Raw genomic sequence first — 107,729 nt, forward strand, 5'->3', positions numbered from 1 at the left:
CAGGGTCAAGATTTTGTTCACTGTGAGACAAACCAAAGAGTTTGGGAAAAAAATAATACCTCATCAGTCCACAAATAGCTGGCAATGCCTAGTGTGTAATTGCACAGCAGCAGTACACGTACCAATACCCCGCAAGCTGAAAGCACAACGTACTTAGTAGTGCAAAAAGCCTTGCCCATGTGGAGTAGTGTCATGTTTAGTCATCTGCAGAGAATCTGGTCCCATCCTGCTATTTGAGTCACAGTCAAAAATGAATGTGTTATTTGCAAAATTCACCCTTAATCGACATCATTGAAAAATCCACCGTCGTTCACGGGCTGTGGTGCCGTCTCGGATACCTGTCAACATCTTTTAGACCCCGTGTTCCCCCGTCAAACTTTTACGTGGCCACCAACGTCCCCAGGACATTGAGGAGCCACCAGTCCAACATGTCATGGGGTGATGGAACCAGTCCTTCACGTGGCTACGCAACTCCCAGTCTTATGCCGGCCTCTGTCCTCTTAATGGGCTGCAGTCCCGTGTGGCTTGCACTGTATTTCCCTGTATGAGAATAGTGAGGAAGTTGTTAGTCTGAGTGTCTGCAGAGGATTGGGTCTGGCCAAAAGGGCCAATTCACTTCATCTGAACTAGTTTTGCTCTGTTACGCTCCAGCCATTTCTGCTGCACATTGTGCATCCATTGATCGACCACGATGTTCACTGTGACCTACAAATTACATCGAAATTGCTGATACCCCTGACTGTTTCTAACAGCGCGCGAGCCGTGCAGTCTGGCAGAGCTGGTGACTGCCGCCTTGCCGGCGCGGTGCCGGCACTCGTGGTGAGCCGCGTGCCGGGAGTGCTCCAGAGCAGCCCTTGGAGAAGCCTCTGCTCTCCAACTAAATGGCACCAAGCTCTCCAAACAGAGACATGTGACATGTTTCTACACAGAGCGAAACAGAGGGAGAAGAGACACACCTATGAAATCTCATGAAGGTGATCATGCAAAAAAAAAAAAAAAAAAAGATGCTTTTCCCCTCTCTGCTGCTTGCGGCACAGCCCTGTTCCCAGCTGGGCTGGCAGAGTGGTGGTGTTGCTGCTGAGCACCCAGCACCTCGGTCGGGGGGCTGCGAGCGCTCCGTCGCCAGCGCTGGCAGGGCTGCCCTGTCTCTGTTCCACAGCATCGCCTCTAGTCAAGGCTGGGACACCCTGTGGGGCCGGGGACCATGAGCAGGGCACCATCGGGCTCTCCCGGCTGTCCTCAGGGCAGTGGCTGGCGCTCGGGTGTCTCCGTCTCTGCTGTGACCGTGGGAGAGCAAAGTCCAAGCCACTGAACTCGCTGTGCGGGCAGAGCCAGGGCTCGGGCAGCCCAAAGGGACGCGGGATGCATAGCTCCTGCTGGGCAAAGCCGTGCTCCCCGACCCCCGAGAGCCGCCCCAGCCCTTTATCCCGGCGGAGACGGGGGGCTCGGGGGGCTGAGTGCAGCCCAGCCTGCAGAGGGAAGGGAGAAACGCTCGGGCCAAGTGCTCTGTCCTTGGCAATGGTCTTGCTCTGGAGCAGGAACCCACTTAATATCCACAATAACCACTCAATTTCGAAAAAGCAACCCTTTTCAGCAGGGAGGAGGACTTGCTGGGAGGTCTAAGAGGGCTGCAGAGCTCCACTTCACACTGCCAGGTACATTTTTCTGTAGGTCTCTGCAGACATCTGGCCTTAACCCTCCTGGCCCAGTTAGCAAATAGCCGCTGTCCCAGGCAGGCTGCCGGGTGCCCTTTCTGGACCTTTGGGATAACAAATGCAGCGGGACCTTTTCTGAAAGGCTCCATAGCTGCGCGAGCGGGGCTGCTCGGGGAAATGGCAGCTCTCCCGATGAAGCAGCGGGGAGCAGCAGGCTGTGCCTGGCAGGGGGCCCGTCCGCTGCAGGATGGGGTCTAGTAGCAGAAACCAAGTGAGGAATCAATCTTGCCTTTTTTTTTTTTTTTTTTCCTGAAAACATCTCATGTCAAGCAGCCCTAAAATGGCTCCATGCTTTAAGGCAGTTTGCTTGCCTTGGTCCTTAAAACAGCCAGTGGGAAAACTTTAAAACAGAAAAATTGTTCCATTTCCTACAACAATAATGAGTTGCTTTAAACACACATTTCAACAGTGGTTTACCACTGCAGGGGCCCTGGGAGCGCTGCGCACGCTGACACAGCTGCACTGGCAACCGTTTCCCTGTACGCCTTCCAGTTGTACCAGGGTTTGGGCTGCACTGACCCTCTAAGGCTGCACCAGAATGAGGGCAATGCTCTGCACGCTGGATTATTTCAGGAGGTGTGGATGGACCTCAGTCAGCAGCACAGCCCAAACCCGTTCCAGCTGCGGGGACCCCCAGCTCACCTCTTGGCCAGCGTCCCCCACGGGACACCCACCTTCTGCCAAAGCCCCACGTCGGCAGGGCTGCCCCGCTCCTCCTCCAGCCGCAGTCACGGTCTCCTGTCCACGGTGGCGCGGGCAGCTCCTCCATCCCAGTCGACAAGCCGGGCTCAGCTCCGCGGCTGGATGAGTGCAGGGCGAGCGATGCGGGTGCTGAGCCATGCCGGCAGGCAGCCTGGTGCCTGCACATGCAGCCTGGGCCACGCACATGTCGTGCCTCTGCATCGCACTAAGGGTTCAGAATCCGGCCGTCGAGCTGTCCTGTGACTGACGATCTCTTACAGCACTTATTTATCCCAGTCAAAGAACAGAAATAGGACCAGGACCCACCAGGACACTAGCTTCCAGGGGTCTAAAACTGCCTGTGGGCTATTTAAACAAAGCAATTGCAGACAATGACCTGAGACTGCTGTCTAAACAAGCCCGGGTGGTGACGGACTCCCAGCTGTGAGAAGCTGAGTGGGATGGTGTGCCTGAGGCCACAGGGCCTGGTAATGAGCAAATTAATTGTTTATTATGCAAGTCCTTTAAATTTAGTTTAGTTTCTCCACTTTGCATAACATAATTTTTGCAGCTCCCTCCGGGACAGACTAATTAAAACTCCAGGCTTCACCTGGAGCCGCAGAGAGAGCTTGGCTGCTGCTCTCCCACTGCCCCCCCTCTGGTACCTGGGCTGCCTCAGCGCTGCTGCAGAGCCCCCGGGGTGGCCCTGGGAGCACCCAAGGCCCCGGCGAAGGCGGCCATGGGCTCTTGCAGCTCGCTGCGCCGCTCTTGCCCAGCTCAGCAGTTTGCTCAGCCCAGCCCGAATCCCTGTGGGAGCCCCATGAAGTGCTTTAAGGTGCAGGTTTTAGCAGGAGAGCAGCTCACAGCCGGCGTGGGAGCGGGAGTGCAGTGCACCGGGGGACGCCGGGGCTCTCTCTGGCCCTCGGCCCCCCTTTTGTACCTGCCCTTTCTGCGGGGCAGCTCCTGAGTGCCCCTGCAGCTCACCCCATCCCTGCCCGGGGAGCAGCAGGAGCTGCTTGCACATGGCGTTACCCCTCAGGAGTCCCATCTGTAGCACAAGTAGGTGATGCGCGGGGCGAGGAGCATCCCGTGCGGAGAAGGCATTGCTGCTTCACTGGAGGGGTGCTAGAGCCACCAGAACTCGCTTGTTCGATGACAGGGGTTGCCTGTTTCTTGCTACTGTTGAAGCTCGTGTCTTGGCACACTTGGCACCTCCTGCATCCCGCCTGACTTGAGCAAACAGCGGCGTACACAGCTGGGAGAGGCGCCGGGAGCTGCTCTGCCCTCCACGTGCGCCGGGCTCCGGCGGCTCGCACAGCAGCCGCAGACCTCAGCGGGGTCACGCCGACTCGTGTGCTCTTGACATGAGGAACGCCAGCCAGCTCTGGGGTTTGCTCCTTACCAAAATTGCTGCTGCCTCCCACCGCCGCCAGCGGGTAGACGCCAAGGATGGTGAGGGTGACCAGGGCCCTGTGTGCCCGTGTCCCATCCCTGCCGGAGCAGAGCGACCGCAGGGGCAGCCAGGATGAGCCCGTGGGGCCGAGGCACCAGGGAGGGACCAGGGGTGTGCAGGACATGGAACAAGGGATGCCGGACCCATGAGGGGACAGAGGTCCTGGGGGACAATGCACCTTGGAGGGGAGTGGGTGAAGGGGTATATTTCTCTAAGCCTCCATGGGAATGGCAATGTTTTACACATGATTTCAAGAATCTTCAGAACTTCTGCCTTTTAGGAGCTCTCTCACAGATTTCGACAGAGGCTGTGAAAGAACTTCTTCCATAAACTTCCAAAAACATAAGGAAGATAATAAAAAAAATCGCAGCTTTTACTGGTTCAAAGCACCTCCTGATTTTTTAAGCCAATCACAGGATATTTTTTTTTGGTGGCCCGACTCTTGATTTATGGCTGTACAGGCAGAGTAATGCTCCTGACGGCTGCCAAGAAAGTGTCCGGTGTAGAAAGCTGTTCCTAAATCAGAGCAGTCAGCTGGTTAATTGTGCAGCGAGTTGGGCCAGGGAGAATTATGGAGCTTAAAACTAAGACTCTGATCTTGCAAGAAGTCCTGCGTGGGTGGATTCCTGCGCCTTTATGGGTCTCTGTGCAGCACATAAATTTAAGATGTCAGTGCTCCACTAAGTACATTTCAATTCTAAATTTATCATATAGATGTGTCTACTGAAGTGTGCCTTTAACCTCTCCAAATTCTTCCTCTGGGAAGTCCTCACTGAGGCCCAGTCTCAAGCTCCGAAACGTCTTGTTTTGATAGCCTTTCTCTGTATAAAAACCTACAAGGTTTTACTTACGCTGGAAAATATTTTTCTCACTCAGATGAAATGAAAACGTTTTCCTTAAGAAAACAAACCATGCACCTGGGAGGGTGGGACACCAGAATTGTTGGGATAGCGCCTGGGTGCTCCTTCCAATCTGTAATCATTTACTACAAGGGCTAATAGAAAAAGGAAACACTTTCTTTCCCTGAAACACTGTTGTTTTGAAGCATGAATCCCTGGGAAAATTACAGCCCCAAAAGGAACCTTCAGAGAAACAAGGTGCCAGGAAAAAAGGAAAAAAAAACCCCAAACCCTCAAGCTGCTGCATGGTACCTGGGCATCGAGACCCTGTGTCTGTCCCAGGCGGGGACGCTCCTGGGCACATGAGCGGGGTGGGACGTGGTGCCTGGCGGGGGACGCTGCACGTGGGGCTGCGCCCGCTGCCAGCAACCCCGAGGGACGGCTGCCGCTCCCCAAGGCTGCCGTTTGTTTTTTCCAGCTTTAACAAGGATCTTTTGTTAGTTCTGGGTTTGAAGCATTTTATGCTTAACCAGCAAGCCTGGAGCCCAAATGACTCCGGCTGAATCACGCAGTGAAATTTTCTGCCAGCCACACGGTACCCACGGTAGCAGCTGCGGCTGCACGGACCCTTTGGGTGCAGGTCAGTACCGCAGCTGCAGGGAGACTTGACAAGGGGCTCATCTGGTGATGGGGGCCGCTCCTGAGCCCGAGCCCACCCTTGCAGGATTTATCCAGCCTTTCCCTGCATCCCGCACGGCTCCCAGCACACAGCCCCGGCCCCGCTCTTCATCTCCTGCTCCTGGCTGTAGCAGCACCCTGCAGCTGCAGACCTAGTAAGTTCCTGTCTCACTATCACCATTTCCCTCCCCAAATTATTGCTGACAAACCTTCACCCTGTCCTTCAGCACCCCAAAGGTAACTCAGCAATAACAGCCCCAAATACTCCCGGGATGAAAATCGGGAGAAGGTTTCTAATCACGACAGAAATGAGGTTTTGCAGTCTGTAATCTTGTTTGGGGGGTTAATCAAAACCTAGCTGTGGTTAAGATGGGATTAGGTTAATTTACAAAAGGACAGACACAGAGTCATGCTGCTGCCTGTGCCGGTGGCAGGCAGGACACATGGGGCCGTGGAGCATCTCCAGGCGATGTCCCAGCACCAGCCGGAGCCACCTGCCCACCCCAGGCCCTCTCCTGCCCCCGTGCCAGAGGGTGCACCCCACGGCCAAGCCGATGGCCTCTGGCTTGAGCGCCCGCCCGCGTGCTGAGCTCTCCTAATTATGGATTTGATCGGAGCCCTCGTGAGGGAGCAGTTTCACCATCTGAGCCCTGCGAGCACTCACGCTGTAATGAGCTGCACGTTAGGCTGGAGGAGCTGAGGAAGAGTTCTCTGCCAGGCTCCCTGGCCTGTCGTGCGCTGTAGTAATTTGATCAGGACCGTGGGCTCTTGCCAGCTTACGTTATTAGGATTAGTCTTTCCAGCTGAAGAGACAGGGAAAAACAAAAAGGGAGCAAAGGAAGCATTGCACATTATGTGCCATGAGCCTCATGCTAATGGCAGAGCACAGCTACGAAGAAATCAGCATTTCACCCATGCTCCCTGTCAGGAGAGCGACTTTCTTCTTCGGTAAGAGAAGAAAGGCCAAGACTGTCAAAATGTGCGGAGCTGCAGTAAATCCTGCCCTGGAGCAGCTGCTTCAGGGACTCCTTTTCCATTCTGGCTCCCGGTGGTGGATGGTGCAGGGGCTTAACATGCACCAGCAATTCAAAGGCTGGAAGACAGACGCGGTGGTTTGGGGGTGCTGGGGGCAGGCAGCCCCTGTCCAGCTGCCCCTCGGGGGAGCCGTGAAGCATCACGTGCTGCTGCCGGGGATCGCTCCTGCTGCTGTAAGCTGGGGCAAGGCACAGACCTGCTCCAAGCCTGCAAACCTGGAGCCCGTGCTGCAAAGCTCAGCACCCTTGAACTAGGGCTGGGAGGGTACAAAATAATTGCAGCAAGGACATAGAGAAGAATACAGCACTCAGCAGCCTGAAAAGGGTGCAGGTGAGAACGCTCCCTGCCACTCAACTGAAGACCCTCAGAGACACCAGAGCTGAATCCGTTCATCTCAAACTGCCGGAGCGGTTCCTGGGCTGCCGCCTTTTCCACACATGTTATTAGATTAAAAAAAAAAAAAAAAAAAAGAATCCCTCAACAAAGAAGCGAGCGGTGTATTTGGGAAATCTTGTGGGAAGAGGCTGCACCTCCCGCTTGGGGAGGGAAGCAAAGCATGCAGGCTGCTGGGCGGCGGGGGCAGAGGGCAGCTCGCCCACCCCACGCTTCCCCCAGGAACACCCTCCCTTCTCCGGGCATCTCTCGCGCTGCTGCGAGCTCCTGCGCAGTCGCCTCGGTGGGGCACTTCTCCATAAATTCAGGCTCAAAAGCAGGTTGCAATTGCAAGACTCCCATTTAGGAGAAAAAGCTGTTTTCTCCTGTGAGAGGTCTTTTTGTTAAATAAAAGCAAGAAGCCTGAAAACCAAATGCTAGTGAACAACATCCCAACGTCAGAGTTGAGAGGGACGGGAAAACAGATGTGAGGAGGGGAAAAAGATGCCGGAGAGATGGAAAGAAGCCGGTGCTGTGTCTGCAGTAATCATAAATAAGTAGAAAGGTGTTTACGCTGATGGAGGCAGCTGAATAAGAATCAGTGAGCTGAAGTTAAAAATGAGAAAACATTTAAAAACACATACGATCAAACATGCCTCTCTGTAACAGGCAGAACAACTCACCCCTGTGAAAACCAACTGCCCCGAGCCATGCTCGTGTGCCCTGGCCATGTGCAGGGGGGTCGGCTGTGCCCCCGGAGTGCCGGGACGGGTCCTGCGCTGCCCGCGGGACGCAAGCCGTGGGATGTGCACAGCAGAGGATGGCTGCAGCGTGTGCACCACTGGGACATTGTTTAAAGAAGAAAGCAAGCACACTTGGACTCTTCTTTTTTTTACTTCATGGAAACTTTATATAAACACTTGAAGTAATCTAGGCATTTACATGAGAAAACGGCTCCGATGGCTGATGTCTGGGGGCCCTGCCGCTCTGCACGGGGCGAATCCCCTCTGTGTCGCTCCTGTGGCACTGGCAGCAGGGATTGTGCCCCACAGCCCTCCACCAGCACAACCGAACGCCCTACAGCCGCTCCACCACTGGTCCCCAGCACTCAGCCGCGCGTACGGAGGAGGAGAAACCAGTACAGACACACATGTGACAAATGACTTTAAAAGGACACAATGAAATACATTTCTAATAAGCTGCTTCCCTCCATTGTTTACAATGTCAGACTTAAAACCAAACTCCCTCAGATTTCTTTCTTCCCACAGACCCCAGCTCTGTCCCGCAGGGTCTGCGCCGGGCGGCGAGCGCGAGGCTGACTGTACACGAGCAGCGTGGGCAATGCGACAGCCACCGTTTCCAATGGGATGGGTACTGCGGGCGCCAGCGCTGCACAGCGTCCACGTGCAGCATGGGGGGTGCCACCACCAGAGCCACCCGTGTCCACGGAAGCCCGGGCGCTTCCCAAAGCAACAGCCTCAAGGGGTCCTCAAAGCACAGCCCCGAGAGGTGAAGGCGTTTTGGGAAACGATGGCCTTCTGTGGAGGAACCACTGGCCCGACACCTCTGGGACAGCCACCCCAGGAGGTGATGAAGCCACCAAAGGGCTGGCTCGGGCACCAGTGCCAGCCTGCAGCAGGGGACCAGGGGCTGACTGGGCGTTGCAGGCAGGCAGCTCCGCTGCCGTGCTGCTGGAGAGGCTTCCCTGGCAATCACAGCCATTCTGGGCTGGTCAGGGCACCTCTCTCCCTCCTTCAGGCTCGCTGGCTTGCAGTTCCGTCTTACCTGCTCTCTTAGATACCTGACCAGAAAAGCACGATGTGCTCTGTTTCGGCGCTGCTCACACCTCCCAGCTGCTCACGAGAGGGTGCAGCAGAAAGGGCTCACCGTAGCTTTGAAAAGCCCTGAGATGCCCGTGTGCGTAACATGGTCTAGGCATTGATATCACTTGGTTTTTTTTAAAGCCACTTTTATGTGCCACTGTTTGAAGCGGGAGTACAGGAGCGAGCAGCTGGGGCACCGCCAAAGCCCGAGGGGGCAGAAGCACCATTGACACGACACGTGTGTGTCCAGTGAACGCCAGAAATACATTCAGCAATAAAGCAGACAGGCGCTAGATGCACACACAAGGCAAGCATCAGGAGACAGCACGGGAAGGACGGCGGCAGCATCCTGCCAGCAAACCTGCGCCAGGCAGGACACAAAGCGTGCTTGAGAGGATGGAGCACCCAGGAAGCAGCTAACGGGGGTGTTTGGCCACTGTTTTGGGAATGCTCCCAGCACCCAAGGAAAATCATTCAGAACAGGGAAGCTGCCTTTGGGCTGGTGAGAGGAAGCAGGGAAGCCGCTCACTGCCTATTTACAGGTAAATGCTACAGCTCAGGAACCGAGCCCTGGTGTCAGCTGGAACCACAGCTAAGCCTCTCCTGCTAACTAGGGGTGGTCCCGGCTTGGGGAAACCTTGGGGAAACCTTCCAGACCAAAGGGCATCATCTACACGGCCGCTGCTGAGGAAAAGAGAGTCCATTTCTTGGACTGGAAATTAATGTAACAAGCAAACAAGAAACTGGGTGCCTCTGAGAAAAATGGTGGACTTGGACCCATATTCAGCGAGTTTCAGCTCCTTGCCACCTCTATACTGGCCCACCAGAATAACCCCAGGACAGAGACTTCTTGGTGGGCCCGTGGGAAGTGGATCTGGTGGGAGCGGCTCACACGGGAGTGGGAGGAGGAGTCGGGTCGGAGGAGGAGTCCCTGCCATCTCCTTCTCCCAGCCGCACTCTGGGAGGCTGCTGACCCGAACAGCGCTACCGGGAAGCTGACCTGGCAGGGGACGCAGCCCCGCTCAGGCAAAGCCCCCTGGCACAGCCGCATCTGCCGGCATGGTTCCCCAGGACAGGGGCAGCTGACGCCAGGGTGGAGATGAAGCTAAGCACGATGGTCCCCCTAATTCCTCTCCTGCCTTAGCACAAGCAGCGTTTCCAGTAACATACGCTGCTCTCCTACACACTGACAAACACACTATAGCTTACTGAGCGAGGAAAACATAACATAAAGGAAGGACCTTCCCATAGCAAGGGGGGCCAACCCAAACTCCAGTCATTCTACCCTTGCATCCAAGCACAGGAGTCAGCCCCTCGCGTTTTGACTCCAATGTCTGTCCAAGGTCACCATTGCCAAGGCTCATTTCCCAAAAAGTGAGGAGGTAAACAGCCGCTCCCGTCCTCCGGTGTCCCTTCCACAGCCCGTCGGTGCTGACCCAGCCCCGCAAACGCTGCCGGTCACCTGCAAGGGCTCACACGAGCATCCTTCACAGCCTGCGCAGAGAGGAGTGGCGGAAGGACTGGGAACAGTTCAACACAAATGTGCGGGTAGGGTCTTCTCTCCATCGTTATCTCCCTCTCTTCTAACCTCTTGAGCTGCTTATGACAGCATGCTCTGAAATTATCGTCCGGTAAGATAGCTGCTCTCCAGGGGCACTGGAACTGGAAAAGTCTTAGCTGTGACACATCTGTTTCACAAGCACAGAAAATCTCCTGGGTCTAGCTGGGCTGAGGTGGTTACGAAGTCTGGAAGAAGAAAACAAGCATGCTCTATGTAGCAGTGTAAATTCATCAGCGATGGCAAAACCACAACCAGAGCAAGCTCAGATCTCGGCACCGCTGTTTGCAGAGCGCCCACATTTACCCTGAGCGCTGCAGCGAGGAGGCTCAGGAAGGGCAGAGCAGGCTGATTTACTCCACCCTGCCACACTACCCCCCAAATGAAGAGCATGGCCCCTCCAGTCATTATCTTTCCTTCTGCAAGGGTCTCCTACAGGAAGGACATTTCTCCTGATCTTCCTTTTGAGATTCCCATTGTCTCCACTGGACACCCACCACCCCATAAATGCTGAGTTTATGTTACATGTGTGCTTTTGGTTTATTATTTGGTTTGTTGTCATAAACACGTACCTTTAGCCTCAGCTCTCATCACCTGGGATCCTGCCTTGTGGTGATGAAGAACTGTATTTAAGGAAGTAGAAGAAACAGAAAAAAAATTAATACAACAAGCAAGCCCAAACTCAGATCCACAAACCTAAATAGAGGGCTGGGTAACAGTCTGGGCAGGGATATATTTTTCAATATAACAAGTGAAGTCACTGTCAACACTAACAGACAACATTTATCACTTACATGCAAACCTGCTCGCACTTTTGGCAGAGGCTGGTGATCTTTAAAAGCAGGAAGCTGAAGCTTCTTTGAGCAGATATTATTACAAATGAAATCTGCTGCCACAAAGGAGAATGCTTGCAATTCAAAGCCCTGCCATCCCAGCCTAGCCCGAAGGCTTCGGTGCCCAAGCTATCACTCCATCACACCGTACCCCTCTGTGGTAGGGCTACACCTGCACATACACTGTGTGTAGGACCATCCACTCTCCCAGCCCTCCTCCTCTCTCCCGTAATCTCATCTCTGCTTTTCACAAAGGCTGAGAAGTTAAGTACAATGTGCACTATGCTGACTTAGATCCACACACATGATAAAAGGAATCCATAGATAATGTTTATTACTCAGCAGATTTCCATTTAACTTATCAAGTTTGTATCCGGATTCACATTTTACACTTTGTGCTCTTTGTTTAGTTCCAGCATTTTAGCTGAAACCCACCTTCTGCAAGAAAGGTGGGGGCTGAGGCTTCCCCAGGTGACTCGCTCTGCTTCAGAGGGAGCACCCTACGCAGCAGGGCTGCTTTTACTCAAATGCCCACTTCCCAGTGCCAGGCTTACTTGCTTGTTCTTCGGGAAGCTGTCTCAAAGAACTTTGTCCTAGAGGCCACCCTGCAAAGAGAACAAGAGAGGTCATTCCAGTTAGCCAATAAGGCAATTTGCTAATCAGATCTCATCTGTGCCAGGGAAAAAAGCAGTAGCATTAGCAGACACTGAAGACGATCACTTTCCAACGATGTCTTTTCTGCTGAGGCAGCAGCCATGCTCCTTGTGCTGTCAGCTCCGTTCCCCTCTGTCTTCACACTGTCCTGGCCAGGCAGCCCTCGATCGCTTTTAGCTAGACTGCTTGTAATCCGACATGCTGGTTTATAAACCTGCATCCATCACTTTTTACAGCCTCTCCTTCAGTTTTTATGTGCTTCGTATTTAGCTTCCAACTGTCCTCATGGAAAGAAAAGTTCTAACAAGTGATTCAGGAGAGCGAAGGCAAGGCCTGCTCCTGCCCTGCAGGTGTGGAGCTGAGCCTCACGGCACCTTTGCTGGACTAAGGAGTGAACATGCAGGGCTTGGATCAGCCGCACAGCGCGGCTTTATTGGGGGATCTCCGCAGAGAGCAGGGGCCAGCGCAGAGTGAACTCGGGAGCCCTCCCACCACGGGCGCTTCCCCCAGGACCGCTGCGAGAGATTGTCACTCGTGGGCTGCGTGGCTTCCACAGTACAGAGGCACTTCAGTTCATGACATGTTTTTTGCACCTTGTGTCACTATGGGCAGGGTGAAGCCTGGGGGGTGGCCCCCGCACACCCCAGGGCTGCGGTGCGGTGGCAGAGCGCCGGGTGAGGGGCATTAGCGGAGACTCGGGGTGCTGCCCTGCTAGGATGGCAGGGGAATGAAACGGGCATCTTTGTTGGGTGTGCAGCAGCAGCGAGCTCCACGGCAGCACCCAGGTTACAGCCTCCCCACCAGCCGGTCCTGGCTGCTGGGCTGAGATCCCCCTGTATTTAGTAACCTTTTTTTCTTTTTTTAATTCCCACTGAAGCCATCAGGGTTTCTGTGTCTTTAAAATCTGAAAGAAATCTGATGATGAAGCTGAACACCATCCAATTTCCTTAAGAGCGATCCAAGCTGGATCTTGTCCTTTCGTGGGAAGTGTCTCAATTGAGAGGCTTGCTCAGAGCCGGGCAGGGAAGGGCTCTCCGGCTTCACTGACATGAGAAACAGCAGAGAAGGTGATAGGACAAAGCTCAGCCCCAGGGCTGCACTTGAGAAGGTTCAGAGCTTTGTTTTTCCTGCGTGTGTTTGCTTTTGCTCTGGCCACGCTCCCTTCCCAGGCTGTGCCCTCTGCACAGCTTTCCAACGTCATGTTCAAACCCGTGCTTGCACCGGTGCTGAAGGGGACGTTCACGGGCTCCAGCCGTTACACGCCAACAACGTTGGTATTTCTGCTCCTCCTCTTCCAAAATTCCCAGAAGGTGACACCAGCTCATACTCCTGCCACCCGGGCTAACCTCGTCTCCCTACATGCTCCCCAAGCCCCTGGGTGCTGGCAGCTCCCTGGGGCCAAGCTGCCCACCCCGGGTACCGCGTGCCCGCCGAGGGCTGCCGACTTACACAGATGAAGGCATCTCTTCTGCTGTTCCCGCTATTAGATCCGGCCTCTGCTCCAGCTTCGGAGGGACAGGAGTTCTGCATGGTGGGTCTGGAGGTCTCACGGGGGGACGTGTTATCACGGGCTTATCGCCATGGGGTCGTGGCTTAGGGACACCGTCGTACTCGCCTGCCAGGTTGAAGATTACAAACAGTGGGTTCGAAGCTTTGGTAGAGAGCTAGATGTTTATGAAGAGGTGTTAAACAAGTTAGTGGGCTCAGTTCTGTCTGTCTGCCCCAACATTTTCTCTCTGACAGTGGCCAATAGCCAAAATTTAGGGACAGAGTCCCAGGAAAAGGCAGCTCCCATTCTGCCTGCCCCAGCACAGCCTTCCTGGCACTAGAAAGAGGGGCTGATGCTGGACCCTGTGATGACAAACTTGATATGGTTGCAAACTGCAAAGATGATATTGCTTGGGAATGACAAGCTTGCTTAAACAAAACCTGTGCAGTGCCGTCCTTCAAAAGTGAGAGGAATAGCACAAACTGGCAATCCCTGCAGTCTGGGGTCGCTGCTTCTCCGAGCCTTTATCTCCGATGGTGGCACTACCTGTCCTCTCCCCCGGCCTCCTGCTCTGCCCGCAGGAGTTCCTGCCTCGGCTGCTTTTCTTCCCCAAGATCCAGCCAACCTCATTATTCACTTAACCTTTGAAGACTTTCAAGGGTTAAGTAAATAAGGAATAAGGGTCAGACTTCACCTGACAGCCGTGGTGACCCCACACCTTCCCTCCAGCGCCCAGAACTCCAGGGCGCATTTCTGCAGGACAGCAATCCTTGTCATCTCGCCTGGCCATTTGTATGGCTCAAAACCATCTTAAGGGCTGGGTTCCTGCCCTTCTGATTTAGACATTTCCACTGCTAGGGAGTCCTGTTTCTCATTAGAAATAAGCCAAAGATGGTTTTCTATTTGGTAATATAATTAATTGCTGCAACTACATAACCAAGGCTTTGTCAATTCCTTAGTTACTGAACCTTATTATACCCTCGTGCGCTAGCTCAAACACCAGTCCTTAACCAACTCTCTTCCACATTTGCATTTGTAAATTCTGATCCTAAATTTTCTCCTTGGTAAGCTGTGTAACTTGAATTTCTCAGTAAAAGGCCTGTTTTCTAATCCTTCAGCCTATACTACTTCTTAGTTTCTCCAAATTTTTCAAAATTATGCCCCAAACTGTGCACATTAAAAGCTTAATACAGCATTCTAGTGCTGATTTGCAAACATCAACACAGATGTAATATAACTTTATTACTGCCTCAGTGTTCTTCTCTACATACATTCAAGGATCAACACAGCCAGTTTTATATACTGTGTCTCCAGGACAAGCTGTCAGCACGCTATGTGTGATAATGCAAAACCATAAAACTTGGAAGCACTAAATGCAGTTGATGTGTAAGCCAACTTTAAAAGCTATCTTACTTTTCCAAAAGCAGATTTCCACCTACCAGTTATGCAACAAATTTAAATTCAGCCAGTAGTGTCAGTCAGATAAATTTGATGTTTGTGCTACCCAGCCGAGCCTTTCTTCTTTCCCTCCATTGCACACGAGAGTCATTTGTCAAGAATGCAGCCTGGGTTTTATTGTCTAAATACAGGACTGTGAAGCTGTCAGGGCATGACAGCATCTGAAAAGCACTGGAAAGTGCACAGGAAAAGCTGGCAAACTGCAGAAAGCAATACGTCTTTTATTACAACCAGCATCTTGAGTGTTTTATAAAACTCAGCACCAAATACCCGCTGTTACAGCAACGCATACTGTCCTGCGAACGGCTCCCTGGCGTTGCAGGGGAGAATGCCTACAGACACGCAGATACACCAACGCCTACCTGCCTTCCTCCACTGAACCGGACAAGGCCAGCTCAGATCTGGCCCCAAGCTAATTATTTCTACATGTGATAAATTTCTGTATAATGCTTATTAGAATACAAATAATAATCATTATTTATATTTAATGCCAACAGATGAACTGTTGAAATAAACGTTCCCAGGAAAGCCTCGGTAAGCCAGAACCTGTCACAGGGGGCTGACAGAGAAAATGATCAGAAATTAAAATGTGAAAGTGACTTTTGCCCTTTTCCTCGCCTCTGCTGAGGAGAGCGCTGACAATCCAGAGTGCTTACGGCTGGTTAGACTGGGTATGAATTGCTTCGGGTTTAATTGTCTTTATATCGCTACGCAAGCCTGAATTTTATGAGTCCACTGAGCTAGGTCGAGCTCTGTGTGTGCAGCGGCTCAGCTACCACACGGAAAGCTGGCTTCATCCAACAGCCATGGCATCTGCCCAGCTTGGCAGAGGAGGGGCAGCGCTGGCACCAGCACCGGCACCGGGCTCTGCAGGCTGCTCCGAAACCCCGCAGCAGCCGCACCCCCAGTAAGCAACAGACCGAAAGAGCCCGCTGTCTGAAATAAAATGGGACAACTCAGGAGGCCAAGGCCTGATCAAACCCTCGGGCTGCTGGCCTGTGCCCACATCTCAAGCTATTCTGCTCTCCCAACCCCTCTTGCTGAGCGGCATCAGGAGGACTCAAGGTGAGAAGCCCACCACCCGCTCCGGCCACCCCGGCGCACGATGCGCAGCGGGGAGGGCTGCCTCGGGTGCCTCGAGCTTTCCTTGGGAAAACGGCACTCCTGCCTCGCCCTGGCTGGGACCCCGGCGCGAGCCCCGGCCCCGGGCGCACGCTCACCCTCTCTGCCGTAGATCCCCGGCCGGGGAGCCGGTCTCCTGGCCTGGAGCGTGGAGGTCCTCAGGACAGGGCTGGCCACCACCCCGTTGGCAGCCTTGCCAGCCGGCTTTGCTCCTCCATCCTGCAGCCTGGCCACCAGCTTCCCCACCTCTGCCTCGGCACGCGGGTCGGGCCGGCCCTCAGTGGGGGGACGCCCCAGCTCGTCCCCCCCCAGCCGGGGCGCAGGCAGGCGGCTGCGCTGCAGCGGCTTGGGGACCTCCGCGCTGCCACTGCTGCTGCCGTTGGGTGTCTGGCCGTGGCGGTCTGCTGCGGAGCCAAGGGGACAGAGAGCCATCGGGTTAGGAAGCAGCGCGGAGGGGTGGTGGTCTCTGCCCGCGGCAGTGCGGAGCTCTCCCCCAGAGCCACACAGCTCCTGCGGTACCGAGGGACAAGCACACTTGAGGCATGCGGTGGGGGATCGACAGACCCTCACCCCGAGCAAAACACGAATAGTGAGTGGCTCACATAGATGCTGAGGAATAAAGAAAACTGAAACAATGCTGAACATCACAGAATATACTTATGGGTTTCTTTTAAATTTCCAGTACTGTTGCTCACAAGAAGTTGTGTACCACGCTTTTATGTCCCTCCAAAAATCATTCATCTCGTCTCTCTTGCTGTGCTAGAGACCCATGCACAGGATGCAGAAGCGCTGCTATGAAACTGATGGCACCTTGCAGCCTTGGTGCAGTCAAATGCTAATGCTTCTGCTCCCAGTTTGGAGAAACATTTAAATGCAAGGCTATCTCTGACTGGTCTTGTGATTTTAAAGAGCGATTTGAATCAATCATGTTTCGCCAGTGCCAAAAAGCACGCTTGTAGTATTAAGCCATCATCAAAGCTCTGAAAACTAACAGAGAAAAAGACTTCATCTCTTTGGTGATGATGTGATCTAGGGCACAGCTCGCAACGACAATTAGAGCAAATCGGGTGCAGAGAGAAACATGATTTTACATTGAAGTGCCCTTCAACATGGTAGTAAGGGCCTTACCATTTCCTTACAATCAAATGAATTTAGCAGCAGAGTTGTACTTGGTCTGGAAAATACTATCACTGGGTGCTGAAAAAGTGCTTCAGTGCTCTTGCTCTGGATGTAAAACTGCCGGCAGCCGAGCCAGCCCTGCAGACCCTCTCGGGACTGGTGCGCTCTGGCAGGACAAGACTCCAGCAGCACACAGCCCACCCCCAGCCCGGGCACACTCGCTCCGTCCCACCAACTCAGCTCCTCAGTTGCATTTGCATCACTTTGCATTTTTGCCTCTGAAGCTACAAAACCTCTCCACTGGGCTTCTCATACGCAAGAACCAGTCTTAGTTTAGCTAACGGAGAACGCTGCAAGCTAACAGAAAAAAAATCCCCACGGAGTTTGAGGTGTGAGATGATACAAGCTATGTGTGAGTAGTTTTTTTGCTTTCCTATCTCACCGAACAGACCTCACTGCCTGCTGTGTTCAGGGCCTGGGAAGTGCAGTCCTGCTATTGTTATCTCCATTGCTCCTGGAAAGGTGTTAGAAGAAACAGGAGAGGCAAGAGGCCCGTAAGGCATCAGGAAACAGCTGGACTGACCTCCACTTTCTTCCACAGAAGCACCAAAGAAGACGGGTCTTTCCCTCAGAGGACGTTTGGAAATGGTGATGGGTTTGTGCCGCCGAGCAGCCACCCTGGGAGGAGGCACCGGGGGTGCAGTGGTGTCTTCTGGGGGGCCGGAGTAGATCTGTAAAGGCAGACACGTTTAAATGACCCAGCCCGAGACGAAGGGGCTGCTGCCTCAACCCCAGCGGAAGGCCCACCCGCCCAGCACAGAGGTGGATGGTGGCCACCACGGACACCCAGGGCCCTGCCCAGCCTCCAGCAGCCTGTGGTTCAGAAACGCCCCCGGGCCGGGTGCCGTGCCGGCGTGTCGGGCAGCGCTCCGGGGACAGCGTGCCACAGCCGCGCTTGAAGCCATCGGGTCCCTCGGCTTGGGGAAGGAGTTTGGCAGCTGAGCCACGCCAGGAGCAAAGACCCAGCTCCTGCACGGCAAGCGGCCACCCGCTGCCTTTGCCAAGGGCTGCCCGGCTCCCCTCTGCTCTCCAGCAGGCACAGGAGCGGTCTGTGGCCCGAGTCACCTCCGACTGACCCAGGAGGGCTGGAAAAGCCAGGGCTGCTCCAGCCGCCCTCAAGGGTCGGCAGCACCTGGGAAAGCCCCGGCTGCTGGGGCTAGAGAGGGGCTGGAGCAGGGCTGATCCTTGAGTTACGGCTCTACAGACGTGCCCTGCTGTGGGCTTTCCACAGACAGGCTGCCTGCTCTGCACCTTGAACACCCACTGCAGCGCTGATTTGATTAACGCAGTAAAATCACAAATACAGACAAAATGGGTAGAAGCAAATCATCCTGGAGCAGATGAAAGAAGCTTTGAAGCTGACAGTTTCTGAGAAACATCAAGATTTCCACACCAGTGAGGCGATACAATCTACAGAAAGCACCCGAACAAACCACCGCATTGTTTTAGATTTAACGCTAAAATCCCCTTTGGCTCTTGGCTTACAGTGAAGTGTGTGCCACCATGAAATTATCTTGGATGAAATACTGGCATAAAAACAATGCTGCTAAGGATTTTTATCTCCTTTTCTCACTGGTCATATGGCACCTATTTGGTTGGATTTAATTTAGAGGTTCTTATTTATGTCAGTGCTTTTTTTAAGAGCTGAAAAAGAATTAAGCCTCCGGGCAGTCTCTTGAAGATCTGAAACACCACATTAAGGACCAAAACCAACTGCTCTTGTATTTTTCCCATGGATATTAATTGAATTTATATCAGGCTTTAACAAGAGTGAGTTACTATGGACGGGGTGGCATGGGCTGCCGAGACCCGAGGCTGTGCTGCCCGTCCTGGGAGAACACGGAGCTGGTCCCTTCCCAGCTGTCGGCAGGAGACGGCTCAAGCCCAGAGGACGAGAGCTCACACCAGACCCAACCGAGGAGCAGTCACCGCTACCTCTGTGCACGCTCTGTTACAGAAGAATAATTTTATCGTGTCACCCAGAAAAATTTTTAAATGAAGAAATTAACATTCTGATTTGATTAAGTATGCCATTTTTGTAATTTAAGCCAAAAGCATGTTCTTTCTTCTTCCAGCCAAAGAGCAGTTCTGGGAAATCAAGATGGGGGACGAGAGAGAAGAACACGACCCCACTTTAACCTTCTTGATCCCAAAGACCAGACAGCGTGTACCATCTCTGCAGGCGGGCTCCCCACACCTCTCTTGCCTGGCCAGCGCAGGGGCAAGGTCAGACCTGAACTGCACCCGGGCTAGTCTGCCCAGGCTTTCACTCGGTGGGTTCGGCATAAATACAGTGTGCTAGCACTTGGGCTTTGCTCCTGACTTAGTCTGCCCTACTCTGCACGAAGGGAGCAGGAACGACAGGCTCTGCAGCTGCCCGTGCGACTCCTCTTGGGGCATTTAGGGCAAAGACCCGGACGAGCTCCAAACCCTGATCTCGTCACTTCAGCAGCTTTTCTTCCCCGATTCGGTGACACGGTGTGGCTGCTGACGCTTAATGCCAACAGGGGCTCTGCCCTTTACAGGGCCAGTACATTTTCTCCACTGCAGAATACAAGGTCCGGTGCATTCCCCCTGCCTGGATTCAGAGGAATTTGCTGTGACTTTAACAGCCCGTGATTTAAAAGCAGCAGCTCGTGTATTATTAAAAAAGCAAAGGTTTACCTGCAGCAGGTGAACTTTTCCATTTTCTGGAAACATCAACCTCATTCCTATATATTGACAAGTGTCCAACATTGTTTCTTAAAGAAAAAGAAGTGTTAAGTTCCCTATGGATGCTTGTACAGGTACCACAGAATGCTGTTTTCATGAGATGCTTTTCAACATCTGAAAACCAGGCTAAACCCCACTGCAAGCTACACTTTTTAAGATGTGGGTGCAGCCCCTACTTTGCTTCTGCCTTCTAAATGAAAATCCAAGTTAAACAACTTGAAGGTACAAAGATATTGACAGACCTTCATATTTAGAAGGTTTGTACCGTGAAGAAGGTGTTTCCAGAGTGATCAACTTATTTAATTTAACCATGGCACTGAAATATAAGCTGTGGAAACAGTAATTATCCACAAAGACTTCATGAATAGTTACCTTGTCCTTAGAGTCTTCATATTGCAGTATATGAACCATAGCCCTCTCTTCCTCCAGACTCATTTCGAGTGTTTGCTCATGTGTGAGCTGAAGACACTTTCAGCGCTGACGCTCAACTTCCAAGCTCAATCCAATAAATGTTACTAACTTAACCTTATCGCTGAAGAAATTAAAAGCAAGCAAAGAGATGTCTGGCTTGATTAAAGATTTAATTCCGGCTCTTAGAGGTGGCAGTGTAAATCATGTGTTGACTCAGCCTGCACCGCAGGCTGTACAAGAGGGGAGGACAGAGGCTCAGTTCTGAAGCAAGTTGTGTGAGGACCCCAGCACACAAACGATTCCCTGTTTTGCCGTGGGAACTTACTCAAAGCGTTTGCAGAGACCTACAATGAAACTGGCTTGTGAGTTTCATGTGCTTCTTGTGTGGATACCCAGAAGTCTCTCTGAGCTCTTTCATCCTGTTTCTCTGGTTTCAGTTCTCAGCACCGCAACCGACTCCCACATCACCCATCAGGTCCCCGTTTGGTTGCTCCGACTCCGCATGCACTGTCGCAAGAACCCTGCTCTTTCAGCTTTGGCCTCCTCTTCCTTTCCCAAAAAGGGAGCTTCACTTCTGCACGGGTGCTGCCCTGTCTGCTGGGAGCGCTACTCCGTCCTCCTCACAGTAAACAACACCCTTTAGAGGATGGCTTCAAACGTTCCCTACCTCTAAGGCATAAGGGATTGTTTAGACTCTCGGTAATGTAAAGTATTATGAAAAGCTGAAGGACCAAACTCACTCCTTCGAACCTAGTGCTGTTACCAGGAAAGCAATCTGGTCCCCAGTTCGTGGACCTGAATGCAAATGCTGCTCAAGCTTTTAAATATTAACATACAGCTCTATCATCCCCCAGTCACCCTGAAAACCCTAAGCCGTTATATCAGATATCACAAGGAGAAAGCGCTAATACAGAAGACAGTGGAATATTCTGCTTTCCATCAGGAGACAAAACGCCACGCGACAAAAAGCTGCTGCCTGCATGTGAATCTTCAGCACCCACCACAGCAGACTAACCCAGACTGTGCATTTAGGTAATGCCCTCAGACAAAAATGTCCAGCAAAGACCCCACGAAAGGCGAACGCTGCCGGAGCCCTCGTCAGGGTGCACTGCCCTGTGCGGAGCACTGCCCCAACACGACAGGCACCGGCTGCCTGCTGAAGTCTTCTCTGACAGCTTCACCCCAGGCAGCAGCTCCCCTCCCAGACTTGCCCACGCCACCCCTGCACCTGGATCTCAACAGATCGTATGCACAGCTGAATTATTTTCATCAACCTACCAACACCTGTCTGCTTTGGTTTTTTCTCCCCCTGTATTAATAGTTGTATACTGTCTCATCTTGGACTGTGCCCACTGAAACCAGTTATGCTCTGGTCTGGCTCCTGTCTCCAGCAAATGAAAGTGTAAAGTCCTGTAATGTCCAGGCATAGAATAGTGGGGTTTTTTTCCAATAAAGATTCCTCTAATTTAAAAAGAAAGGCAAAAATCCCTAGACTCAGGGTTTCCTTCGCAACCAGCTAAAGGCAACCATTCTACACATCTGCTACACTTTTGTTTCCTTCTGAAGCATTTCAGAACAGCACTTTATATCAAAAATCCCAGCCCCTGAGGAGACTCCAGAAAAAGGAGCCAGAGCGCCGCATTGTTGCCACAGCAACAGTTTGCACAAACAGGACGGAGCAGCCAGGCGCTGCGTGGAGGGGCTCCCGGGGCTGCCACCTTACCTTCCCAAAGTGCTCGATGAGGATCTCAACTACGATGTTTTGGAACTTGATGTTCATCATCGCTGCCACGGTGTCCTCCTGTGCTCGCATGAGGGTAGGGCCAAATATCACCCCCATGTTAGACGGCGACATCAGATTCTCTCGGCTGTGCTCACAAATGCTGCGGAGAGGAGGGAAAGAAGGAATAGGTTTGGGTGTTTTTTTCCAAACAGATCTTGTTCCAAGCAATAAAAAAAAGGATACAGTAAGAATCAGCCATTCAGTTTTCTTCATTTTGTTTCAGCAGAATTTCCTTCCCAACCCTACCAGAGATCAAATGTCTCTAGCTACGACACACATGTTTGGCTAGGACAACTGTTTGGGACAGCAACATGCTGACAGCATTTTTATTTGAACCCTTCCCACTCCTAGCTCACCTTCTAACTCTGCAATCAAAAGTCATCTGCGCAACACATACGTAAAAGGAATCATTTAAATCAGAATATCCTATTTATCCAGAAATTACTTTTGGCTTTAATTTTTCCTCTCTCTGAAGGAGGACTGAACGTAGGGAGCACACTTAAAAGGTTTTCAGTAAATCGCTACACAGCATCTTCTTTCAGAAAGAACAACCATTTTCACAGAACAGAGCTCTCTCTGTCCAGCAGCCTTCGAGCTTTGGAGCAACGTGCAAGCCAGCGGAGCAGCACCAGTTGCTGACTGAAGTACTAACCACCTAGGTGGGCACTACCTGTTTTCAGAAGTGCACCAGAGGAGAGACACTGAAGCTGACATGTAATGAATTCTGGGTTTGCCCTGTAGCTCTGGTCTTAAAGAGGTCTCTGTCCACATGAAGGGGAGAGGGAATGGTATTTAAGTGTAAACACTTTAAGGAACAAACACAGTGACCACAAGTACAGGCTTAGCTTCATCGGACTGCGCGCCAGACACTCTCAGCTCTGCTACTTAGGCAGAAAGGTTTCTGAAAACCACACAAACACATGCATGAAAGGCTGGAACTGCACAGCAGGCAGGATCCCCCAGCTAGCCCTCCTCGCCCCAAAGAGGGGGCATGGCACCGCAGGCCAAGCACTTGCCTTCGAGTGTCAGGGCGTGACAATCCCAGATCAGCCCTGCTTAGTTCTGAAACAGTGCAGTTTTGAAAACGACTTCTCCAAAGGTCCAACGCAAGCCCTGTCACACAAAAGCCATTGCTTCTGCAAGCCCTGGTCCTTCCTGACCTGCACACAGATTGCTCCCTTGCTGTTGAGCTTCAGCATGGCTCATCACAAACCTCTCTCCCTGCTGCGCCGCTGCTCCTCCCTGGGGTGGAGAGGGCAGAGCTTCCACACCGAGCCTTCGCATTTGGTGTGACAAGGAGGCAGGAAAATACTCCTTTCCCAAAGCCGTGCTGGCACCACTGTCATCAAGTAACAGACTTTTTCAGTGGCTCGCTGGCGGGCGCACGTGGAAGCAACGCTGCTCAGTGCCACCAAGCGTCCAACATGCCTGTACGACAGCAGAGGCTGACTCGCTCAAGCCTTTGTGCTGCTCTAAGGGCTAAGAACATTGAATCCATAGAGCTGGAGGTAAAACCAAAGCATGCTTCACGTTCAGCCCATGGGCAGAGGTCCTACAGATGTTCCCAAACCCCAGACCTAACGTTCTTGTTAACTGGAGTGAGAGGTGTCAATTTATAGCTCTGCTGTCAGAGGGTATTTTCATTTTAAAATTATTTCCTGCTTGGTGCTTGTCAGAAAGGGGATGAAAGTGGTAATTAGAAAGAGAAGCATCACTTAATGCAGTGGGTAGCAAGGATAATCATACCATTTGTGCAGCACAAATGTAAATTCCTAGGGGGACTGTGGTGGATACAATTCTGCAAACCTGCCACAAAAAAAGACTTGCACTGCTGATTCCATTACTCCCCTTACTTTGGCTTTAGAGAAAAATGCCCACTCACTTGACGAGGTGTTGTATGAGGAGCTCTAACATCTCTCTGTTCTTGTCAGGTAGTTTATAGACCAGGGCATGAATGGCTCCCAGCCTGTAATCCAGGTTCTCAGATTCTGGAAAGAAGTAACACAAAGAAAAGTTTGTGCCCACCATTTTTGGAGTAAATACATAAGAGAAAGGTAAAGCCAAAGAAAACCTGTGGGAGCTGTTCCTTCTGCAACGTAGGACTGTCTGGCCAAACCCGGTGATGGGAAGTAGAAGGAAAGCGAGATTACATAGCAACAGGGTAATCATTGTGAGAAACAAAATGAAGTGGGAAGAGGGAGAAATGAAGCTTGAAAGGGAACTCAGGGTTGCACCCTGCCTCTGAGCACAGCCAGGGAAACAGGCTGGGCATGGCCAGGTACTCCCCTTCGCACCCTCACCCCGCACAGCAGCACACCTGGGGAACACAGGGTCTCTCTGCTGCTCTCTTATCAGCCCAGATAGCTGTAACACTGAACAACACGGTAAAAAGCCCTGCAGGGAAAAAAATTGAGTCCCTGACCCAAAGAGGTCACCCTTAGAAGCATAAATAACCAAGAAACAATAAAATACTCAGTGTGAGAAGAATAGTGTGGGATCTTGGTAGCTGGGAAGCTTAATGGTGCAAGTTTCTGAGGGAGGGTAGGGAAGGGATTATGGTTTTGCACATACCCAGCCATCATTGGTTTAACCAGTTCTGAAGCTAATAAATCTTGGGCTTGAGCACAATCAGTAGGTGGTGCAAAATTTTCCTTTCCAAGAAAGAACAAGTGTTATTAATTCTCCGAAGGTCCAAACTGAGGAGAGGCGGGTGCTCTCCTACCCTCCCATTGACTTCAAGAGGGCATGGGGGTGTGAAGGATGCTTTAATCCAAAGTGTTTCTGAGCATGCCATAAATTTCCAAAGGCCAGTACTCTCATGCTGAGGGAGATGCCAAACTCCCTGTATCCCTCCAAGTCTCCATCTCAGCACGCTGGCTCTCAACACACTCTGAGGACGCAGCCAGTTAAAATTATTATGGCTTACTTGAAATGGCCACAACAACAGGACAGCCGAGGACTGGCCTGTTTAGCACAGGTGATGCCCTGTCGTATACCCATGTTACTTGGCTAACCTCCGTTAATGCTGGCTGTGGCTCCGTCCCAAGAGCTGCAGCAGAAAAACGTCTTTCATGTAGCAGTAAACACTTTGGATTCAACATTCCAGGACAAATTTCACACCTAAAGGCAGCACCTACCTATCTGCATGGCAACAGCACATCCCATTCCCTCACAGGTTTTAAAATCAATGTATTAACACCGTCGAGAAACAATTCTTCTGGGACACTTGTGCTGACTGCAGGTTAGTTGACATCCCCTGGCTCTCCAGGCCCTCTGAGAGCATGAAATTGTGTTAGAGGTAAGAGCACTCCAATAGCAAAGAAAAGAAGGGAAGAAATACTCCCGCTTCCCTTGCACGATTAAGCACCCAGATGAAAGGGTTGCTCCTCTTTCTACAGGGGGAAGCAGCCGGACACCCCGGTGTCAGGCTGGCAGAGCTCTGCCAAGTGATTTTGATGTACGCTGCTTGGGGAGGGCAGGGCTAGGGCCCCTCGGCAGGGCAGCTGCGGGACTTACTGGCAGCCAGGACCAACTCTTTGTGGAGCTTGTACGTCATGACGGGTTCAGACAGGTTCCTGCAATAACCAGAAAGAAAACTGAGCTCTGGCAGGGCAGCGCAACCCACTCGCAACGGATCTCGAAGGACCGACGGGCAAACCTGCTCACCCTTCAGCACCACTAGTTCCTGGTGGCATCTCCCCCCAGCCAGTATTACTTAAACAGCTTTCCCCATAGGATGTGGGGTTTCTACAACAGGCGTATTTCTCAAAAAAGAAAAAAAAAAAAAATCATCTGGCAGTTCACTCTGCTTTTCACCTGGATCAGCCCCAAGCTCCTTTGCCCACTCGGGGCAGATGGGAGCTGCAGTACTACCTGAGATAAAACTTCAGTGAGCTGGTAATTGTCTTGATGTCCCAATCGCCGCTTTGGAGATCCACATCCCCTGGACATTTTGGATCTAAAGGAAGAACAAAATGGCTTTAAAATAAGGTCCATTTTGAGGTCGTTAATAAATAGCACGCTCTCAGGGAGGGTACGCTCTCGAGACAAACCAAGCTACAGCAGCACATGAAGAAAGCTGCTGATTCTCACGGTTGGGAAAAGCAGAACAACATAACCAGCATCAGTATTTTGGAAAGGCCGAGGAGCAGTGCTAACCAGGGACAAAGGAAGAAGGAGAAGATAATGTTTCAGCAGTGGTAAAAAGTTAGTGAGGGCATATTCTCTACAGTTTGTTTTTTTCCCAGCACAGCCAAGACTGGCAGAAACGACACATTTCAACTGATCCAAGACAAGCTTTCTGATATCCAAAGGAATCTAAGTTTCCAGCTCCAATCCCTCCTTCGCAGCTGGTTCCCTGAAGGCTGTTCTGGAAACATTCCCTCTTGCTGCATGAAGAGGAGGGAGCTCAGAGGAGGTGGCACAGCAGTGTGGAAGTACACTTTGCTCCTGCCTACCCTCACTGAACAACCACATCATTTCTGTGGTACGATGAAGTAAAGGACATGGTTGGAGGATGGGGAGCAGCTGGACTACAGAAATAAACTACATGATTTATTTTAAAAAAGAAATAGGACTAGAGACAACAAAAAAAAAGAAAAGAAAAAAAGTATCTAAGTATCTATCTCCTTACTGAAGTTCAGGATGAAATCCTTCTGCAGCAGTTATTTCTGTGTTGTTGGACTTTCCGTTGTGAATTTGTACACAGTGGGGTGGCAAGTGGTCAACCAGACCGATGCATATAAATAAAACAAAAAGCCACTCACTGGTGGGGTTCAGAGGAGAAAACCACAGAGCTACTCCCAGGGAGGGTGAGAATCAAGAAGCAATAAAAACTTGGGCTACGTAATTAGTCATCAGGCAAGCATAACCGGATAGCTGCCTGAAGTCGTGGCTCCATGGGAATTGGGTACAGCCATATGTCAGCACAAACCAACCATTTTAATAAACAAAAACAATAATAAAAGCAATAGTAAACAATAGTAAAAAAAATTGTAAAAGCCTTCAAAATACTACATTAATATCAGATGTCTGCGCAGGGAGCTGGTACGAGGCCGAGGCACACAGGTATCAATGTAAACATCCCTTCTGCCCTGTGCTCCAGCCCCTCGAGCAGGGACGGCGAGAAGGGCTCAGCCTTTGGGCGTGCGGGAGACCAACCCTTGGGGCTCGCCTCAGGCCTCGCAGCCTGCCCTGGTCCACGCGTACCACGGGGCAGGGGCACGATGGCCTCAGCCAGCTCCCAGCCCGGGAGCAACGCCGCTGAGCCCCACAACGTGCTGCAGGGAGTTTAACCGTTCCTCGCAGAAAGGCTACCCACCAATTTACACGCTTGTATGAAAGACGAGACTCAGTGCGCAGAAAGGCTTACAGCAGAAATGCATACATTGACTTATTAACGCGTACATTGTGTACAGTGAGGTATCCCAGTCCTCCCGGGTGAAAGCCTTAAACCAGGGTCACAGCCTCCCTGCGGAGGCCACCTGCCCAGTATAGCTCTCCGCCATATCCCCCTGGGGAAAAGGGTTCCCCCGAGCTCGCCTGGGGGGCTGGTTTAGGAGGCGGCCGTGCTGGACCCGTGGGACAAGGCACCGCCCCGAGAACAGCATCGGCCGGGCGAGTCCCCTGGCAGCAGCGCTGCAGGAGGGGCTGCCCACGCCGAGGCCCTCAGGATGCCGCACGCTAATTAGCAAGTGCTGACCGTCCGCTCTGGTTCTCATTCGCACTGCCTAAATAAGAACGGGGACACCGGCTGTTATCAAGGGAAAGGAGTCGTGATGGCCGGCTGAGCAGCGACTCTTGCCGTTGCTTGGCAGTCGGGCGATGCTGGCAAACCCGTGCCGCGTGTGCCCGGTGGCGCGAGCAGCCCCGCTGCCCACGGCCCCTCCGCTCCCGCCGCAGCTCGACGGCAGCTCCCGCAGCCCCGGGCTGGGAGCTGCCGGCCGTGCAGGCAGCGGAGGAGAGGACGAAGGCTTGTCTCTCCTTGGCTGACATCCTGCACCCCGGGCCTGCATCAGGAATGCGTCCCCAGCACGTGACTCCAAAATGCCTGAATATTTTTAGCACGCGATGGGAGAAGGCTTGTCCCCACTGCTGCGGGGTCACCGCCTCGCTCTCTCTTGCTGCTGCTCACTCAACTCGAAACGCAGGTTGCGCCACAAACACGTAAATGCAGTTTAAAGGGAGAGGCAGGAGAGCGGGCTGCAGAAAAAAAGCCCAGAAAAGAAGATGGAAGGAAGATGTGCCTCGGAGGGGCCTCGGGGGCCAGAAACCGCGCTTGACCCTGCTCGCTGCGAAACCCGATCCCCTCTTTCCCTCTTAAACAGTACAAAGCCAGGGCAATCTAGTTGCACGGAATAATTAATTCTTACCAAAAAAGGCGTTCAGCAACTTCTGCACCTGAATATTGCTGCCAACAGTCCGGTAGACGCCCTCCGTGGTAATCCCTGAGCAGGAGAAAGCCAAAGAGCGTCAGCCCGGGCCCTCCCCAGCCGGTGGGAAGTCCGCAAGCCCCATCTAGCGGAACTCCGCTCCCGGCGGCGCGGCGCTGCCTCCGCCCCACCGCTGCTGCCCCAGGAGCCACCCGGGCTCCCTGCCCCGCACCCGGGCTCCCTGCCCCGCACCCGGGCCGCCCGCGGCCAGGGGCTGCTGCTGCCGGCGCCCGGCTCTGCTGGCAGAGGGCTGCGGGCAGGAGCTCCGCTCGCCCGCGGCGGGCAGGGCCACCAGCACCGCCGGGAGGTTGCAGAGAGACGGGTGTCAGTCTCTTCTCCCAAGTGACAAGTGACAGGACGAGAGGAAATGGCCTCAAGTTGCGCCAGGGGAGGTTCAGGCTGGATATTAGGAAAAATGTCTTTACTGCGAGAGCAGTGAAGCATTGGCAGAGGCTGCCCAGGGAGGTGGTGGAGTCACCATCACTGGAGGTGTTCAAGGAACGTGTGGACGTGGCACTGCGGGACACGGTTTAGTGGGCATGGTGGGGTTGGGTTGATGGTCGGACTTGATGACCTTACAGGTCTTTTCCAACCGTAGTGATTCTGTGACGTGTACTTTCTGCCAGGATGACGTCATGGTCAGGCGAGCACGGCCAACGCGTGGAACAGGCACTTGAGCTGGCAAACCCTACCTGCCCAAACACGCCAGTTCTGGAGAGTGCCGCTTTAACACGAATTTGAACAGATGGTCACAGAACGCAAAGACATTTAAGCATATTCTCTGAAAATAGTAGCCAATGTTAGGAAAGACAGAACTGCTGTATTTGCCCAGCTCTGCGAGGAGGGTCTCCTTCCCCTGCTCCTCCCTGCTGCAGCGGGGCTTGGCTGGCCACATCCCCCAAAGGCTCTGGAAATGAAACCAGGCACCTCTCCCTGCGGCAGGCCGGGGATCCAGCTGTTCTGGAGTGGATTTATCTTCACCCTATAGCCCACACAGTGATGCACGCTGGTACAGGCTGGGCGTTTCACAGAAGATCAGAGGGTGAGCTATCATCCACCAGCCTGCTTCTGTCCTGCTGATTTTAACAAGAGGGGTCTGAGTAACGCAGTACCCCAGTTAACGCCTACCTGTCCCCCAACAGACAGACTTCCAGAGCTGCTCTCCTTCTGCCTAACAGTGAGTTTTCTCAGAGTCAAAGATGAGAAAACAATGAATGGAAACAGCATGAAAGTGGAAATTCAATCCTAACCTAATTTGGTATAACGACATTGCAAAGAGCGCAGGATTTCTACTCCTCTGACACGCGTTCCTCAGTTAAAAGTCAAAGTGTCCTTTCACTGACTAACAACACTATACTGCAGAAAACACAAACTAATTCTCGGCCACGGGAAGCCACGCTGGGATGGCGGCACCTCCCGATGCCAGGGCAGGCACCTTACCTTTCGTTTCCACTGCGTTGATGCACTTCCGTACAAACTTGAAGCCGACCTCGTTCAGCTCCACTGTTTCAAACAAGAGAAGCAGTGTTAGCTGCCGGAGCACCAGCACACAGCTCCCCATGGAAAACTACTGGGAAGGCCCCACACCCAGACCCTGCTCGGCACACAAAGCTGCAGTGCCCCAGCACACAGCTGGGTTCACGTGTGCATCCGCATCGTGTACATCCCTCCATGAAAACACAGGCACTCTTTAAATCCTGGCAAGGAATTATGAGTTCCATATGGTCTCCATTTTTCCTTGTGTCTATTTTGAGTTACAGCATTGCTCCCTACCCCCTTTCAGTCTTTAATAATAAAAACGCAAATCAGAGTCCTGCCACATGTGAATTTGTGTCTGATAAGGAGTTCATTAATCATTTCCAGAGCACTGCAAAACCTGCAGTTGAAGTTCTTCCGCATCATAGGATCATGTAATTTCTGCTTATCTCCTTGACTAGATTAAAAAGCAAAAACAATACAGCTTGATATGCTGAGTAAAGCAGAACATAGGTTTTTGTTCCAGCCAATTAACCACAGACTATCTTTGTGCCTGTTTTGCAGGCATCACGAAGCAGGTAGAAAGTCAGTATTTTTTTTTCTATACACACATTTCTACTTCCGTAACCACACTACTTCTGCTACTTTTTCTGGGATAGCTGAAAGCATTGTCCAAGTTATAATGTGAAATATCTTTCTGTTCAGTGCAAACATTTATATTGAATTTTTCCTAAATGACCATGCTGTTGTTGGTTTTGTTTTGGATTTGTGTTTTTTTTTTTTTTTTTTTTTTTTTTGGGGGGGGGGGCGGGGGTGGTGGTGAGTTGTAAGGTTGGTTTTGGGGGGGGGAGTGGTTTGGGGTTTTTTTTAAGGTAAAACAACATACTACTTGAAAAAACAGCCACAAGACATGTCTGGACCAACTCCAGTCACAGCACAGGCCGTGGTGGTGAATCCTACAAAATCACTGTATTTTCGGCAAGTCTTTTATAACAATTGTCTCTTCTCTGAGCAACAGCAATGAAAAGCTCAGATGTATCTTGGCTCTAACATAGGAATGAGTAAAGACACCCTTAAGCACAGATCCACTCGGTACACGGTACTGAGTGGTATAATACGACTTGAAGTCTTTATAGCTCTAAGCTATTAAAAATAAAGTGTATTTACTTTTGTGAAACACTGAGTCGCATTCTTTCCAGGCGTGTAACACAAACACAGTCAAACAACAGGTTTCATGCTTATGCCTCTGATAATGCTACCTCTACACTTGTTACAGTCAGCTAATTAAAGTGCTGATAAAAGTAAGCTCTAAGCTACAAAATGCAAGTTTTCACCCAGCTAATGAAGCCCCAGAGTTTTCCAGGGCAGCACGCTCAGCCACGGCAGTAACGGGCTGTAAACGGGGAGAGGCAAAGGGGCGGCAGCCTGCCCCGGCGGCTGCAGGGGCGGTGGGCAGGGGGCACGGGACAAGGAGGTGGGATGGGAGCTCCAGGGAACTAAAAGCCACCTCTGTTTTCCTATTATAAACTTTGCTGAGGGAAATGTCCTCAAAATCTCTCACTGATCTTTTGTCCCCTCTGTTACTTAGGGGTTTAGAGGTGCAAATTGAACTCCACAACCCGCTAGTTCTTGGTAAATAAAAACCGCACATTGCAATCGACAACTTTTACTGTTTGCAACTCATTCTGATCTGGCCTCAGTATCAGACACTGTGATGAAAAGGAAAGAAGTTACACTGCCACCACGGAGGGAAAAGGCTATTCAGCAGAAGTCGAGGACGAGTGTATCTGCAAAGAAATACACTGCCTGACCTCTGGACAGCTTCGACAGCTCAGAGAACAGCAACAGAAATGACTTACTTTCTTCCTGTTTTGTGATGGGGCTGTGGTAGATCTGAAAAAGGGGAGGGAATGGAGGGGGAAGAAACAAAAACATAATGCAACGTGATTCGATGTTTATTTTTGAAAGAAAATGCAGCACCCCATAAATCACCCAAAGCCAATCACAAACAGTAAGACAATCTCCCAAAGAAATCTCATTTTAGAATTAAGCGAGATGCCATTATCTACACAATAAATGAGTTTTTGATGACTTCCTACATTTCACTAGAGCACCTATTTCTAGGAAAGAGGTCTCCCAAAAACTGAACAGGAAACTTTGTCCTTTAGGTGCCCTGTAAAACAGCAGCTGGACAGTCTGGCACATGGGGGCTGTGGTTTTTTTGTTCGTTGGCTTGCTTTTAACAATTCAAGTGTCAAGACATTCCTTCATCCCATACAAAAATAAGTTTTGTATTTTTTTGTTAATAATAAACAGCAGGTGCCATTCTTGATAGAAAATCAAAAATCCTTTACACATAATAACACGTCATGCAAAGCGAGTGAGCCCCAGACGTCCCCTAAGTGACTGGCTGCCCAGCACGGGCACACTGACCCTCCACACTACCCCATCTCCTCTCCTCTTTAAACGAGGAGAAAGGTGCTGCGGAGGGCGCCCACGTCCCACCTCCCCGCTCCCACGTCCCACCTCCGCACCAGTGGCCACACAGCCCTGAGCAGGTCAGCGAGCGCCCTCGCTGCCACCCCTCTTCACCCGGCCCACCGAGGGAAAGGCAGCTCTCCGAAGGCAAGGGGAGCTGCCAGAAACGGGTTTTCCCGCACTGGGCATCACGCTGTCCGTGTAGAGGGAATGTGGTAACACGCAGGAGTCTGCGCTTTGCTCAGCCTGACGGGAGCGAACACCAGCGGGCCCAGAAAGGCGGGTGAACACCGGTGCAGGGTGGCCGCTCCCACGGGCCAGACTTTCCAAATGCTGCTCAGAGCAGGGACAGGCAAAAAAAAAAAATCACCTCCCACGGGCTGGAGAGCACATTGCGAGCAAGAGCAATACGGAGCGGTCCAGAGCCGGTAAGGCCACAGTGCTCCGGCTGACTGGCACAACTCGGGAATGGACCGGAGCTTTAAAAGGGGAAAACCAAAATCCCCACCGCGAGCCGTGCCGCGAGCAGAACAGCACGAGCCCCATGTTGGGTGTCACGGGCTGAGGCGATGCCCGCGCGGTGGGCGAGGCAGAGCAGCGAGGCGAGAGCTGCCCGGGGGAGCTCGGCAGCGGCCGTGTGTGGCTCCCCGCGCACCCGCCGGCAGAGGCCACTGCTCGGCAGCGCATCCCCGCCCGGGCGGCCGCTCCCCGAACGCTTACCGGCTCCTTCCCGTCCATGGCTTCCATCCACAGCCTCCGGTTGGCTTCCGAGAGCGCTTGCAGCGTGATGGTCCCAGACCTGCACAGAGATCGCCCAGGAACAGGCAGGAAAATGAAGCAAAAGTTGGTTTTAGTAAACAGCTGAGAGCGATTTATCCAGCTTTGCAGGCCATCTGAATACTAAGCATCTCACCTTTCATTAGTTTCAATGTCAAAACAAAACCTTTTGTCTATAGAGTCAGTCTTTCTCCTTACACAGGATTTCAGTGTCAGGTCTAAGGTGCCCTAGGAGAGAAAATTGAAGCTAAGATTAGAGGAAAGAAATACAGGAGAAGATTTCAGGTTCCTCAGCACCTTTAGGCTGCAGCCCAGCACGGCACTGCCCTTGGAGCACCCCGCTCCCGGTGGGTGCCCTGCCAATCCGAAGGCATTGGTACCAGGAGCACAGACGGTCCTACCCACCGTCAACATAGACAGAGATCAACAGCTTTGTGAGCCGTGCTTCCTCTCCTCAGCCACAAAATGTTCTAGACTTCATGGCACTGCCCCGCAAACAAGTGCTAAATATCTCAGCAACAAGCACTGTGCCTCTGCAGAGCAGGAACGCTGCCATAAACAAACCTCACGAGGCAGGCAGTCGCTTGGTCTTTGAGGCCAGCACCGTGCTTGTCTGTTACCTGAGACAGTTGGGTCCTAATTTTTAATCAGGGCTGATCAGCGCTACCAGTTATCCATAGCGTTCGTGGTCCAAACAGCTTTACACAAAATACCTTGTAGAAAAAGGATGTTAACTGACCAAATCTAGAGGACATGCACTCTGATGGAAGGCTGGCACTGCGGGGCTGAGCTCTGGCCCTTCGCGTTCGGGCCCCTTAATAAAGGGGCATTAACTGACTCTACAGCAGAGTCAATTTGTAACGTGATCGTGAGATCTCCACAACCTTGCAGGAATTCTGAAGAGACACCCAGGAGACCTTACAACCAACCAGAGCCTAGGGTTGAGTGTGCAAGCCTGGAACGCGTTCATCGCCCTGACCGTCACCGCTGCCGCATCTGCAAGACCTCTGACAGAAGCAGATCAAGCAGATCCAGGACAGCGGCAGCAAGGACGGCCTCCGCTGAGATCACGTCCGGCTTACACGCCGTGATGATAATCTCCTGGCTGTGTTTTGTGCATGTGCTGGTTGTTTGGGGTTTTTAAGGGCACTGCTTGTAATCGTGGCATTTGAAGTTGTGTGGCCAGCTGTGAGCTGAAAGTCCAGACTACCAGACTGCGAGAGTTTGGGAAGGGGACTAGTTTACATTTTTAGAAGCCCCTACCTGCATTAATTAGCCTTACTAGACATGTTTACAGCATAGATGACAACAGATCTCTCCAGCCAATAGTTTGGACATTTCTTTGCCAAGGTCTCTGCCACGGGCTTCCAAAAAATACATTTTGTTTTACTGCTGCAGCGTGCAGAGGGCTGCCAAAGAACAGACCGTGAGATCACGAACTGGAGAACGGCACGCCTGACTGGGAAGTCCCCGGGGGACGTCGCTCCATGGCAGAGGAGGGCGGGTGGACTCAGCTGGACGCACTTGCTGTACTCTGAGCCATGGTCCATCATCCACGCCTGCATCCTACCCCTCCTCTGTCATGCTGAGGAACTGCAGGGAACTCCCAGACACACTGCTAAAAAACAAAGCATTTTGTGAAAGCAGCAGTTCCCCAAATCATTGCCTTATTGCAGTTTAGAGCTGCAACCGCTGCCCTCTCCTCCTCTCCTAACGCTGGTAACCAGTTCTGAGAACAGAAATCAAAATCACAAACCACTGACTGTGCGAACATGCGAAGGCAGAGAAATACTGCTTTTGGAAGCACTCATCTAATAACTCCAGTAATTCAAGCACTTGCAATCGCTGCCAGAGGCCTACGTGCAAACCAGGCTGCAGGTTCTCTGCCCATTTGCATGGATAAATATAAAAATTAGCTTGTCTAGGAAGGCAGAAATTTCACGCTAGACCAAACTTGCAAGTCACCACTGCCTGAATAACGCTTGCGTTACATGAACGCTCTGCTGCCAAACCCTGCAGGGCTTTGGGTCATTTGAGAGAGAGGGAGGTGAAACTTCTCTTCACAGAGGTGCTTCTTGCAGGTCGCACCAAACCACCCGCCTGTGCGGCCCGGCAGGGAGGGGACACGAAACCCACCCCTCTCTGTAGCCAGAAGCCCTTCCACAGCCACAGCCGCAGCATTGGGACCAGCCCACTGTCAGCACGTCTTGAGGACCGGCGCTGCCAGACGACTGCTCCCGACAGCGGGGCTGGCCTCTACTGCCCTGAACGCGGCATCTGTACGTCTATTTGCTTGTGGAAAGAGATGACGTGGGCAGATGGAAGGTGAGACCTGATGGCTGGGTCAATGTTTGCAGACACCCCTCCAAGAAACCAACTCACTTGCTTAGCTCCAGGCTTCTGGTCCATGGGCGTCATCCGTAAGGTTTTTGCCTCTTTTTCGTACTGGCAGTAATATTTCACCCAGGAGATGCCCAGCGCCCCTGCAGAAACACACGGGAAGCTGGAGTCAGAAACAGCACCTGGTTGGACGCAGCCATCAAGGCATGGCCGGCATTTCCCACATGTCCACGCTTCCCTGGGGACAGACAGTGCCGGCCCCGCGGGGACACCTCCCTCGCCAGCGTCTCCACTGGCAAAAGCCAGGAGGAGCAGGAGGAGGAGAGGCGTGTGGGGCGGCAGCCGCCTCCAGCGCCCTCCCAGAACGCTGCTGGTGAAAGGGCGTTTGTGGGACTCTGGTCGCAAGCCAAGCTGGTTTGGCCAAGTCCAGCCAAGACCTACACTGGCAGGATCCTACGTGTCTTGAATGCTTGTTTCACACAGACACCACTGTTTTTTCCTGTTGATGAAAACTTGGCAGTACAGACAACAGCATCTTTAAAACACTCTAAAGTTCCTATTTATATCACACTAGATTTACTGTCACTTTTCTTTGTTGTCTTACCTGAACCCCTTTATATGAAATACTTAAACTGGTATTTTTTCTGTATTGTTTTTTTTTTTTAAGTTGCAGTTGTCAGGAGGAACAACTCTCTTTATACTTGATTTGTTGGAAAAACATAAACAGGGGCAGCAAACAGTCATCAGCATGCAGGAACGTGCAACATTTGTTTGTGGTCTAAAATTACTGTCTGTGTTTTCTTTTAAAAGCAGGATAAACACACATACAAATATACGTATAAATACATCTGTATATATAATCCAAAAACTAACGGCTCACAAAATAAGTTGTCTGTAGACTCAGAGGCCACAGCTCTGCATACAGGCTTTTGTCCCCTGAGTGTTCATGCTTGCGTGGCCGTGTAAAGCTGCAGTGAGAGTTTGTAAAAGACTGAATTTCATTTGATTTGATTCCGCACAGAATCACAACAAGTTTCGCTCTCAGCAGCGTAACTCCCAATGCTGGTTAGCACTTCAGCTGTGCTCACATGCCCGCAGAGACGCTGCGAGAGGGAAGCTGGGCAGGCCACCAGATTCGTTCTGATAAAACGCAGCCAAGGTGCAATCTGCCAGAGCTCCAGTCTCTCCAGCGCTACAACAGAGCAATAAATCTCATCTAATTTGAGCGCAGGGCAATTAGCTCCTTGCTTACACGGCTCATGTAACCTAGAGGAAGCTCGGTGCCACTGCTGAGAAAGCTGGCAGCTACAGCTGCCGGTGAATCCCCGGGCACCCCGTGCCCTGGCAGGCGGCGACAGCCGGTGCAGCACAGCCCACAGCAACGGTGCAGCTAAAGCTGGCCCGGGCACGGGAGCCAAGTGCAGCCCATGCAGCGGGGTACGAGCAGGGAAGCCCAGGCTTACATGTCCTTTAACGTAATCAGGTGCATATAAAAGCCATTACATTTCTCCTGAGTGTACAGATAGCCCTCAATGGTCGGCTGCCCCGGTAGCTTGCAGGTCAGGGGGGCTTCCTTCATCCTCTTCTTCAGGTCTTCCAGCTCCTCCCGCGTGCTGGAAAAATGATTCCTTGTCTGTTAAGAGAAAACAAAAAGAAGCACATTTGAACATGAGCAAAGAGCAAGCTTCAGGTATTCCTGGTCAAATTTTAGGTGCTCTGGCAGAAATGAATCCGTCCCCAATGTACAAAATGTGGAAGCCACTCCACAAAGTCACATGAAAACTCCAGCTCTAAGAACAACTGGACTCTTAAAGCTGATTGAAGAGACAACGTTTAACATACCGTGCACGAAAATGGTGTTGAGGAGTCATGACTGGGAGGACACTTGTTCTTTCAATAGAAGAAACTTAGCACATTTTAAGGCTAGGTGGAGCAGAAGGAAGCACCTGAGCTCCTCTTTGCACCTTTGTTTAGGTAACAGGCTTATTCTCCTACAAAACTAAGGTGTTGATTCCTCAAAAAATCATGCTACGCTGCTTGGCAAGAAATCATTTTTAAAGAGTCATGTCAACACGGGGTACAAAATCAAGGCATTTTTATGGAACACCATGTAGACCAATTAATGCGCCAGCAGCAAACTCAGCTTGGCACAGATTTATGGCTGTTGTTGCACGGGAACGAGGGCCAGCCATGAAAGACTGAGGATAAAAGAAACAGGACACAGATATTTTACCCCATGAGTATACTTAGCCAGCGGAGGAGCTTACCAAAGCATGTAGTAAGCTGATACCATTAAGATCAAGATTGGAGGCCTTTTTAGAAGACGTGTACAATTTCAATCTCATGAAATTGGAAGAAATTCTCAGGCCTGTTTATGCACAAGGTTAAATGATACAATTGCAACAGCCCCTTCTAGACAAACACTATAGTAGCACCTGCAGACTCTCCTGTACGGGAGAGGAGAAAATACAGGTGAACTGAGAAGGAAATAACTTTACCTGCACCTCCCACAATGCAAACATGGACAGTCTGTTTTGCATGGAAAAGCCTTGCCACCAGAGGCGTTTAAATACAAATGACAATAGAAGTCACATGGAAAAAATACTTCAGCTGGGCAGGAACTCACATTCTGCAGGCTGAGCTGAAGCTGCTGTTTATAAGGGAGGAAATCCTGCGTAAGTTCAACTGTCAGGTTGTTGTAAGTAAAGAGGCTGTGGAGAAAAGCCAGCACCTGCAAAGGAGGGAAAGGACACATTAAACTTCTCTTCTATATTTCCAATCAGAGGTAAGATAGACAGGAAGCAGGGTTTCAGAAATTACATATACAAGTTTACTTTTTTTTCCTTACAATTTTGGAGTGATGCAAGTCTTTGTATGACTTATCCACCACAATGTCCCTAAAGCCCAGGTCTACCACCCACACAACTGTTTTAACAGAACACACCCGAAACGAAAGACCCTGCTGGGAGAACACGGGCAGATCTGCAGATTGCTCATCCACGAGACCTACATGATCCCACGCTCAACCGCGTTCGGCGCCAAGGCAGAGCCACCCACCCAGGGCAGGGACGCAGGTACCACCGCAGCCCGTGCCGTGACAGGGAAGCGGACCAGATAACAACTCTCTCCCTCAGAAGATAGCTAACACTTACCAAAGACAAGGTGTCCAAGATAATTCATAACAAGACCTCTAGCTACCCACACCGTCCAACCTGCTCCTCAGGATCGACTTACAGACACGAGAAACGAGTCTGTGGCTTCACAGTGCTCCAGCAAACACCACTAAGGCAAGGTTAACTCCTGCTCCATCACGAGACTCCCCAGGACCGAATCCAACCTGCTAACTCATCCCTTCCTGCGACTGTCAGCAATCTGAGCAGCAAACAAGAAGGCCGGAAAGAAAAGGAAGCTCCTACCGGTTCAACAATACTGAATTTCTTGCTTTCTTGTACTTCCTGGATCTGGTACACATACTCGAGGGAGGACTCAAAGAAATTGTGTCTCTCTTTGTCAACCTGAAGATCAGCCTGAAAGAAAGAGGGAGAGGTGAAAAAAGAAAATACACCACATCTAGCTTGACAGTATTTGACTAGCATTTGCCTGTCAGCCCACAAATAGTTCTGTCCTCACTTAAGAAAAAGCCTGCCAAAGGTGTCCAGCCCAGGTTTTGAACTCTTTGCACAGAACCAGGAGACTGGAACATTGGCCATTCTTCTCCGGTCTGCCTTCTTCTGGCTCCCTTTCATTTACGGATCCAGAACCTCACCCCGCTCTGCAAGGACAACGCTTTCCCAAAGCGTATTTGTTATTTTAGTATAAGCTCCTTCTCCACCCGCAGCCCTGCACCCGTGAGGACAAGGCCACTGTCACGATCCTCTGCCGAACTCCAGCTGTGACCCAAACCCAGCAATTCCAGAGCTGCAGCACCAGGTAGGACAACGCGGCATGCCGTGTTACCACACCTTACACAAATTTTGCCTTTCAAAGATGCTTGGAGGTTGATCTGACAACTGGTTTGACAGATTTGATTTGATCCAGCTACTCTGATGTGGGCTGCAACATCTGGGGCCTTCCTTTTGTGTTCCAAGGTGTTTGGCAGCAGCAGCAGCTGGAAGGGGCACCCCCCCCAGCCTGCTGCTCGCCGCCACAGTGGGGCTGCTGCCACAACCCCCCCTGCAAACACCAGGCAGGAAACTAGCCTGCAAAAATAATAATAACCTATTATTTTTCAGCCAGATCAGTTCCTCAAGCCAGGCAAAAAGGTGGCCAGTCCTCAGCTGTGCCAGTGTAACTGGTCACTGCCCCGCGCTGTAGGGGTGAGAACGAGCGATGACAATGCGTAAAGCCACTACCACCGTTCAACACAGCAAGGAGAACTACGATCTCGGTTTCCCTGGTCTCATCCAGAGAATCTAGGCTTTAGGTAGATTTAATTGCTTATAAATTTCAACTGGTTACTGAAAAGGATGATTTTCCCCCCCTTTTTGAAGGTCTAGAGCAGCTGGTGGTGTTGCTTCTGGACCCAACTCTGAAGAAAACTCCATACACACCTCCTGTAACTGGGATTCCTTCTTTTTGGAAGACAAATGCAAATGGCGATCCAGCATAGAATAAAACTTTTCACCATCCTTCTCAAACTTTTTCTTTCTTTCCTGTAGATGCAAAGGCTGAATCAGAACCAGTTGTTGGCATTTTCCAGATAAGAACATGCAACAATGCCAAGATCTTTTGTGCAATGCAGTATTCCCATGGAAAAATTCTGGTTGACCCAACCAGAACAGGAGGCCACTTTCCATTTGCTCTGCTTTCACAGTCCATCACCTACACCGGATTTAGTTACGCCTCAAGACCAAGCTCTGGCAATACTTTGTGGCACAGGCACTTCAAGTATTTTACCACGTTAGCATTGTGGCAAAAGCCCCACCGAGGTATTGCTCCCCTCTCAATCTCTTCAACGTCAAGTAAACTTGAGACATACTAACACATCAAAAACCTATTCACCATTTGCTAATGTGCTGTTCACATAGTTCAGAAATAACTGGGCAAATATTTTAACGTCAAAGACATGTCAAGGATAAGAAAAGATTTGTTAGGAGTTTGGCAATTTTCTGTTTTGAAGCTTTTATCACGTTTCTGAAAAGTATCAGAACGAAAGCAGAAGACTGGAAAGGCCGTACGTGGGAGGGAACTCATTGTCTCTTGATCAGCAGTGGTGGGAAGAGAGATCACAAACCTTGCAGTCAAAGCTTACACAAGTTTTACTCTGTAGTGCCCACCCTGAATACGGCCGGGGGGAACGCTGCCGCAAAGATAGCTGGTTTACAATACGCAATGTGAAGACTTCACCTCTTGGAGGTCCCCTGCGCACGGTCTGGTTCTTACTGACCTATCGTACATCTCAAACATGCCTAGCACAGGCACACAAACACGGAGTGGGGAGTGATTCGTTAAGAAAAAAAGACTTTCTGAAGGAACCGCTGTATCAAAAAGAGTTGTTTGCGCTGGCAAACCTAAAAGGGTAAATGTCTAGAATGACAGCAGAGACATTTAAGAATGAAACCCAGAGAGAATGCAGGAGCTAAGCTGAGTACCAGGCTGTTTGCTTATGCCTTACAATGACTGTGAAACCATGGAGGACTGTGGCAATCAAGAAACAACCATGAGTAGAAGCCAGGTTGACAAATACCCACATCAGATGGTAACTGAGCCATCAGTGATTGCTGAGAGGCAGTTAAATTGCTAAAATAAGGAAATGCCAGCCTGGCAGCAGCCTCAATGCTAGGTCCAAGCAGCTGAGGAGCAGTGTATACATACTGCAGGGTATGTACAAGATGCTCAAATCCTCTGTCTAGCTTTTGAAGGCTCAAGAAAGTGGGAAGCACAGTTAGGAAATCCCAGCCTCCTGTGGAACTAACGGCATCTTTCAACAATTACCTCCTAAAAGCCCTGAAATCCTGTTCTCTTGCCCCCGTTCAGAAATTCATGAATATGCAAACACACACCAATGCCACCACAAAACAGAGCAGATGGACTCTGCCGGACTGGTGGACATCAGTTATTTTCCTCACGAATTCAGTAGTGACTGCAAAGTTTGAAGCTGTGTTTCCTAAATAAAGTCCTTTCTCTTTCTTTAGTCAGTTCTCCTGCCAGGAAGTTTTGCTTCCCCATTCCACTTCTGCAGACTATTCAGTCCGTCTGACGGGATGTCCTACACAGCAGGATGCCTGGGGACTCCAAAACCGGTACTTGGGCTCAGCACGGTTAGCCCCCACCTAACCATCTGCTTTCTCCTCAGCCCCTTGCTCACGGCGGCTACTGCCATATTGCCTCTGGAAGAGGAAGGGTTATTTTCTGGTGGACGCACACCGGGAGACACTCGTAGGTTGCTTACTGGAGCACATGAAGCTTGCACAGCTCCCCGCGTTACCCATCGTGGGCAGCAGCTGTCAGAGAAGGGCAAAGGCACTCACGTTCAACAGCTAGGTCAGCTCTCCTGGCAAGAGCCATCTCGGCCTTTGCTGGGGGAGCAGCTTGCCATCGTCCTCTGCAATATCAAGGATACCGTAACTCCACGTTAGCAAACTCATGCCTCAGAGTAAAAAGAGATCTGTATCAAATCCAGAGGAGCAGAGAGTCCTCCAAGAGTGAAACCTAATTTAAGCAGCACTGCAGCTGCGGAGCCGATGCCAGGAAGGACTGTCAAAACAAAGCACCACCCTCGTGACTAACACCCCTGATAAGTAAATCCAAACCCAGAGAAGCAAAAGTGTTTGCGAAGCAGCAATTACCATGTCTGTAAGGTCACACTTCTGGATTATCTGTCTGTGCCAGCAGATGCCATGTTTAAGGCAGCCAGGAACCTACGCTTGTTTTCTTTTCTGTAATGAGGAGTCACCAAACCCCAAGGCCACAGAAGTGCAGTGGAACACAGCTGCACCGAGAGCACCGGCGGCCGACGCAGCGCTGCGGGTCTGCAGCTCACACCTCTCCTGCTGTGGCTTCTTGCATCTCAGAGAGGATGGCTACACCAGTAGCAGGTCCCAAAATCCCCCAGTGACGGAAAACTAGCTCCGAACCCAACCAACAAGAGCCCAGCTATCCCCGTGGAGGTGGCACGCAGAGGTGGTCTCTCAACACAGCAATGGACGGCGTCAGCCCCGCTCCTTAGGGGAGCCGCAGGCGAGCAGCTGAAGGCGCAGCAGGAGAGGGGCTGAAGCACGCTCCCATGCTCGAGGCGCCGCTCCAGGCGTCCTGTCCTGCCCCTCGACGCCGGTGAGCAGCACACGTAGGGTGACACAGCCGTCCCCACCCCGGTGGAGTGGCCATGAGGGACGGCAGCCACGCTCCAGCCCAGAGCAGGGACCAACCTCTCCCGCCCTCTGCTCGTCAGCTGCTCATCTGCCCCAGGAGCTGCGGGAAAGCGCGGGGCGAAGGAGCAGGGAGCAGCTGCACACCAGAGCCTGGTGCTGCCGCAGCTGGGCACAGCGGAGCCTGCGGGCAGGGGAGTGGTGCCAGGCAGGGCAGGAGGATGTGCCTCTGGATGCAGCAGCCTGTGAGCGCATGGCTCCTGGCGAGATGAGCATCTCGTCCCCAGGAGAGATGACATCGCTGTGGGTGGCCGTGGTGCCTGTGCAGACAGCCGCAGGACCACGAGCTGTGGGTGGCCGTGGTGCCCGTGCAGACGGCTGCAGGACCACAAGCCTGCTGTGGTCCCAGTTCGTGTGAGACCATGAACTGGGACCCGTGCAGCAGCTCTCTGCCACCAGCTCGCATGGGCAGAGCCCCACGGGAAGACACAGCCCATACTGCGGCACAGGGTCATCTCTGCAGTGGAAAAGATAGTGAAAAAAAAGAAAAAGCCTGGGGGAGCAATGGAAGAGCTTTTCCTGCAGTGGGAGCTCGGAGGCCAGACAGCAACTCCTTCAGAGAGCACCTCCTCCTGTGCCAGCGCCCGCGGGCAGGCAGGGGCATGTGGCTGTGCTGGGGGTGCGGAGCACCGAGCTCTCCCTGAGGATTGAGGGCATCAGGAACGACGGCCGAGATGGACAGCGGTGTCCGGAGCACGGCTCGCTCCTGCAGGAGAACCGCTGCCATGTGGAAAGGAGCGCAGCTCGGAATGGCATTTTTGGCCACTAAAAGGGGACTTGCCAATCATTTCCCACTCTGGCTAATTAAAATATAACTGAAAAGCAGAAGGATGAACTACAAATCCCTCCCGATTGTCAAGCCAAGGCTTCTAACAGCTTGTTGGCTGCTGAACAGAGCAAGCCAAGACAAAAAACAACACAAAAAAACCACCCAGACTGAAGCACAATCTGGAAAAATGAGCACAAATTAGTTCCTCATGAATATTCAGCAAAGGACAGCATTACCTTCCCATTAAGATTTGCCAAGTCCAAGAAGCCACCCAACTTTCATTTATTTGCTCACCAAGAGAAACCGAGGCGATTTCACCCAAATGCAGGCATAGTCGCGCAGCAGTGAAGGAGGGTGCTCTTCGAAAGCTTTGCGCTCTAAGCTTCAGCAGATGCTGCTTTAACCAGAAATGAGCAGGAGTCCTCGGAAAAGCACAGGCTGCCCAGTCCAGCAGTCACTCCACCAGCAGCTTCGGCTAGCTCTGTGTGTGCGGGGTCCTGCCCTGCACACCGGCTACTGCTGCCGGGAGCGGGGCAAAGCCGGAGCCCCTCGGCAGCTGCTCAGTTCCAGGTCTGCGAGAGATGGAGCAGCCGAGGACTAGGGGGGAAAGGGGCAAACGGACTTGCCAAAACTCTCCCGTAACCATTAGTTGCTAGTTAGGATCCTATGAAATTCCCATCCTGGAAGAGGTGAGCAGAGCGAGCTGCAAGCGAGGAGCCCAGCTCACGTGGCTACTTCTCTTCTTCTTAAAGAAAACCAAAACAAAATGAAACACACTTTGCCTGCCGGGAGCCTCCACCTCTGAACACAGGGGTCTGGGTGGAGGACCAGCACCCAGCAGGACGTGCAGCCGGCCGTGAACCGGAGACCGGCATGCAGCCGGGGCCAGGTGCTCCCAGGCTCCCCGCTCCTGCCCGCCCATCCCCGTCCCTGCTGCCTCCTCAGAGCAAAAGCTGCCATGTGGCTCTAAGCAGAGCCTCGGAAACACCGCAAGTTGAAAGCCTGTAAATATTAAATGAATCCGCTTCTGCTGCATTTCCCGCCCCAGTATGCCCTGTTTTGATGACAGCAACAATAATCCTGCTGAAATCGCAGCAGAGCTACCGCGCTCATGACATGGACATCCAGTAATGAACACAAACGGTGATGTGTTCACCATCACTCGATAAAGATGACAGCACTGAATAAGTTCAACCGCCAAATCAGTTTGGGGAAATAGCAAGCTCTTTCTGGAGAGGAGCTGAAAGCACGAGATGGGCGGCAGGTTCTGCTTCGGCTTGCAGCCCCATCTGGCAAACGGCGGAGGGGAGAAATGGGAAAAAGAGAAATATGTTCATATGGAAAAAAATACTTCATGCCTTGGTTTAACTAATTTTTACGATGCATCAGCAGTTAATACAAAAAAAGATACTTTCTAAAAAGTAAAGAGGTGTAGAAAGAGCATTTCTATAAAATCACACTCAGTTTAACCTAGTCTTTTTCCCTCACCAACTGTGTTCTCTCAAATGCTCCGTAGATCTTCCTCCCACAGAGATGAAAGCAAGTAGAAGTTACCATCCTCCCTTTCTTTTAAAATTATTATTAATGAAATATTAAGAACAGAATTAACTAAGTGCTTTTAGGAATACATGTTATCTCCTGTGGAAGAACTTTTTGAAAAACACTGCATTTATTCAGCATCCCAGAGCGTAGTAAACATTCCTCCCGCAGCTTACAATGAGTCCAAACAAGTTTTTCCCCTCTGACTTTTTTGTTTTGCTTTGTGTTTTCGTTTTTGTTTTGGGTTGGCTTTTTTAAAAAAAAAAAAAAAGAAAAGCTGCCTCCTTCCAAGTGGAATCGGAATGAAACTTTTCCTGTTCAATTCTTAATGACTTTTTCTGTTCAAAACTTCACGACTGCAGCAAGGCTCCTAACGAAAGCACCCCAGCCCCAGGAGAGAGCTCGCCCACAGTGTGTGAGCTGAAAGCCAAGGGCTTTGCCGGGAGGCTGCCGGCAGGGAGGGAGGGACAGGCACCGTCCCCCTGCGAGGCCCCTGCGGCAGCGCCCCGAGCTCAGCCCCAGCCCCGCTGCGCCGAGGGGGTCTGTCCTGCGAGAGGGCGAGGAGGGGCTTTCCTCGGGCTGCTGCGGAGCTGCTTCAGCTGCAGCACACATGCATCGCTCTGCAGATCAAGAACGCGTGCTAAGCACCACCGTGCTCATCTGGGGCTTCAGGCCACAACCAGTCCTACCGTCTTGCTTCGCATTCCCATTTGCAGTGAGCACATCCCTCTCATTACCCCTCTCCTTCCCCTGCTAGCCAAGGACACCACCACCCCACATGCTACTCTGCTTGTTTTCAAACCTCGCGGTCAGGCACGGCTTCACCAGGCACGCCTGGGACGCAGCTTCTGCCGAACAGAGATGGCACATGGCACAAAATCCACCGCGTTCATAGCCTGCGTGGACCGAGCACGCAGTCTAGCCTCCGTGAACATGATCGAACGCGAAACGAAAAACCAGAGCACCCCACGCGCTCTCTCCCTGACGCGACGCCTGCGCCTCGCTGACGCCACCCATGCCCTTCCTCGCGCTCGCAGCGGCCTCGGTTACGCTGGTTCCTTTACACGCTCACCAAGTCAGTGCTGCACCCCCAGCCGTGAACTCTCACCGGCTCTTTGGCTTTTCAAGCAGAGTAAGGTTCCAGGGCCAGGGCTGAGAAATGGGTCAGCTCAGGGGATCCCGGATCCTCCGCTTTTATTCTTCACGTCTACACATACAAACATTTACCCACAAGTCACGGGAAGAGCAACGATCTCGCAGGTCTGCGGCGAGCAGGGGAAGGCGGCTGGAGGGGGGCGGCTGCGGCGGGTCCTAGTAACACCCCGGGGGCTCCCCTGTGCGGGAGCACGCCATCTGACCGAGGAGACTCCATTCATCCCCGGGAAAACGGGTTAATGCAGACTCAGATGTCTTAGTCAGACTGACTGGCTGCTCTCCAGCCAGAGTCATCACAAAGACCCAATTCAAAGGCTCTTCCTATCTGGCTTCAGTATCTTGCAAAGAGAACAGAAAACATCTCACAGAAGGCGACTCTGCCAAAATATGGGAAATGAAGCAGAGGGCACAAATTCTCTGTGTCATGTCTCCGGTCTGCTCCACAGCCTGGCCCCGGCCTCTCTCCCCCTGGTGTAAATCAGGAAGGATCTACTCGGCTGATGCCAGTCAGTGGAGGCGCAGCAGAAATGGAGAGGGACCCCGCGCTGACAGAGCACCATTGTGAGGAGTCCTCATTTGTATTTCACGCCTTCTGCCGAGGGATGCGAGTGACCCGGAGGAGCTCTGCAGGCTGGCAAGTGAAGGAAGGCTTTGTGCCTGAGGCGATACTCGAGGGCACAGCCCAGCGGGACTCGAGCCAGCGGTGTAGCACCGGCTCCTGTCAGGAAAGCATCGGAGGTGAGGACAAAGGTCTGGAGCGGGCTGGGGCTCGCTCCGAAACTCGCACCCACTCAAGGCTGTGGGGGCAGCGTCGGAGAAAGCGTTACCTCCCCGTGCGTCTGCCGTCAGCGTGGGCACACCTGCAAACATGGCGAGGTGCAAAGCGCTCCCCTGCCAGCTCCGGCGGGCGAGCGCTTCTGCTGAGCCACAGCAGAGCCCTTTCTCACCGAGGTGCCCTCGACACCTTTGCAGTTCGTGTTCCTCCTAAGAAACAAAAACCAAAGCCAAACCACAAAGACCTCCAAACCACCTGCAACGAGTCCCTACCCTCCGTCACCTCTCTTAACCACTTCTGAACAGCGTCCTGCCACGGTCACTGCCCGACGCCTCCACCCGGAACCCCCTGCCCTGTCAGGAGGGAGTTTTGTCTCAGCCCTAGGCACATCCTCGGCTTGCAACACAGAGGTCTGCTGCAAAACCCGCCAGTGAGGAGGCAAGGAGGCTTTCCGCCTGCACCCAGCGGGGAAGCGCAGGCAGCTTCGCCAGCACGAGACCGACGGCTGCAGCCGTCACCTTCGCCATGCTCACGCTGCTGCAGCTTCTCAGAGAGGCGTTCTAGACACACAGTTGTACGGGGGGATTCTGAAGGCCAGGATGGTGATCAAGTATCGTTTCTCAAATCCTGTATTTATTAAACGTCAAAGACTCCAGATGGGCTGGGCTGAATCCAAGCCCCAAGTGTTCTCCAAAACATCTCCATTTCTGAGCTGGTTCAGAGCCAGCCCTGTTTCAAGCTGCCGCCGAGTAACGTGGAACCTGGATTTCTTGATAGCAAACAAGGGAAAAATAATCTTTTCTGCTCAACATGTGCAGGATTTGCTTTTTATAGTTTGTTTCTTTAAAAGTGTGGTCCATCTGAAAGACTCATTAGATGCTTTATTTAAATATTTCATAACAAAAGCCCTATGACTATAATCAAGTTCTGACTGCCGGTCTCTGCTGCTCTCTCTCCCTCCCGCTCTAACACATGCTTATCCGAAGAAAGTATTTTATTCTCAATAGCACTGAATGAACAAAGGGGAGAAGAGAAAAAGAAGCAAGGCGTATCTCCTGATCGCCGGTCGAAACACGCACTCCTTGCTCAGGACAGAGACAGTACTGGAATTAGGCCAGAAGAGAACCCAAAGAATTCAGGAAAAGGTTTTGGAGCCTCTTATGATTGAAAAATCAGACTAAAAGTCACAGCACAGACTCTCGCGCCAGCAGCTGAAAGCCAGCATTAAACGGGGAAGTTTCTGAAAGCATAAAGTTGAAACATAGTACCACAATTTTCTACTCTTTAAAAACAGCAACAACAAAAAAAAAAAAAAAAAAAAAAAAAAACCAGGAGAAAACATTTAATTCAAACATAGTAATAAAAAATAAATCTGTTTGAATTTAAAACACACAAACAAACAAGCCTTACCTTGGTGAACCCTATTTGCTCCTTCCGAAAGTTTTCCAAAGGTTTGATCAGCAAATCACTAGCATTCTGCACCTACAGCACAAAGAAAGAAACAGCTTCATTACAGGACACAGATTAATTTTCTCCTAAATAGAGGCTGAACAGGGCTAGAAGCCAAGAACTCTTAGATTTCAATGTCTCTGACTGCAAACTTGTTCTCTGTCTGTAGGTGAAGTCACTTAACCCATCCGTAGCCACTTTCCCCCATCTGTAATACACAGAATCACGGCACACGAGGCTTCGGGGCCATCCTGTAGACAACAGCCGGGTTTCCCCCAGCCTGCCGCCTTCCCTGCGTGGCGAGCCGCTGCCCTCCGCCTGAAACGCTGCGTTACTCCCATCAAACCCCGGGCACCAGCCTGCCGGAGCAGCAGCCCTCTGCGACACCGGTCCCCCCGCGGTCCTGTCCGTGCCAAGGCAGGCTTTGCTCCTGCCGGCCCCTCCAGCCTTGGAATAAAGCTAGGACAGACCCTCGCAGGCCTGTAATGTGCTTTCACCGCACAGACCCAGCCGCCCAGCCCAGCCCTGAGCTGTGTCGCTGGAGCGAGCCCCAGGGAAGCGCAGCATGCTTGGCCCCTGTGCCACGGGCTGCGCTTAGGCAGGACGATCCCATCCGTGACAGCGCCTGCCACCCATCCCGTTTTAAGAGAACCGCTGTCCCTATCGGATGTGAGAAGGGCTGAGAGAATTGATGTTCCACGTACGCTGGCTGCTGGGTGAGCCCTCACTAGGAGCAGCCCCCGGGAGGCAAGGCTGTTTGTTTATCTCTCCAGGAAGCACAAACCAGAACCAAATATATTCTCAAAGCACACTGGAGAGTGCTACTTACTTGACAGCTCAGCTGGGTCCCTGCCTGCAGCGAGCTGCCCTGCTTGCTCTAACGGGAGGGAAGGGAGCAGAGGAGACGTGCTGCTGCAGCTGCTTCCCCTCTGCCACTGCTGCCGGCTCCTCTGCTCCGGACAACCCGGCCGCACTGCCTCCTGCACCCAGGCACACCGCTGCGCTAGCCCTGCTTTCCACGACAGCATCCACCCTTGTCCTTAATGCAAAGCCGTGACAGGTAAGATCCCAGAGGCAGGGGCGCGTTGCGTCGCTAGCATCTCCCAGTGAACAGCGCAGATGCTCGTGCTGGTGAGTGCACTGCCAGAAAGCGGCTGCCGCAGTCCTGAAACCAGCTGTTTTCCAACGCTAATCAACCCGTAAAAGCTCAGCAAGGCCGCGATGGGCAGGAGCTGCCTCTCGGAGAAGGTGTGATGAATGCCCCAAGCTCACGTGAGCAGAAGGCAGGGCTGGGGCAGACTGGGTCTGGCTCCCTGCCATGGCTTTCTCATGGTCTGGCGTTTCTCACCACAGACAGCACTGGGCTTGACGGCTCTAACAACACGGCTCTCAAATAAATGATGGACTTCCCTTCTCCTGAGATCCAGCCAGAAGAGGAATGACAGCAGGTTATCCATCACAGCAAGAGAATAACAATAACGGCTAGGGAAAAAGGAAAGCCTGCCTGTGCCGCTTCCAGTCCTGTCAGATGCCCGAAAGACACTTTCCTGGGACATGCTCTGTGCTCCCTCTCCACGAATCCACAGGCAAACTCACCCCAGTTTGTATCACTGGCTCCAGCTCCACGCTGGCACTGGGACACGACCTGCTGTCTCTTCCCCTCTCCACTCCTCCTGCGACGGGCTCTCTCCCGAGCTCCAGAGAAGGGAGAGGGGAAGAGAAGGCGATACGACACTACGCTGCCACAGCCTTTTCAGGTAATTTAAAGCTGATGAACACGGTGAGTGTGAAAACTTCTGAGTGAGCTACTGTAAAGGACTGGTCCTACAAATGAGGGCGGGAAAAAAAAAGATTTAGAAAAGTTGGACAGCATCCCTAAAAGCATCCATGGTCCCTGAAATGATCCCTTCCACCCGCTTACCCACTGCGAAAGGAGCCATTGTACCTGGGATGTAATTAATAAAGAAATATCTTACTGCTTTCCTCCTGCCTCTTACTGGTTTCCTCCCGTTCCCTGCCTGCCTGCGGACCCGCAGAGCGGACGGTGGCGTCCCGCCGGCGCAGCCACCCCTGCAGCGCTGGCCCAGCCAGCAGCCTGGCACGAGCTCTCACTGCTGCACGAGGCAGAGGAAAGCAGAGCCAAGCAGCACATTCCTGGCATGCTGTAAAAGCTCTCCACCGAGCCTAACCTTCGTGTTTTTCCTGGAATTAGGAGTGAAACGGGAAGCCAACACTCGCTCTGGAGGAGCTCTGGAGAGGCAGAGGGCACAACGCAGCGGGAGACCGAAGGCAGCGCATCGCCCTGCGGGAGCTGTGCCGGCAAGGGCAGGGGCACAGGGGGACCCGCAGGCTCGCACCCGGCAAAAACGAAGCTAAATTTACATCTTGCTTCTTATTCTTTAACGCTTTGTTTCACCACAAAACCAGCTTGTTACCAGCTCAGACCTGGCTCTGCAGAGCAAACCTGCTGCAGATGGCAGGGTCCTGGGGCTCCATGGCTGCCTGGCACGCAGGAGAGGTTTCAGACACTGCGTGGGACAACCTCTCCCCTCCTCGCCCGGCACCTCCCCTTTGCTGCTCAGGGCCCGCGGCGATAGCGCTGTGGACCAGACGCAGTACAAAGCACAACGTTCTCAGTGCTCCCAGCTTCCCTCTGATGGGAAGCTTCACACCAAAGTACATGGTGCCGTTTGGCTGTGATTTTGCATTTAAACATTGTGACGACGCAGTAATTGCCAGAGCACAGTTCAGATCATCTTACCATCATGGACCTCTCCAGCTCTACCTCGTGGAGCAGCTCGGCGAACTCCTTAAAGGACTCGGCTGTAACGAAAAGAAGAGGCTGGTCAGCGGAGCTGGGATGTGGCACCGGAGCTTGGACACATGCTGGGGTACCCGACTCTGGCTGCAACCCCCACATCGCCGTCTAAAAGGCTTGCCAAAATCCAGAGAAGAGGTGGCCCCTTCTGGCAGAAGCTGAGTTAGGCAAGGCCATCGGTAGAGGCTGGCCACGAGGGGTAATTATTTATGCACTGAGAGGAGGGCCTCCTGCCCGGAGCAACGAGGGAGGTAACGCCCTGGGAAGGGAAGATGACATTAATTAGCTTTCATTAGGAATTGTACTGCAAAGCCGGTAAGACAGGCATCAGGGAAGGGGCAGACGAGGGGAAGGGGCAGCCGCCGGCCCCAGGGACCACAGCAGGATGGGCTCTGCCACAGCGGGGGGCTGCGGGCAGGACGGGGCTGCCTCTCCTGCCTGGACGGCTGCCGGCAGCGCCGGAACGGGTCCGGCACCTCTGCCTGAGCTGGGAAGAGCTGCAGGTGCTTTCTAGGACCAAGACAAGTCTGTAAAATGAAAACAGCCTGGAATGACAAAGATTACGTTCAGTGACAAGAAACACAAAGTCCATGTACCTACAAAGGAAAGGTGTGGAAAAGGTCACAGACATTGACACCACTCCCCAAAATGTTAAAAATTAAACAAAAAGATCTCATTGATCAGCATTTTTCTTGGAGTCCAACTATAACAAAAATAACAGGAAACCTTTCCTTTGACAAACTGAAACAACAAGATTTATTCAGCCTGGGGAAAGAAAAGAGACTAGGTAGGAGCAGTTGACTCGCCCCACACCACCAGGGTTATCACCAAGAGGGAACACTCAGCCCTCCTCTCTGCCACTGAAGGAGAAGCCGGGAAGGGGCTGAATTTGTAGCAGGGGAGAAAAACCTCTCTCACCAGGAGAGCACTCACAGCACCGAAACGAGGAGCACTGCCAAAGTCTCAGTCCTCCGGGAGGCTGCAAGACAAGGCTGGGCAAATATCTGCCTACGCACACAGCATGGCTGTGTGCTGAATGCCTGCGGGGAATAACCTGATTGCCCCAGCGTACCTGGGAACTACCTGGGAGTTAGCTGGGAAAGGTTCCCACAGTGCCACCCGTCCCCTTCCGGCTGCGGGAGCGGCACCCTGCTCGGCTGGCAGCTGGCCCTGCTCAGAGCGGTGCTGGGGAGAGGTCCTGTGGGCCTTGCGCTCACCTTTCCGTTGCCGTGCGTGAAGCACAGAATGGCTTGCTTTGGAAAACCTGCAGGAGTTCTTGTGCTTGCGGTTCCGACCCTGCGCTCACTGCAAAGCACGTGGAGGCACTTGACCACCGCCGAGCAATTTAAAGACTGTCTGAGAATAAACCAAAGAACCTCAGAAGCGCCTGGTTGACACCAGAGCTCTTGAGAAGGGCGGCATCCGGAGCTCTGGCACGCCTGGCTTGGCAGGGGTAACACACGAGGGAACAAATTGGGTTCATAGCGAGGCACGTACGGCAATAGCTCATCCCACGGATAAGGGGAGAGGATGCATTTTGTGCTCTATTTGCAAGTGAGGGCCCTCTTCCCCCATCCACAGGTGGTGCTTTAGGAGAAGTACCTGTCCTTCTGCTAAAAGCCAGCCGTAACGCTGCTGCACAGCCAGTGAGTATGAGCTTCCAGTGTTAGAGGACTCACTCTGCAGTTGCTGAGACAGACACAAAAGGGAAAAACCACAGCCTCGTGACACAGTCCCTCAGCTGGCATCATCAAAACATAACCTTCTTGATGAGTCAGTAACTTTTGAGTTCTCTTCCAGAGCGAGGGCTTCAGAGCCCAGCACATGCAATCTCCCAATAGTTTATGATGCTTGACCACAGGGCCAACATGCTGACTTTCACTGTGGTTACTCAGGACAATGTGAAACCTGAAGTGTGCATACACCGGGAGCCCGAGCCAGGAAAGGAATTGTCACTGGGAGAAAGAGAATCCAGCCCTGAACTTACAGGGAAAATGTCAGTGCCCAAAAATTTTCACTAGAATTTTTTTTTCTTGCTCTACAGGAAGAGTCCAGGCATGGATTTCCTGGCTGCAGTCGCAGAGCAACCCTCTGAATTCGTCCTTGCACCACAACCACGTGGCTCAGGCTGCACCCCGCTGCCAGACCAGCGGTGTCCAGGGGCACCGGGGTGGACCCGCGCTACTGGCCTGGGTCGACACTTGCAAACCCTTGCAGAGCAGAGCAGAGCAGGGAGGCTGCCTGCAACCGCTGCCTGCCAAGCCACACCTGGGAACTGCCTGGGATTGACTCAGCTGGCCTCCACCAGAAGCATGCCAGGAACGTCAGCTGCTGAAAAACAGAGGATTTCAGGTTCCCCTGCATGGGAGGGAGGAACGTGCCATCTGATTTCACTGCTCCATTCATCTCTGAAGGAGCTGCTGATTCGGGGGGACTGCAGCCACTCTGTAGCTATTAACGTCCCCGAGGCAAAGTGCTGCTCACGATAGACAACATCAACGCAGCGTCTGTGACCTGACTCACACTTGCAGTGTTCAAAGCCACTACCTGATGTGCAGGGGTGTCAGCCTGCTCTCTGCCTACGTAAAAAGAAAGAAGTGCTGTATTTACAGATCAAACACATTCCCTAAAGTACAATAAGAAGTCCTTGTGAATGTTTTGCTTCATTCCCATATCCTGCACATCAAATGAGCTCCTGTGCTCCCACGCAGATCTCTGGCACCCTTGCAGGAGATGGAAGCTGCTACGGAGATGTCAACGCCCTGCTGCTGTTTCAGGAATAAGAGAGCCTTGCAAAGCGGTTCAGCCCCAGCAGGCACTGCAGGGTTTGGTGTAGGAGGAGGAACACAGCACAGGCTTCTTCGCAGGGGGAAACCAGGGACCTCTTCTTGAAAAAGCAAAACAACTATTCCCCAACAAGAACAGAAGTAGGGAAACGCGCTCGTGTCACCACGGAGCGTTTTACATTTGCTGTGATCTCTTCTTGCTCTCCTCCGCCCACGATCCCTCCCTTCACCTCTGCCGTTTCCAGCAGTCTTCCTCGCCCGCCAAGTGCCGCAGCCCCGCCGCACCGGCTCACCGCACCGACTCGCTGCTGGCAGGCTCCGCTCCCCTCCCAGGACCAGCACATGGAGACAGGCAGAGAGGCAGCACAGGGGCACAGGACATCGGAGCTTTGTCCCTTCCAGCCGAAAAGAGGGAAGGTCCTTTGCTTGGGCGGCTGTTTGCTTCAGATCCCTCTGCTCCCGGGGGGGCATTTATAAGGCAATGTTTTCCCCTCCCTTATTCAGATGTGGCTGGAAATTCAGCACCTCTACTGCCATTAGATTTGGAGGCTGACTCATTTCCAGTGGGTTTCACCTAGAGACTTTCCATAAAGGAAACCAGATTTTGAAGGGCAAGCTGCAATCTGCTTTAAGTTGCTTTAAATAAAACAACCCAAAGAACAGGCTTTACTTCCTTCCCCTTTCAGCTATGGCCGAGAGACCCGACATCAGCAATGTCATACTTGCAACCGCTCTTCAACAACAGCCTGACAAAAGCTTTTTTTTTTTTTTGTTCTTTTTTTCTATTTCCAGCCCCCAGGAGCAGCCTGGCTAATGCCCTGTGCCCCCCGCCACGGGCAGCCCCGTCACCTCAGCCCAGGCAGGTGCCCCCAGGGTTTTGTCCCATGGGCCAGCGTCAGACCCGCGGGGGCTGGAGGCTCTCCTGCCGTTCCCTCCCATCCGTTGCCACCCCTGCAGCACCCACACCCCTGCACTGGCCATTCAACAGCGCTAGCTAAGCCAAGAGCAGGGTTAATTTGAAAAGTGCTGGGTTTAGGGCATTTAGGCCATTGGTTTTAGCTCCCTGGGTGCAGCTGGCAGCTGCGTAACCTGCACAGTTGCACAGGGCTGGCAGGGATGTAAAACAGCTTCAGGATTGCTAATCCTGAAACAGATGTGCGGGAAGTAGTATGACATACGTGCCACAGGCTTCCCTGCCGCGAAGGCAGAGGCTGGCGATTATTTGGCATACAATGAGACATCCAGCAATTCATTTTTCCCAGCCGTTTGCAGTCTGGTCCCTTTTTCAGGGCAGCGCAGGGCAGCTTTGTTTTTGTAACGCGTTCTCTGCGGAGCAAAGGCAGCTTTAGGAGCGGCACCTGCCTGGATCGGGAGATACACCAATGCTCTGGGCCACGCGTGCTCCCAGTCTACCTGTGGCACTGGGAAGGAGGACTTGCTGGGAGGTCAGCACCACGCCACTGTCCTCCCCACCACCTGGCAGCATGGAGTGGGGCTGGAGCCGTGGAAAACCTCCGCAAATTATCTGCTGAATTGGGAATGTGAAACTCTACCCGTGAAAGTTCAACTTTGTAAAATACGCTCTGGAATAGCTGACGGGCATCTGAGGAACCCGGCTCCTGATGCTGTTTAAAAACATCAATGCAGGCAAAGTCCTAGAGAAGGAGAGACTTTCTCAGTAACTGAAAGTTTGCATCAAAAAGGAGAAAACTTACCAATATTAATCTCATCATCCGTTAGTGTGTCACCAATAAAGTCGAACTGAAAGGACTGCAAGGTCTGGGAGAATTTCTGTACTGCCGATGAGTAACCTGGAAAAGGACAGAGCGATACGCTGTGTATTTTTGCAATTGTTATACAGAAGCAGCAAGTCTTAGAAATTTAGCCTGAATGGAACAAAACTATAGGGAGACGCTCAGAAAAATCCATAGGCATCATGAATTTAAAGCACTTCAGAAAACGTTGCAATGTTAATACCATTAGAGGCTGCAGAAAGCATTTGTTTTGTTTTCTTTTTCTTCCTCAGTGTTGCTGAGAATGCTTCTCCAATACCAATGGATGCACCAAATCGTACAAACAGCCGATCAATACCCTCATGTCCTGCTACGTGCAGGAAGAGACACAGACACATTTCCCCTGCAGGAAAACACACAGTTTCAAATACAGCATTCACCACCGCTGCAGGAAGGTTCTCAGAGAAGTAGATAGCCCCGGTGCCACGCATGCATCAGCACAGCTCCTCGGAGCACGGTGGCTGTCAGACAGGCTTCTCACTGTTCAAAGTAATTTTTTCATTGTATGGGAGAAAAATCGGAAGAGTCAGAAAATAAATGTGGGAAAAAAGATAGGACTGGAAATAACTGCCCCTCTTTAGGGGGTCACAGACACAAACAGACCCTGAGAGAAATACGACAGTGCTGCAGCTGAGTGCAGTGAGCTGAGGGCTCAAGCTGTGCTGGTCAGAGCGGCTGCAGCTGGCCCTGCGACCCGCTCCTGGCCCGCTGGTGAAGAAACGTTCAGCCTTGAAGCAAAGACACTCCCTGATGGCGGTTGGTAGCTCAGCCCAAATTATTTTTGGGCCTTCCAGAGAAGTTTCTTGCCAAAAGGATCCTTTGTGTCTTTGCATCCTGCGCGGCTGCTTCACAGCCTCGTCAGCGGCTCCGTTGTTGTGAAGGCGGCTGCTGACATTGGCAGAGGAGCCGCAGCCGGGACGGGGCAGCGACAACGCAGCAGACCCCAGCGCCAGAGTCACCCGCCTAGGGACAGCTGTGACAGCCACAGGCAGCACTTCACCGCAGGAGAAACCACGTCCTCCTCCCGCTGGCAGAGCACAAGAGGGACACGCGATGGATTTGACAGCCTCGCATCAATCACACCTTCCTGCAGAAAGTTAGACTAACCCCCCCAAAAAGCGTGTTTCTCCAACACCAAATACCCAGGGTGCAAACAGGAGGGGGCTGAACTTGCCTGACCTCAGGGAATAGAATGTAGACAACAAAACAAAAGCAAAAGAATAATTTTATACTTTATGTTGCTATTTTCCACAACTTTAGACACTAGCTATAGGCGCAGTCCTGGACTGGATTCCTCTGCGGGGGGTGCACTGGAGATGGCGCTTTCTGAAATTCAGGAGGCTGCAAGTGTGGAAGACGTGACGGAACAAACGTTAACGTGCAACCAGCTCGCACACCCCTGCTTCGCCAAACCAGGGGAAAGACTGCTGTAACAGAGCAACGCTGTGTACGTGGGTGGTTTTTTAATTTGTCTGTTTGTTTAAAATAGTAAGACAAGCACAATCACTTTTGGCATCGGTTGTTAAAATCTGGGGGGAAATAACGGCCAAAAATGAGGTGTGTATTAGTGAGGAATTGTGCCTGCACAGTACAGGCTACCCCCTGCATTTCTAGCCTTGGGAAAGTGGTGATCCGGGTGTATTGCAGGCTCAGTGACAAAAGAACTTATCACCACGGTGGCAAACATGAGGTTTTCTGAAACACTGCTATGAAAGGGAGAGAAAAAAAACTGGACAATACCAAATCAGACGTTGGGAAAAGAAATCCAGTGGCCCGGGTGGGATGCCGGCAGGTCCCCAGACTGCTGTGCTTCCCTTCTCCCAGGTCAGGAGCGCCCTGGGGACCCCTGGCCCTCCCCAAGGCCCTGAGGAACCACGGCACGCGGGGACAGCCAGGTCCCCAGCCCGGAGAGGAGTGCGGCCTCGAAGTGCATCCAGTCCCCGGTTTCCCCTCAAAAGCCTCCTTCAGCGGTTTCCTCCGACGGGTCAAACCTTTGCTCCTGAATGGGCAGATTCAGGCCTGAATGTCGCTATTTAAGCACAGCTGCCGGGGGGCTGAGAGAGTGTAAATGGGTGAACTCCAGCACAGAATGATGTCAATGACTTGGTGGAAAACCTCAGCAAATAATTCACTCTCAGTCCCCGCAGCGTTCGCTCCAGGCTGGGGCCAGAGGCTCTCATTCAGTCGTCGCTCAGGGGAATCTTTGTTCGTTCCCCTGCAAACCCTTGTCGTCTTCCCTGGATGCTGCTGATGGCCCCCGCCCAGCCCCTCCCCGCACCTCAACTACGTTTATGAGTGGGTGAACCTCAAGCACCCCGTTTAAACGCCCATCCCGACCTGGCGCCAGGTCCTTGAGCAGCCCCTCCGAAAGCCAGCGGCACCTGAGGCGGTTCCTCGCAGCCCACCCTCCCGCACCCCCGGCACAGCACCAGATCCATCACCACCTTTGCCTGCCCTGGTTGGTGTCTGTCCCTCTGTCTGGTGTCCGTCCATCCCCCTCCACATGCATGGGCCACGAGGCACTGGCTGGCTCCGGCTGCGTGCATCCCTGTGAGCCAGGAGCGCGGCTGCTCATGCAAATCCCACCGACAGCACCTGCGGGGACGGGGGGTTTGCATGCACCCTTTTTCCATCGCGTGTGTCAGCACAGCGTTTAGCCCCAGCATTGGAGAAACAGTCCTTGGCGAGCTGCTTGCCTTTTGGTTTTTATAGAAACAGGGGGTAGGGCAATAGCAGAGAAGGGTTTGAAAAAGCTGAACACAATATATTTTAACCAGAAAAAAAGAAACGGTATAGCTGATTTAAGTTACATTTTCCTTTCAAAACGTTGCCTGGCCTGAAAGTCTATTTGCCAATTGTCTAGCTGAAGGAAATCCAGGTGGACATGCTATAAACCACATCTCACATTAGTTTAATAGTGGAAAAAAAAAAAAAAATGAGAGCCCCTTAATTAGTTCAGGTCTGTTTGGTTTCGCTTGGGACAAGGAATTTTTTTTCTTTTTGGGGAGCCATCCTCATCCTCACCTTCAGCAAAGTCGGGTGTAGGAATCCCTGCCTGCGAGTAGCGACTGTGTGCATTGACCCTGCCATGCCACCCCGCTGCCCGGAGCTAACTGCGGCTGAAGGCAGACAGCCATCCCCGCCGTCCACGCCAAGGGACGGCTGCCGAGGACATCCCTGGGGTGGCCGGGGCAGCCGCCTGGTGCCGTGCACAGACCCCACCATAGAAAACCAGCTGCGGAAGATTTAGGGTTAGGAAAGGAGTGGACAAGCCAGAGGGAGAGCCAGGGCTGCGAACGCCTGGCGTGGCTCCTGAGGAGCGTTAATGGAAACCAGACTCCTACGGACCAACGTGACTTGTCCTCATACACGTACAGAGCCTTGGCTGAACACCGGCTTCTAACAAACCCTGCTATGGTATTACGGGTGTTACTATAATGATGGGGTGTTTATTGGCAAATTAGCGCAGGGAGGACTCTGGCAGCCGACCCTGCTGCAGCAGTGCCTGCTGGCACCAGCCACCGAGGGAACAGAAGATGCTCACGCCCGGGGGGCTGTGTCCCCGCGGGGTCCAGCAGCCAGGACAGCACCAGGGCCCGATGCAGAGCATCGCCACACGCTGCTCAGAGACACTCAGCAAGAAGTCGCCCCTTCCCTTGGTGGCACCCGAAGGGTGGTGTGGTGACACCAGGGTCCGGGGCAGGGCAGGGGGGGACGGGGAGAAAGGGACGAGCCACAGCCACAGGGAAGTGGCTCAACAGCAGGAAGGGGCCAGCGCGGTCAGCAGCTGGAGCTGGGCAGGAAGAGATCAGCTGCATGGAAAAACGGAGCTGCATCTCCACGCTGGGAGAGATAAGCCCATATTCTCCCTCGTTTTAACAAACTCAGAAATCTTCCCCCCCGATACAAACAGACGGCTGCCAAACGCCCCCCGCTTTGCACACCCGAAGCCTGGCAGCAGGGAGGGTGCGGGCTGGAGAGAGGCGGCTGCAGGGTCTGCCCTGCTCAGGCAGCACCAGGAACGCCTGCGGAGAGCTGGACCGTGGCTGAAGGAATATCCCTGGCTTGGAAGCACAGCGTTATCACTGCAAACAGCATGCAAAGCCTCACCACCGCCTGGCAGCCCCCAAGGACCCTGCCTGCTCTTGGTGCAGCTCAGCCCGTTTCCATGGAAACACACCAAAATGAATTCGATCAGGAATCCTCTAGGACTCTTCTTCCTTACAGCATTCAGTAAGCGATGCCAACTTTCATGATTTGTGGTCACAATAATTTACTCTTCTAGTAAAAATGAAGTCCCATCTCTCTGCACAGAATAACCCCAGCCCAGCGGCGCCTGGCAGGAGGGAGGGAAGGAATGCCAGCTACAGCCTTGCTAGTCTTAGGAGGCACACAAAGAGCTTTCTGGTTTGTATTTATGTGTGTATAAACACACCTCCAGAGATTGCAGCTATTGAAGGATGTGCCCCACAGCCTGCTCGGCAAAGACCCAGCAGGGATTCTCATTTCAACCTTTCACAGCAACCGTAGGTAACCGAAGACTACGAACAAAAAAATTTTGCTATCTTTGCAAAAGCCACGGGCCTCTGAAAAAGCATGGGTTACAACCAGGAGCCCTAAAACAGGTTGTGGTTCTGCCTTTCCCCCCCAAGGCTTAGAATTTAAAACAGAAGGAAACCATCGCCGCTGGAGAGACCCCGCGGGGGGACGCAGCCCCCCGCACCGCCTCACGCTGCCATGGGACGAGCGGACGCGGCTGCGGAACGGGGCACAGAGGTGCTGCTCGAGGGTCTGCGATGCTTAGATGTCCCAGGTGCACATCTCCGGTCAGCTGCACCCCTCAGAGGAGGGTCGCGCTCACCCAAGTTTCTGTCTGTGCGATTGCAATGGCCCTCCCTTGCCAAGAGAGGAAAGCACGTCCCCGAGCACACGGGAACGGCCGTGCCAGTGACAACCCGCTGACGACAGCTACAGGGACCACCAGGATCTCTGTGCACCAGAGGAGGAGGGCCGTGCCCGGACTGCCTCATCCAACACCACAGGGACACAACATGACAGCGGGTGTAACAAAGGTGCAAACTGAGCAGCCAGATGTTTAGAAAGAAACACTTTAAAAAACAAAAAACCTCCTACTGTGTAGGAGAGCAGTCGCAGAGCATATACCTCACATCTGCTGGGACCGGGCTGCCAGAACCCCCACACAGGTTATTCATACCTAAATATCCCCTCGCTGACCCAATTATTGGACGTTTGTTAGCTGTGCAGCAGTTGGTAAAGCCAGCACCATCTCTACTTCTCCCTAGGGAATGGCCAGACGAGAATCGCCGCTCCTCCGGAGGAGCTCCGGGGCCGAACAGGCAGCGGGTCTTTGGCCAGTCCTCAGTCGCACGCTGCTCCCTGCGCATCGCACCGCAGGTTAAGGAGAAAACAAAATAAAAATTAAAAAAACCTCACCCCATCACCGTAGCACTCATAGGCCAGCGACATTTCAGAGTAAATCCATCCTTAATTTAACTTGACTCCAATCGGCGCTACATACTGAGAGGCAAAAGCACAGACCGCTGAACCAAGACAGCCTGCAGTGTCCCCGACCCGTCCTCTCCCCGGGAAGGGGATGGGACACCCCTGCCCGCATGGGAAGGCGAGAAGTGACTTTAACTGGTCTCCCCGCCTGCGCCGAGGCCCGGGCAGTGAGGGGAAGAGCAGCCAGAGACCGTCAAGGGGGAACCAGCAGCTCCTAAACCAAGCTTCTGTGCCCACCAGACAGACAGACCGCAGCGCGGAGCCGTCCTGCGCGGAGCAACTTACCGACAGCTCCAGCAATCCCTTCTCGCTACTATTTGTAACTGCCAAAATCTTACTTAAAAGTTGGAAAAATAAGGAAAACCCAAAACGATTTTGAGCTATGGCAATGCCAATAAACAGATCAAACGTAAGGAGGAGCTCCATTTTTGTATTTTGCCTTCCTCTTCCCCAGCTTGAAAACAGAAATATCAAAACCAGCCACACTTTTTCTTCTTTCAAATAAGCAAACAAAGACAATAAAAGTTCATTCTGTACTTAAATAAGAGCATTTTAAGCCAAGGACAAATTTTAGGGTTAGGAACTGAACTCTGGAAATCCAGTTTTTCGGGAGAATGTTGCAAGACCCTGATGCACAGCAGCTGAGGATGCACCCAAATTTGTTCCCAGTGCTTGGTCACTATGGAACATTTTCTACTTCCTCGTGGAGAGCTGAGCAACGGGACACGAGAAACACCATTTTTCCTCCAGTGTGCAAAAGAGAGGGCTGCGATCCCTGAAGGGCAAAGAATGTGCCCATTGTTAACGACTCCCACTGAAGAATTTCCCAGGGAGTTGCATTACGAAGGAGATGGAGTTCATCCACGCTGCCACCCCAGCTGAGATGAGGTTCTGGACACGGTACCCAACCCACCGCTTCCAGAGGATTCTCTGTACTTGCAGCAAAGCTTTATGAGCCAACACACAAAGTGTTTTTGGCCAAGGGGGCCGGATTCTGCTCTGAGCTGTTGTACTTATGCAGCGTGTACTAACTGGATGAAGTCCCCAAACATTGTCCCACCAAAATACCTCAACTCTGAATCAATGAAGTTACCCCAACTGAGCCCAGATGTCCCATTAGGAACGTGAGTAATGAGTCCTGACTCACAGAACACTCCTAAATACTCTACAGCTGCGCCAACACAAAAACATGCTGATTTTTTCAGATGAGGGAAAAAAATATTCTTTCAGTCAGCCTTCAAGGTAGTCCCAAATCCACGCAAGCATCTTGCGAGGAAAATAGCACTCCTGCTGCTCGATGACCAAGAGATGCTTACCCTTAGGTAGTTAAAAAACGGCCCAGCACAGCGTAGACAGTGCTGTGCATTAACTCGTGGCAGGTTGTTCCCCAGTGCCCCTGATGCTGTGGGGGTTCAGAAATACTGACACATTTTACAAAGGCCATTTTCCAAACACTGACATGGGTTTTCCACTTGCCAGAAGTAAATGGCTAGCATGAACTTCTAGAAATAACTTGCTATATTTAGCTGTACTTTACAAAGCTCTTGCAAAGGAATTTACTGAATGTCTAATGCTTCTGTCATACATTTCTTTTCTATCAGTCCTTTATTGACAGAGACTTTTACGAACGGCCACTTCACTCCTGCAGTTGATCCAGCACAGGCTCCAGGGTGCAGAGCAGGGCTGTGGTTCAAGTACGGATACATTTTTCAGTAACTCTCCCTACCTAGCAGCCTTTTGCTTTGCAAGCTGGTTATCTGCCCTTGTACCATTACCTAAACTTAGACGGCACCCTCACACTTTTCCCCCGCCTCGCTTCTGTTTCCTGTCCTAAACCTAGTTTTTCATTCTCATAAATTCTCCTCCTTGCCCAGGCAACCTTGTGGTAAGTGCACAAACTTGCTTACCAGGCTTATTTTCTTTATTTACTGTTCAATTAAAAAAAAAGACCAACACAGCAAGTCTTCACATTTATCATATATTCCTTATGCTTGTCTTACCTCCCCTGTTACTGACAGAATCCTGCTATACCGTACCTGTCAAGCCTTATTACACTGGATCGAAGATCAAGGGGGTTAAATGCACAGAGAGGCTTTTCTGGCGGCCACGAGCAGGAGACGACTGCGGGTCTCCTCATCAACAGCTCAGAAATTAGGCAATGTACCAGCTCAAAAAATAAAACAAAAAGCAAGCAAGGTTGGAAGGACAACAAAGTTTTGGGGTATATTGGTCTGTTTTGGAGAAAACAAAGTGAGTGATGTGCATTACAGCTTCTGGGGAGAACAATGCCCATGTGCTGCACTCTTCCCCTACCTCTGATTAAGCGCATGCTAATTATCTAGCGTAACTTTTCTTCCCTAGACCTTCGTAGTGATCGGTACCGTTGATCAGGAAGACAAGCACGCAGCAAAGCCACATTTTAAAGCCAAGACAAGGAGCAGACCGTTCTCCCAGTGATACCTCACAGTGGTTTCCCAGAGAGCGGCGCTTGATGCTGTACTTTTAATGCTTTTATACAGGACAGCATACAGATTCATTTTTTAATAATTTTTGCTTCCGAAATACCAGGACAGCCATGATCTTAAGTTCCCACAAAGCGCGGGACCCTTCGGCACAGCCTCCTCCCCAGCCCGGCCAGGCAGGGACAGCACAGGCACGCATACCCACGCTCTCCCACGAGCAGCAGCACGACAGAACGACCACTGGCCCCAGCACTTCACCTGGTGCCCCTCATGATGAGCGAGAGGTAAAACTACACATTGAATGCCTGAACTCCTCAAAGGACAATTTTTCACCTCTGGCATTCTTCTGGCCTTTCAAACCGATCTCGCAGCCCTGCAAAGCTGGAGGAGTTCCTTCAGCAAAACTGGAAAAGACACGAGGCAGACAGCCCAGAACACGTGGCTAACTGAAATGGAAGTTAAAAAAAGATTAGCAGCCTTAGAAATCAGCGAAAGTGTTGAAACGTGCATTAAGAAATACTACAACTATAATTTATCTCAATCATACGTGTCATGACATCCATCCAGTATGTCAGAGGGGGAATTACCAAGTTTTCCCCGTCAATTTTAACCCCAGGTTTACAGACAAGCTGCATTAAGAAGAGCTCCCACCACCCCAGAAGACCAAAGGGGCTGGCAAACACCCCGCTGCCGGCAGCGCGGCTGCAGTCAGCCCGTCTCATATATTATTTCACCCCAAACTCTAACAACAGGAATTCCTTCGATCGCGATTCAGCTCCCAGCAAAGCCTGACCATTTAGGAAATTACTATTTTTTGTATTTCAGTTGAGTGAAGGTGATGCAGAGGAAAACACGCTTCATGAACACCACCTGACCGCAGCACCCAAGGGTGCCAGGAAGCGACGCCTGCAAGCACCGGGCTTGGCACAGCTCTAGGACCAGGTGACGCAGCCCACGGTCGAGCTCTGCGCCTCGCTGATACAAACAAGTGCCACGCTGCGCGTTTCCGATATAAGGCTCAGTTTAATCGCTCAGGTGAGCTCCGACAGGAACAACTATTTTTTGAGCAAATGCTCAAAGGGTCACAGACGCAGAGAAGACTTCACCGAGGAGGAAACGCTGCCACAGCCCTTTGGCCCACCACGGACCAAACCCCAACCATGGGGGCTGGCTGCTGCTACACCTGCATGAATTTCAGACCACCTGGTGTCCAAATCCAGCCGTCACTACAACAGCGAATTGCCCGGCACCGCCCTGGAGCGTACTACACTCGAGCAAACGAAGGAGAGCCTGCTGAGAGCCATAGCGCAAGGGGACGCTGCCCAGCGCCGCAGATGAGGGTGGTGCCGGCGTTCCCGTGCTGGGGCGGTCAGCAGCTCCCAAACCCGTTACGGGAGGGCTCCAAGGGCGGTGGCACACGCCGCTTTCCCCGCAGACCTCAAAGGAGGAGGCTGCCGACCGCTGGCCCCTCGCAGCAGAGCATGCCGAGGCTGCCGACGGGCGTGGGGATGGCAGTACCAGGTGAGCCGTGGCTGCGGCAGCGGGGCGTCACTGCTGTGACCGCGGCGGTAATTCAAGCAGGCGGTCAGATGGAAGTAGGGTGAGGCTAGCAGGTGGCTCTGTCTGCTGCACCTACTTATTTACCTAATTATATCACCTTAGTTACCTATTTATATCACCATCTCATGGAGGCCAGTCACGTTTTACAACAGCCTTCCCCAGCCCTGGGGACAGGGCTTAGGGATGTTGAATAAAGGACAGACTCTCTGAAAAATAAAAAAGCCCAAAAAGCTGAGCCACAGAAAGCAAATGAATTTTCTCCTCCCTCGGAAGGAGCGAGCTGCCGAGGAGGGGCTGAGCAGCCCACCTCCCGGGGGCAGCAGGAGAACCCCGTGCAAAGCGGCTGGTCAGTAACGACAAGGCACAAATCCTTGCGGTGCTTCAGGCCGCCTGGAGCTCCCCGGCTCCGAGAGCAGCCGAGCAAGCTTTTGGCACGGCTGCTTTGGCGTAAGCGGCAGGAGAGGGTGTGCTCCAAGAGCTGTGGCTCCCTGCTGTACAAGCAGTACAAATACAGGGAAAACAAACACGAAAACAACAGACTCTTATCCGGGGCAGAGCGTTAGCAATCCCCACAGAGATATCTTATGATCCGCAGAGCCATCAGATGCATCTCATTTCAGCTTTCCAGCAGCCACCCTTCCCAGGCAGGGGCAAGGCGAGTGAAAACCAAGCACTTTTGCAGGCGGCTTCAGCAAGCGAGCGGAGCCAGCGGCTCGCTCCCCCGGCACGCGATGATTTCAGAGTTTCCTTCGATAAGGGCGCAGAGAGGGCCAGGCAGGAGGCCAGATGAGTCACACGCGGCGCAAGAGGAAGACTCGCGAGCAGCTTGCAAGCAATCTGAAGCGGTTCAGTGCGGGGAGGAACGCGCATCCCTCCTGCTCCAGGGCCAGGAGCTGCTGCCAGCACGGACACAGCCCGGCCCGTGCCAGCCGGCACCACCTGGGAGCATTCCCGAGCACCATCACCCGACCAGCACCGGCACAACCTGGACCCACCCGCCCACAGAGCATCGTTAGGTGGGCTGCACCGAGAGCTACCCCGCCTCTGGGCACCTCCGCGAGCCCCAGATCCCACGAGGACTCGGGGTCCGGCTCTGTGCCTCTGCCACAGAGGGTGCCCCGACACCCTGCAGGTCCCCAGTTCATCGTTTGATGGCACAGGAACAGGTCACGTCCCTTGTTGTCCATTTTCACAACTACGAGGTTTAGTAAGGTTAATAAAATTACTCGTTTTTTAAAAACATCTAGCCTCAGCACGCCATAATCAGTCCTGGCTAGAGGAACAGGATAAAAAAGGGAGAGAGAACAGGCTGCAGAAAGCAACCTGTGTTCTGGGCTTTACTTATATTTATAAACTTTATCTCGGGCTATTCATCTGCTCTTATCGCCATTTGAATGACTCATGACTGCACATTCACCTGTACGGAGAATTTGGTGACAAAACAGGACACCAGCCACAAAGGCAGCATTTGAACGTGCCCCAGAAAGGAAAAGCCAGCGTGACCTGGGGATTGCCGCTCCCGACGGAGAAGCTCAGCTGACAGCAGTGAGGAGTCTGCAAGGCAAAACAGAAACCAATGTGGAAAAGCCCACCATCACCAAAACATAACTGAGAAGTTTCCAAAAGCTTTTTTCTTCATACGTATCAGAAACTCAAATAGAAGGTTTACACAGTTTGAAACATTTGTTTAATACTTCGTAAGAAAAATAACTGCTGCCTGCTGAATGTCACCAGCAGTTTCATAGGAGCTTTCATTTTGGCGTGTCCAACATCTGTAAAATAGCACCGCTTGTTTGCAGGAAAGAAGTTTGTCCTCTTTTTCTATAAACCTCACAGTTCTTCAAACTGCGCAGAAACTCTGTACTTCTGAAAGCCAGTGCTGAGAAGCAGCGCTCCCGGCAGCGAAGGTACTGCTTCGGCAGCGCACGGCGCTGCAGCCCGGCATCCGCGGCACGCTCTCGCCCCTTTCCCCCTCGGGGAACGGGCCATCTTGGCACTCCAGCTCCTCCTCGCAGACCGGATCCCCAGCCGGGCAGCCAGAGATGGGTGCTAGAGCCATGTTCTCTAGGCAGGTACAACACGGCACAGGGCCGAGGAGCAGCGTGGCCAGCACTGTGCCACGGGGAAGTCTCCGGCTGCGGAACGAGCAGGGCTGCCGTTGCCGCTCCACGAAGCTGGGCTGGCACACAGCGGGGCAGAAGCCACCCGTGAAAAGCTGGTGGGCGAACGCAGGACGCCACATCTGTAGTTACCAGTGTGCTAGCAACAGAATTAATAAATAAAATATTCCAAAAATTTCTCAACAAAAAAGCGAGACAAGCTGAGTCTTCACACAGTGACTCAAGAGGAAACTCTTTGGTCAACGGCAGTGCTGCTGCGAGCCCGTGGGCTGTAGACAGACACATTACAAAACATGGATAACACCCACATCCTCCCAGGGAAGGAGCCAGGAAAGGCAAGAGAGGATGGATGAAAAGCTCTCTGCATGTCTCATGTGTGGCAGAAGAAAAAATATGCTTAAACACATGAAAACGACTTAACCTCTCGCCCTGGCCCTTTGTGCCGACGTATAAAGATGAGTTCTTGGGAAGCGTATTGGGGCGCTGACCGGGCTGGAAAAAGCCACCACAAAATATTGCACATTTGTTTGTTTTAAGCTGGACCAGGGCTGGTCCACAGACCGTTCACCAGCCCCTGCGCTGGCAGGGAGAGGGCTGGCACGTGGTGCCACCGCAGCAGGGGCTGGGGAGGGGCGGGAAGCGACCCCAGCTGATATTCCTGCCCTGGGCTTCTGATCAGCAAACCAAGCCCTGGGCACCCCTCGTGCAGGCGACAAGGACATGGACGGAGCGGCTGTCAGCAGCAGAAGCCGGCAGTTCCCGGGGAGGAGGCTGGGGACCCCACCGACCCAGCTGGGGGGCCGACCTGGCCCATGCAGGGAGGGGAGCGAGGCTGTCTCGACGCTCCCCGCGGAGCCCGGCACCACACAGCTCCCACGGGAGCCGCCGCTGCGCAGCCGCCGAGCCTGGCACACCAGCCATGCGGCAAAGCAAACACGACGGCACCAACACACAAGGCAAGCAAATTGCTCCGGCCTGGAGCAAAATCTAACAAACACACACCAATGAGCCCCGAAACAAGGGGTACAATACGCCTCGCAACTGGAGTAGGCAGATACCGTGCATGTTCCTCATCCTGCCTGCCTGCATCTGAAGATACGGCTTTGGCAGTTGGGAGGAGGGTTGGCTTTTTGGAGGGTGTTGTTTTTGTTCTTTTTTTAACTATTGTTTTTTAATTTCTGGTTAGGGCACGTCTGTTTTAGATTTGCACCAACTTGGGGCCCTAGATTCTGTGCACAGTGCCTACAGCCCAGGAAAACAAGCTGCTTCATCGTCTGCCGGCTGCAAAGAGACTCCCCTCTTCCTACCTGTCCTGAGGACACCCACAGAGCACGGATGCTCACCAGGGAGAGCAGCGCCGGCGGCACATGAGCTAAGTCCGCTGCGTTGATGTACAGACTCGGAAACTTTTTTTTGCAAGTTGAGCATCATTTCAGAGCTGCTGCAGGGGACGGGGAATTTGAACTCCCGCTCCACTCAAAGGCAGAGACATAGGCCCATAGAGGGAAAAAAAGGGGATGTGATTTTTTCCAGTGGAAGGAATCACATTTGGTGGATATCGTTATGCACATCATATTAGGTCAATGATGCCAGAGTACTTCCAGTATCACTTCTGTAAATGGTATTGTGTGTTACCAGTACTGCAGAGTACTGTGGTCTCTCCAACATACAGACATACACAGGCACATACAGTTTGTCAGCTCAAGGCCTCCCAAGGTCTCTGTATGAACAGCTTCCAGGTGTTTCTACTATTACCTTTGCCATAAGATGGTGCAAACCACAGCCCGCAGTGCTGTAGCACAGTGGTACTCAGGAGCACGTAGGTCTCCAAGTCCTTAAGAAGACATTTTCATTCTATTACTGCAAGCGTCTCTTTTGCAGAGGATCCTGGTTCCTGGCTAAACTAGCATGCCCTCGATGTCTTTAACTAAACCAATTACACTCAGTAACATCTAGGAGGTGTCTAGGTCTATACAACATCACCCTAAAGCAATTGATTGTTTTTAAGCTGGGTGTAGGTCTGATGTCTCCTCAGACAGCTAGACCTGAGAAGTTAGGAGAAAATTTTAAAAGTTACCGGTAGTAACTACTTGTGCTTCTGAAAATCTTCCTGTAAGAATTAGGATAACAGTAGGAAAGCAGTGGCTGCAGCAACAAAGCAAGGAAGGAAGGAATTTGCTGCACGCTTCAGTGCGCACCTGACCAGGCTGGAGCCCTTACTGGATGAAAGCCCCAGGGCGGTTGGAGAAGACCGGCAAGGAGCGGACAAGTACAAGGAGAATACATTATTGCTCGAGGAGAGTGAGATATTTTCCAGCAAGTCATTTTTTCCCCTGCTAAAGTCCAGAAACAGCTTAACACTAGCTGCTGTGGTGTAATGTGCTCAGAGAGAAAGGTTGTCCCTGCAGCAGTGAGCCATCATCCCCTTCTGAAGAGTCAGCCCAAGGCAGCTCCTCCCAGTGCCACCAGCACGGGTGGAAAACCAGGTCCAGAGCGAAACAAAAGACTTCAGTGATGCTTCAGTGGGAAAGCGCCAGGGGACAACCAACAGATCTGCGTCTGCGTTTCTTCTCTGTGATGCTTTCCCCAACCTCCTTCATTTGGAAGGTGAGTGAGGAGGAAGCGGGGCTGATACCCGGCTGAACTCAGCCCCGCTCCGGGCAGGAGCGTTCAGTCACTTGCTCCATCTGCAGCTCCGGGCTCAGGTTCCCCATAGTGCTCTGCAGCCAAGCAAGATACTGATAAAACAGCCAAGAAGCCACTTACTTTCCTTTCTTCCTGCTAACGCACCCCTAAGCTGGTGTAATGACAAACGCCACATCCAAATGCAGGGACAGCAGACCCGCCAAGCTAACGAGACCACCGAGACCTTACCCAGCTGATTATACCCAGCCAGGGCCAACTCTTTGTTCTGAGAGCCGTGCCTACTGGTACAGGGTCTGATCCCGCATCCGTCCAAGGTAAGGCTCGGGTACTGACTGTTGCTGGAGCACAGCATCAGGAGAGTGCAAGGATACAACCGGAGGAGAAAGAAGAGGACAAACCAACATTTAAGAAGTCAGATCCGCTCAGCAGCAGCTGCATTACCGACCCGGGGCTCACGAGCAGCCCCTTCACGCTCGCCTAGCCAGTGGCATCAGAGGAACTGCTTATACGAGTCTTGTTCAGACTCCAGATTCCTCGGGGTGTAGTGGGCAGTTTCCATCAGACAGAGGGCCTCTATGCATCCACACGGACGATTTCTGTGCATGTCTTCATTAATGTGCCGTATGCTGGCTCACAACTAAGCTGTCTTTGTGGGACGGGATATTTCTAATGCAGGCGCGTCGATGCCGAGCTCTGCCAGGAGTGCAGAGCTAATGTTTGCCTGGAGAGCTGCAGCCGTTCCTGCGCCAGCAGAAGGGCACGCGTGGGGCAGACTCGCTCCTCTTCCCCCTTTTCCAGAGGAGCTTTAGGTTTGTTCGGACATAGGCAAAACCCGCTCTCTGGCTCGAACACAGTAACATATTCAAGCCTTTGCCTCTATAGACTTTATATGAGCCAGAGCACGGGATTTCTGCAGGAATCGGGCAGATGGGCCACTCCAAAGCTGCTTTAATCTCATTAAAATACCACGCTCTGTCGACACTCTGCTTTCTACGCTCCAAAGTGGTAAGCTCTCAAGCACCACCTCTAACAACAGCACAGAAACTTGTCGAGAACAGGTCTGCCACGCTGAGGACTGCAGAGTCCCCTGAGCCGACAAGCTGATTCCCACACACAGCGCTGCGGTGCCAGACCTGTGGGGAAGAGGATGACGGCGGAAACTTCCCTGCGTCCCCATTCTCCCCCATTCTAGGGGAAAAGCCCACCCTGTCCCTTTTACTACAGACTGCCATGTGCTTCGCAGGCATAGACGCCTCTACACATTCCTCTATCATGTTATCCTTCCAGGATAAAACACTTGCACTGCCTGGAGAGGCTGGTTAACTGACATGCAAAGTCAGAAGCAATCTGCAAAGCTTTACCCAGTACAGAAATCAAGTTCAAAACCACACATGCAACATTTGCATGAGAACTCAAAGCTCTTCCAGCTTCAGAAGACAGTTTACACCATTGCAGCACTCGTACTTTAATAAAAAGAGCCTCAACTTGACATTTCTCAAACTCCATTTGATATATAATTGCGAGAGAAGATCAAAGACCAGGGGAAATAGATGGTTTTGCATTACCACACACAGAGCAGAGTGCAGCAAGCAGGAGAGATTCTGAAAAACCCAACGTGTTGAGCCACAGAAAGAAAATGCTGTAAAGAAGCCATTCTTACAACAACTGTGATGCTACACCGTCACCTGCTTCAGACATCCTGGCCCGTGGCCTCGAGCACGCAGCCTACAGCGAGTCTTGTCTGCGACGCCAGCGCGGGCCACCACGGCACGGGGCTGCGAGCTCCGGGATGCAAAGAAGGTGCTGCCGGGGCTGGACCCCCGGTGCCCACGCCGAGCCCTGGCCAGCCCAAGGGGGCAGACGGACTCCAGCCCGGCACGCTCCGAGTAAGGGGACCTTGCAGTTCCCACAGGGGCCCGCAAGGAGGGCAGAGCTCGGCTTTCGGGGGTGAGCGAAGCAGCTCCGGAGCAGCGCTGGCCTACAGAGTGCCAAGGAACCGCGCTGCAGGCGAAGACACCGGCTGGCCACCCCAGCCCTGGGGAGGAAGGCTGACCTCCCAGCCCCGCTCCCTCCCTGGACAGGGCGAGGCCACGGAGGGGCTTCAGCGCTGCCAGCGCAACGTATGGGACCAGCATCGTCACTTGGCACTGCCAGCGACTCTGCATACTCCTGGCACAAAAAAGAAGGGATGCAGCCAACTCTACAACAAAAATAACTCACATTTCTGTCTCAAAGTAACTTATTTGCTATCACTGACTTGCACGCCCAAGATTATTACAAATGAACAATATTTTTCTGTGCTTTAGTCAGTTTAATGTCTCATTTGGCACAACCTTATACTTGGTTACCTTACGGTGTCCCACGTATAGTCAACTGTTGGGGGTTTGTCAGTCAGCAAAAGAAAAAAAAACACACTTTAAGGCAGCAACTGTGTGACTATAATCACACAATCCCCACATCAGGACGTGGGAAGCTGCATGACACTTGGGAGGGCTTTATCCCTGGTATTTTAACTATTTCAGCTGGTAACATGTCAGAGTGGGGTAGGTGGGGTGGAACCAGTTTCTCTTAATCCCTCGAAAGGCAAGAGGAGTTTAAGGCACCGAAGTGCACCCCTCATTCGGGTAACAGCCCCCCCACTTCAGACAAAGCCCTGAAGCGCTATCTGCTCTGCAGAAGGGGAAAGCGAGGCACGTAGCAGACCAAGGGGAGCTGAAGTTCCCCCTTACTGCCTCCCTCCTTCGTGGAGCAGGACAGCACGACTGAAACCACGAGCACGTGCCTTCCCATTCGCGTGGGGGCTTTCTGCAGCCCCCAGACCAGCCTCCTCCAACGCATGTGCTTTGGAGCCACACAAGCCATGGCTGCTGCTGAAAGCCCTCCTTCAGCCCGCTCCCCACCCCGAGCTAACCAGTGCGGGAGCTGCTCCTGGCTCTGCCCCACCGCCAGCCCAACAGAGGCAGGGCTTTCCAGGGACGGTTTCCAGTGCTGGCCCCTGAACAACTGTGCCGGGCACAGTACTCCCTCCTGCTTCTCCCTACAGCGGAGCAAGAGGCAGGGAAGCCCCACTGCCTGGGAAAGCACTTACCCTGCAGCCCTGGCTGCGCTTCCAGCCTCTCCTGGGTTGGGGAAGGGAAGGGAATGGGAGGGCAAGTTCAGCTTTTCATTAGAAACGCGAAGGGAAGCTGAAGTTGGCAGACTCCTGCAGAGGAGCAGCAGCTCAGAAGTGGATGAATTTCTCCACCAAGGCCCACGTCCCCCCGCCGTGGGTCCCCGCTGCCCTTGCCTCCTCGTCCGGGAGCTCAGGAGTGGCAGTTTCGGCTTGGTGGCCAGCGGGAGCAATGCTCCCGATCTGTGTCGACAGATGGACTCCCCGGCAGGGACAACCCCCAGCACATCTCCATGCCATGGCATCTCCCGCGGGAAGGGGGACTCGCCTCTCCTCCTCTCCAGGACAGCGGGTGGGCACCCCCGAACCTTCGCTTGTCTCCTTGAGAAAGCGCTGGCTGCCTGCACTACTTGTGCGTGCCACACATAGGAATCACTTAGGGCCTCGAGACCGGTGCGTATCAACACCGGTAAACAAGCCTGGAGTAAAGACGTGGCTGCCTTAAAACTGCTCCTCGCAGCACATCACAGCCAGGTCACACTCACAGTGATTCACCGCTCGCCATCACTGACCATCCCCACGGATGGGACGGAGCGAACGGGCTTAAAACCGGGAAACGGAAGGGAGTACGTGCATTTGTAAAAGAAGCAATCCATTTAATTAAAACAGTGCACCTACCAGCTAGACATATACCACTGGAAGCATTTAATATACACATTTACAATTCCGTGGTACTTGAATGACTTGTTTAAAAAATTTGCGCTCAAATTCACATATTAATTTGCTACAAATACGATTATGGTGAATTAATCTACCAGTAAAAGGGCTACAAAAAAGTCAAAAGACATCCAAAAATCTCCAAAGAGAAGTCACTGAAGTAGCACTTACTAGATGTTGGATGCCTAGCTTGTGCTGCTGCCATAATAAAGTGATACTGAGTGGGTTTTTTCTTTTTTAGTTTCTAGAGACTCTGCTGGAACAGTCCTAATATTTTACTACCCAGCAGGTAGGCTGAGACAACCTTAACTGGCTGGACACTTTCAACAGGAACACTACCAGCAACCCAGAAAAAAAACCACATACGTGCTCCTCGTATCGGAGACGACTCAAAGCCACCCGGCTTCATCCAGCGCACGAACTGAAGGTCCTGCAGAGCTCCACATAAAGTCACGCTCACTTTTTTTCCTATTACTTGGCAAATGGAAAATAAAAGACAACTCAGGTTTTGGAGTCTAAGTGTGGACTGTGTTTACGGCAGATCACGTAAAGCCCAGCAGACCATGTTTTTCTGCAATGGGGAAGTGCATTTCTTTTCTTGGTAGCCTGCATGAGCATTGCTGCGTTTGCATAATTCACGCGGATGCATGTGTTTGCATCCAGACTGTGCTGCACCCGAGTCTTTTGTTCAGCAGTTTCCATCACCGTGTCAGGCTGAAAAGCCGGCCAGCTGGAGACAGCAGGTGTTTGACGTTTCTACAAGTCTGAGCAAAACGGGGGATGGATTTGCTTTAAAACTTATCTTGGAGTTTATTCATTAATTTATCAGGAAACCCACAGACAATATATACATCTGCAAAGCCACCAGAGGTCTGTACTCAGTGCAGTGAGTCAGTACCTTGGGGCAGTTTGGCCAAAGGTTTAACCACGAGGGTGCCTCACCCATTAAAAGGGTAAGGCGGAGGAAAGGACCTCTGGACAGACAACAGGTCCAGTCGGAACAATCATCGTAATTAACCCTTGACGAAGAGATCTCACTCTCTCTCCTGGTGAAACTATCACCACCTTTGCTTCCCAGCTGCTGTGGGACAGATCCATCCCAAAGCACTGCCAAGGGGCAGAAGCGAATCGACAGCCATTGCTGCCACCGACCGGGGAGCAGGACCTACCACCCACCAGCCCAAGGTGTTTAGGCAACAGACAGTGAGTAGTCCCAAATTCCTATCCACAGTTCCGTATGGACAGGATTCAGAGACGGAGGCCTAGAATTGCTTTTTTTAAAAAGTTATCTGTTAACTAAATGGGATGGGGTGAATCCCCGGGAGCTGATGGATGCCCAGGCATGTGTTGGCCCCAGCACCCTCCCCAGCGGAGCCCAGCAGCCTGCTCTGCCAGGCTGCCCCCCGCCCGCCGGTTCAGCTGCACTGTGGAAAAAGAAAACAGCACAAAAACACCCCCACAGCATTTCAGGCAAGAAATTCGGGGCTTCCTCAGTCCTGGGGGGTTATCTGTGCTGTCTGGGTGTACCCAGTTTCCTTCTACTTCTCCCCTTCCTCCTTCGCCAGTCTCACTGGGACGGGTCTGCTGACACAGCAAAATCCCCTCACATCCCTACTCCGAGCGCAGCATTAGGTTTTACAAACACTAAAAAGGGAAGCGGTTTCGACAAAAGTGATGAAGAAAAAGCAAAGTATTTACATTAACAAGCAGGCTTGTTAAAATCCCACTGGATTACTTCCCCCCCACCCCCAGACTGAGCAGAGATTTGGGTTTGTTTTTTTTTTTAAATACATTTTAGCATCTTACAGCCCTGTGACGTCTGCTGTGTCAGTCCTACTAGCTTTTGTCTTCACTGTTTTCCAGATGGGCAAACACAGGCTATTCCAGCCATGGCCTTGATAACAAGGAAGCTCTGAATTACTCTTAACAAAAGGGCAGCAGCTAAACCTATTAATACCAACTAAAAACCAACCAGCCGGCAAGAAAAACAGCGTATGATCGGAGTCTGCCCCGCTGATTTTTTTTATTTGTCTTCACTTGGCCTGGTGCAAGCGCAGCGTTCATAGCTGCTGTGCTGTCCTACACTTTTGGCCATGTTTTTACGCACATTTATAAAAGTGGAGAAGACGTGAGAGACGACACAGGGAAAGTATATCTACGGCTCTTGGGGGGGAAAAAATTGCAAGCAGAAGGTCAGGTCAGTATAGCGTTAGACACAGAGGACTGCGTGCTTTCCGATGAGACAACCCGGCCCAGGCACCTCGGAGGTCGCAGTCCGTACTTCTGAAGAAGGGACTTCTTTGAAGTCAACGCTGGAATCGACGTTTAATTGTAAAGAACTCTCACCGTTGCTAGAAAAGGAATACGCCACCCACAACGCAAGAAGGCCTGACGACCGTTTCTCTCGCCCTCGCCGCGGGCTGCCCAGGGGAGCAGGGCCGGGTGGCGAGGGGACCCGCGCTGCCCCGGCCGCGCTCCCCCCGCTCCGCGGCGAAGCGAAATAATCGAGCGTCTCCCCCGAGGACGCGATGGTTCTCCTTAGAGGAAGGCGGTGCCCGGGGGAGCGCAGGGGCTCGGCAGCCGGTGCCCGGCGGCGCCGGCAGCCTCGGCCCAGCTGGCCCGAGGCCGGGGTCCCACCTGCGCGGCCCGGGGCCAGCCCCGCCCGCCGCCCGACAGCCCACCCGCCGCCGGCCGCGGGCCCGAGGCTCCGCGGGAGCCAAGCGAAGGCGGGCTCCAGGGACGCGTCCGCGGGGCCACGCTCAAGACGGAGGAACCCCGCTCAGCCCGCGGCGGAGGCGCCGGCTGCTCCCGGGGCAGCCTCGGAGGGGCCCCGCCCGCGGAGCAGCACCCAACGGCCCACCGCCGGCCCCCCCCCGCTGCCCCAGGGCTGGAGGCCACCGGGCCCCCGCCGCGCCGCCGCTCCCCGGCCGCCGGCCGCTCACCCCGTATGGCGGCGATGAGCGCGTTGCCGTCCTTGATCACCTCCTTGATGAACTTGTTGGTCCGCTCCAGCTCCTGCTCGTAGCACTTCAGCCGCTCTCGGAAGTCGGGGCTGTCCAGGTAGCAGTCGCTGAACTCCAGCGGCGGGTGCCCCATGGCTTCGCGGCGGCCGCTCCTCCCGCCGCCGGCACCGCCGCGCTGCGGGGCGGGCGGGCGCGGCTACGGCGCCCTCCCTCCGCCCCGCGCCCCGGCCATGCCACCGCCCCGGCCCGCCCCGCCCCGCCGGGCACCGCCCCCGGCCCGGCCCGGCCCTGCCCCGGGAGGTTCGGGCGGGCGGGGCCTGCACCGGCCCGCGGCACCCCCGCCCCGCCGCCTGCCTGCGCGGGGCCGGCCCCGGCGCCGCCGGGCCGCGCTGCTGCGGGGCGAGCTGGCCCGGGCCCGGCCGCGCGGCTCGGCTGAGGCGACCCCCGCCGCGCCCGACCCCCGCTTCCGGCGGCCCCGGCGCTGCCGGGACTTGTAGTTCGGCGGGGCCGCGCCCGCAGCCCCCCGGTGCGGGCGGGGAGGAGCGGTGCCCCCCGCCGGGCGGGGCAGGCCCGGCCCGCCCCGCAGCGCGGCTGCTCCCTGCGGCCGCCCCCCGCTGTGAAAGCCCCGCAGCCGTGCGGGCCTGCGCCGCCCCGCTCCCGTCCCCGGCCCCGGCCCGGCCGCAGTCAGCGGCCTAGCCCCGCTCCGCCGGCGCGGGCTGCGGCCCGCCGGGCCCCCCGGGTGCTGTTCTCCCTCCCGCCGCCGGTCGCTGCCGGCCGCTCGGCTCCCCCCAGAGGCGCGGCTGCGGTGAGCTCCCGGGCTCTCCGTGCCAGCGCTCTCCCCGTGCCGCCTCGTTAGCGTCAGTGAGCGCTCCTCGGTTGCTCCCGGGCGGGCGGGAAGGGGTGATCGGCCTGCCCCTGCGAGGGGGACCCGGGGACAGGCCGGCGGGCGGTAGCGGAGGAGGGGCTGCCCCGACGTGCCCTCAGGCGCCGCCGGAGGACGGGGTCCATTCCGTTGCCAGGGCCGGTTTCGGATCCGTCGCCTTTTTACTCGTTTGACGCAAGAACCGAGCGCGTCCCGTTACAGCGACGCGGCAGGAGCCGAGGCGGGCAGGTGCCCCCGCTCCGCGGCCGGGCGCCACCTCCCTCCTGCCCCGCCGGCTCGCCGCAGCCCCCTCCCGCCGAGGTCCCCAGCCGTGCCCGCTCAGGCCCCTCACCGGCCCCAGCGGGGGCCGCGGCGCCTCCCAGCCCGTCCCCGCGGCCAGGCCCGCGCTGCGCCGGGCCGTTGTTTCGTTCCGGCAAGGCCTGGGGCTGGCCTCCCTGCCGAGCCCGCACCCGGGCGCCGCTGGCCGGGCGGGGGACACGGCGGAGGCCTCAGCGGGCCGGGCCGGGGCAGGCCGCGGGGGCTACGGTGGGTGCCGCCGCCGCGGGCCAGGCGAAGGCGCCCCCTGCCGGCGGGGCGGGGCGGGGAGGAGGTGGCTGGCCCGCGTTGCCACGGACGCCCTGGCGGCGCGTGACCCGGCAGCGGTCGCCGCGCGCGTTGATGACGTACACACGGGCTCCACGTCGCCCAGGCAGTCAAGATGGCGGCGGCGGAGGGGAGCGGCGCCGGGGGGCCGTTGGTGAGCGGGGCGGCGGGAGCGGGCGGGCGTCCCCGGTCCCTCCCGGCGAGCTGTGGAGGGCCGCAGGCGGGGCGGCGGAGCTCGGCTGCGGGGTTGGGGTTGGGGCTGCGGCCGCGGCCGCGGCGGGGTGTGCGGCCCGCCCGGCCCCTGCCTTTGCCGGGCAGGAGAGGGCCCCGCGGCGCTCCGGGTGCTCTGGGCTCCGGGCGCCGCCGCCGCCTGAGCGCGGAGGGCGGTGCGCGGTGCGGAGGGCCGGGGGTGCTCGGCCCTCCCTCGCCGAAGCAGGGGCAGGCTGCCGCTCAGGTGCCGGGGGAGCAGGCGGGAGCGGGGGGCCGGGAGCCCTCGGGGGCCGCCGGCTCGCAGGGAGGGCAGGGACTCCTGCTGCTCCCTCCCTGCTGCTTGCCGCCAGCCCTGTCTGCCCTAGAGTTCACTGTAGAACTGGTCGGGCTGTTCTCTGTTTGCTTCCATCTCTGGGAACTCGAGTGCTTTAATCTTCTGCTTGGGTGGAGGAAATCAGTTTTGTTAACGTTGGGCGCTTAACAGCCTTGGCTTTGTGCTCGGGCTATAGGTGTGTGTACGGTTTCTCACGAGTTGTTTCTCCGTGGAGGCTGTGAAAGAGGGTGTACTCAGCTGCGTTGGTGTGGCTGTACAGCTGTTGGGCATTACATTACTTAAAAAACCCAAACAAGCTTTTTACTTCCATTAGTTATTGCTGTCCAAATAGAGGACAAAAAGCAGGTTACTGGGAGTTACTGAAGAAAACAGAAATGCTTTGCTTATACATGTCTACTCACCTCTTTAGACTGTGAACTGTTTAAATCAGGTAGACCACGGCTGGGCTCTGTTGTTGAATGTGTTAAGTGTTGTGTCTTTGAGTTCTGAGCAGTTGTTTTCATCCTAAACCCAGCTGAAAAACATCTGAAGTGAATATGAGCTGGTTTGTATTTCTTTTTTTCTAAAGGTTTTAAAAAACGTTTAGTTTGCAGGTCTCGCAGATGTGTCGATATCTGAAGACATTCCAGTGGAAGGGGAGATTACTGTTCCTGTCGGATCTGGCTCTCCTGATGAAGACTACTCCACCCTGGATGAGCCTGTTAGGGATACTATTGTGAGTCTGTGCCTGTGTCTATGGTAAAACATGTGTTTGGCTGATGTCTTTGGCCAACTGTTATGCAAAAACTGTGGGTTTGCATAGCTCTGCTTGACTTGTACTTCATCGTAAGTTTGGTGGTTTTTTTAGAACTAGCTATGTAAAATGAATTCTTGTGGGTGAAAAAATATCTGAATTATGGCCCCAAAGTTTCTCTGTGATCTCAAAATCTTTGCATGAGTAAAGGCCTCAGATAAAGCTTGGAAGAAGACTGTCCAGGCTAATAGGATTTTTCAGTAATTTTCTTCTCCCAGAGGAGCAAGCAAATTGTTGTTCTTAATTGGGTGTTACTAAAGGATAAAATATTGTGGTGGTTAAGGAACGTAGAAAAAGCAGGCGTTTGTTGCAAAGGATGCTGCAGAAATTTTTGGGTTGGATCCTATCTTGATTTACCATCAATACTACTTTACTTCTATGTTGCTGCTTTTAGTTGTGAACTGTAATTTTTATGAAGGGATAAATTAAAGTGTTACTTCCTCATTTCAGATGAGAGATCTGAAGGCTGTTGGGAAGAAATTTGTCCATGTCATGTATCCGAAGAAGAGTAGTGCGCTCCTCAGAGACTGTACGTATAAGAAGAATTTCAAAATCTTGAAAGGATATTTTGCCAGCAGGCTTTGCCTACACTGGAGAAGGAAGAGTTCAGGGGAACGGTGATTCAGAAGTGTCTGTTCCATGTTCTTTCTCTTGTTGTAGAATGCTGAGTAGCAAACATGAAAAATCAGAGTGTTACCAAAGCTCTTTAAAGGTGGAGCATGTGCCAGAATATATAGAACAGGTAGCTTTTACAGTTGGCAGGCTTTGAATAAATTATATTATAGGATGTGTCATAAGATGCTAAATAAGAAAATTATAAGAAAGTGTAATATGGGAAGTGATACACTGGGAGTTGGAAAAGGCGCTTTGTTACTCCCAGGAAAATAAAACAGACCATAATTCTATGATATTTATGATTTTATTTTTTCCTTTACCTACAGGGGATCTTTGGGGCCCTTTGGTGCTTTGTGTCTCACTTGCGCTGTAAGTACTTATAGCGGGTGGATTTGTGTTTTTATAGTCTTTCACATTGGAGAAATGACAAATGAAAACTTTCTGATTACATGTGTTGAGATCAAGTTCATCTGATCCTTCTCTGGTCTTCTGCAAACACTGCCTGTTTAGATTTTCTTATGAAATGTGTTTGTGACACTTCAAGCCCGTTAGGACCTCTCTTCTTTAAACTTCGGGTTTAAGGGTGAACTCTTCCTGGTCCCCTGTTTTAAGATGATTTTACTGAAAGGTATCCCGATTCACATTGTCCTTGATTCTAATGCGTTTGGCCGACTTTGACCCTAACCTCGAGGCCAAAACCTTTGTCTAAAAGCTGCAGTGGATGTACTACGTATCCTGGAGAAGCGATGGAAAAAGAGAGGCAGCTGTAGTAGTTCATAGATGGGAGATGATGGTGGCTCTCAGGAGTTCCTGGTGCTCCACTGGAGCATATGTGTGCAGATCTGCTGGGGCAGGATGGAAATGTTAGTGATATCAACTAATTGAGGCACACTTATGTACTCAATGTACAGAAACTGTTCAGTAAAATGTTGGTAAAGCTTTAGCAGAAGTACACAGTGTAATTTAAATATTCAAATCAATGCATGCTCATTTTTCCAGGCTTTGTGTTGCTTGTGTCCTGTAGTAGTTATAAGCTTTTCTTAAGGCTTTCATGTGTTTTTTCATGCGCTACACTGCCTCCTTTGGGAGGTTACCAAACGTTTGGTACTTTAATTTTCATCTTTTAGCCTGTTGTCTATGGCTTTATTCTCTTCTGTGTGCTTACACAGTCCTCAAAACAAGTAAACAAATGAACTGAAAAGCCCTCAATTAACCCACAACCATTTTCCTTTCCTATTCAAAATTAAGGATACTACTGAAAATAAGAAAACAGATGAAAAATAATTGGTCTGCAGCCTAACTGGGGATCAATGTTTTGGGCTCCTATTCTGTCATCTACTCCAAGTCTATGAAATCTCGGTCATCAATTGCAAATGACTCCTTTTATCTGTTGCCCTCAACAGGATGCTTCAAGGTGGATCAGCAGATAGTAAAGATGATGGAGGGCCCCAGTTTGCTGAGGTCTTTGTCATCATCTGGTTTGGTGCAGTTGTCATCACGCTAAACTCAAAGCTTCTCGGAGGAACTATGTGAGTGCTGGTTTATTTAGTAGAGGTTAAAATGCTCCCGTGCCTGGAGTTTCTGCAATGCTTTTTATTGACTACTTTTTTCCCATTTCCGTCTCTCCTTTCCAGATCCTTTTTTCAGAGCCTGTGCGTTCTGGGTTACTGTGTCCTGCCCCTGACAGTAGCAATGCTGGTCTGCAGGCTGGTACTGCTGGCGGGTTCTGGGACTGTCAGCTTCATTATACGTCTTATTGTAGTAGTAGCTATGTTTGGTTGGTCAACGTTAGGTGAGTACCTTTAGCATTATAACACTGTTGTGTGCGCTGAGTAGTGCCATGCTTAAGGAGATAGATCTGCATGCATTCTGTTGGGTAAAGCCAATGGATATTGTAGTTCGAGGTGTTTCCTATGCTGCTGAAGTATTGTAGAAATAGTTCTTCCAATCCTTGTGTTGGCAGAGATTCAGCCTCTGCTCCTGTTGATTTTCACAGTCATATGCAAATTGCCTTTGGGAGAAAGATGATAATTTAATATTAAACCCTGTGTGAGACTACTGGGTATTTTACTCTGTGATCTATGTTATAAATACTATTAGAAAATGTTAATTTCATATAGATGCATTTGCATTATTTCTCCTGTTCTTAATCTCTAAGTCAGACTCTTGTTACAGAATGTTAATCAGCATTTATCTTTCTATATGATAAAGAAAGCTTTAATTGGTGATTACAGACCATTGGTATTGAGCAATGGATTACTCTGTTTTCTCTTTCAACATAATTGTAATGCAGATCCTAATTCAAAATTGTTAACGTCTGCAGTGGATCTTAGACTTTCGGTTTTACGCTGCTCATATTTCAAGTATTTTTCTTTTTCACCAGCATCTACAGCTTTCCTGGCAGACAGTCAGCCTCCAAACCGCAAAGCTCTTGTTGTGTACCCCATCTTCCTCTTCTACTTTGTTATCAGCTGGATGATTCTTACCTTCACACCTCAGTGATCTCTGATCAGAAGAGAAGAGACTCTAACACGGACTGAAGTTTTTTCATGAATGTTGCAGTTAATCATTGGCTTTATCTCTTTCTAATTTATAAATATATATAGATACTGTAAAAAGGCAGGTTATGGGATAAAGCCAGAGAACTGCAAAAATTGGTCATTTGTGTGTCCCTCTTTTTGAAAGATACGGAGGTCCAGCTGCTGAGGGGATTTTTATTTAGCCCTACTCTTTAGTTGTGTTAAATAAAAAATGCCTGCTGTGACAGGGAGTATTCCGCCTGAGGAACAGAGCGGGTGATCCCGGAATTCCGAGACGTTGGGTAGATGAAGGTGAAGTTACAGGATCACACGATTTGGCAGAGTTCTTGCTTGTGCTTGGATTCTCACTGAAGATGAATATGCCTTATGAAGTAATGGAACTTCATTGCTGTTATGTGTTGGGTAGGGAAGAAATGTGTTTGACTCCTGTTCTTTTTCATTCACTTAGAGTGGAGAAATGTATATAAAGTGCATCATAGGACTGTGAGCTTTCAGTTGAAATCAGATTTCAGCAAAAAATAAGTTGGGTCCATTTTGCAGTTAATTGGAGCTGGGCGGAAGGGAACTGCTTTTGCTCATATTCATGTATTGTGTATTTATGTTTCATCCCTTCATATGTCAAGAAAGAGCATTTCAGCCAAATGCCTTCAACACCATAGTTACACTGACTAACCCATCTATCGCGTGAGAGGGAGCGTGTTTACGCTGGATAGTTACAAATCTTTTCATGTGGCCATAGATTAGAGAGTTAAGTCCTGGAGAAACAGTTGAGACTGGTTTGCAACAGGGACTTAGCTGTCACTCTGCATACAGAGAATGGAAAATTGGCTGGAGAGTACCAAGTAAAGTGTGTATGTGTATATATATGTTAAAAAAATCTCTAAAGTTTGTGAAGTAAGTTGAGGTTTTGACATGTAAGATGTTTGGGTGCTAACATACCCCACCAGGACTTAATGCCCGGAAGTTTTAAAATGGGTTGGAGGAAGGAAACTAATCATGATGAATACGGTGGCTGCTGGGAAGTAGGATATGAATTCCAGTCTTAACTGCTTGTATGTGACTTCTCATTTGGTTGTTTACATGGACAGCGTTTCAACATAAATGCATACAAATTTGCATATTGTTTCTTTGTACTTACAATGAGATGTGAGAAACTTTAGTGGTTTTTTAGTTTTGTTTTTTTTTTTTTTGCTTAATATCTTTTATAAAAGGGAGGAGGTTTTCTTCTCCAAGTCTCTGTAGGTGCAGTTGCGTACCTTTCCTGAAGAACCATACATAGGTGTACAAGTGTGCCGCTTATATTTCAGCATAGGGATTGAGACCTGGAGAATTGCTTTTTGAAAACTGTACAGAAATTATTTATGTTGTCCATTATTTTCAGTAAGCAATCCAAGGGGAGAGCTTTGAAACATGTGGGAGTGAAAAAGCTGCTGTTGAAAATTTCGTCACTTTTCCTGAAAATGAACATTGTATTTTCTTTTTCCTATAGTAGTGCAGATAGACTTGAAATTGATGTACGTGGGTCCTGCTGAGGTGTAAATATGCCTCATTTATGTACAAAAGTGCAGTTTCTGCTATAAACACTATAAGTATTTGACAGTTGGGATGGAAATTTCTAAATGTGCAGATTAAATGTACATTTTTGCATTTCTGGGAGTGTGGAGAAGAGGGAAGGAAAAATCAGTTGCTCTTGGCAGGGACCCAGCTTTGCTGCAGAGCAGTCATTACCAGCCGGTGTGTGTGATGCTGACGGCTGTTCTCGCTGCCTGCCGTACACCTTTGTCCGTGGCTGTTCTAAGGTGCTGCGAGAGGAGCTGTAGCATTTCATAGGCATGGGTATACAATGAAAATGGGGAATTTTTAAACTTCCATGAAATTGTTACTGGTATGGAATGTGATTTTTCTTTTAAGTGCGCAGTTTTCTGTTCATTTAAATGTTAGTTGAGCTTTATGAAGCTAAAAAGAAATATTCAAGGGAAGTAGATAGTAATGCTGTTGGTGGCTGCAGTGGTATTCTTTGAGCCAAATCTTTCTTTCCTGCTGCGGCACAAGAATTTAACCATACTTTTAGAGAAATCCTTGGAATTCTATCTCTGTAGTGTCCTGTGACTTAAGTTGGTATTCTGTCTGAAAGATAATTGGAGTAACATTTAATTGATCCAGTATCTTTTTGAAAAGAAGTAAAATTCTTTTTAAGAAGAATGAACATCCCAGCTTTTTCCTTGCTTGTTTTTGACTTAGATGTAAGTCTCGTGATGGTTTGTTCTGTAACATTGCTCTTGGCTTATACAAGAGAGAAGAAAATTATTTTTACATTAACCAGATTTACTTTTCAGCTGGTCACCGAAGTTTTTAGTCAAGAGGTGTTTTTAATCTGAAAGCGTAGTCAGAAATATACTGGTTCTATGGTGAAGGTGTGATTTTTTTTTTTCTTTTTTTTTTTTTATTACTTTGGTTTGTTTTTTGACTCATGGTAATCCTTCTTTAGTATGGAAGCCATCATCTTCTAAAGCTGTAAAATCTTTAAGTGGATTTATATCACTAAAGATGTAACTTGCCCTAAGGTTTTAGCTGGCAGGATGCAGGCAGGAAACTAGATTTTCTGAGTTTTCATGCCTCCAGTTGAATGAAGATGCACTTCTTACGCATAGTGGGTTTTTTAATCGGTGTTTCCTCTAGCAGAGAGTAGAGGATGTTAATGTCCTCGGCCAGGAATTATAATTGCTGTAGCTCGTTGCCTGATTCACCTTGTCCTCTCAGCTTTCTGTCGTGTGAGATCTGCTTGGTGCCAATACACTTAAAAGCACGTAGTATACCTTGTCAAAAATAATCCCCCCCCCCCCCCCCCCAATGTTATAGTCAGTTCTGGAAGAGCTTCACTAAGAATGGCTTGGCCTTTCAACTTGATAATCTATTGAAAAGCTTAGCCCTTTTTATAAGTAGAATATAATTGTTTAGGCAGAGAGAGCAAGCGATGAGCACCAGTGGAAATGAGCATCAGATTGATTGATTGAAGATTAACTGTCTTATGTGACTTCAAAAAATTAAGAAGCCAAAACTGGAATTTGTTCCTCAGCCAAACTTTGATGTTCTGTAGAGCCACCGCTTTTATTGAATTGGCTTGCCCCTCAGCAAACAGGTGGTTCCCAAAGCGAACTAGATATGGGCACATTAAAGCACGACTGAGAAATTTCAGGTTTAGGCAAGCAAAATACCTCGAGCTTATTTGATATTCGCAGACTGCCCAGAATTCATGTTGATGATAGTACTTTAAAATGATGGTATTACATGAGGGAGGTGAGAGTGCCTGTATGTGGAACAGGACTTCATCTTGTTCAGCCTGTTACAGAACGCATTCCTCCAAAAATGCATGCAGGTAAGTAATCCTTATTACCACAACATATATTTTTAATTTGTTCTGAAAATGTCTGTGGTAACTCAATTGTCATGCTTTCCAAGGGGAAAAAGTCTCTTCCTTTTTGTTGAAAGCTGGCTGAGGGAAGGGTAGCAAGGAGAAAAGCAGATGTCTTGCCTTTAATGAAATGCTTTAACTTTTCTGTAGAGAAAGCGGATGATTTTCTGATGCATAAACCAGGCTTTCTTTCCTACTAAGATTTTTTTAACACTGTGTTGTCAACTGAAGTTGTTGTATGTGTTTGAGTCTGAATTTAATTTTGATCTATTGAATACCAATGAAAATAATTTATTTGTTTTAACTTTAAAATTTATAAATTAAAACACCCTGAAAGGCATGTGCGCAATCTTATGTGTGGATTGAAGTACTGTGTAGGCTGTACTTCTGGTTAGTGGTAAAGCATGGCCTGTCCCACCGCCGCTCCCCGGGCCGGGCTGCCTGGGTGGGAGGCAGCACCTTTGGCTGGCGGAGCCTCTCCTAAAGCATGGAGGCACTCCAGAGGGATCCTGCCAAAACTTGGACAAAGAAAGGCATTTTATATGGCCTGGGAGTTTGGGGTGAATTAAAAGAAGGTGGGGCAGAAAAACAGCTGAATTCCCTACTCCTGTGCCTATGGAACGCTTTTAGGCATTTAAATTGTGTGTCTGTGCATCAGTAGATGTCGGTAGAAGCACCAGGGTGAGTTATAAATCCTTTTTCCCTCTGCTAGAAGAACATTGCTGCTATTACAGATAAATGTAAGTATTTGATGTTCTTCTGTTTTAGCCAGTTGTGCTAGCGTTTTCTTGGCACAAGGACCAGAGCGAGCATCCAGTCTGCGTATGCTGGGCCATTGTCCTGCGCCAGTCAGTGCTGTAGGGGATCAGCACTTCTGCATTCTGGGGAGGAAAAAAAAGCCCTGAAGTTATTACAGGTCCATGAGAGAGATGCCCGAGTGCCAGTAACGCTCAGGTTCTGCAAGGATGAGACATCGAAGGGGAGCCGTGTATTGACAACAGCAGCAAGGCAGAAGAGTGGAAGCCTCCCCAGGTCCCTGCCCAGCGCTTTTCCCCGGTCCGACACCGAGCGCTCTGTACCCCGGAGCAGGATGCGTCAGGCACATGCGCCAGAACCCATCGAAGCTGAGCCAAACATCAGTCTGCTCGTGCTTATATCTTGCCTGCGCTCCTGTCTGGTCGCAGACTCTGCCAAAGGGAACGAACAGCTCTGCTGGTTTACCCTCACATTGGTATTTGTGCAGGCAACCCCTGTCTCTCGTGGCCTACAGCTTCGGGGGAGGAAGGTCTCGGTAACCACCTCAGTGACACAAGTCTGCCCAAGGGGTCCTCACCGGGACTTGGGTGCCGTGATTAAAGTATTGGGGGACTAAATAAGGCACCGGTGAGGAGGAAGCTGAAACTTGGTAGGAAGGTGGCCTAATAAATGGCAATTAAAAGCCATCCCTGACCGTACTGGAATTTGAAGTGCCTGAAGTATGTCCGCGCTCTTGCACTGTGCCGTGGGGTGGCAGCGGGGACAACCCCGCAGCAGCCTGGCACCTTGGCTGCGGAGCCTTCCCCGGGCGGTGGCAGCGGGGCTGTGGCTCACCGTGCTGCGGGGCCCTTGGTGGTTCTGGGGAAGGCCACGACGTCCCGGCAGTCGCAAGAGGGCGGCACGACCTTGCAGGCCCTTAGAGCTTGGCTTTTTCTCTTCTTCTTCCTCCCCTTGGCTTTTTCTCTTCTTCTTCCTCCCCTTGGCTTTTTCTCTTCTTCTTCCTCCCCTTGGCTTTTTCTCTTCTTCTTCCTCCCCTTGGCTTTTTCTGTTCCATCGGAGATCTGGGGTGCAGCAGCCCCTTTTCTCGTGCCCTGTTCAGCGAGGGCAGCGGCTTACAGGCAGCGTCGGGGAGGTGAGTCCTGAGCTTCCGACCTCGGCCAAGGTGGGAAGGGACTCCTTCCGACGTGCCTGACCTGCTCGTGCTACAGGGTCTCCACCTGGTCTGCGTTTACTGAAATACTTATGCAATTTTGAGCAAGAAGATTACTTTCGTTCAACAAGGGGCATTTTTTAAAAAAGCCTATTTATTATGGCAGCGGGGAAATGATTAAGCATGTCTTTTTTTTCCCCCAAGACAACAACAATCAAGATATGCATGAAAATAACTTCACCTAGAATTGCGCATAGGAAATCATTAAGACCTTCTGAATTATTTCCGTCTATTAGCCAATTAATGTGTTTATGCTCTGAAGCATACCATCCTCTTACACTTCTGCGTGTCACAGAGCAATTGCTCAATGCAATTTTTTTCCCCCTTGCCCAAGTCATCGGTGGGTGGAAAACTGAGCAAATTTTAAGACTATTTTGTACAGTCAGAGTCAGGGCTTATTAGATGCTTAACATTTTAAAATTGGTCTTATATAGGTGCATAGCAAATTTTAAGATAGTCTTGCTTTTGGAGCCATGCTAGAGTAATCCAAGCAGCTTGCCTTGCGTATTAGTAAGAGAGATGTTATCAAGGGTATCAAAAGTGTCAAAAAACTTGCCCTTTTTGCAGAAGCGGTGTTTTGCCATCTATTTAGCTTTGCTTTTGGAAGCAAAATTGTTGCCCCTGAAAGAATCGGTCTGAGACCACCCTGGCCTGTCAGCAGTTTGTGCGTGGCCCATTGCTGACGCTCATTGAGCAGATGGGTTGTTGCCTCCTCTCCCTCATAGTCTGCGTCAACTTCCCTGTCGTTGGGGCAAGGGGGAGGATGCTCAGCAAAAAGAAGAGTGTAACTTAAATACAAGTGCAGACTGACTGGTAATGAGGTGCTTACAAATATTAAGATTTTGCCAGTGGCTACAATGATGTGCTTTCTGTGGGTTTTGGATTTGTTTTCTGGAAACTTTGTATGTCAATAATGTTGGTCAATATTAACTGGTTTTTGCAAGGTTACTATAGACAAAATGACCTCACCCTTTAATGTAATCTTTAAGAATTGTAACTAATTTAAAGTCAGAAAATCCCGTTTGTTAATCAGACTCTTCTAAATACACCTCTTAGTGAAGCAGATGATCTGAAATGTGGTCCTTCATGCCACACGTTCCTTTTCCAGCCGGGAGGAAGCCACCTGCTCTTTCTCATGCCCAAAGGTCCCTGAGTAAGAGGGACCTGCCCTCCGGTGCTGTGGGGATATGGGTGCGCTGTGTGCCTTCCTCCTCGTGCACAAACCGCTGCAGAAAAGGGGAAACTGAGGCAGCCCGAGCTCCTCGCTCCTGGACCGCCCTGCTTGGCCAGGGAAGGGTGAGCCTACCTGCAGGGTGCTGCGCAGCCAGGCTGCCCTGGGGAGGAGGAGGAGGAGACCCCAGCCATGCTGCAGGGAAGGCGGGGACCCTCCACCAGCGAAAGATGCTTGATGTGGACAGGTTGAGCAGGGCTGGGGTCATCCCACCTCCCTCGGCTCGGCAGCTGCAACCGGGTGGTAGTGCCCAGGGTGTCAAGTGAAGTCCCTTAGCAGCAGCTCCGGGGTGCCTTCTGCACTCCCAGAAGCTGAAGCTGCAGTTTTACCAACACGCTGTTTAGGATTTTGTTTTTGTTTTGTTGTGGGTTTTTTTTCCCCTCCGACTGATGTGTCCAAATGTTCTGAAATGCAAATTCACGGCCCAGAAATGAAGGGTGGTGGTTTTTGTTTTGTTTTCCTCCCCAGAGAGACAAGCCCTTGCTCTCAGAGCCAGCTCACAACCTGGGGGAAGTCAAAAGGCCGGACTCTGAACCCTCCCCGGAAAGCAGCACGGCCGGGATCCCTGGCTCTCTGGGCTGGCGGGAGCGGGCACGGCTGAAATCCTCGGAGAGGCAGGGGCTGGTGCTGGGGGGTCCGTGCTTCCCGTGTGCCTGGGGGCAGGTTCGGGGCGGTGAAGGGGAGCTGCAGCCGGCTTGCAGGCGGGCAGGAGCGTGGTTTTGTCCTTGGCAGCTGCTGGTGCAGACAGCTCTGAGCCGTGGCGGGGATGCGCTCCGGGAGAGCGGGTCCGGCCTCTGGCCCTCCTGCACGCTGTGGGGAACCGGTGCTAAAAATGCAGCTCTTCCATTCAAAAGAAGGTGTTCCTGGATGCAACTCAGCGCTTAGGAATTACACTTTATTTGGAGAAAGCTTGAATTTAGCACTTTTTTTCCCTCCCAAAGCTAATCTTTTAAGGCTAATATTCTGTGTGCTGGATTGTATGTCAGAGCAAATGAATGGTGTAGGTAGCAGCCGAGGGAATGACTTTCCCAGTAAAATCAGGGAGTAACTCATCCAGTGAACCTGTTGAGTGCTGGCACGGCGAACCCGTGATTCCTGACCTTTGCCTTTCTTGATAGGTGACTGACGAAACGGCTGTAGGAGCTGGAAGTCAAGCCGGAGACTGCTAAATCTTCCCGTTGTTTTTACTCTGCCCAGAGGCAAGGCTGCGTGCCCCGAGCGCGCGTGCAGAGGTTTTGCTCCTTGGGGTGCTCGTTTCCCCCGGGAGCGCGGTGGGGCGAGCCTCTCTGCAGGCAGCAGGAGGAGCTGGACGGGGTGTGCTGCGCCGCGCAAAGCAGGTATCTCAGCGGAGACGCCGGGGGATAGCATCGCGAAGGGGAATGGCGTGGCAGGGAGCTCGTACGTGTGGGGCTGCTGGTGTTGACAGACCTGAGGGTTGCTGGCGTGCTCTGCTGTCACCTTGTCTGGGGGGCAGTGCCAGTGCCGCGCGGGGGCTCAGCGTGTGTGCGGCAGGGGACGGGTTCCTGAGAGATGGGAGTAAGGAAAGCCTTGTTTCCATGGTTTGCTCTAGATTTTGTTCTTGATCCTAGTGAGAATAAAAAGCTATAAAAAATGCACTTGCCGATGCAGGAAGGATAGCTTCGTTATTTCCACCTTGGTTATTTTCCTTGAACCTTGTCACCCTCTGCCCGCATTTCAGAGTTCAAAGCCATTCACTCGTATGGGAAAGCGAACAGGGACGGTTTTGTTGGGTGCGTTACAGCCTCCCTGTGCCTGGCACCTCGTCACATCTGGCTCTCTAAGCCTTCTGTGTCTGATAAGCTGCTGTTTGTGCTGTAGACCAGAGCGAGGGAGCTGAATGTCAATAGGAGCCTTGGGGACAGCGAGGCAGATGCGGGCAGGCAGCAGCCGGGCAGACTCCTGCCTCCTTGATGCTCCATTCTCGCCGCAGTGTTGTGGGGGGGATGGGACACGAGCTCTCCCAGCGCTGCCACCGTGCCTGTGCAGGAGAAGATAGAGCAATTGCCGTCTGTTCTTAGCTGAACTCCTCCTGCATGGGCAGAAGGAGTCCCGGGAGGCCTGAGACAGCATCTCCTGCGCCGCACTGGCTTGAAACAAACCTTCAGACAGCACCTGGGTGAAACATGTCTCAACGAGACCCCTCCAAACCCCATCTCTTCCCCCAGTGCTGTGCTGCTGGCATGGGAAGAGCATAACACGAAACACAAACTCCTGTTAAAAGGATAAAAGGAGCTCTCTGTTTTTAGAGAAAATGAAGAATACAAGACAAAGGTGGGGAAAGGCTGATCAGCAGTCCCAGTGCGATTGCATAGACAGCATCTTTTGCAGGAGGTGTGTTAGTGGTCGACATAGAGGGAACTGCTGCAGAATGGCCAGCTATCGCTAGTTACTGTTGTTCCAATGTGCACCAGGGATTTTAAAGTACCCATTGACCTGGCTGAAAGTTAGGCTAGCCGAGCTGTGCAGCGCGCTGCAGCCTCAGGAACAGGGGGTGCAGGGTCCCGATGCTCCAGTGAGTAAAGCGTGGACATACCTGGAGTAAGGACCGTTACATCCCTTTCTGGTTGAATGGAAAGGAAAATGAGGAAAAGCAAAATAAATGTCTTCTGGGTGGTTCTTGCTAAGAAGTTATATTTTTGCACTGCCAGTTTTCCCTTCGTTGGGTGGTGGTTTCTGTTCGTGGACAATGGAGGCGAGGAGTGCTGAACGCCAAGCAAAGCCACCTGCGTCTCCAGGCCAGCGGGAAGAGCTTCTGACCTGGTGCTCTTCAGCTGACAAGGAAGATGAGGAGGGTGTCTATGGCTTCTTTTGTCAGTGGAGCAGCGAGCGCAGTCCCAAGGATAAGCTTGACTACTCATCGATAGACAATGACTTCTCGCCCTTCCTGTGCGGATCTTTTCCCAGGAGAACCTGGGAGCACCGTCCAAGATTTATCAGCCTCACAGATGATCGTGCAGGGCACAGAGGGGATGCTACAAGCAAGCATAAATTTTTCAGCAGTGAAGTGTTGGCCTCCGATGACCTTTCTCAGGCAAAGCACGGGCATGTGCTCGAGCAGAGCGATGCACATCCAGTGCAGCAGCTCAGGCTGCTCCGGGCAGACCTGGGGAGAGACCGCGACATCCTGGACTGGGAGGAAGATGAGGATAATGTCTTCTCTCCGTCTCCTGGGGAAATGAAGACATGGCCCAGCTGGCTGGTAAGTGTATCTGTCTTTTGGGCATATTCACAACCAGAGCTGAGGCGCTTCAGTGCAGCGGTGACTTTGGGTGCCCGTTACCTGCACCCTTGAGGTGCCCGGCTGGTCCTGAGGTTGGGTTGCTCTGGCAGATGTCGAGTGTCTTTGTCTTTTGCTTCAGGCCAGTGAAGTGCAGTTCAAATCCAGTGCATGAAGCCAACTTTGTACCCTTTAACAGTCAGTCTTATGCCCTGCAAGGTTTCTACCCAAATAGGAACCAAATGCCTGCTCACCCTGAGGCGGTGGTCGAGGGGAGCACGGAGAGCATCAAGGGACTGAGGGCAGAGCGTGTCGCCCGAGGGCTTGCAGGAAGGGCCGTGGGGACAAGCAGCTCTGGCCTGGGGAAACAGAGCCGGCTGGTTTCCTTCACGTTTGGGTCTTGTCGATCGCAGGCTTTGCTCAAGGCTTCTCTTGCGGTTGTGGATCAGCAGGCTCCTGGGTGGGCTCCCTTGCTTGTATTTGTGCTCCTTGTGCAACTTCTCTGTCCGTTGGGGTACCAATAAGATCTCTGTCCCCCCTTTTAAGTCCCTCTGTTTACAAGAAACTCATACAAACATAATTACCCTCGAGGCCTCTTAAATTTTTGGTTAAATTTTTGGTTACAAATGGCTGATGGGCTCCGGAGCCCTTGGCGCAGAACAGCCGTGCCTGTACACGTGCGCACACGGAGCCATCGGACAAGCCTTGTCCCCGGGGCTGTTCCCCAAGCACAAAGCAGGCAGCGGGCAGGGGGGCTCCAGGCAGGTCCAGCCCCGCCACTCCTGTCCCGCTGCACGCCAGGCTGGGCCTTCGGGTTTGCTTTCTGGTGCAAAACAACTCTGTTTTGTTTCTCTTGTAACTCAAGTGGCAACGAAGCCGCTGGACTGGGTGCTGATGTTAGGACTGTTCCGCCATGGCCGAGGCGGCTGCTGGAGTGCTGTGCAGTTTTCCTGCCCAGCCCCAGCCCTGTTTCACCTTTGCTCCTGCGCAGGTTCCTTGTCAGGCAGGAGCATGTCTTCCTCTGATGTGGTTCTGGGAAGAGATGTCTGCTCCTGCGCTGAGTCAAGCGGTTATAGCCAAGACCAGGCAGTTAGGATAGCGGCTGTAGCTGCTGCTGCGCGTCCTGCCTTGCCCCTCCCTTGCGTATGGCCAGGAGTCAATTTTCCCTGGATTTCCAGAGGAGACTGCGTGTCTGCCTCTCTGCCCTGTGTTGGGTCTGCCGTACCGGGCACCGGGATCAGTGTGGCACTCCATCGTTTTGTTCGCACAGATATAGTGGCCTTCGTACGAACCACCCTTAAACTGACTAAACCATCTCCAGAAAAGTAATTTCCAAAACCAGGCTGAGCCTCTCTAGCACCTGGCATTTTTTCCTGCCATTGAAATAAGTATATCTATATCTATATCTATATATATGTGTGTGTGTATGTCCTGCTTCATTCTTTGCTTAAGTGAGACAGGTGCTGCAAAGGAAAATCTGCAGGGTAATGAGATTTAAAATTAACAGTTCCCTACCTAGAGCTGCTGCTTCTCCACCTGCTGTTGGGCACCAGGCTGTGGTCTCTTGCACGGTCCCGGGGGTCCCTACAAGCCACTTAAGCCCCCACACAGGCTGAAGCATAAAATAAACCAACTGCTGTTGCCTTCCTGATGGCATTTCCTGGCTCAAAGCTTGTACCTTGTGCTCAAAGCTTGTACCTTGTGCTCAAAGCATCCAGGTTGTGCTCAGGAAGTTACTTGGGGTGTCACCAGTGCTCTGGCTGGATGATGCTCCTTCCCGTGAGCCTGGTGCATCCAGGTTGCACAGAACCGCCTGGCTGCTCCCCACAAACCCCAAACGCCTGGGTCGAGCTAAGAAGCCAAGAGCACGTGTCCTGTCTCCCCTCAAACGTGTTTTGGAGTTGGTCGTCGCTCCCCACCGTGTGCTGGTACGGCGCAGCGGTTGATGGCTGCGTTTGGGGAGGAAGGTGGGCTGGGTGCAGGACGGGCAGCGCAGCACAGCTGACTTCCCAGGCTGGGGGCATGCGGGGCGTCCCCCTGCCTGCTCACGCCGAGGGCAGCTGGCTCGCTGGAGGGAGCCGGGGGGGCAGTGGGCTGCCGTTGAAGTGTCTGCGAAGGGCTGATAGGGACCCGGGATGCTCTAGATCTGGTCCGCCTGCATGCGTCCAGCCCCCGCGCAGGCGGGAGGCTCTTTGAAGCTCCCCCTGTCTCCGAGGAGGGAGTGGGGAACGAGGCGGCTGGGTCTCACTAGACAAGTGTTTTCTTGTTATCCCGAGGCAGATGTTGAACTGCCTTCTTACAGGGCTCTGTGAGCACGGGCTTACACCAGGGCTCCCTGCTGGGAGGTGAGCCCTCACCTCCTGACAGTCTGTCTGGAGGAGCGGTCCATACTCCCTCCCTGATAGGACAGGGATGCTTGCGTGCTTATTTTCCCATGCAACCCAAGAGATGGGAAGTCCCTCCCTTGGACCATGCCCCATATTTGACTTCCCAGCAGGTGCTGCTCCTGCCCGGAGGTGGCTCTGCCCGCTGCACTTTGCTCAGCATGGAGGAAGGAGAGGAGCTGCTGCTGGGCTCCTCTGTGCTTCTCCTACTGTTGCCAATGATGCCAGATGCAAGGCAGGAGTCTGTGATGAGCTCATCGGTTTCTACAAGAAAAAGACAGAGGGTAAATTTCAGAGCTCAGCAAGAACTGCTGGATTTCACTTGGATTGTGTTTTCTGGTTCTTTTCACATCATATTCTGGCGTTTTGTGTTGCTGTCTCAGGATCATAAACAGAAGGTGCAATTATTTACACCATGCACTTATTTAAAACCTGCCTCTCCCCACAATTCAGTCCTCCTTTAGCAAAACAAACGTGGCTGAGAGCTGGGATGGGGTTTCTGCCTCTTTCTTTCTCAGGGCTTTTGAATTCTTCACAGCAGCAGCGACAGAAGCCCGAGACAGCATAGCCCTGCACTCGGCGCGGGGACAGCATGGTCTGGCACCCAGCCTGCAGCCAGGATGTGTCCCAGGGAAACAGGTGCTGGGATGGGGACCGGGGCGAGTGCTGAGATGGGGCAGAGGCTGCTGGCTCCTAGGAGGTGGCTCAGGCTCAGCAGCCTCAAGGCATCTTTGTAATTTGGAAAGGAAAAGTGCTTTTGTTCTGATGTTGTGATTTAAGGGACTTGTAACCTGACTGTGAAAGTTTGGGCTTGGGTGTTTCCAGGCTGGTGGGTTTGAACCTGAGAAACAAGTCCGACTTGCTGTGGCCCCTGGAGCCCCCTCGCTGGCCAGCAGAAGGGCGAGTGGCCGTGCAGGCTGCGGGGCTCAGCGCTTTCTGCCCGGAGAAGTGTAGCTGGCTCAGTCTCTGAGCACTAAGGACAGAGATCCTGCTCATTTAATCCTCGCTTCCTTTGCTTTTCCTCTTCTAGCTCTTGATTTGCTTTGGAACCGGGAACCAGAGTGTATCGCTCCAGCTCAGCCCTTTGGTGCGGGGCCGAGGGCAGGACACTCTCGCCGGCATGAGCCCGGCAGCTCCAGTGGCCGCGGGAGGCTGGGGGAAGAAAAGAATTTGCTGCTAAATAATAATGCTTTTGTATGCATAAGAGTTTGCATAAAGTGTTTTCTGAAGCGGAGTTTTTCTGGCATCCCCAAAGAAGGTTAGCAGCAGCGCGTGCGGCTCCTGTCCAGCCCTGGAAGCACCCTGGGGCTGCGGTGCCCGTGGGCATGGGATGGGCACTTGCCGTCCCGAGCGAGAAGTGTCTCTCCTTATTCGTGCAGTCAGTAGCCTAAAGAAAGGGCATCGTTGTGGTAGCAATTATGACTGAAAGGGTGCCAAGAGAAGCTGTGCCTGACACTAGTTTGTTTTAAATGTCTTCGGTGATGCTCTGGAGCGGGAAGAGCACTGTGCAGCTGCCCCATGTGTTCGGTGTGCTCCTGCTGCTGCCGCGTGCTCCGCGCTTGCCAGACCTGGCTGCCTCTGCCCTGGGCCCCCTCTCAGCTTTGGTGTGGTTCGCTGTCGGGGTGCCTGCAAGATCAGCCCAGCTCTGGCAGAGTTTGCCTGCAGCTGCTGCAGCAAACCTGGGCTCTTGAGGACAACCCGGGAGCATCTCCTGGCCGCTGGGCTTTGCACCGTGGTCCTCTGCACCTTGGCCAGGCAGCAGCTCCAGCACAGCCCTTGGCTCATGGTCGCAATCCTCCGGAGACCCCAGAGTGCTGGAGTGTGACAGCAGAGCCCAGTAAGGCAAAATGGGCACAGGCTGGCTTGCAGAAACCTCTGGGTCCTGTCACCTCCGTGGCTCCCACCTGCTCTGAGGATGCACACCCTGATGCTTGGAGCCATCAGGGAATTTGACTTCTGGCTCCTGTGAGCAGAGCCGGCGTGTCCCTGGGCCCGCACTCTGCACGAGAGGCTGTCCTGGACAGGGTTTGCCTCCGAACTCGGGGTGTGGAAAACTTTTACACGAATGGTCCACCCTGTGCAAGTGAGAGGAGGCTGCATGTGAGTTCATCACGCGGGGTTAAACTTGCGAAGACCTGCCCTTGCTTGCAGGGAGCAGAGCACTGCACCTGACAGAGATTCCTCTGTCTTGTTAATTAATCCCAAACCTCGGCCAGAATTAGGGTTGGGATCTTCCTCAGACAACAGCTGTTGCTAGAACTATGTGCGAAAATATATGAGTAGGTCAAATCTAGTTTATTAAATGGCATTTAATTGTGCAAGCCTGAAAGACAGATGTGTCTCTGTTGCCTGTGATCATCCTTCTTTCAGCTGCTGAGCGTGTTGGCTGTCGGAGGCAGGTAGCCGGGCACCGGCAGGAGCGTGTCCCTTGTGTGTGCACGATCCCCGTGCTGCTCTCGGGCAGGAGAGGCTGGCTGCGAAGGGGAAGGGCTCCCGGGCAGCCCCCTGCCAGATCAGCTGCATTTCCAGGCCTGAGCTCGTGCGGGGAGTGTGGGTGCTCGGGACTGTCCCTCTGTTAATAGCACAGCCCTTTGCTTTTCCTATACATTTGCCACAGGAGCCTCCCTGCTCTTGCTAATAATAAGAGATGCTCGCAATTCCTTGTGCTGGTCTGGCGCCTGCCTTCCCGGGCAGAGGATTAGTGTCCCAGCCAGGCTCTAGCAGCTCAGTAATATTCCCATGGGGAAGGGAAAGTTGCCTTGTGAGTGGGGCTCAGGGAGGTTATTTTTCGCCGGTGGTGTCACTGTCCTCGCCCACATCCCCGGGAGTGCGGAGGTGGGGGGTCCTGGCGAGCCCCGGGCGTGCAGCAGCTGGCCTCGGGGAGGGAGGGCACCCCGCTTCTGGGGTGAGCCAGGACACTCGTTAACAAGGCTAACATTTTTATGTTAATGGAATTTACTGGTGTGAACCTCTTGTTGTTGAAGTCTTCAAGTGTTCTGGCTGACAGCTGTGGGCTTGTAGATCTGCAGAAGTCTTGGTGAATCGGGGCAGGAGCACGCCCCAGCTGTGCAGCAGAAATTCCACAAAAACATCATTGACTAATTTTTTCAGTGATGTCATCTCTTGCTTAATGAAATTAGGGAGTTTTGCAAGTCTGTGAGGGCTAGTCACCTGAAAAGTTTATTTGGCTTTTGTGTGTATACTAAATAAATCGGTATTTGTAAATACATTCACTGGTATTTACAAACCAGACCATCCTTTGTGGGGAAATGCACAGATTCAGCCTTTGCCAGGACCTTTGGGGGGGCTGGGAGTGGCGGGGAGCTTCTTGGAGCTGTGGATAAGGCAAGGAGCCCTCGGGTTGTCTAAGGGAGTCCAGCGCGCATCTGCGTTAAGGTAAAATGTAATTCGCCTTGGAGTGTGAAACATCAGCAGAATGCGACCGCCACAAGTGCTGGGAGAGGGTGACGTCCCGCTCCTCTGCCTCAGCCTTTGAGAAGGCACTTGCTGAGGGGACACCCGTGGGACCGGCTGGCTGCTTTATTGCTGTGGGGTGGGGGATTTACGCCTTCGGCCCCAGAAGGGTTGCAGGGGTGCTGCCCTGCTCACCAGAGTGTTTCCTTTTGCCGCAGGAGCTGGCACGTGGGGATTAAGTAATTGCCTAATCGTCCGTCGGAGAGGGATGCCTTCCTGCGGTGCTGGGTCTCCGGCGCAGCCTGTGGCAGCGCATGGCATCCCGGCAGCCGAGCGCCTGCATCATCCCTCGCAGGCAGCGCCCATCCCCAGCACATCCTGCCCGCACCCCAGGACCCGGCTTATGCCTCCCGAGGGGAGCCACGGTCGAGCACGCTGCAGCCGTCTGCCGCTGGTGCTGGCCCGCTTACAGGGAGGGAAACCTCCCCAAAGGCGCCGGCATGGTGCGCTCGGGCAGGAGTGGACCCAGGTACGTGCCCCGCCTGCCCGGTCGGCTGCTTGCCCTGCTCCAGCGCTGGCACAGGGCGCCCGGTGCAGACACAGTGGCTGCAGCACAAGGAACGGGCTGGTTTGCCAGGTGAGTGGCGTGTGCCCCACAGGCAAAGGCCAGGGCATTTCACCATGTCCTGGTCACAGCACCAGCCCAGGCCATATATTCATAGCTTGTCTGTCGCTCCTCAAAGTAGAAACAGCAACTGCCCCGCTGGAAATAACTTTCCTTTATTGCTAAATGGGCTCTTTGTTTGCATGTGCGCATGTGTCAAGGCTGATCATATTGGATGGTGATCTTTCGTAATCGAGCCTGCACTGGCCAAAACTGTCACCTTACTGATCACCGTCCCATGGCATCCCTCCCGGTCCTGCATGCCCTCTTCCAGGGCGGTGCTCTCTGGTGAGCAGGGCTGACCTGATGGGCGGCAGAGCCATGGTTCCCTGCCTGCCTGGGCTGGGGCCACCGCCAGCGGGACATCTGGCAACGTCTGGTTGAGCAGCAAAGGCCAGGAGCTGCATTATGAGTGCCAGAATTAGGCACCTGGTCCAAGAGATGACATGACTTCTGTTTGAATGGTTTGTTTTCAGAACCAAAACCAAAGAGTTTAGACTCTCATCTGTTAAAAAAAAAAAAAAAAAAAAAAAACAAAAAAAAAAAAACCACCACAGATCTAAACAGTTTTCTCATGTTCCCGAATGCACCACTGGAGACTGAAGCGTGCACATTGGGATTATTTTTAATGAGAAACTGTTTGAGGGAAAAGCGGTGGTGGCAGGCGGGCAGGGAGCTCGCTGCCTCACCGGCAGCATGGGGCGGCCGCAGGACAGTGGGAAGCTGGGGAATGTCTTCTGCTGCTCTTTGGTGTTCATGTATCTCAGTAGGCTTCTCATGGTCCAGCCCTCGTGGTGCCTGGTGCTCTTCAAGAGCAGGGCACCAAGCCCAGCAGAGACTGCTGGCCTCTCGGCTGGAGCCCAGCGCCGAGGTCTGTGCTGGGGATGGCAGCCCGAGCCCCAGCCGTGGGGTGCTGTGTGCCCGACCTTCCTGGGCAGAGCCCCTGCAGCCCCTCGCCTGGGGGCACGGGAGGGCTGGCCCAGCGCAGGAGGGTTCAGTCCTGTCCTTGGAAAGGCACGGTCTCTGCAGCCTCCGGGGTGATGCTTCCCGTGGGCAGCAGGTTTTACGCCTTCTCCACCCCTTCTTCTCTCGCCACCCGAGCGGTGTTGCAGCCCCTGCCCGGCGCTGCCAGCCCTGCCCCGTCAGCACCCGCCCAGCAATTCAGCGTTATTAAAAGAAAAGGGTTACTGTTCCCGCTATGCTAATAGGGCAAACGCCTGCTCTGCCGTCGCTGCTCCCTTCCTGACCTTGGGGAAATGCCTGCACACAGCAGCAAGTGGAAAATCACTGCATGCTAATGGCTCGCTGGGGCTGCTCACTGGCAAGGCGCAGCCTGCCCCCTGCTCACACCTCTTCAGATGCCCCACGTTTTCCCGCAGAAGTGGGGCCAGCCCTCGGGAGCAGTACCAGCAGCGATGGTGGCTTCTCTTGCCGGTGAGGATGTTGCTGGGCAGGCTGCCGGCCTTTAGCTGTTATTAATACTGTGCCTGGGTGCTGTTGAGCAACAGCCGTGACAGCAATAGCTCATCAATGGGACAGGAATAGCTCCTGGCCGCAGGCCTGTTTGGAGGCGACATGGGATCCTCTGGGGCATGATCTGTTGTGAGAAGAGGCTGTACCTGTCCTCCAAAATACCAGCCCTGTCCCATGGCTTCCGAAGAAAGCAAGATGTTTGTCGCAGTGCTGGGTCTGGCTGGGGAGCACCCCGGTGCCCGTCCCAGCTCTGGGCAGCAGATGGGGCAGGGCTGGCATCTGCCGTGTGGGAAACTCTTAGCGAGCCTGTACAGTGTGGAGTTCTCCTTAGAATCAACCTTTTAAAATTAAATGGAGTTTAAAATGGTCTCTCATGAAAGTCTGAAGGTGATAGTGATACATATATAGAGAGAATGAACAGAAATTGCTTTTATTTTTCCTGTAGATGTCTGCGGAGCAGGTACATTAGAAATGTTGGGAAGAGACAAATGCAGCTGTGGAGTCTGTGTCCTGGCATCACTTGGCAGAAATACCCGCTTTGGCGTGTACAGGCTTCAGCCACTTCACAGCGGGTCCAGTCCCCAGGACCTACTCATACTGAGGATGGTATCCTGGTATGCTGAAGAAGGATCCTACATTTAAAATTACTTGAATGCTTTTGGGATGACTGGGTAGGAAGAAGCTACAAAAGTATGCAGAAGCCTCTGTGGTTTGTCTCCCAGGCCCTGGGAAGGAGACAGCTTTCTCCTGTTTGCGCTAACTTGGGTTTTTTTTTGCTTTTGGAGGAAGTGGGAGAAGAACTTAACGCTGCCAGAGCAAGCAGTGAAGTGAGGTGCTGGCGGGGTTGCTTCTCTGGCAGTGCCTTTCTGGTGGGCCGGTATAGTTGTGCCTGTGCCGCTGCGTGGCTGCCCCCCTTTCCACAAGGACTTTCCTGGTTTTGGCAGGATAGAGCCACCTCCATCGGTCTGTCGTAATTACCTTGTGGATATCTGTTTGCTGCCTGATGCCCTGCTCCTGGGGAAAGCCTGTAAGAAGTGTTGAGAAGTCTCCCCGGGCTGCCCGGGGTGATGATGGCCGGGAGCACCTTTGGCAGGACCCCGTGTTGGCGATGCCGTGCAGCGGCTCTGCGGTGGTGGCAGGTCCCCTGGCAGCTTCAACGCTATGGCAGCGGTACCCAGTGAGCTGAGTGGGGATGTCTGGAAATGGGAACTCGTCCCAGCTGCCTTCATCCACCGCGGGCAAGTATTTGCAAGTCCTCAGGATAAAAACTGTGGCCCTTGAGGCAGCGGTGAGTGAGTTACAGAGGGTGGCTGACTGTCAGGCAGCAGTGTCTGGCTTTAACTCCCACGTGCACCCTCCTACGGGTAAAATGCTTGCTAGGAAAGGGGACCTCGGGCAAGTGTCCCATAGAGGTGGGACTGTCTTCCCAGCCCTGGGAGTTTAAAGGAGGAGAAAAGAGGCCGACACACAAAGCTTACGCTGTGCCTCTGTGCCCCCAGCCCCGCTGTGCTGGCCCAGTAACGCAGGGGACACGGCGGAGGAGCTGTGGCTGGTGCCAAGCCCGGGAGCGGTGCCAAAACACTGCTGAGGAATGAGTGAGGGTGAGATGGAAGGAGGCAGCTGGAGCCGGCACTGGGATTGACGCCATCCGCGTGCTGCCGCCAGGACCATGCTGGTGCCATGCCGGTGCCGCCGGGGCAGCGCTGAGGATCTGGGGGGCCTGGGTGCGGGTCAGGTCTGCAGGATGCCCGATGCCATCTTTTCCAGGCGTGTGTAGCTTCTCCAGCTCTGCTGTGTTACGGTCTTCTGTGCTCCTGTCCTTGCCTTATCGCCCTGCTCCTGCTTCCCACGAGCTGTGACCGCTCTCTCCGCTTCACTGCGGAGAGCACCAGCGAGGCTGGCACCGATCCAGCTGTAGCGGAGATTTGGGATCTGAGCAGGCCCCTTTGGCTCAGCGGTGGTGGTGGCCATGGCTGGCAGGAGCTGCCGCACCCTGTGCGATGTCCTGTGCGTGCACTGCCACCAACCCGGGTCCTGCCAGCCATGGCTTGCTAGTGCTTTGCTCGCTCCTCTGTTCCTCTCCCTGATGGTCTTCACCCCTGCCAGCATCTTGAGGCTGTCTCGGTGCCCCCCGCATGCACAGAGGCGGGTGTCTGAAGGCCACTGGTGACAGGCAGGGAAGAGCAGTGGAGGTGGCCCCAGGATGGGCAGGAGTGGTGTGCCGAGGTGTTGGTCCTGCTTCGGGGGGCCCCACTGCCGCGTCCTCGTCCGCCTTCACTGACATTTGGCAGAGGGCTCAGCTGGTGCGCACCAACTGCTGGAGCATCGTGCTACAAACGGCACCTTGTCCTGAGGGAGAGCCGCCGCACTTCTGCACGCCAGCACATGCTACCTGCCTGCGGTGAGCGCACACGGGCCCCGGGCTGTGCGTGGGCAGGATCGCCCGTGGGGCGCGTGGAGCCAGACGCCAGCCTGGGGCGGGCGGTGGGCAGGAGCGGTGCCACCGGCTCACTGGGCATCCACCGAGTGTCCTGCGGGAGCGTGGCTCAGCCTGGGGAATCACTGCTGATCAACTTGCCATTGCTCATTCTGAAATAATCGCGTAAATCACCAGCTGGTGGGGTTTTCTCATGTGCCTGCAAGAAGGCTTCTAGCCTGGGGGCCTGTGCACCGGATGACTTGCACAAAAGTTTGTGGCATTGCCTTTTATTATGGTCCTTTTTGTGAACAAATGCTAAGCTTGCACAAATGTTTGCGGAAGGAAGATAAGGGGCTGTGAATAGAGTCGGAGTGAATGGCTAGGCCACACTTGGGGACTGTGGGGTGCTTTTTCCCTACGTTTTTCTCCCTGCTGGGATCACACCTGCAGGCTTGCCAAGCGGTGCCCGCTGCTCTGCGGTGAGGCTGGCTGCCCGCCGTGCCCGCGGTGAGGCTGGCAGCACCGGAGCATGCGGGAGGTTGTGGTGGGGGCGTCCGGGGACGACAATGTGACTGCGTGGGTACGGCTTGTGCCTTGGAGGGGACAGCATTGGGAGCCCTCTGCGAGTGCATCTGTGACTGCTGCTGGTGAGCTGGAGCAGGGGCTGGAGTGAAAACGTAAACTGTCTGGGGTTTGGGTTTCCAATGTCCTACATGTGCCTTTGACAGCCAAACTCCCATTTCTTCTCCTCTGGGGGGGTGTTTCTTTCCCCTCGCTCCTTCCCGCTGCCTGGGAACGGGAACGCTGCTCGGTGCATTTGGGGCAGGAAGGAAAGCCTGGAGCTGTTTAAAACTCGCAATCTTCAGGGAATTTCAATCGCCGTCCAAGCCTGTTCGCAACCAACTGAATAACGGTGCAGGGTTTGAATCGCTGGCCCGCCTCCGCAGGCAGCGCTGCCTCCTCCCTCCCTCCCTCCCTGCCTGCGCGAGCTCCTGCCCGCACTGGGGCTCTGCCCAGCTCTGTGTGCCGCAGGCAGCAGCCATGGGGGTGCCGGGGTGGGCTCTCCCCAGGGCTGGGCGCAGCGCGGCGGTCTAGGGGGGCTCCGTGCCTGACTCCCTGCCCGGCCCATCATGCCATTGCTGGATTTTTTCTGGGCTTGCTTCAAAAGAGCCAAGGTAAGGAACCATCTATTTAAATGGTGTCCGTCTTTCGACACCCTCCTAATTTCAAGAGAAGCTGCCGGAAGGGACGGTGGGGGAGGCGTCTGTAGCGGGGCTGGGGTTTGCGCGCGGTGCCTGACGTCTGCTCCAGAGGGACATCGTGCCCGCGCCCCACGTGCACGTGAAAGGTTAATTTTGGATGGGCCGCTTGCAGATGCATTGGTCAGTACACCCTGTGCTCTCCTGCTACCCCTCAGCGATGGTACCTGTGTCCCGGAGCCAGCAGCCCCGAGGGCAGGCAGGGTGCTGCACCCGGCCGAACGCGGGTGATGTGTGTGTATGGCTGCAGCACCGGTGGTTATAATGCAGTCGTCGGTGGGCTCTGTGAGCGCGTGTGCTGCCAGCTCCCTGGCGTGGTCTGCACACAACAAGCTGGGTCCTGCCACGCACGGCTCCGATGGTGCGGCTGTCTGGCTGGGCTGGGGGCACCCCTGCAACCTGGGGCTCGCCTGGAGGCTTGGGTCGCTCCTGGCGCAGCAGTGGGACCACGTCTGGCTTCGCCAACCTGGAGGGACAGGGTGGCTGCAAGCGGGATGACAAAGGAACAGGGAGACTGCAGGCCCCCAGTTTTTAATTTCCTGCAGCAGTGGTTCTCATGGCATCTGGTATTTTTCATTTGGGTTTAATTCCTCGTCTGCCGCCTTAATAATGTGCAACACTCTCTCTCTCTGACTGCCCCTGTTTGTTTTGTTGGATTTTTTGTATTACAGCCTGTGCATTGCAGTGGTAGGTGTGCTAGGCAGATTTTGGAGGTCTTGTTAGTATGGATTTCAGGAGCTTCAGACTGGAAAAAGCACTAAAAATCTCTTTCCAACCAGTGCTGTACACCGGGCTGTGTCAAGCGCCTGGATCTGCCGTGGTGAAATGAATGTGGAATGCACGCTGTTCCCCCGGGGTTTCGATGCAAAGCTTAAAATAGTTGAGTCTAAAAATGACATTTGTGAAATTCATTAATAATATTAGTAGCTGTCTTGCCCCTGCTGTCTCCAGAGAGCTTAGCAAGTCCTTGTTAACCCTCCTCGTCCCTGTGAGCTGCGTGTTGTCATTGCCATTGTGCTTATGGTGACAGGGAGACGGGGACCGGGTCCCGCATCCCCCCTTGCAGAGCTCCAGCTCCCGGGGGGCTCCAGCCTGGCCCGCGCTGGCCTCCCCGGTGCCCGCAGACTTCAGCAAGGGCGAAAGCAACCAGCAGACGGCTGGTAACCTCGTGCCTGAGGAAGGGTCCTGCGGCACAGCTGGCGCGGGTGGCGGGGAGGAGGCGGCGAGCTGCTGGGAGCCGTGGGATGGCTCCTGCCCTTGCTGTCCCCGGGCCCCCCCAGCTGCAGCTGCTCCTCTGGCCGTGTCCCCAGGCAGCGTGTGGGGCTCCTCCCCACCCTGGATATGTTCCCAGACCCCCCATCTGAGGATACTTCCCCATCTGAACCCTCCGGTTTTACTAATTAAACTGACATTTGTATCTGCTGCTTGCTTAGAAAATGCTTTGGCAGGACGCCTGGAGCAGTGTGGGGACTGAGCGTGGGCAAAAGCCGCTCGTGGGTCTGGGAGTAAATTTGTCCTTCGGTTCTGGGGCTCTTCCTCCCCACCGTCACCCCCGGGACCGAGGTGTCATGGACAGGGACCCGTGATAAGGGGAGCTCCAGGCAATTGGAGGCTCCAGAAGATATTTGCCATCAGACAGCTGGGCTTTACGCTCAGAAGGGATGGGCTCTGCCCGAGGAGAACAAGCCCTGGAGAACAGGGGTGAGTCCCTTGGCTCACCACCTCCAGCTACCTGCCGCGGGGAAAAAGAGAATCTGTTTCAGTAGGCGTAAGCAGAGTGGGGCCTCCCTCGGAGCGGTGACCCAGCAGTGAAGGATGGCGGGCTCTGCCTGGACGGGAGCTTCCCCGATGCTCAGAGGCAAGAGCCAAAATGATGTTTCTGCATTTTGTGTTTCTGCGTTAGCTCAGCCCATGAGGCTTTTGTTGAGTTTGGCATCGCAAAACCCCAGAATGGCGATAAGGGGCTCCCTGCTAGATACTGCAGGTGTCTTGTTCCCAAGTTCAGGAGTGGTTGTGCTCTTTGCGTAGTTTCCTTTGCTGGTTTTAAGCTTCCCGTTGCTCCGCTTGCACCAGCACAAGGTATTCCGGTGGACGCTTTGTTTCTCTCCTCTTCCTCCATCAGCATACTGCCCTTCCCGTATTTCCACTTCAGTTCCACAGCAGCCAACCCCCACCAGCAAACGAGACCTGGCTGACCCCCCCCCGGGATGGACCCCACCTGGGTCCCACAAGTGCTGGACAAGTCCCCATGGAGTGTGAGGCTTTGGGAGAGGGCCAGCCGGGTGGCAGCTCTGCCCGGCTGGAGCAGAGAGGCGCTCCCAGGGCCAAGCAGCTGGGTGGGCTTTGGGGCCGGCTGGGCACCCGGGACGCCGAAGGGACGGAGAACACCACCCTCCTGATTTCCCTCCGTGACCACCGATGGCCTTGTGTGGGGCTGAGGCTTCTGCTTCAGCCAGGTTTCCCGTTTTCCTCCCCGTGCTGGTGTTGCTCAGCTACTCGCTCTGGACAGCGGAGGAATTTCTTGAAGAGGGAGAAACGTGCAGGGCTCTGTCTGTGGGATTAACGCTTTCCAGGTTAAATGAGGTGGAGCTGGGGCTGGTGGAAGATTTTGTGGGAAAAAGAAGGTGTTAGGGCCAGGACGCGATGGCAGGAGAGAGGAGGGTCCCCAAAGCTGCCTTAGCAGACGGACTGGCTTTCCCTGCCCTTGCTATGGCCTGGGAGAGCAGCCCTACCTCATGCCTGCCAGACCTTACCCCACTTCGTGGGCATCTACTGCATGTGCTGGCCGTGCGGCTGATGTTCGCAGAGCTTGTGATAACAGACATGATAGGGTGATCATCTCCCTGTACAAACGTTTTTGGCTCTGATGCTCTCCAGTTGCCCGCACGCTGCCAGAGTGGGGCTCGCGTGTCTGCGCAGGCTCTCCTGGGGGAGCACAGAGCCGAGCGTGCAGCTCTCGGGCAGGCGCTGCTGGGAGAAGGCCAGCAGCAGGGAGACGGTTAAGCCCATCTCCCCCCGGGTCATCCCCAGCCCCACTGCCCCGGCAGGAAGAGGGGTCCCGGGTGGCCCGTGGGAAAGGCCGGCTCAGCAGCGTGCTGCATTCCTGCAGCGATCCCCGCCGCCCTGCCGGCACCTCTGGCCCCGATCAGCGGGGCTGCGGCTGCGTTGGAGGGGGCTCTCCTGCGCCCGGAGAGGGGCCTGGGGAGGGTCCTGGGCTCTGCGCTTGCCTTGGGACCCGGGCAGTCCTGGGACCCTCCTGCTCTTCCACCTCTGTACAAATCGCCATCGTGTCCCATGTGCTGGCAAGGCTCTGCCACCTGTAAATCCCATTTCCCTCGGCTTTGTCCTCACAGAAGTCCAGCCCCAGGCGAGGGGCAGCCCCTGTGCGTGGTGCTGGGGGCCCCTTCCCCACCCCGGGTGCTGTACCCGTGGAGAGGCTCGGGGATCAAGAGCCCTGCCTGCTT

The 107,729-nt window shown here is 52.9% G+C and overlaps 2 protein-coding genes across 2 annotated transcripts; one reads left to right on the top strand and one right to left on the bottom strand.

The window, feature by feature from the left end:
- Positions 1–7,709: 7,709 nt before the first annotated feature.
- OPHN1 (oligophrenin 1) lies at positions 7,710–76,987 on the bottom strand. The gene is made up of 24 exons (XM_059824218.1): positions 76,828–76,987; positions 55,671–55,766; positions 51,113–51,174; positions 48,313–48,384; positions 39,848–39,949; positions 38,714–38,824; positions 37,924–38,028; positions 36,801–36,930; positions 35,340–35,440; positions 33,094–33,185; positions 32,901–32,979; positions 31,562–31,595; positions 29,667–29,729; positions 28,167–28,241; positions 25,669–25,753; positions 25,312–25,370; positions 23,678–23,783; positions 21,736–21,895; positions 17,413–17,560; positions 15,809–16,114; positions 13,091–13,256; positions 11,542–11,592; positions 10,727–10,777; positions 7,710–10,342 (listed from the first exon to the last, which is right to left on the bottom strand). The coding sequence occupies exons 1-23, from the start codon at positions 76,979–76,981 to the stop codon at positions 10,735–10,737; spliced, it is 2,400 nt and encodes a 799-aa protein (XP_059680201.1). The 5' UTR covers positions 76,982–76,987; the 3' UTR covers positions 7,710–10,342; positions 10,727–10,734.
- Positions 76,988–78,407: 1,420 nt separating this feature from the next.
- YIPF6 (Yip1 domain family member 6) lies at positions 78,408–85,645 on the top strand. The gene is made up of 7 exons (XM_059824364.1): positions 78,408–78,467; positions 79,444–79,572; positions 80,101–80,179; positions 80,592–80,634; positions 81,669–81,794; positions 81,900–82,057; positions 82,649–85,645. Exons 1-7 carry the CDS (start codon positions 78,429–78,431, stop codon positions 82,765–82,767), a joined length of 693 nt encoding a protein of 230 aa, XP_059680347.1. The 5' UTR covers positions 78,408–78,428; the 3' UTR covers positions 82,768–85,645.
- Positions 85,646–107,729: the final 22,084 nt, after the last annotated feature.

The sequence above is a fragment of the Gavia stellata genome, chromosome 14 (genome assembly GCF_030936135.1).
Source record: "Gavia stellata isolate bGavSte3 chromosome 14, bGavSte3.hap2, whole genome shotgun sequence".
Taxonomy (NCBI): domain Eukaryota; kingdom Metazoa; phylum Chordata; class Aves; order Gaviiformes; family Gaviidae; genus Gavia; species Gavia stellata.

Bases quoted from the DNA above. Each gene is read 5' to 3' on its own strand.
- OPHN1 (XM_059824218.1), bottom strand. From the start codon at position 76,981: ATGGGGCACCCGCCGCTGGAGTTCAGCGACTGCTACCTGGACAGCCCC. The intron at 51,175-55,670 runs GTAAGTTTTCTC...TTTTCGTTACAG, and splicing joins GGATGATGAGATTAATATTG to CCGAGTCCTTTAAGGAGTTC. The intron at 10,778-11,541 runs GTAAGCCTGGCA...CCTTAAATACAG, and splicing joins GCTTCCCGAAGAACAAGCAA to TTCTTCATCACCACAAGGCA.
- YIPF6 (XM_059824364.1), top strand. From the start codon at position 78,429: ATGGCGGCGGCGGAGGGGAGCGGCGCCGGGGGGCCGTTG. The intron at 79,573-80,100 runs GTGAGTCTGTGC...TCCTCATTTCAG, and splicing joins AGCCTGTTAGGGATACTATT to ATGAGAGATCTGAAGGCTGT. The intron at 80,180-80,591 runs GTACGTATAAGA...CTTTACCTACAG, and splicing joins TAGTGCGCTCCTCAGAGACT to GGGATCTTTGGGGCCCTTTG.